General features: G+C 40.7%; 1 long non-coding RNA gene across 2 annotated transcripts; it reads left to right on the top strand.

Moving 5' to 3' along the window:
* Positions 1 to 37,320: 37,320 nt before the first annotated feature.
* On the top strand, positions 37,321 to 105,645 carry LOC137156870 (uncharacterized). 2 transcript variants are annotated; one of them, XR_010920934.1, is made up of 5 exons: positions 37,321 to 37,448; positions 38,480 to 38,517; positions 39,864 to 40,000; positions 101,879 to 101,926; positions 105,012 to 105,645. It is a non-coding gene; the product is annotated as an uncharacterized lncRNA (long non-coding RNA). The 2 variants fall into 2 exon arrangements; XR_010920935.1 differs by lacking the exons at positions 38,480 to 38,517; positions 39,864 to 40,000.
* The last annotated feature ends 38,534 nt before the right edge of the window (positions 105,646 to 144,179 follow it).

Here is a 144,179-nt window from a genome sequence, read left to right as displayed (position 1 = left end):
CTCTGAATCAGTACTGTTCTGAAGTCTGGAACAGCTGTGGCAGTAAGATAGTTGTGAGCTGTTAAAAAATACTGCAGTATTCTTTAGTAATGAAACAAAACGCTACTGCAGCTACTGTAATGCAAACTAAAGTGTTTGGATCTATTACTGAAGAACACTGGTATTTTTATTAGGGTTAAATTTTAGGTTGAATAAAGCACCACTTGTTCCATATATTTTTAATAAATAATCTTTCAATTCATTTCTAATGTCACATACATGCTGGGGTAATCAGTGTTTCATTAGTAAAGAGTGAGGCTGAATGCAGGGTAAGTTGAAAAAGTAGAACTTTATTAAACTTTGTGCACTGCTCTGTCTGAGCTGCTGCTACAGCCAGCTTAACTTCACACATTCCCTGTTCGCCTTGTGTCACCTCAATAACAGTCCCTCTAGGGAACATGGTCCTTCTGACTCTATTCCACTAATCATGATACAATCAGGACTTCTGTGTCTCTTTTCCTCTCCCTTTGTGCACGCATGCGCGCGCGCGCACACACACACACATCAATATGTTCAATCCATCCTTATGTAATTCAGTGCAAGGCTATGGCTGTACTGTAGTGTCACAAAGTAGGTCCAGAAAATTCCTCAGTTCACCTCCATCTTTTCCATTAATAGCTCTTGTTGCACCTACTGTTAATTGATCTCCATGTGGTTATAACTGTGATCCATCTACCGATATCTCCCTTTCAATTCATATTTAATGTGACACGACCAACCTGTTTCCATTATCACCTTCTCAGTCTTCAAGTTATTCTTCATCTTGGCTTGCAGTTGTAGTCCTTCTTTGTTTGTTCTCTTGTTACTGAAGAAGCAATGAGTGGATGGACAAGGTAACAGTAGGGCAATCCCAAGTTACTAACAAGTAGAAAGTTCATCAGGGGATAATCTTTTATTGAATCAGGCCTTTTCTCATTAGCAGAATATTTAGGACTCTTAAGAAGGGAACTGGCTGCAGCAATAAGACATTGTGAAGTAAAGCTAGCTTATCTCATTAGGTCATTATATCATCATGTATTGGTCCATGCGAGTTTGAAATTTGCTTTCTGTGTTAAATGCCCACCCGGTGCAGAAGGCTAGCATAAGGCCCTCTTCACAGAGGCAAATTTCACCCTATGTGCACATTCATGAGACTAAACCCAATCACCTGAATGTTGGTGCAAAGTGAACTCTACAAGGGTATGAGGACAGGTCTTGCAATTTAATTTAAAAATTCAAGTGAGCATTCGTGGATATTTTTTGCAGTGTTCTCCCATTTCTAATTGTCAGCACTCTCTATACCATCAGTTTTGAATAGCAGCTGTCTTAAACTAGCATAATAAATAATCTGCTGTCACTGAATTTGGGTTGTCACCATGGATAGTTTACTTGGCTTTTTCAGTATTTGGAAATGGTATTTCTCACCTCCTCCACACTAGTCTTTTCACCCTCCTGCCAAGTTCTTGAAAGGAAAAATAACTTCATTCTGGTTTGAGGTGTTTCAAAAGTTTTTTGAGAAGAAGCCTAGCTGGTTTTTTGCAGGAAAGTTAGCTCAGCTATGCACCTCACTTCTAAATAAGCTACATCCCAAGAAGCATTTATGCAATCTTTCTGGAACAGGAATGTTAAGAAATATCAATGCTTTAAGATGCTCTTGCACCAGTAAGCCTCAGTGCCACTATATATCACTCCCAGTGTTATATTGGTGAAAAAGAAATCAAAACTGCATATACATATCTATCTACATATCACTACTTATGCTACAAAGTTGTTGGAATTCACCAATGTACTTGAAATCTAAAACTCAGCAATAGGAAAACCTTTTCATCCAAGAACCTTTTTTCAATATTTGTATGCAGTTTTAGGTTTTGATTAAATGTGGTGTTGTACACTGGAAAATCAATATCCTTGGTGGACCAACACTTCTAATCCTTAAGTGTAAACTGCCCTTATTTTCAAAGGGCCTGACTCTGAAGTCCATATGAAGTCCTTATTTGGGCAAAACTCCCACTGGAATTCCATAAAGCATCCAGGAATGCATCCAATGAAATTAAGAGTAATACTTGCATGGCTTTATTAACAAAAGGTACTTTGTATAACCAGTCAGTATAAATGATAGTCAGCTAAAATAGCAGCAAGCATAAAGAAATCAGAGCAAATGTATTCTATAATTGTTTGCTTATTCTGTTAGCCTTTGCTGGTAACACTGATGTTAAGGGTAAAAACCATTGTAACTTCAGTGCGGTATAATAAATTCCAATGTAAAAATGGTACAGTAAGAGCTAATGGAGTTTAAGAAAGCAGTGGAAATAATGCAGTATTTAGAAACAGTCTGCCTGTATATAATTATTACAGTTCTTATCCTTTTCCTCCCTTATTATTTGTATTACATTAGTGCCCAGAATTTCCAATCAGAATGGAGGCACTACTGTACGAGCAATACAGTAAGAGACAGTCCATGCTCCAAATAACTTACCTTTTGAAGTTCCAAACCTTCCATGCCTTTTGAGATTCTCCCATTATTATGATAAGATGATCTCTATCAGAACCTAATCTTGTGAAAATGCTGAGCTACTTAGAAGGTGCGGCGTGTCCCTATCTCTCTTTGAAGCCAACCCTCAGGACTAGGCCCCATGTTTGGTAAAAGCATTTTGAGATCCTGAGATGTAAGGAGCTTTAGAAATGCTTATGTTTTTGCATATATTTGTAAATGTGGAACTTCTGCCATATAAAAATTTGACACCTAAAGCTAGTCATGAAGTTTCTCCAGGAAAATAAAAACCTGTTAACAATTTGCTGAAATTCACCAAAAGCCCTAAATGCTTCCAAATCTGCTTTCAGGAATTCATATGCAAGAATTTGAAGCCTTTTGCATTGCAAATATTAGCAAATATATTTTTACTCGCTTTTCACACGCCATTTATAGAAGAGCTTTCCAAGTAGCAGCAAATTCTAATCCTATTAAATTTCATTTCACCTTCACTTTAGGTAGTTGTGCCAAAAATGAAATTTATGGACCAAAACCAACAGTATATGTTACCAGTACTGGCCTGAAAGCAATAAACGTATAAGTAAGAAAATATATAGTTAATAATTCATGGGCCAAATCCTGTATGCCTTACTCCTGTGACTAATCCCATAGGTTTCCCAAGGATTTTGCCCTTTCACTTTAGTCCTGATTACTGTAAAGGTAGCTTTTGAATTTCTGCATTTACATGTGTGACTCAGAAAATGGAATGACAATAAATTTTCCTTGGGCATTATTTGAGTAATTACCAAATATTGTTTTGGATATCATACTGCTTTAGGGCAATTATTGAATTTTTTATGGAGTAATTTTTTTAGATCAGCAGTTTTTACTTTGTAAACGTAATAATTCATTTTGGATTTATTTATGGTGCATTCAATGCGGGTTAAATTCAGTCTTGAGCAGAGGAGGTTAACACAAGGGACACAAGTGGTGCACAGAAGTGAATTGTCACACCTATCCTGCCACACCATAGTGAGTCTGTAATATCTATTATGGTGATGTGTGTCTCAAAATTTTATTTGCTCATTCTCATTACTCATCAATTCCCTTAAAATGATAAAGTTTCTTGATCACTGTAACAAGAATTGAAATGATGTTTCTTGTTATCCTAGTTCTAAATTAATGCCTGGTGCTCACCCGTGTAGGACTAACCCAAGCAGGCAAGTGGAAACACTATGATTCTGAAGTTAGGTAGTTTCCTACAAATTCTTCTGGATGACTGATGGGTACCTTTCCTCCACCCCCACCTGTTGGCCATGGAAGTAGCAGCAAAACGCATAGATATTCTGAAATCTGTGTCTATCTTGGGAATCCACTGAAGACAAGGGGCAGCCATGTTCTGGCCTGCCTGACCATGACAGCATAGCAGATACAGGACCCATGCATCTAAGAGCTTCCTGAATCACAACTGTTCCTAGAATTCTTTTCAAGGATGGAAGAGTCTGCAGCTCAGAAGATGGAGGTTATGTAAGTATTGCATATTCCTCAGGAACTGCTCTAATTTGTGGCTGTTGCCCATGGCTGCTGGTGGAGTCTTTCCATAGTCCAAAATAGTCTGAGTGTAAAGGGCCTAGTCACACCACTTCCACCCCTGCTGGGTAATTCGCAGCAGGGGTGCATGGGGGAATTCGCAGCAGGTGTGTGATAGGGGGAACTGCCTACATTCCAGTCCCTTTATGCCACTATAGGGGCTGGCCTGTGGCCCAGAATAGGAGCCTCTATCTGCTTTAGTTTGCAATTCCTTCTCTTTCAGCGGGGTCAGGGTGTGGTAGGGCCTACTATAATTTTGTGAAAGATGTTTATATATACATTTAAACCTGTTTTAAAAGTGGATCGTTTGTAGCAATACTGTCATGCTAAGCAATTTCTCCAAAATACTCTCTCTCACCCCCGGAATTTCTATAAACAGCTTTACATTAGAAAATTGGGCATTCGATGTGGAGATCTGGAAAGAAAACTCAGGACTAGAGTAGGTGAAGGACACTAGAGAGCGCAATAACTTGGGAGGAGAGTGAGTGAACTGGCACTTATGGAAGAATGGCCCTAGAAAATTAAAGAGAGCCTTTGGGACCCTTTATATAAAACTCACTGTGGCTGGGGAAGGACATCATTGCTGCCAATTATCTTGGCGGCCCAGGCTGCCTTCCTAAATCAGAAGCTGACAACTGCATATGGAACACAGTAAAATCATTTATATTCAATAATATTCAAAATATTATTTTCTTTACTTATACTAAGTATCATGTTTATTCTTCATTTTTCATCGCTAAGGAGCTCTTCCACTAGTGCAGGGAGATAGGACACCTTAATTAACCACCACAATAATGGAAGGCAGTGAGATAGTGACGTGCATCATCTTCCATGCTCCACTGTTTCTGCAGTGAGGAAGTCACTTGTTTTCTTTCACTGTTCTCTCTCCCTCTCCTCTCCCCACCCCCAGTTTAAATATTGTAGAGGGTGCTGGTGGTAGCTGTGGTGGCTACAGGGAGGAGGGATTGGAAGGAAAGCAGAGGGAGTAAAATAAGTGTCAAGGAATTCATTGTCTGTTCTCCACCTGTTGTTATTCTGGTCCCAATCAACCTGCTAGCCAGGCTGGAGCCAGTGGCCATCTGGAAACACTGCTCTGTTTATAAACTTGGCATGAAGCAGCACTCCCGGGCCCTGACCTCCCACACAAATCTGGAAACAATTAGAGCAAGATGATAGGCAGGCAGGGGAGAGGAGAGAGAGAGAGGAAACTGCAGAGGAGGAAAGAACCGATAGACAGAAAGCAGGGGAACTCAGAGAAGATTGCAAATGTTTTTGCGATACAAATATTTATGCACCCCTAAGACCACTGCTGTCCTATTAATTATCATTGCTGCCAAAAAGGCACCTTGTGAGTTAAGGCTGAAGCTGCCTCTTCACCTCCTCTTGTAACACAGCTTTTCCAATTGTATTTCATATTTACTGCCACTAAAGTTTCCTTTTCTTATACTAGGAAATAAAGATGGGCCCAGACCAAAACATTATATCTGCACACATCCAAGCTTTAGCGGTGTTCAAAATCTGAAGCCAAATATTGCCGCTCCCGCCCATCTTTGCTACAAGTAACGTCTTTCTTTGCCACCCACACCCAGAATGGATGGCTTTCAGCTTCTAGTTTCTTCACAGTGTAGGAATCTCTCAGTACTTCTCTTGCACCTGCCCCTACCCCACACCACTCTTACTGTAACATACTATCCTCTTTAGTGTGGAGCCTGTGCCTTTCCCAATCAAACCAGACCTTTGGTTACCAGCTGATCCCTCAGCTCCTCCTTCAGTCATGGACCCAGTTCTGGCCCTGCTCTCGCTGACCATGTAGGATGCCTGACAGTCTTGGACCTGCTTCAGTAGAGCCTTGTGAAGAGGAGGAATGGGGGAGGAAGAAGATAAACAGCACATTAAAGAACAAAACCATGCATTTCCCTTTCTAGATACAGTGTACAAGCAATCCCGTTCTTTCTTACTCAGTGTAATTTTATCATAGCTAATGCAGATGCCAGGGGGTTACTTCATTTCTCACAATGTGTCCTTTCAGTTTAAGATATGCAAGAACGACTCCCAGATGAGACAAGCTTAACATGACTTCTACTGGCTTGACTAAAGGGAGGTTCCCTTTTGGCTCACCTGATAGAGCTGCTGCCCACACATCCTAAGAGTCCAGGCACTGTGTGTCAGCTGCAGTAAAGTGCCAGTCATAACTAATTGGTTAAGCTAGTATTCAGCTATGTGGTAAAAGTCAATTTTCCCTCAAAGTGAGGCTGAATATGGTAGACACACATACAGGACCTAATTCTGCCCTCAGATGGACACATGTGCAACTTCCACTGCAGAAAGGACTTAAATGGGTATATCTGTTGGAATGAAACACTGCCACCATAGCTGACACTAAATGGTAGCTTTTTTACCAGCCTCAGCAGAGATTGAATGGGCATGGACACTGGATCTGGTCAAAAAAATTTTGTCACAATTTTTTCCACCAAAAAATGGCTTTTTGACTGAATGCAAATTTTCAAAAGACAATTTCTGGTTTTGTCAAAATTTTGTCAGGTTTATGGTGAAAACCAAAACCTGAAAATGTTTTACACTGGGCTTTTTTGATGAAAGTCTGAAAAATTCAGTGAAAAATGTCAATGAAAACTTACTGTAGAAAATGATATACAGTTTTGACCAACTATAATGGAGACTGAACTGCCCTCTCATTCCTGAGAAAGTCCCTCTAGGTCAAAGTTGAGGTTTATTTGTGTGCAATTTGCACTTGTGCACAGGGTCAGCAATATGCCTACATCTCACTTATTACTCACTTAAGCCTTGAAGTTTCTTGCAAGCAGGATAAACCATGTTTCATTCATCCCAGTTTAATTAGAACTAATGGACCAAATTTAGCTATGATGATATCAGTGGGGTTGAATGGCATGTAAGCCAGGGCAGAGTTTGATCACCGTGTTTTATGACTAAACTGAGGGGGAAATAAATGGTGTATAGGCCTTATATTGGCCCTCCGCACAGGGGTGAATTTCACTCAGTGGTGGTGAGGGGGAGTTAGCATTGCCTCTATTAGTGCTGTTCTGTAGACAAGTAAAGGACTTCAGGTTCCATTGCAATTAATCTAGCACAGGGATTCCCAAACTTTTTTCCCTAAGGCCCACCGGTGCAACTGCAATAGGCACAGTGGCGCCACTCGACACTTTTTGAGGAAAATTATTAACTTTAATTATTACTCACATATAAACTATAATACTGTAAATAAAAAAATTTACGTTTCCTTTTCATTTCATGGCAGCAGACCACTGCGACTGTGCATCTGATTTCTAGCACCTTTCACAAGCACTAAATTCACAGATAGCCTTCCTCCCTTACCAGAAATGTGTGTGTCATGATAGCTGGTTACTTTTCTCAGATTTGCTGTAAGCATCGAATTATCATGTTGATGTTTGCTGTTGCTATTCCTATGATCTCTCCATGCTGACCGAGTCAGGAATGCATTCTGATTGGACACAACCCTAGAAACTTAAAGGAATACAAAATGTACAAAGTATACGAGCATAAAAATAAATATACAGAACCCACCAGATGTGAACAGCAAAGAGGCTAGAAACAATTTGACCATGGGGCTCAGAAACAAACGGTTTCTTTATGTGGCTCTGGCTGTTCAGTAGCTGTACTTCAGAGCACTGTAATGGGTTTTAATGTTCATAAAAATGTTCAGTCTGGTAAACCAATTTTTAGACTCTTACATAGGCTTGTTGAAATTGGATTCATTTGAATTATAATATAAAATACTGCGTTTACTTAACCCTTGTAAACCGATCTCCTTTGTCTTTGTGAACTTGCTGGGCAGTTAAGGACCCACATTCCTTCCACAGTTAATAAAATGTTGTATTTTTCTCTGTATTCATAAATTTAATTACACTCAGACCTGGTTCATCTACATCAAACTTTATTTTAAACTTTGGTTTTAAAAAGAACCAAACCCTTTGATTAAAAACTGTAAATAGCATATTCACGTATTAAGGCGCTCTGTTCTATTAAGATTTCTATAAGTCTGCTTACATTTTTTTCTATTCTCAGTCCTACAGATAATACAAAAAATATATTGACTGGGGTCTCATTGTACCCGTGATACGAGGTTTAAATCATGTCAGAGTTTTCAGAATTTGTAAGAGGTGCAAATCCATTTCTGTCCTCATTTTAAAGCAAAATCCCACAGATGTAAATGGTAGTTCCATGTTGAAAGTGAAGGGAGAAAATAACTGCTCCTCCATCTCTTTCCTGAATTTTCATCTATTTAGTACAGTGTTCCCAGGAGTCATATATTATGCAGGCATTTCTATTGTTACTTGCAAATGGGCGAGGATAAACTATGTACCATATTCCATATGGCCAACTAGGTGGCCCCTTTCATACACATGCATTGTGTTTCTCCAGACACTGAGGGTGCAGTTGAAGTCCATCAGATATCTCCAAATTCCTGTATATTTGGAGAAGGCTTTTTAAGCTTGCAGTGTGAATCTTTGTAAGGAATACAGTTGTTGGGGTAGAGTTTAAATCTGCTCAAGTTTTCTCAAATGAGGCCTGATTTTAGAGGTGGAATCTATATCTAGCCATAGAATATGTTACATTTGGTGGTGTATTTTTTGCTAATTAATTTAGCAATGCATGCTTTCCACTTAATTTGTTATGCATGGATTTTCAAGATTCTGTGACTATTCCTCCTCCAATCTCTCTCTCTCTAATCTCTCTTTGTAATGGAATGTGAAATTATGTGCTAGACTTTTATTTTAACCAAAAATGAGTTGTGTATGGACATAGTGTCCTGGAATTTCAGCCTCCTCAAAAGTGAGTAATGATTCCAGCAAATAAGTGTAAATTCTACAAACCCTACAGTTTAGCTCTCCATGCTGCTCTACGTGCTATCTCGTATATTGATCAGTGTTCTTCATGCAACTGATATTTCACAGCTGTTTCTAAATAAGAATTTGATTTCAATTTGTCATGCACTTAAAGGCAAAATTCATCCCTGTGCAAAGACTGCACAAACTCTATCAGCCACTAATTTGATAGCTTAAGTGGCATATAGATGTTGCACAGGTGTGAATTTTATGCAGACTGGTATGTCCATTGTCAATCTGATGTGTTTTTGTATAAATAATATGTATTTGCACTGTAGAAACTCGAACAATTGCCCCAGATGGGACAATCAGGTGGCTATTCAAAGTTATGGCTGAGTGGCTACCAAAATATTAGTATAGAAGTGGAGGGGGCAAAGTGCAGAAGTGTTGTGTGTATGTGTAATTTATTTATCCAGGATACCTCACCTCAAAGGCAGCATCTGTTTTTCATTGGGGTGCTGCTATTTACCCAGTTTTATGGCTGGGCTAATTGAAGCACCAAGAGGTCAAGTGCCTTGCCCACAGTCACATAGCAAATTGGTGACTTGGACTGCAGTCAAATGCGGGATTAAGAGTTGCTCTGACTAGCAGATAGCTCAGCCTCTCTACACTTCAGATGCAGTGTAAAGCACCACATATACTGTAACTAGTATGACAATATGCGGTCATCTGTGGTTCTACTTTAAATACACACACAGTAGATGGAGAAAGGTGGTTAAAGGAAGCAATATAAGAAAATACTATTTTGCAGAGAACAATAAAACTTTTGAACCACATTCATGTCTTGATTTTTGACTACACAGCCCGTATGTTACAGAAAACCTTGTGCACACAGTGCCTTGCAATAATTATTCTCAGCATCCTGTTTAAGAGCCAGCATTAACCACTTGCAGTACTTTCCTTCTATTTTTCAGCAAGATAATATGAGGCAAAGGCCAAGAGTTAATGTCAGAATCTATCCAAAGCATTTTTTTAAGAGGTCTGTTAGTCGATATTTTTGAAGTGGCAGAAAGGAAGCACCGGGGCAGTGTCCTTCCTGGCTCTGCATAGCTTCCTGTATGCTTCTTTGCTGGAATGTTAGTCAGAAGGCCTGTTACAATTCATGTTCAGCCTCCCACGCTATTGTCTGCCTGGCTTTGATTTTCTGAACTTGTACTATCGTCAGCCAGTCTGTTTTCTGACTACATGATGAGTATACAGGTGGCAGAGGAAGGAGCCAACTGTGCACCAGAAACACCACAGTGATTCAGATCCTGAGAATAATCACTATGATCTCAGCTCTGAATACACCTGTCTTAAAAAGTTGTAGCAGACATGAATGCATAACAGAGCCAGGTTACAGAGTCTGCAAGAGTTCTTGGATAAATCCATTGTGGTTAAAAATCTAGAGGCCACTATTTCATGACTACAGTGTTTTCACACACACATTTCATATCTTTGAAGTCTCTCCAAACTCCTTCCCCTGTTTTGCTGTTTGGCTCTTCGGACAGTACTGCTGTCAGTGGCACAGGTGCAAATTAGAGCCAAGCAGGTTACTTTGATGTACCCACTTTGGAGCCAATCTCTGTGAATGAAGCAATGCATGGCCCCATAGTTTCCTACAAATGGAAGGAGGGATGCTGGGCCTTCCCTGCAGACATCTGCTGCTGAATGAGGAAAGAGAGAAGAATCTTGTCATAGGGACAAACCTGCTTGGAGCACGCTCCACCAGCAGGTCACTGCACGGTAGCCTCAGTTTCCCACCTTCCGATTTCTCAGAAACAGCCCAGTCTTTGTTAGTGCAGACGGCCCTTGTGGGATTTATTTAATACCAGAATCCTATTCACATAAATCATAACGAAACATGTCTCAACACCATACTACAGATTTTTCCCAGCATAGGCCAAAACAATACATGCGCAATACAGCTCTGACTTCCTTCACTATGCCCCAGATCACCCGCATAGCCCTGATGTGCAACTCCACTCTTCCCAGTGGGAACCCCCACAGCTTCTCTGCTGGGAGCTCGTCCTTGCCACAAGAGCATTGCTGACTCCCTCTGGTCCTCTCATAGTTCCTCTAGGTCTAGCTCTCCAGTGCTGAATGTCACAAGGTAAGCCTCTCCACTGCTCCCCGGCCTTCAGCCCTCTCTGGCCCTTGGCTTCAGCAGGCAACTGCTGCAGCTGCTTCCTTTTCTCCTGCCTTCAGTCCTCTGGCTCTCTGGCTTAGGGACATCAACCAACAGACCATTCTTGCTGCTCCCCTTGCCTTCAGCCTTCCCCCGGAAATACCTTCTGCTTCTTTCTGGGAGCAGGACCTCCATCTCCACCAAACCTCCCAGGTCTCTGGCATCACTCACTTGCTCCCAACCCACTAGGGCTGTCTGTCACTGTATCTCTTCCTGACCTTTCATAGCCCCCAGGTGCTGCCTGCTCTCCTAACAGACCAAAGGGGAGCTGCTTCTCTGGCACAGGGGTGCGGGGCCTGTTTCACTTACAGGGGCCAGCCACCCTGTGACACTACTGCACAGCAAGGATAGGAGATAACAAAGGGCTGGTGTTAGGAGGAGTCCATCAAAGCACTAAAAAATTAGATTAAACTTTGGCTAAACTTTCATACGAAACAAACTGAACTTCTGAGGCTTCGGGGGGTCACCCATTCACTCTGTTCGCCAAATCTGATAAAAATGTAGAGGTTGCTTTTTTTTTTTTTTTTTTTTTCCATACAAAACTCAGCTTTATTAGTGATACTGTTACAACTCCTGCAGCGTTTAACCATTTGTCCGTGAACCCTGCAGGATTATATAACTACTGTCCCAAGTGCAACAGTATCTCCAGGACAAAAACTGCCTTCTGTTTGGAGCGCTGGCTTTTTTACTCTAATTGCCATAAAAACAAGTCACATCTTTAGACAGTGGCCAGTGGAGCCTGGGAAAGGCTACCAGAGATCTTTTCAACAGCTCAGTAACTTTCCCTCCTGGGGAAGTGGAGTGAAAAGATACAGGGAAACATCATGGGAGTTGGGAGAGTCAGATAGGGAGCTCTAGCTGGCACAGAAGACTTAGCTAGAGCTCTCAATTCCTCCTCTGCAGGCTCCAGTCCCTGCTACTGACATAAGGGACTCACAATACTTTGCAGTGTTGTGAGGATTTCAGGGAAAATTCTAGGCCAGGAACTGGATACTCGAAGCAAGAAAAAAAGAGGCCTTTATTAGGGCAGAAGGACTGGCTGATCCTGCCATTGTCAGAAATATGTGGGTTCTTGCTTTAGTCAGAAGCCAAGAAACTGCGAATGGGCCTCCACCCAGTTTAGAATAGGTTCCAAAACCTCACCTTTATAAAGAGACAAAATGGGTCTTCAGGGACCTGCACTCTGTCACAGCTTTATGCACCCTCTTCCTTACCCCAATCACTGGAGACCCTCATCTGCAGCACTGTCCCTTGCTGTTTACAAGTCAGCCACATGTTTGTGAGATTAAGCCTGGATTTTTTGTAACTAAGCAGTCTGTCATTCTAGTTAACTTATACTGTGTAGTGAGAGTTAGCCCTTGTGTGAAGGGGGTCAATTCAGTGTGCGGGGGAGGAGTGGGGGAGTGGATTGTGAGATCTTATATTATTAGTCTCTTTGCAGTAGAGTTCTTTAACCAGATTTTTTACTGTTCTCTGTTTTCAGTTTCTATTTCCTCATTAGTTTTATAAAACCATCAGGATGGACTCTTTTTTTACTGGTAATGGCATGCTGTACATTTAGCCGACTCCTGCTGCAGTCTAAAATACTGTATAGCATATCACACTTTCAGCTACATGCTTCCGAATTCATTAACTAGGGTTCGATGGACATTATCGATGTAATCCAAAACTGGCCTACATAAAGGCATCTCAGACTCTAAACCTTTCTCTGCTGCAGTACCATGCTTGTGTGCTCAGCAGTTGTTTTAAGAGCATTGATATTAATACATGGAATGGAATGTGTCTCAATAAATTGAGGATGCATCTTGGTTTAACTTGGACAGTCTGAGTTTTTATATCATGACCCAAAGTCCTGGAAATCTCTGTCACAAGAAATATCCTGTTTTTATACTTCATCAAGCAGAATGTATGTTTTGCAAACAAATTGTTCCAGACATATGTCTATATCAAGTAAAATTTGCTCCATTTTGAACAGGAACAAACATTCCATTGGAACATGTTGTCAGTGTGAAGAACAATGTTCAGAATGATTAGAAAAGTAAAATGAGTATAGCTACTATCAAAGCTGTTCTTTTGCTCAAAGTGAATATTAATTACAGTCATTCAGTGTTTCATGATAAACTCATTCAGTTACTGGAAAAAAACGTGCTACTCTGAGAAACGTACACCTGTTGCTGTTAAGTCAGAAGCTAGCAGAAGTGACACTGTACACATTTTTTTCAAAGGTGTACTTTTGTATCACTATTTCATAATCCTAAAAATGTCACCACAGCTCTGTCTTGAGCTTTGATTTGAAAGATGATCACCTTACAATAAACATGCTTTTGTCTATATAAGATGCATGGCAAGGGACAATCCCCTTACAAAGAGACATAGTCAAACTATTGGGTTGATTTGAGTAGAACCCACTGGATTTTGCACCCTTTTATTTCCTTGCTACTCTTCTGATTAACTTCCACTCGTGTATAAGCGGGGGATGTAGTTTGAACATTTCTCACCATTAACACGGATTCAGTTCTACTGGGAGTCCTACTGAGCCACCAGCTGCTATCACTGTTTTAAGCACTCTGTTGATTAAAACTTATGCGAGCAGCGTTACATGACACATTGCTTGTGATGGCAGCAGCCTGTCTAAATCATTGCTCACAATATTGCCTACATCAGTGGAGCTGAACTAATGTTAGCAATGGTAAAAACATTTTGAAAATGTATTGTTTCATCAGTTTATAGGGCTGTAATCTTTGCCTGCCACATTCTTACAGGTTTTAAGAAAACAGAAACAAGTGCACTCATTTTCACCCAAGACTAGGAGCATACTTTCCATAAAGCTCATTATCTATAGGACGCAGTATTATGGTCTCCCGTCTAGTAACTGTTCCTGCAATAGTATAAGTGATAATTTTCTTAAAAAAAAAAAAAAAAAAAAAAAAGTAAAAACATACAGGCTGTCATGCTCGTACATCAAAATAATAAATCATGAAGCTTTTCTGGTGGGCTACTTCTGCATAAATGTTGCCTTCCCTGTGCAGGAGAAAGAACATGTTTCCTGACCACTAAAAACCTTTTCCGCTTCATGTAAGGCGACACTTTACTTGTGTGCGCAACATCAGAAAGATTGAAATCAACCAAAAAAGTAAGGTTTTGTTTTTTAAAGGGTCTGTAGGACACAGATAATTTATGCATCATCATCAGATTACATAGGAGTTTTGTTTTTAGTGCAACCCAATTTCTTGCATACTGAAATAAAATCCTTCTTTCTAGCAGCACCCCCTTCATTCAACTTTACATATGCTGCATCAAGAAATCCTCCTACCTGAAAGTGGCTATTTTCATGGAAAACTTATTGCAAGAGATGCACATTTTCCTTACGCTTTCTGCTTCTTTGTGCTGGTTTCATACATGCTTCTTTGCGATTCATTCGTCCTTTGTACACAGACAAGAAAAGGCTTACATTTAAAGGGAAGTAGCTCAGATTGCAAAGCAAGAGTCTTAGATGGAGTGTGTGGCATGGAAGGTTGCCTTTCATGTAATCATTTCATTGATTAAACAAACAAACAAACAAGGACTATGTTCTTATACTATCAAGAATGAGGATGAATGTAATTCCACACCATGACCATATTATCCTAAACTGAATTCACCCTCCTTTTTGGTAAGGCAGGTCAGGATTAAAGGCTTAGAGGGAGATTCTCCTACTTGAGTAAACTTGAAAAGATAGAAAATGTATGCAAAAAGAAATGTCCTCGGCCAGAAACGTACTTCTGAGTTCTACTTACTATTACTGAAACTATTCATGTTTGAATAAGAGCTTGCTTCTTTACAGTCCAGCTTCTCCTTTGGCTTCATGCTGCAGTGAAGTCATAATTCTGGGTTTATGACATTACAGCCTGTTGCCAGCATGGAAATGATTGTGATATCACAAATCCACTAGGGATGGGCAAACGACTTCAGTAAAAATAGCAACTGCCATGAACCTCAGCCCAAATTTTGAACTTTGTTGTTGCTAAGATGAGTTCAGATAAGTACCTCCCTGAAATCAATCTTGTAGACTCCAAAGTCTTGGCTGTCTTTGCTGAACCAGCTGCTGACCTCAAATCTCATGAGCTCCAAGGCTTCCCTGGGTTAGAGGGAGTCGGTACCTTCTAGGGTACCTTTTGACCCAAGGAATGCATGGGATTTGAATACATCAGCCAGCTGAACCCAGCAGAAAGTGTGCCAAAATCGAGATCCCCTGATAAAATATAGCTTGGACAGGAAAACTTGGGGAACAGGAGAAAGGAGACATTGGGTGGAGGAAGAGGAATAATCTGACTGGATTTGGAAGGTGAATGAATACTGAAAAATAGAGCAGGAATGAGAAAGGAGGCTTCAAAAACATTATCTAAGCATTGGAACTGTAGGAAGGACTTCCCTGAACCTTAGGACAGAGGTGTGAGTGCATGGAAGTGAGAAAGAACAAGATATTGCCTCCCCTGGCACGCTTCATGCTAGGGTAAGGGAAAGTCGCCTTCCCGGCACTCAGGATGGCGCAGGGAATGCTCCTATGCAGCAACTGCAAAATGCCCCAAAAGGGGCAGGACAGGGTGGGCGAGCATAGTGCAGCTTACTCCCCTGAGAAGGCCCTGCCAAAACCCCATGCCAGCCCACACAGCAGGCTGGGCACTCAAGGGGGCAAAAGCCTCATGATGTAAAAGGATAGGGCAGCAGGCGCAGCCCTGTGCAGCCGGGCTCTTGAGCGCCCCCTTGGGGAGGAGCATCTTTGTACTACCCCCTACTCATCTGTGTGTGAACCCAAGCCCTTAGTGAAAGATCAGACAGGAGGAGAAAATGGGCTTTCCGGGGTCAACAGCTTGTTTTTAAATATGTTTAGCTTGGACAGTTTGCAAATCCTAGTGAGAATAATGAAGAGAAACATGTGAAAGGTAAACGTATTTAAGTCTGATAAACTGGGTCGCTTTCCAGAACATGGACGTGCCTCTTTAAGACATGTACACGCTGCAGAGCAGGCGTGTGGGAAAGGTTACACAAAATTTGCCCTCACTTCAGAGCAAAGAACAGTTCCAACATGAGAAAATGATTTCAAGGCATGAGAAGCTGAAACGTTGTTCAAGGACTTGTCAGCTCTGTTGTCTGCATTTTTTTCTTCATGTATTTAGCTTAGGTAATATTTATGGTTTTAGGGCTTCAGTTTATTGGCTGTGGTGTTCACTTTAATCAAACTATCGCATGCCCCATGTGCCTTGCTGTGGGCTCTCTTGCATGTAATTAGGGGGTAATCATATGGTGCTCTCCCAGCATTAAATATGCTGGGCTTCAGAAATTGTGCTTGTTCATAATAGTTGAATTTATTCTGCTCCTTATAAAAATAATGGTTAATTACTAATGCCATTGAGTTCTCATTTAAAAATATGGTTACAAGAAACACTGAATAAATCAGTATCAAATACATCTGCATGGCTCCTTCTGGCTAACAAAGGGCTCAGTTATGCCTGACAGGCACAGGTCTCAGTAAGAGGCAGTGCAGAGCTGCCTTGCTCTTGGGAGAGTTTCAGAGGGCATAACTTCTCCTAGATCTCCCCAGCACTCTGTGGGATTCTGCACAATGCACCTTCCCTTAAGATGTTACAAGATGTTCCCCACTTTTCATCCGTTCAATTCCAGTGGCTGGTGTGGAGTAAAGACAGGACCATAGCAGGCTTCCTCCCCACCTCCTTTGGAAACACCAAGGGTGGGTCTAACGAGTGCCCCAGTCTGGATAGACTGACTTGCACTAGCAGGGTTTGAGTTAGCATGCTAAAAATGGCAATGTGGATGTTCCAGCTAGGGTGACCAGATAGCAAGTGCGAAAAATTGGGACGGGGTGGGGAGCCTACATAAGACAAAGCCCCAAATATTGGGACTGTCCCTATAAAATCGGGACATCTAATTCCAGCTAGAGCAGAAGTTGGGCTCTCAAGCTCACCTGATCACCGAGGCTCCAGAACCTGAGGTCCATCCAAGATGCTATTTTTTAGCCAGTTAGCTCAAGCCCTGCTAGTGCTTCCTGCTAGTGCAAATCTGTCTACCCAGGTTGAGAGGCTCATTCCCAGCTGCAGTGTAGACATACCCTATGGATATGCCTACACTTCAGTAAAAAGTGCATTCTCAACTTGGGTTAATTAACTAACTTTAGCTAACTTGGGTTAAAATAGCAGTGAAGACATGCCAACTCAGCTTTTAATTCAGGTTAACAACTTGAGTTAAAGCCTATAGGGGAGCCTGCGGTTGAATTTCTCGTTCCTACCCTTACGAACCCATCATGGGATCACCCATGATCTAACCCAAAGTAATGAAATGATGATTTGGTACAGACAATTCTTGAAGAGTTCAGGAAAAGCAAGTTTGCTTAGAAAGATTTGATCAGTGCTTGCTTTTCTCTGTTTGGCTCCTGAGTTATCAATGTAGATTTAGCTTGTGAGCGGTGCCTTTCTATTATTTTATGTGTCCAGACAATGCACTCTAGATTTTTGGAGGACTGACAAATGGAATTCATTTCTGGTTTGTAAAACTAGTACCTGAGTCACCATTTTGTTACCTGTTCCTTTCTCCTGTTAAATGGGATGCTTGGCGTCAGATTCACTTTATCAGAAATTACTTGTAGAGCTGGGAAGAGCAGACTGTGCTTTTCACTGGTCCTAACTTCAGTATTGATAATTGTACATGAGATACATGGACCCTGAAATGTGGGACATCTGTTTTCGCTCAAGTTTACCTACCCGAAAGGGAAGAGTTGAAGGCTGAAGCTGCAGTTTAACTTCACCTGTAGGTGCTACCGTGGAGTCAGAAGTCATGCATTTTAAAAACAGGCCCTTTTGTATTACAGTGAGTGATATGGGTCATTTCAGATTTAAGATGCAGTTGGATGCATTGGAATGCAAGATGGATTCCTCTTTCTGCCCCCCAGACCTGCTTTTTACAGTTGCTCAAGTAATGACTTAATTAACCCTTATACTCAGAACTTATGTTCTGGTCATATCACTGGTACAGGACAAGGTATGTAGTGGGCATTTCTGTGCTAACATATGTGTGATATTTCAGTTAGTCCATGGTACAGCTGCATTGTGCTAAAAAGACGCTCTGTAAGAGGATAGCTATATTATACATCACAGTGAAGAAACATAGCACTGTGGAATATGCACCTATTGTATGCACATCATATATTGTTTAATACAACAGTATGGCAGACATATTAAGAGTGAATCAACATGTACTGGGCTGATGAATTTATCAGGCATCATACAGCATAAACATGGTTCCATACTGCTTCCGGTTATGGCTTTTACTCTGAAAAACCTTAGTTTGAAACACACAAAGTAATTCCTCCTCCTCAAGCCTCATCCTCAAAAGAATTTGTACTCCATGCACCATCTGCCTTAGGCAGTAGCGTCTAGTTGACTGGGCATTTGCTGTGGGGCGTATGGAGCTCAAATACCCCTTTATGTCTGCTTCAGACCATCTCTCCACAGGTACTCCACACAACAACTGTTGGCTCGATACGGTGTTTTTTAACTCGCTCACACATCCCATTTTTTGCCCTTTTCACTTTCACTAGATGTTCTCACTTTGTTTTATTCATTTCAAATGTTAGGAGTGTAGATTTTGAAATAATGTTCTTTTTGTGTGTGTGTTGTGTTGTACAGAGTTCAGGGGGCTGCAGCAAACTAACTGGATCACTGTAAGGATTTGGCACCTTATACTCGCCATAAATCCATTTAGTAAAGCCATTTCTCACGTGATAGTAAGGAAAAGAAGAAGTCAATAGGAGAGTGAATAAGTTAGCATAGAGGGTCAGATCCTGAGGTTGGCTTAACTGCATGTGATACTGTTCAGGGGAAGGAGGAGCAAAGACGGTGTAAAACTCACCTTTGAGCTCTTTCAAGTCTGAACCCATTTGTGTTGAGTCTATCCCTTGCTCCAAGCCTGCTCTAACTTATGCAGGCTACTAAAGTCCCCAAATGTCCAAGCTGTCAGTACCCAGGGAAGCTTAGTCCATGCCTCCTTTCTCCTGGTCAGATCCCATACTCTGGCACAAAGGAAAGGAATTACCTAGGATCCAGTAAGTTGGCTCTGCACAACTGGAGATTCATCATCACTGGGGTAATCCTCTTTAAGATGATGTTATGGGCAAAATCATCTGGCAGTGCAGTGCAAACCAGCCACACCCCAGGATCTGTCCACAGCTGCTGAAACTGGGGATGAAATGAAAAAAAAAGAAAAGAAAAATATTTTGATATCACTATAATGCTGGTTCCAGACACCACAGAATTAATTAGTTCTCTAATAAACACTCAGTAAAAGTCTAAAAGAGGAGAAATGTCCTCCACTCTGTAAAAGAGTTGTAACCTCAAGACCCCAATAAATGGAATACTATGGCACTGTCTTCTGCTATTGTGTATCACCCAAAACTATTATGGGAATTATCTTGGTAAATTTCAATTACTTCCACATTGCTTGGATAGGGACCAAGACAACTTTTCTTCCAACTCGTCTTCCGTCATACTATTTTTTTTCATATCCTAATCTCTCTGGGGTTCCAAGAATATCCAATCAGCTGAATAGGTGCAAGATCTGAAATAGACATTTGTTCTGTAATAATGTCTTGCTCACACAGTACACCTTGTTGACTCAGGTGATGGGTCATCAAGGAACCTTACATAAATCACCAGGTCTTTTTTACGAATACCCCACTTCTGCCATCCGTATGTTGAGTAGAACTACATGAGTTGTCCCATTTATTTCAAAGGGACTACTTACATAGAGCTGGATTGTACCATAATTACTCATACGGCATACACTTTACTCCACAATGAATTAAGTAGGACTAGTTGAGGAGGCAGGCACTGCTCTCTATGAGTAAGGGTGGCAAAATGTGTAGGTACTATTTAGGGTGAGTATAGCCCTAAATTAGAAATGTCGCTATGCTCTGTTTTGCCCATTCCTTTGCCCTTTCCTTCATTTACAAATCAGTTACCGATATCAGTAGCAAAAAGATTTGCAAAGGATAGTCTTGAATTTATTCCTGCTGTTTGTTGTATTGCAGTTTACACTCAGATAGTTGAAATCTCTCACTTACTACTATTGTAGTTTGCTAAATTGCTAAAGTTGCTAACTCACTCCTTTCATTGTCTTTCTGATTCTGTGTCACATACTCTAGAGGCCCTTCAAAGCCCCACTTACTCAGGAACCATTTGTTCTCCTTTCTATTTTCCCTGATTTCTTTTAAACAGAGTGAGCTCTTTGAATTGTACCCCACAGCTTTCACTTTCTTTTGTGTTTATCTTAGATGCTTTTTCTTCCTGCTTGTTTGTTTTCAGACCTTCTTGTACTTCAGTATTAGGCACATTCTCTCACAGTTCCGTTCCTCTTCTCAGCAGTATATCAATGTTCCTTCTCTTTGTATCCCCATTCCATCTGTAGAGGCTCCATACTGTATGCTTTAAATAAAGCACTCATTGGCCGATAAATCTGCTCCAAATTATTAGATACACATTTATATTCTTAATCTGTCACTGTGTACGTGGCCTATGACATGGTGCCAGTATTATTTCAGAGAAAACTACCTTTGAAATTTGATTGTTCCATCGCTGGTGTCTTCTGAGTCCTTGATCCTGATTTTCAGAACTTGTAATTAACTTTAGCTATGCCATTGCTTTCAGTAAGACTCAGGAAAACTAGATGTTGCCCACTTTATTTGGAGAGGATTGCCTGTTTGCAGTGTAATGCCCTACAAATCCCACCTGCCCTCAAAGGCTCCCTTGAGTCTTTAAAATGGATTTTAAAGTGTGTCATTCCAATCCCAGATACCTGCACAGTTCAAAGTATTTCCCATACTTTCTGGGAACATTGATTACTCTCATTACTGCCAAAGGAGACTCAGAGATTCACTAGTGTGCCATTTTACTACCCTTCCTCTCCATGTTGTTACTGTGCTTCAGTCAATAGCAAGGCACAACAGCTGCCCAATGTGGTTACTTGAAACTGAGTTAACTACAATTCGTAGGCAGCCACTGAGGCAAATTTCAGCAATCTAGCTTTCTAAGACTGACTTAGCTGTAATGGCATTCTCACATAGGGCCCAAACTGTGATATTTAGCCACTACCATGTGTGTTTGCGGAGGGAATGAAAGTGAGGGAAGGAGTGGAGTAAAATTTCATTGTCCCATGAGGAATAAGGGAGAGATTGTGCCCCAGAGGTCCCCTTATCCTCCAGGAGCCATTGAGCCTGCCTGAGAAAGAATGTCTCCAGGAGCTCCACTTGTGGTGATGACTTCTGCACTGCCTTACTTCAGGATGTGGCTGAAAGGCCTAGTTTAGTCTCAGCTATGTACTGATCAGATCTGACATTGGAGACAACTTCTTCACACTGCCCAGCCAATGTTCCCCAGACCCATCCCGGATGGATTGTCTCCAGAGACTGATAGGGTTGTTTCAGTTTCTATGCCCACCCCGTCCTTTGCCTAGTTGGTGAGAATTGATAACAAGGGTTTTTCTTTGTGTCAGCTGGTTTTTATGGTGTGGTTATTTATCCACTGGGAATCAGACTGAAAATGCCAAAGTCATTCTACATAGGCCATCACATAGCAATTACATGGTACAGGTTTCAAATTTCAGTCAGTACTAACCTGAGTTGGGTTTGAACCCAGCAGTCTACAGGGGAATTTCTCCATAAGACTATAGCGCCGTACCAATCTCCTGAGCCATCCATCACTCCAGTGACTTATATAAAGCTTATATAAAGCTACTATAAAGCTTTTTATTGGTTTTATTGGTTTCTTCTACCAGTAACAGTTCAGTAACTTCCACTATTCTCCCTCTCCCTTTGAGAGTAAGGATGGGTGAACTGGCTCAGCTAACATAACAACTGTTCCAAACCTTTGGCCCAAAACGTGTTTGAGGTTTGACATTTGTGTTTATTTAATTGACATTTCTTTAGTTTCCACCTCAGTGGTGTCTGCTTTTGACCCAGAATGAAAGCTGTAGTACTACAACAAAATACCATTCTTATGTTATTTGTGGCTAACCCAAGAGCAGGAACTATTGGAGATATCAGAGGAAAACCTGATCTCATGCAAATGGAGCCTGATTTCCAATCGAAATGGGGTTTAGAGAAATTTGAACAACCATTTGTACTTTTTTATGCTTACTTGTTTCAAACCATGGCTTGAAATCCTCTTGATGTATTATAGTGTTATGAAAATGACAAAAAATGCTCTAGGTCACTGAGTACTAGGTTCTGGATCCCATTGCACAACTAAACTTAGTGCTGGGGGAAAACAATTCCACAGCAGTAGGCATAGATCAAAAAGTTCAACAATTAGTAGAAATAGTGGGAAGAAAAACTGCAGCGGTTCACTGATTTTCTGTAGTTTCCAGAGAGCTAATAACTGACAAGAAGGGTCACAAAATGAACTAAGCACCATTCAGAAGACAAGACTTATAGTGTGAACTCAATCTTGTCTGGGAAACATTTATTGAATATGTAAAAACCCTCTCCAGAGAAGTATAAGAACGTGACTATAGGCGTATGCGGTCACTATCTTCTGGTTCATGTTAAGTTAAGCATATTGTGGAAATATGTGAATTGTCAACAGGAAAAAAGACATCCCTCTTCCCACCCAATTTGATAAATGATTTCTTAAGAACACGAATTATAAATTATTTATTCAACTTTGTAAATTTTTCTAATATTCTACAGTAATGATTGCTATAGATTATATAAATAGAAAAAAGATGCAATATTGTGAAAGTTTGCCTCATTTTACGCAAACTTTTATCACATAATAACATTTGTGAAGTATTTTTAGAGTCAGAAGATTACCTGATTCTGTGAAGAACTGTTACATTGGTAGAGAAGTCACTGGAATGACACTAATTTACACAAGCTGGGCATATGGTTCATTGCATTTATTTATTTTAAATAACAATAAACGTGTCTACACACATAGGATATATGGATATGTGTGTGCAACATATACAATACCCTATATCTATGTGTAGAATTCACATTGGCATCAATAAGAGTACTGTGCATGAGTGTAGGTAGCCTTATTATTAAACACAACTTTCAAGCTTGCACATGACATGAAAAGTGCATATTCTGAGCCAAATCCCAGCTGGTGCGACTGGATGAAGCTCCACTGAATTCTGTTGAGTTTTGCCTATTTACTTCAAGAGAGAATGTGGCCTTCTGTTATTGTTACATATTCAGTAATGTAAAGGATGGTTGTAATGTAAAGGAGAGTCATCTGGTTAAAAAACGGAGCAAAATGAATAGTTTTATTGTGAAAATTGAACTGATAGACCTTACTTACAAGAGAGAGATTGCAATGGCTTTAAATTAAAAACAAACAAAAATATTACCCTGGAACTTTTAAAAGGCCTTTTAAAACCTTTTTTTTATTAAAAATGAATCTCTATTAAGACAGCCCAAGGCTGTTCAAGATTGTGCAATACTTATGCTCGAAGTTATTTTTAAGTAAATATGGCCATTGAAAAACTAAGGCTGAAAATCTGGACTGCACCTATAGGAGTCTCAGCACAGAATTCACAGTCCAATGGAGTTATAATGGTTTTCAGCCACCTTTGTGCCCTCCTATTCCTGATCTGCTCCACAGCCACCATTGTAATGTAGACAGTGTTGGGGTGTGTGCCTAAGTTGTGGCAATTTGTCCCTGGATGCCGGTAGTGTGCTGTGCTGCCCAGAAATTCCATAGCATTGTGTGCAGCAACCCTACTCCTAATATACCCACTCTTTCCCCCAAACCCATCCTGGCATATCCCTGACACCAAGGGCTATGGGAGATCCTTGAAAGGTTGCCTTGTGGCTATGTGCCTCAGTTCTTGCACTGGGAAAAACCTCTCAGGGATTTTAGAACAATAGACTCCTAGAAATGTAGGGCTGGAAAAAAACTCAAGAAGTCATCAAATATAACCCCTCTATGCTGAGGCAGGGCCGAGTAAACTTAGACCATCCCTGACAGTTGTTTGTCCAACCTTTTCTTAAAATTCTCCATGGGTAGGGATTCCACAACCTTTCTTGGGAGCCTATTCCAGAGCTTAACTATCCTTATAGTTAGAAAGTTTTTCCTAATATCTAACCTAAAACTCTTGCTGCAGATTAAGCCCATTACTTCTTGTCCTATTTCCAGTGGACAACAATTGACCATAGTCCTCTTTACAGCCCTTAACACATTTGAAGACTGTTATTAGGTCCCTCCTCAGTCTTCTTTTCTCAAGACTAAACATGCTCAGTTTTTTTTAACGGTTCCTTATAGGTCAGGTTTTCTAAACCTTTTATCATTTTTGTTGCTCTCCTCTAGACTCTCTTCAATGTGTCCACATCTTTCGTAAAGTGCGACACCCAGAATTGGACACAGTACTCCAGCTGAGGCCTCACCAGTGCCAAGCAGAGCACCTCCTGTATCTTACATATGCAACCCTTCTGCCAGACAGAGTCAGCAGCAGAAAGGGCCGGGTTCTATATCTAGGGGTCCCTGTCAATGATACCACACCAAACTGGCTCAAGCCCCCACCCAGTCACTTGGGAAATCTCACACTATCCCCTGGGCACCCGAAAGGGCAATACTTCCCCTCTCACAAGCACAGAGTCTGAGTGTAGAAAATAAACCTTTTAATAACAGAAGGGAAGAAACACAGCACTGGTTTGGGAAACAATGCAAACAGAATTCATGAACTCAATGAGCCAAACCCATCCCAGAGTACGAGGCATGTCCTTCACCTCTCCCTTCTTGCTTTCCCCTGTACTGACCATCGTAGTTGCAATGTCCACCTCTCGGTTGGGGTTCAGCAAGTCCCCCTCTGCAAGCTCCTGCTGGACACAGGCTTAACCAGGCCTCCTCCGCTGCTGCCTCCTGCCACCTCAGGGCCTCACTGAGTCCCCGCTCTTGGCTCCCGCCAACCGCTCCTGGCGTCTGCTGGTACCAACCACTCCTGGCTCCTGCCATCTGCTGGTGCCCCTCTGTCTACAGATGCTAACCAATCCTGGCATCTGCAGGCACTGACCGCTTCTGGCTCCCGCTGTCTGCTGGTGCCAACCAATGCCACCATCTGCTGGCATTGACCGCTGTTGCTCCTGCCATCTACTGGCACTGACCAATCCCACCATCTGCAGTTGCTGCCCTCTTTGGTGGTTGTCAGTCAAGATTTTCCAGTCTTTCTAGTGATTCAGCTCTTAGTGAATTTCAGCTCATGGGAAAACCTTCTGCTGACACAGAAGCAATGTCCCTGCTTTTAACAAACAAAAGACTCTGAGAGGAATCATTAACTCTACCTTTTATCAGTGGGAGGAGATCATCAACCCATGCCTGAGGATATCCCTTTGCCAGGGCTAGTGCAATCTCAACAGGAGACTTCTCTCCCCTCCCTCTCCCCTTGCAATGCTGAAACATCCATCCACCACCCTTTTTGGGCTCTGTTTGGGTGAGAATGAATTTTTTATCAGAACAGGCTAAACACCGATCTGATACCATTTGTTCATACAATCGAAGGACAACATTTCATTACCCCTGCAGTTAACACAAAAGTGACTTGTAATACAATACCAGACACATTGACCATTTCCCATCATGTTCAACACTTGGTGTGCTTATGCAATATGCTTAATTGTACTCATGCAAATACAAAGCCCATGCAAATAATGTGCCCCCTTCCAGCTGCTGAGCAGGGAGAGTTCCACTCAGACACTCAGACCTTGCTTACACATATGACTCTCCTGTTAATACACTCCAGAATGATATTAGCCTTTATTGCAACTGCACCACATTGTTGACTCATATTCAATTTGTGATCCACTATATCCCCCATCCTCTTCTGCAGTACTACCGTCAAGCCACTTATTCCCAATTTTGTAGTTGTGCATTTGATTTTTCCTTCCTAAGTGTAGTACTTTGCACATGTCTTTACTGAGTTTCATCTTGTTGATGTCAGACCAATTCTCTGTTATCAAGGTAATCTTGTATTCTTCTCCTGCCCACCAAAATGCATGCAACACCTCGCATCTTGGGGATCACCCGCAAATTTTATAACCATACTCTCCATTCCATTAATCAAATTATTAATGAAAATACTGAATAGTTCTGGATCCATGACTCATCCTTGTGGGACTCCACTTCCCCCTAGTTTGACAACTACTCTTTGAGTATGGTCTTCAAATTAGTTGTACACTCACCTTATAGTAATTTCACCTAGATCACATTTCCCTATTTTGCTTATGAAAATGTCATGTGGGACTGTGCCTTACTAAAAGTCATGATATATCAGATCTACAGCTTCCCCCATCTGGTAGGCCAGTAACTCTGTCAAAGAAGAAAATTAGGTTGGTTTGGCATGATTTGTTCTTAACAAATCCATGATGGCTATTCCTTATAACCCTATTATCCTCTAGATGTTTACAAATTGATGGTTTAATAATTTGTTCTTGTATCATTGCAAGCATTGAATTTAGGCTAACTGGTCTATAATTCCCTTGGTCTTCTTTGTTCCCCTCTGCACCTGTCTGTCCCTTTAACCTGGCATAAAAAGGCTTGAGCCAGGGAGAACATCTCACCCTAAGATTCTCTAAAAGACAGGGATCATCATGTTTTAGTTGGTCATCTCTTTTGGTGGAAACTGGCACTCTTCATTGACTTCAGTTGTCTATTAGGTGTTTGTGCAGCTTTGTAGCACAGTGGAGTCCTGATTGGAGTGTCTGGACATTCTGCAATATAAATAATCATAATAAATAAATTAATAATAAAAGAACTATTAAAACATCCTAAATAGTTTCCCGTCAATTAATAATGTGTCTATTTCAGAATAACCCAAAGTGGGGGGGCTCAAGTCTTTGCTTTCATTCTCCTTTGCTCTTTGTCTGCACTTTTCTTTTTTGTCTGTATTTTGTGCTCCATGTAATGAACACAACTTTTAGAGAAACTCAGGCCATGGTGTTTCTCAGATTTAACAATATACCCTAGATGGTCCTGGATTTGTTTTGCCAACGTGTCTGATGCCATTTCCTTTGGTTCCTGGAAAAAAAGGAATTCTATCCCATCTGAGAATCAGAAAGAATTTGCTTTCAATTCCTGATCCAGCTTTCCAGTGGGACTAGGGTTTCTCCACCTACCTGAGAAACATCTTTCATCTTGAAGCTGACAACAATCCTCCCTCCTCATCATCTGAGTATAAAAAGAAGCTCTTATTCTTAATTTTTTTTCTTTTTTTTTCTCTTCTGTGTTTTTATTTTATCTGTTTTTATCTATGTGCATAGTTATATTTGGTTGGGGGAAAACTGATGTGAAAACTAAAAACTCTGTGACCGAGCTAGGAAAGTTTTAGTTTGATCTATTTAGTGTGCCCATCATTTCAAAATGAGGGTTAAACCCTGTACCTCCACCAAGTTTTTCAATTTACATTTTTTTCCTGCATGCTTAAGCTAATAAAATAAAAGGCTTAAATCATCCCTGTAATTATGAAAAAGCCATAAAGCAGGCCCAAAGAAGCAAGCAAGGAAGCAAACAAACAAAAATATGATGGAGCCCCTGTTGTCAGAGAGAGAGAAAAACATTCTTTGTATCATAAATATTTGTGGCCCCATTGCCACAGAGTCTGAATACCTTACACGGTCTAATGTGTTTGTCCTTACAACACCCCTGAGAGGCAGGGAAGTACTACTATTTTACAGACGGGGAGCTAAGGCACAGAAAACCCAGGTGACTTGTCTATGACACAACTGGGAATTGAATGGGTTTTCCAACTCCCTGGCCTAGGCCCAAACTGCTGTGTCATTTTCCTTCTTAAGACTCTCAGCTGGTATAAGGTGTTATAACTCCAATGGAGCAATGGAAATTTATACTACCTGAGAATCTAGTCCCATAAATTTGGCAGTAGATACAATCTCCACTAAGCACCACTTTATTAATCCATAAATCATGAGAATGCTCTTGCCATTTCTTGTAGGTTTGATTGAGGGAGTTGTAAGTATTATTTGAAAAAAACCAACAACCCAGAACTAGTTTTTTTTTTTCTTCCAGAAAAGCTATTCTAGTCCTTTTTGTACACGTGATGAAGGTACTGTTAACGGAAGAGCAACCTACGTTATGGGATGACTTTTCTCTTGTTCTCCCATAAAAATTGTTAACATTGGCTACATTTTAGCTAACAACTCTAGCAGCTCTGAACTAATTTGATAAGGTATGGGCTATTTTATCTTATTTGCAGGTTTCATTAGTTATTGTAGAGGCATAACACACAGAGCTCTGGGGTCCGTCTGGTTTTAGCCTATAGTATGAAGATATACAGACACAGTCTCCTCTCTACAGAAGCTTGGGAAATTATGAATCATATCTTAATCTGCTGGTTGTAAATTTACAATAATGGTGGGAAGAGAGAATATATCAAAGTAAAATAACATTTCATTTGTGACACTTTATGATTAGTCACCTAGGAGCTTAACTCTGTATTGTAATAATACAATAGAAACTCAGTGGATATAGGCAGAGTCATTTATTCATCAATTCACTGTTGTCACCGACTGCACCTTGCCAGCCAGAGATTTCCACATCACCATTCAAGAGAGGGACTGTGTGCTGTATTAAGAAACACAACAACATTATTTCCAAACCTGCTAAACTGGCATGTTCCCTGCATTATTATATTTGGCTAGTGTTTAGGGATGGAAGAAGCAGGAACCTATAATTTAAAACCTTGTAGAATACCAGGGTTTTTTAGTACTAAAAACCTTTTAGAGGATTTAAAAGTTTTGTTTCATTTTGGAAACTGTTAGAGAAAGAGAGAATTATTTTCCTTCGTTTGGGTAAAAGACATGCATCATGTCAAAACTTTCCATAGCGTCTGGGAAATCCTAGACTACTTCCGTTTCCCCTTCTTTTGTTTGACTTTCTACTGGGGCAAAATTTATCTCAGTGCAGAGGGTCCCCCTAAAAATCAGGTATCAATAGGACTTAAGTAGCACACACAGCCCTGTGCAGGACCAAGGATGAATTTCACCTGTCAAGCTTGATTGATAAGGCAGCATTGGATGACTGGCAATATCAGTCACAGGAGAGAGACTTAGTGATAGCCATTGGAAATGTCATCTTGATTCTACAGTGGGCTGTTAATATACACTTGAAAGAAAATTGCTCAGTATTGGTCTAACTCTCCTCCCATTGAGCCCAATTGCCATGGTCTTAAATGGGAGCAAAGTTGGCCAGTGCTGCATGCTTTTGAAAATCCTACCCTTTATTCTTTAGCTTGATTCTGCAAGTGGTCTAATTCTTTTCAGTGGGACTACTTGTGAGGTAAAGTACGACCTAGGAGAAGTAAGTAAGAATAGAGCCCTTAGTAGCATATGAAGAACAATTTCCAGGAAGTTATTGCTGGTTAAATGCTATATTTTAATAAACATTTGGCCATAAAGGCAAGAAGAATTCTAGAAATATGACGAGCATTATTAGGAACTAAGAGAATTGTAGTTGTTCATATCCAGGTAACAGACATATATGCAGGAGATGCGAAGCAGGAGATCTGAGTTTAGGACCTCATTGAGCTCAGTTCCTCATTTCCAGGCAAGCAGGCCCTTGGAGAACTGTGCAGGTTCCACACTCAGCTCTCTTCTGTTCGACAAAGGTAGCCAAAAGGTTGCAGGCTTCTTAGAACTTCACAGGAGCTCAGAGTATTCTCCTGGAGAAGACTTAAAGATTAACAGAAACAAATATATGTTGTTCTTGATGGGCAAGAAATCAGTGTGACATTACTCATTTAAACAATTCTTTTTACTGGAGAAAATAAATTGAGTGTAGTTCTTTCCATCTATTATTAATTTGCTTAACCTAATATTGGCTGGATCATGCTGTTCAGTGTTTAGGGTGATATCCCAACAGAAGGGACCTATATTCATTGCTATTCTTTTCATTAACTTGTAGGCCACATATGGCAATATATGATGAAGCTGAGTGCCTCAAATCAGACACCTAAATTCATGCAGCATGTCTACATGGGGTGCTAATGCGCACCAGTGGGGTGTAAATTCTAGCATGCAGCCGCATGTTGTGCCCGAATTGGCCTGTGTGGATCCAGTTGGGGTGCACTAAAAGTTTCGTAGTGCGTGCTGATGTAGTATTGTTTGAAACGGGAACCTGGGAGCACAAATGTTTCTGAGGATCTGGGCCCTTATTCCTTGAAATCAATCTAAGTCCCTGAATTCAGCTGGAGCTGCATGTGCTCAGCACCTTTGAATATTAGGCCACTAATTTAGCTGTCCAAATACTGATTTAGATAACTAAATTTGAACATGATAGTTAACTAATGTTGGCTAAATTAGTTTGATTGGATGTGGTGCTCCTTTATGTTGAGACTTGATAAATTAACAGTATGACAGTAATTGCATATGAACTGACTTTTTTGGCATATGTTTGGTTTATATGATTTATTTCTATTTGGAATGATTAATGAAAGGTGGACGATGTTTTTCTTTTTTTTAAATTTAATTAAGCTGTAAAAGTATATTGTTTATTATCTGAAAACCCAAACTAAGCTGCTAACTAGATACCTCAACATTTAGATATGTGTACCTTGAGCTATTTTATTCACAAATTCCTCTGTCTTTCCCTGCGATTTTGTTGATTTTTTTAAAAACTGCATAGGCTATTTTCCCCATGTCCCCTTATGTGTTGTTAAGTTTTAAGAATGAGTATTGTTGAGTTACTCCTCCACTTCTCATCCCTCCTATACTACGGACACACTTTAGATCAAATCCTTCATAGTGACTCCTAAAGTTCTACCTGTAAGTGAGTTGAAGTCTCACTCCCAAGGAAAGGAAGGAAACTGAGAGGTAAGTCCACCCTTGACTCAACCCCCTCTGTCTACGTCTTGGAATAAAATATATGTGAAAATCTCAAAAACATGGTAGGAAGAATTATTTAGGGTGGTCCAAGAGGGAAGAGCTAGGTGCAATGGAACAAAACCATTTCCTAACTGTGAGGTCTGTTTTTCAAACAATTACAATTATTAACTGACTCTGGAGAGATAGATTAAACAAAACCCAGTAGGTGTCATTTTATGCTCTGAAACCTACACCTCATAAAGAAATAAAATCCTCTAGGAAATCAAACTGGAGAACAATGATCATTTGGCAATTTCAATGAAAAACAACCCTAAAGTTAATGACTACTATACTGAGAACCAGACACAATGAGAAACCTTCTCAACCCACATCCTGTTCCAGGCACTGTGTAAGAAGAAACTTGGAATACACCAAAGCTATGTGCCTTTAAGAGGTCCCCAGTGTAGCAGTATTAATAGGCTTTTTGTTGTGCTACTTCTGGTTAATTTGTTCTGGACTTCATTAAACTCTTTTAAAACAGAAGCTGTTTTAATGTCCATTTACAGACACCCAAGCATTCACCAGACTGTTCTTTAAAGGCTAGGTAAAAAGTGGGGTAAGCAGAACACGGAATTTAGAAGAACTAAACATGACATTCTGTTGTAACCTATACTGTTTGCTTTTGTCTCCTCTTAAAAAAAAATTGCCATGGATTTCATCTTAAAGAGCTACACGCTGAAGTTATTTCATTCATGAATATAAGGGTGTTCAGATAACATGCATGTTGGTGCTTCTTGAATACTAGTACACAACAAAAAATTCTCTCTCTTTACCCCTCTCTAATGTATTTTAAACAAATGCTTTAAGGAAGGAACTTTGGGACCTCATCCTCCCATCATTGTGCACTCAAGACACTCACTGAAGTTCTAGGGCTGCAGAATTGGGCTGTAGACTTTTGATATAGTGCAGAGTATTCAGGTTTTAAATGGCTTTCATTATGGGTGCCATCACTTAGTTTCCAATTTTTTCCATTGAAGTCAATGGCAAGATACCCATTGACTTCAAGGGGAAATTAGATCAGGGCTTTAGTGACAGATCCTTCATGCATGCTACAGTATCTCTGATAATCTCCTTCCAGGTGATAGATACCAGCTCTGGTAGCTGTAAGTCTGATATTTGTTGCACTATGTACAAGCCACATTTGGCCAGTAAACAGGTAGCACTTATTGGCCTAAGGATCCTGTGCCCGGGTATACCAAACATTTGCTATCCCTTGTCGTAGGCCCACACTGCCTTTACACATCCCGCCCTAAGAAGGCAGCCTGGTAGAAGGGAAGAGCAGTAGTTCAGACCTCCAGGGGATGCCTACAGAGGCCTCCCATGATCAGCTGGAGACCGACGAGAGTTTTTCCTCTAGCCCTAGAAGGGCCAACAGCAGGTTGAGGCCAATCAGGGCCCAGCAGGCTAGATAAAAGGATGGCTGCTTCTACTAGATGCCATTTTTGGATGAAGCCAGGACAGGGAAGGCAAATTCTCACTGTCCTAACACAAGGAACCTGGCCTAGTCAGGGGCTTAACCTTGGCAACGTCAGTTGGCTCTCCCTGCAGGACTAGTGTTTATATTATGGACTTTAACACCCCACATGGCTATTTTGAGTTGCCCTATAATTTGTTTCCTGTTAGTTCCAAAAGGGAACAGGATTAAGAGCTGACGTGGCTGGAAGGCTACTTCTGAGGCAGTCGACCATTGTGGAACCAGGGCACAGAGTGCTAGAGAGGAAGAGCATCTGAAGTGCTGCGTACTGACATGAAGGAGCGCTCTGGTAAGGGGTGCACACTACAGAGCAGACCCAAACAATGAAGTTGGTTGCATTGTTTCTGCCTTTGTTCCTCCCTTCAAGTTGGAGTGTGTACCATATGTGAGATTCAGAAAGAAAAAATTGTCTTTCTCCATGAGCAGTCCTGACATGTGGCACTCATTTAGATAAAGAATTCAAGTGCAGACATGCAGAGTTCTTTTTAATTTTTGCTATGATATATACCATTTTTGTTGAGCAATTTCATGCTTGGAGCGTCTCTTTTTATTTTTCTGACTCAGCCCTTTCCAGAGTTAGACATCTTTTTCCAGCATACGTTAAGAAAGGAGACATTTGCTTCTGAATGATGCATAAGGAACACAGGACAAATGTATTCTATTAGGAAAGAAAAGAAAAATCACATTCTATTTCCCTGAACTGGCCCACCCTATCGGATATTAAGTGTGAATTATTTTTCCTCTTTCCCATTTTCTTCACCTCTACCCCTCCAACCTCTGGTTCCAGATCATTAAAAGAACAGTTCAAGCTTCACAGAAATCCAAAGCAGAGGACTGGGATCGGGAGTGCTAGGGAGGTCACTTACATTGTTCTGTTATCCATAAAAAAGTGCACGCAAAGGGAAACATTCTGCTTCAGAACACAATCGTTTCTGTAAACCCCTCTTCAGAATGAATTGATTTTTTATTTTAAATATAAGAAATCCTAAAGCAAATGCATATAAGATGAGGTGGTTGTTCAGCTCATTTAGGGCTATACCAAAAATAACACAGAGCAACCTCATCGTGGAGTAACGAAATGCAATTGAAACTGTTACTTTTGGCATTTCACTTAATCTCTTATGCATAGAGTTGATGTCAAAGTTTCTGGATTAAAAAAAATATTTTTATATTTTACCTTTTTGAGAACAAACATTGTGTTCTAGTGTTCATGTGTGTGCATTGTGTCCTTAACCCTTTCTGATTAGGAACAAGTACTGAAGGTTGGTCACTAATCACAAAAACACAAAGCTGTGTTTTGCAATATTAGAAATGGAGGGAAACAGTTTCCCCACCTTTCAAAATCCTTCCACCAGTCTCTTTTGTATTCTAGCCTAATTTCTGGTGTCTTTCTTGTAGGGGACCAAGACGTTGTATGAGTTCAAATGAAAAAAAGAAAAGCAAAGAATGTGCAGTCCATAAACTGGTGAGTGTGTAGCCAGCTGCAGGCCTTAGTCCCCAAGGAAGCCTGAGCAGGTGGTTTGAATTCTACTGACAGGTGTTATCTACTTCCTGTGTCAAGGACAGCAGGCTTTCTACCTCTTGCACAAACCCCGGGAACCAAAATATTTCTTTTTAAGGAAACATTTCAAAGCCAAGCAGATTTGTTTCTGTCACAATCTGTATGCTAATTCCCCCTGTAATGCTAGTTATGGCCTTAATTACACAATACTGGAAGTGCTAGCTTGGCTCCTCACATTCTGCCTGTGGAATAAGTAGATTTATTTTAGCTTCTGTGTTTCTGCTTGCTCAATATTCTGGGTGTTGGCATTCAAAAGACAGCCTGAGTTCAGGCATATCTGATCTGAAGTTCACAATGTGAGATTTGCATTTTGTATGATTTTTTAAAAGTTCTATTAAAACAACCCCGGCAGTTAACTTTAGGAAAATGGTTGCTTTTTACTGCTTGAAAAGATGAAAAAGAAGGATGTGGCAAACCCACAGCATTATAGAGCTGGCCTTCAAAGAGCACTGACTGAAGCACGCAGTTAATGTTCATTTGAACTGTGCTAACTGGACTGAAGAAGGTTACTTAGAGCCTGATCCTGCAAACACTTCCTGTCGAGTATCATTCTTACTGCTGTTAGTCCATTGAAGTAAAGCAGGGCTGCTCACAATATAAATACTCCGGCCAACATACTTGCTCTGCCTTTCAGGAAAACAAAGGGTGGATCTACCCTACAATTCATGAATAACCATGTAACAGATGGTACCTGGGGTTCTCCAAGGAGGGGATATTGGTACAACTCCCATCCCATGCAAGCAGTGGCATACTGTGGGCCTCCAGCACCCAGGGGACATGCTTACTTTGGTCCCCCCAGCAGCAGTACCCCACAGGGAGGCTCTGCAGGCCCACATCCCACTCTCCCGCTCTACTACCACCCCATCAGCAGTAGCACCCCATGGGGGGGGGGGGTACAGGCCTGTTTCCCACTCTCCCCCCCCCATTGTGGGGGCAACCAGGGCTGCCCAGCAGCAGGGGGGCCCTCATCACAGGTACTGGCCCCAACAGCTCCCTCCTTGTACCCAGTGCAGGGGTGGAGGAGCCAGGAGAACACCCTGGCTGCCTGCAACAGGCACAGGGCAGCTTCTCCGAGGAGGTCCCAGCTGGCACTACTCCCAAGGCTGGCACCTGGGGATATGCCCCCCCCATACACCACTGCCCCAAGGCATCATGCATTGCTTCTGGCTGCCTCCCACACCACTGTTCAAGAGCTGCTTTGGTGCAATGGGTCCCAGCAACCCGCCTGAGCTGAACAGGAGACCATCATAGAATCTCTCTGGGCATGGCAGGACTCAGCAAACCACTCCTTCTAGCATAAAGTGAATCTCTCATCTCTATTGTCCCAGCTCCCCTAGAAGCCCTCTGCTTTTAACCCCCGCTTCCTGCCAAGGAGTGTGTCATGTGCATGATGGGGAGAGGCCTTTCTGGCCCTAGGGGGAGCTGAGTGCACCCCCTCTGGTGGGAGGGGCATATGCACCCTGTCACAACCCACTTTAATTTAGCAAGCCCAAGTACAAGAAAGCAGTGCAGCTGCAGTAGCAGAAGGCTGTACAAGCCCACCCAGAAACCTTGGTAACTATTCAGGTGACTAGCCTGTGCTGAACCCCATGCTGCAGCAGCTTGGTGAGTTGGCTAAGCTCCAGAATCTACTCCAGCTTTATAGCAGCCTTGCATGACTGTCTGTGGACTGCTCTGCACCTCCAAACATACCCCTAGCTATGCTCACAGTTAGGCCCCTATACTGGAAGTGGTGGTGGTGGTGATATCAGACTATTAAATCAGCCTTATGCTGTTCTTATCCTAGGGGGCTGTTCTGGCCCCTTTGCTCTGCAGGGGTGATATGTGTGAGCTACAATCCATCCCTAAGTTCAGCAGTAACTGTTTGCAAGTTCAGGTGCTAAAATGCATTAGTCTAGCTTTCTGCTTTGAAACCAAAATATCTCAGGCCTGTTTTATCAGAAGCAAGCAGCATGGTCCCCAAACTACTGAACAGATCAGGTTACATGCTATTAATCATCTGTACATACCCAGCAAACTTTGTCTAAAATCTGAAAGTGGAGAGAATTAGTAATGCCTGTATTAAATGGTTTCAGATACAGCTTCCATCTCAGCATTGCAGCGTCAGTACCAGCTTTAAAATAAACCACAGTGTGTGGTGAGCTTATAATTAAAGTATGTGATAAGGACTTGTCTTGTTTTCCATCTCAAAGATGATTACATGAACTGGAGTTTATCAGGTAGTTTCTCATACAGATTTTATACATTGTGCTGTCATTTAAATTGCCTTTATCTCATATTTTGTTTCAAAATACCATGCCATGTCTGAGAAAAATAAGGATTAAATCTTCCCGAGATTTCCTCTGTTGAGCTACTTCCTGGTGTCACGTTTTCAGAGATGCTGACAATTAAGATTGAAGAAATATAGTGGAAAACTGAAATACAACCTAGAAATAGCACTTCACCATTTCATAGCAACAAGAAAGGATTATAACACAGACTGATTTCTTTCTATAGCATATCACCCAATCAATAAAGACAGAAATATATAAGAGCACCAGCAAACATATACAAGAATTGCCATCAAGAAATACATGTAAATAGGTCTGGAACACACAAGTGAATAAGATCTAAACAAACATTAAAAAGGCCCTGATTTTACAAACACTTAATTAAGCATGGCCGTAAGTGTTCATGGTCATGATGGCAATGGCACTTTTCACATAAATAAAATTATACACATGGTAAAGTGTTTGCAGAATTGGGTCCAAGGGACAAATTCTGCTGTCAGTTACTCTGGTGTAAATGCAGAATAACTCCAGGGCAATGGTTTTACTCTGACTTTACAGTGGTATAACACTGGCTTGACCCTGGTGTAACTAAGAGCAGAATTTGGCTCTAGAAGAGTGGTGTAGACAAATGTTCCTGCAAAGCAGTAAAACTTTTCCCCTTTCTAACACAAAGGTGTTTTAGCTTCAGTGGTATGAGGCAATTACTCATTCTGTTTGTTTTCCTGTTTGACTGTGGCCCCAATCCTGCAGCTGCCTCCCTGCAGGTGTAGCTATGTGACTGCATAGAGTCCTGTTGACCTTTGAAGCTCCACACAGGTGGAGTTGCAGAATCAGGGCCTAGGTTCTGTGAAACAAGGAAGTAAAGCAAATGTCAGGGTTTGTTTGGGCATTGATTAGGGGCATTTCAGAGAGGCGATGGTAGTTATATAAAGAACTACATGATACAGCTAATGAACTGATACCGTACATCATCCTGGTTCCAGCTGCTGCCAGTTATCTAAGCTGCCAGTGTTTGCAAAAGAGAGGTCATGTGAGAAGGCTTTCTTCTGTAGATCAGAACTTATTCTTCTAGGTTTGTCCAGAAGCAGACAGTTCAGGTAGGCACAAAAAAGAACAACCCCTACCCACAAACCATAAATCATGAAAATTTTGGACCGGCTTTCATTAGAGTTTTGGCCCAAGTTCTGGACTATTTCTTATTTTATGTGCTAGATCTTACTTTAGAAGTAGCAAAATGACAAAATCTAATGCCAGCGTAATGATACAGTCCTGTTTTGTAGATATTCATAGGAAATATCTTTTAAACATGTGAAGGTTGTGACACAAACTGAGAAGTGAGGAAAGCCATACTTAAAGCTGACACTAATGCTCATGTGGAAAATAAAATACAGAGTGACTTGAATTCAGCATGGGATGCCAACCACAACTCTGAATTTCCAGGCTTTGTGTCAGGTTCTGTCAATATAACATTATTTAAATGGAGTTTTAAGTCTGTGAATTCACTTGTGTTTTAATGGTATGATTATTTTAATCATAGCAAAATTTATCGGGAAAGATTACTTAGAAAATGTGTGTTCCTTTCCTTGAGAGACCAGAATAGGTAAATTCACATCCAAATAGCTCATATAAAGACTGCTTTAGGGAGGCAGCATGGCTCAGTGGAAAGGTACTGGCCTGGGTTTCAGGAGATCTCAGTTCACATCCTGTTTCTGCCACTACAGTAGAACTTCAGAGTTATGAACATTGTAGGAATGGTGGTTGTTTGTAACTCCAAACAAAATGTTATGGTTGTTCTTTCAAAAGTTTACAACTGAACATTGACTTAGTAGAGCTTTGAAACATAACTATGAAGAAGAAAGAGTGCTGCTTTTCCTTTATTTTTTTTAGTTGTTAACGTTTAATACAATATTGTACCGTATTTGCTTTTTTACTTTTGTATCTCTGCTACTGCCTGATTGCATACTTCTGGTTCTAAATGAGGTGTGTGGTTGACCGGTCAGTTCATAACTCTGGTGTTTGTAACTTTGAGGTACTACTGTAGTTTGATAGAGCTTAGGCAAGTCACTTCACCTCTCTGTCTCTGAGTTTTCCCTTCTGGGTAATAATGCTACTGACCTTCTTTGTAAAGCACTTGGAGATCTACTGAGGAAAAGTGCTATATAAGAGGTATGTATAATTTTAAAATATTGGCTCAATATGTAATACTTATATATTATATATGGTTAAATATATAGTTTGGTATAAATTTTATACCTCCTTCTTTATGCCCTGCTCCGACACTGTTGCATTTCTTGCACCCACATAGAGCTCCATTGACCTCAGTGGGTCTCCATTGGGGTTTGTGGTATTGGTAACTGTATTTTTAAGTGTGTTAATTTCCCAGACAGGAAGTCTGGGAAAGGGGCTCTGCAGAAGCCCGTGTTTTACAGAGGCTGTTGGGACCTGCATCACTGAATACAAAGGATCTCTGTCAAGCCCCCTGGGCCCAGAGTGGTTACTGAACTAGAGCTGGGCAAATTTTTTTCTGGGCAAATAGTTTATTTGATGAAAAATTGCAGTTTTGGCCAAATATACGTTCATTGGAGCAGAATGCCACCCGGGCTGCCAGGTGAGTGCTTTAACTACCAGGCTATAGAGTCATTCTCACACTCACCACCACATAGAGGCCGTACCATGCTATTTATCATTTAGCCATCATCCCAAAAGGCACAGTGTATGAATGGACCCCTGCAGCTGTGCAAAATCCTAGTGACACCTACAAGTAGCTAGCACATTAGTAAAAGGCAAGAGTAAGGCCTTTAAATTTACCAGCTGTTCTCACAGGCCTCCTCTTTTCCTTTTTTCTTTTCTTCCGTTGTTTCCTTTTTTTCTTCTAGTTTCTTCACCCTCTGCCTTTCAGCTAACAGACATATAAGCCCTGTTTTCAAATATAGCCACAGAGATTCCTATTTTCTTGATTGCCCTGTAGCACTGACTATGCACTTTTCACAGTTGCGATTCAGCTTCTGTCATTGTTTGGTTTATTGGTTGGTTTGACGGTTCAAATGGGAAATTGCCTTGCTACCATTTCCTCATGCTGAAGCTTTTTCCACTTGTAACAGTGTAAACGTTGCAGTCCCCACATCTTCTGCTTGTGATGCTATTGCAAGGATTAATAGGACATGGGCATACACTGATCCTAACTGCTGAGATGCATGAAATCATGTCTAGTAAGCAGTAAGAAAGGAGAAGGGTGCTAAACACCACTGATAAAACTGTGGCACTGAAGGTTTTGGAGAAAGAATAAAACAGGGGGTTAGCAAATAGTGTCCATAAAACATTTGCAGGTGTTCTGCAAAGCTGCTCTTGTCTCAATGGTGAAGCAACTACCAGTGTCCAAGTCATGACACTCTTACTAGTTGTGGCTTGCTTCAGGACACCTTTAGAGTTTCTAGGGGGTTCTCCAGCCCTCCCCCCAAAAACTGAAAAAGCAAGCCTCTCTGTCTACATGCTGAAGCATGTCTTTCTCTCAGGAATTCCTTTGGTGTGATCATATGAACAGAGGACCCCCAAACAGAGGAGGTAGAAAACATACAGGAAGGCAGAACCAAACTATTGAGAGGATTGGGATGGTGGGAATTAGAAGAGACTCAGACACAAAATGAGAAAGGTGAGTAAGCGTCTGCCCCTCTCCCATTAAACCCAGCTGATTTCAATCTTGTCTCTGTAGTACTGCTCTAAAGTTACCTGAGGATGGCTGTATTTTGAGGAAATGCTTGTACTGTATAGTGGCTCTGAAAGGCCTATTGCTGTCTGTCTTATGGGATGCACCTGGGGAACCCAGGCTTCCTAGGACTATAAAAATGAATCATGGGCCTTTACTTAGCATCAGAAATAGGGGAAGCGTTGCAGTAAGGGAAAGTCATATTCAACAATTCAGGTAGAGACAGCTCTCAGGGAAGCAAGTACCCCCAAATGTTTAAATAACAATATGTATGCAATGTTGTTGTAGCTGTGTGGGTCCCAGGATTATAGATAGAGAAAGTGGATGAAGTAATATATATATATATTTTTTATTATGAAGGCTAACTAGTCACCTAACACCCACTCCACTTGCGCTAATAGTGAACAATGAAGGCAAATCTCCACATTGATGGAACTGTCAGAAAAGCTCTTACCTGAGGGGCTGTATATAGGTTAGCCCTGAACCCCCAAAATTCTTCTCATGACACCAGGTTTTGATTTCTACCATAGTTAGTCACTTGGCTTAAGCCGGCATGGGACTGGTTGAACATTATGGCAAACCTGGTCTTATTTTCAGGCTTTTAACAAAATCTCACTTTTCACTGCTTTACCTGGGATATTGAAGGGGAGGCAAGAAGGAACTCAAAGAGAATAGCAATATGATACTTCCTCTGCATTGTGCACAGTTATAGTACTTCAAACAAGAAAACTTCAGTTCTGATGGAAGGTAGTGCAGTTCCTACTGACTTCAATGAGAGTTGCAACTCTGCATCCCAGGGTGAATTTGGCTTGTGGAGTCGTGATGTGACAAGAATATTCGGCCTTTGTTGCACTGATAAAAATTGTTCAAAACAGCTCAACCTGCTGTGGAGATGACATTGAAATGTCATTGCTTGATTAATCAGCCAGCTGCTGTCCCACTAATGCCAGCTGAACCACACAAAATAAAGCAGCCCCTTCCCCCAATGCATTGGAACATGAGCTGTCAGCACCCAACATGTACCAAATGGGTTTTGCATTCATATATCAGCATTCTTTACTCACTTAGGAAGGATTCTTCTGTGTATTCCTTGCCCGTATTGGCTTGCATCCACCATCAGTACTAAAGTATGCCACAGCGGGCTCAGTAAGACATAAAGTTATGTGCTCCATAAGTCTCCTCATTTAATGACATCAAAATAAACTTTACAAGGGGTGTACTGTATATCCTGTCTGCTGAAAGGCTTTTTTCCTGTCTGTAGGAAGGTATTTTCTATCCCATGGGACAGGCATCCCCTGCCAGACAATGCAAAACAGCCTCTCACCTTCCCTTCCATCTGGAGAAAGGAAGTAGGAGAGCTGCCAGCTACAGAAGAGGAGAATAAACATGACACATTATTTTGGCCCTAATGATTCTAAAAAACTAATGATGGATGCAATACTTTGTGGGCTTTATCCAGCAGTCTTACAAGAAAAGGTCAATTCTGTTGTGAATATGTTGCCTTTTTTATCTATTCAGTTTAATCTGATATTTCTGTTGTTAGTTAAAGTTCTCAACAAATAGTCCAAAAACTAGAGACAAGTATCCCAGATGCTTTCATAATAAGGAGTGTTAAGCAGAATCACCTAGTCCACTTGTAGTAGGCATGAAGACCCTTTTTTCAGCCGGGTGCCACTAATAATTTACATCCTTAATTTAAATCCAGTTTATGTTTTACTTCTTGATGCCTCTGAGGGAATGCCTCCATAGCTCAGTAGTATAGAACAGCATCCCTTTGATATGAATATTCCTTTAAAATGGCTGTTGAACTGGTGTATATTATTTTGGTCCCATTTCTGGAAAATGATGGAGTTTGGGAAGGAGACTAGTATTCTTAGAAAGAAATAAAGAAATTGATGGTGAGGAGGACAACTGAATGTCACCAACTCCCTGCCTCTGCATCCCCCTCTCAACTTGCACCTAGTTGACTATGTGGATGTGCTAGCCTGATAAGTTTTTATTCAGTGGAAAAAAGAGGTCTGTGGAAGTGCCTTGGAATCTGATAGCCTCCCTGGGGTATAATGAGCAAAGGCTAGATTCGCTCTGGAGATGCATATCAGACTTTAGGTCTGTGTCTCAGAGCAGAACCTCCCCAACATTCAGGAGGGTTATGTGTTTGTGATCCAGGCTTTTGGTTTGGCCTATTGTAGAGACGGGCTAGCCACAGAATTTGAGTCCAAGTCTGGACCCAAACTTCCTCTATATTTCATATAGGCCTATCTCTAATTCTGCTAAAAAATGGTTGTGCACTTTAGTATTTATGGTTAGCAGGGTTTTATGAATACTTGCCAGTACATATCTGTTTGTTTGGTAGTGTATTGCTGTGTATTAGTCTAGCATCCAGGCATGTCCCACAAAATCAAAGGCACAAGGCAGGTCTGTCTTTCATTAAGCTCACGTTGTGGACTATATGCAATAACCTTGTTTGTAAAAAATAGCTTCTTCATGGTGGTTCTTCACTGAAGTATGAATGTATATGGAACACAGTGGGTGTGCATTTTGCCCTATATACTAGAGATGATACCTGGCTCTCAAATGATTGAACTCTTTTTTGAGGGTTCCTTCAGATGTTCCCAATATCCAAGAGAGTAGTTCTGTGTCATAGTTAGTAGCAAGGCATTACAATCATCTGTTGTTGCTCAATTTCTTTGGAAGAGTAAATCAGTGTTATGAAGCACCTCTGCTATCTGCTCAGCACAATAGAGAACTTTCAAGGGCTGCACGTATCTTTTGCTTGATCTGAAACAATCTCATTTAGAGCCTGATCTATTGAAGTTAATGAGAGTCTTTCCATTGACTTCAATGTGCTTTCCATCAAGACCTTATATAGAGTTGAAAAAATGAAGAAGAAAAGGTCAAGAAGGGTCAGAAAGGAAACTTGCAGTTAGCTAACAAGCCACATAATCGCTAGAGTATTGAAAGGGCTAAGAATATACCTATGATAGCAAGGTACCTTGACCCAGGCAATGAGGTATTTTGCATGAAATTTCTGTTAACTCTTCATGGCTCCAATGCTTATGCTGGGCCTATTCTGTTGTGAGGTCTGGTTGTGAGGTCTGGTGGTGATGAGCTGAAACTTTTTATTGTCCTGCCCTTATGTCTGGTATCTATGCGGGACCACTACAAAAACACTAATGATTATAGTGTGCATTTCATGACTTGGTGTAAGCACAGAGTCGGGTCTTTTTTCTTTAGCAGAGGAATGCAGTAGTTTTTCCCCTGACTGAGTACAGCTGTAGTTTGACAACAGAGGTGCCAAGGTAGCCTTAGAATTCATTACTCTTCAGCAGAAATAATCGTTTGAAATGTTCTGATTATATTGTACAGAACTCTTTAGTGTACAAAGTATTCACCAATAAATCAGTGAGACTACCTAAAAATACACAGTTATAACATTTGCTGTTTGTTAGAAGTATGAAATGGCTTATTATGAATACTGGACTCAATTGGAGATTGGCTATCCTTGATGTCATAGTCATGCCAATAATGTCCAGTAAATCCATGGGGCTAACTGTTTCCTTATTATGTATAAATTCCATTTCATGACAGCAATAATACATTCCAGGCAGTGTATTTCAGGGTGATAATTATCCTTCTTGGGTGGTTAAAGTTACTCCACCTTAGCTGTGTGAAAAAATCTGCACCGCTGGCAAAAATGGTAAATTTCCTGGTTTCCATGTGTTTAAAAAAGGGGGAGGGGAAAGGAATCTTTTGCCATACTTCATTTGGATTCTGGCTGAATAAGGGCAGAATAAGAAACGAGTATAGTTTTTAGGATGTGGCCTATGCTGAAATGTCTAGGGAGATACAGGTAACATATCAGTTAGCTTTTATCTAGTAGGAATCGTTACACTAATGTGCCCGATCTGTGAGAGAATGTTAATTATGGGAAGAAATCTGGATAGGAAGTGGGAATTAATATAAATGAACTTCCTAGCATTTTTTTTTTCAGTTTGCTTCCATGAGAAAGAATGGAACAAAGTCTGTTCAAATTTCATCACCTACATGCCCAAACACTTCCAACATTGGAACCCAGACACTAGTTGTTGCAAAGTTCTAAGACAACGAGTAAAAAATCAGAGAAGCCATTTTCAAAGAATGTTTCCTCAGGAAAGGATCTATTTAGTATGTTATCTATGAGCTCAGTATAAAGAAGAAAAATAAAATACTTATTCCCCCTCCCCCCCAGTCCCATCCTAGTGTGTGTCTGATGCAATGGTCTAGTAATCTAATACTGTATCTTTTATATTCTAATAATTCCCCAGTTCCAGTGTCCTAATCAGGTAACTTCCAGCATCAGAATCATAGAATCATTGAAGGTTAGGGTTGGAAAGGACCTCAGGAGGTCATCTAGTCCAATCCCCTGCTCAAAGCAGGACCAACCCTAACTAAATCATCCACAGAAATTCCTATAAAAAAGAAGTTCAGTAGCAGCCATAAGAGCAGTAGTAGTCACATGTTAGAAGGGGAATAAAGCCTTTCTCCTGAACAGCTTCGTTAGAATTTCCTTTCCAATCAGTTTTGCCTGCAAACCTTGGAGAGCAGCTGCCAAAAATTTTGTAATTTATGAAATCAAACTTGGATTAAACAGCAATCAGAGAGTCACACATCAAGAAGCTGGGGTACAAGTTGACAGAGGGTTCTGTCTGTTGCTGATTATGGAGAGGAATATTCTAATAATATGTCCTCTCCACTATTTTCTAATGGCACAGAACTCCTGAATAAAGGTGATATGGCTATTTGTCATATCCAATAATGATGTCATGGCATCTTGTGTTCTGTTGTGGCTGTATAGTCTGATCCATGAGGGACAAGGTCATGAATGGCTGCCATATAGGAATGTGTAGGCTCCCACTGAAGATGTGGCATGACACTTGGCCCTTTTTAAATCTGTTTTTCACATTGGTTTATCTCAAAGTGTTTACAATCTTTATTCATAGTTGCACTCCATTCAGGTGTGTCCTTGGCTGCATCTTTGAAGTTGTCAACATTTATGCTGCATGAGTTGAACTTCTGCTTAAGGGTGTCTTTGAAGTATTTATGTATGTCCTTCTGCAATTTCTGAGTTTCAGCTCACCATAAAGGACCTTTTTGGGAGCATATCATCACTTATTCTGATAATATGACCTGTCCATCTAATGTGCTTTGATAATCATTGCCTAAATGCTGGTTGGTTTTGCTCAAGGATATTAATGTTTGAGATGATGTCTTGCTATAAATACCTCACACAGGCAGAGTTTGACTGCTTAATTTGAGGGGGCAAGAGGTAGGGAGGTTAGATATATATGTCTAACTAGTTACCTTATTCTGCTGCTAATGCTCTGCTGAAGCTACCTTGGCAACTGGAGCAGGAAGCTTAATTTCTCAGTCAGTTGCTTTCCCGAACTTCCTGCTTCCGGTCACAAGGCCAGAAGCAGGAAGTCTGGGAAGTGACCAGCCGAGAATAAGTTGTCTGACACTCCAGTTGCCAAAGTAGCTTAAGCGGAGCACTGGCAGCATCTTATTCTGCTGCCAATGCTCCGCTTAAGCTACCTTGGCAACTGGAGGAGGCAGCTTAATTTCTTGGCCAGTCGCTTTCCTGAACTTCCGGCTTCCGGTCACATGAATGGAAGCCAGAAGTGCTTATCTTTTGGCAGGGCCTGTGGCTGACTCGGGTGGGCCTGGCAAAAAAACAAGTCCTAAAAAAATCATCATAAGTTTGTGGGGAGGAAATTCCTGCCATACGCCCCTCAAACTCTGCCCATGGTTCCTCAAAGACTTTTGTCTTGGCTGTAAGCCCTCAGAGACTGCAGAATTTTCCAAAAGATCTATACCTTATGTTGATGCCCTTTTGAAAGTTGTGAGTTGCATAATTCAAAACAGCTGAGAAGAAGAAAACAAAGAGGAATGGAGTCAGAACACAGTCTTATTTCATCCCATTAGGTACGGGAAATGGTTCACAGAGGCCACTATTTGGGAGTACTTGACCAGTCATTTCTTCATATAATTGATGTTTGATGTTAAGGAATTTGATAGAGCAGCCAAATGTTTCTTAAATTTTCAAGAGGCCATTTCTATTCACAGTGTCAAATACTTTTATTAGATCTATGAAGACAGCATATAGTTACATCTTTTGTTCAATGGCTTTTTCCTAAATCTGTCTCCCAATGAAAATCATGTCTGTGGTGTTCTGATCTGATCTAAATCCATGGATGTGGTAGGTAGGAGGAGAAGAAGCAGGGTGCTGGAGCTCATGGGGCGGGGCAAAGGGAGAAACAACAGGCAGCCTATTAGTGCTATGAAGGATGTGCGTGATGGGGTGTTTGCCTGAGAAGATGACCAGTTAACCACAGGGGAATTAAGCTGACTAAGCAAGCCTTGATTTGGAATAGAGCTCATCTGAGAAGGAACATATGGGGCTATGATAAAGCCATGGAAATGGCAGCAGATGAGGGCTGCAGAGGCCTGTAGCTACCTTCTAGCTGTTGAGAGGGAAAGGAGGAAACTAGCAGGAGACTAGAAGTCATGAGTCCTGGCCCTGCTGGAGGGGTGTACCCAGAGTTGAAGTAGGTACAGCCTAGGGAAACAGTAGTGAGGTTTGGGACTGTGCAGACCTTGGCTGCTGGTTGTAGGGTCCCTGGCTGGAACCTGGAGTAGTGGGTGGTCCTGGGTTCCCCCACCAGCTATGGGGGAAGTGGCAGAGTTAGGGTAGTGGAACTGGAGACTGCCTGTGAGGGTTCCTCCTGTGGGACTTTGGTACCTTGGAATCAGAGGACTTTGGTGACCTGGCTGGAGGGCCAGGTCACCATGTTGCATAGAGAATAAGTTGTGGCAAGGCACAGGAATGAGTGCCAGAAGGGGCTGTTGAACTTGAATAGAGCTTATCCCCAGAGCAGCCAGGAGGAGGTGCCTCTAGTGGTAAGTGTACCCCACAACAATATGGAAGGGGGACACTTGTGGTTAATTAAAATGACATATACAATATCACAGATTTACACAGTGATTTACAAATATACGGTAACATTTTCCTTGGATGGAAGAGCTTGCAGGCAGATAGGCAAGGTACAGGACAATAGAAACTGTAGATACACAAAACAAGGTGCAGATCGGATAAGGGAGGGTGTAGAGATTACTGATAAGGAGCACAAGGTATGAAGGATTCTTGGAGAAAGTGGGTGTTCAGGCAGGATCTGAGAAGAGAGATAGAATGTGTCTGGAGGAAAGGAATTAGGCAACTATTCCAAATGCAGAGGCTAGCATAAGTAAAAACATGTAAATTCTGATATCCAGTTGTATCACACATGATATAGTCATGTTGTACGGGTAGCACTGGGAATAACAGGCGAGAAACCACAGGAAGTGCTAAAGAGGATGGCTGGTGTATTCGCTCAGGTTCCTCCAAGACAATAGACATGTATCACCAGTGTCCTATGCTGTGATGGAAGGCAAACATGACTGATTGTCCCCAGTATCAGCAACAGTGTAGGCAGCACCACAGCAATGAATCAGTCAGTTGGTGGTCACAAAGGACCATATCCTCAACTGGTGTAAATCAACATAGCTCCATTGCTGATTTACACCAGTAGTGGATCAGAGCCATATAGGGATCATCATGGAGTCTGGGAATTTTGTTTAGCTATTGTCAGTGATTTCAGAACCTCAATTAATCTAAAATGATGCTCAGATGATGGACAGGATCTGTTCTATGCTACATCTCAAATCATCCGTCTGTCTAGGATCTTTTTGATTGTTAAATCAATTCAGTGTGCAGACCTGTTTGCATAACTTCTTTGGTCACTCATGTCTTGTCTACACTTGAAATGTGATAGTGGCACAACCTTGCTGCTGTGGTGTTTCAGTGTTGATTCTATCTACGCCAACAAAAGGGGTTCTCCTGTCAGCGTAGGTAATCCACCTCCCCAAGAGGTGGTATTTAGGTCAACAGAAGAATTCTTCCATCAGACTTGCTCTGTCTACACCTGGGGTTAGGTTGGCTTAACTATGCCTCTCAGAGGTTTGTTTTTTCACACTCAGGAGCAATGTAGCTATGTTCCCAGGGTAGACCAGCCCCCAGAGTCATAATCTTCCTTAAAATTCAAGTTTTTCCCTCATAAAAGAACACTGAATGGGACAGGTTGGTTAAGTTATAGTTTTCCAGTTCTGTGGAATAGGAATTTTCAGAAGTTATAGTGTGCAGGTGGATCCTTCTTTTTATAACTTGATAATACCCATAAGTTGGTGATTAACACCTTTGCTTCATGTTAGACCTCAGCATGTGGATCTTATTGCCTCATCAACCACAACAGCCCAGCTGGCTTTCATCAACAAAACAGTGCTATTTGACAACCAATAAAACACAATTTTTGCTATCAGAAATCATCAGTTTTCCTTACCCTCTTTCTCTCACCCAAAACCCTGAGAAAAATCTGTGGATCTATCTCTATGATTCTAATAACTCATATCTATAAATTAGGGCCATTCTGGTGTCATGTCAGGGCAAAAAATATATTGGTGTACAATGAGGACCACCAGTGCTTCTCTGGGTGGATTTAAATCTGTTCTTTTTGTGAAGAAAGTATGACTATAGTTTTGAGGCTTATTGCAGCAGAGGTATGGGCACTGACATGTTCCTTGAAAGAGTAATTAATTAGTTTCTCCTCCTTAAGACCCACTTCCTTTGTCAGGCCCAGTCATATAATAAATGACAATGTATCATAATGATATAATAATCTAAAGTGACCTCATCCCCTGACCTTTCAGAGCATCTTCCCTGTCTGTGTCTGCCCTATAGACTATAAGATCTCCTGAGCAGAGACTGTCTTGATGCATGTGCTTGACTGTTAATATTATCATGAGTTAAAAATGTAGTGGGATGGAAGGGTCTTTGGATAGCAGTATTAGGATGCAACTATAAACATTGTCATGCTGTTCTGGGGAGTTATTTTGTAAAACATTGTGGCTCTTTAAGACGATGTCCATGCTGTAATATCTTTCCTATTCATAAACTAATTCACATCCCAACCTTCGGGACCTGATCCAACTCTCACTAAAATCAATGGAAGTCTTTCCCTGGGAATTGGACTGGGCTCTTACTCTGGGATGAACAAGTGTATTTTAAGTTTCAGTAAACATATCTCAACTGTTCTGAACAGAGGGGGTTGTTTCAAAGCTTCATCTTCTCTGCATCTCGCCCTTCCTTTTTTTTTGTTTTGTTTAGGCTTTTAAGTCAAACACTAAGTGTGATTAATGATGGCGGAGATTACTAGGAGCATAAAGTTCAAGAGCTGGGCTATTTATTTGTTTAAGAAAGTTGTTTTCCGAGTGTCTGTCTCTATATCCAGCCACATGCTTAAACAGAAATATTTCAGCGTATTAGACCATTGAATATTGTTTTGACAGCAAAGATGTCCTGTAAACAGCAAGGAAAGCAAGGGGAAATGTTAATTGTTCTTAAAACTAATTCCATTTTCATGTAAGCTGTTCTCATAGCATTGGTGTGGGAAGAAATGCCTCGTGATGCTGAGAAGACTCTTTATGTAACTTGGCATACAAATTAGGGGGCGAACAATCCCAGAAAAATTAGAATTTGGAGTTGGGTTCTAACCACCAAAGTTGGCAAACAGTAAGGCAAATCCACACTTCCATCACTGGAGCAAAGATGGAGTCTAGAAAATAGGATTTTTCCAGGCCATAGTCAGAGAGTGGTGATGTTTGTGACAAGATATCACATGGACATGTTGTCACATTTCATTATCAAGATACCAGGTTGTGGAGTTACATTAGCTAAGAATCTGGCTCAATAAGTTTGCCAAACCCACACTCTCCAAAGTTTGGGCTCAGTTCAGAAGGCTAGGGAACTGCCTGAACTGTTTGCCCAGTTCTAATAACATTCAGGGCCAAAATCATCCCCGAGATATGCATATAGAATTCCCATCCATTTGGCCAGTGGAGGTCAGAATCTGATCCACTGTCTTTAAATGGATTTAATGCTAGCCATGGAGAATATTAACTGGTTTCTGATTTAGGTTGGTTGTTTTCCAGCTAGCTTCTATAATTTGCTTCATTTGACTTAATGTTTTAGACAGTCTTCTGACTAAAGTGCATAATTGTCATTCATCAAAACAAATGAGCACCTACAGATGTGGTAAACATACACCTCAGTGGAACAAAAATCTATCATACTTAGTAGCTTACATTCAATCTGACTATTCCCTTTTAAAGCACCTCTTCACTTGATTATTATGTTGAAATTTTGCAGCAAAGTTTCTGGGAAAGGGAATAATGTTTGCCTCCATTAATTTAAAAAAAAAAAAAAAAAAAAAAAACCCACACTATTTAACATGATGAATGTATTAACTTTTATGAGGGTAATCGTTTTGACAAAATGATATTCTGTTTTCTTTCTTTGAAAATTGATTGTAATTGGAAATAAATTGATTTTTCATCATTACACTCCTTCCCCCGCCCAAGAGAATGGTATTGTTTTTCCCTACTATTTTCTAGTTCAGTCCATTTAAATCATGTTCCTCCCACACTTCCCTACTACACTAAGTATAGGCAGGGGTTTGTTAAGGAAGGTTTGTTTGTATGCTTCCAATTGCAAGCTTCTGATTAAAAAAAAAAAAGCTGAAATTCTTGTTCTTGGTGAATTGATTGCCAGATTATTTCTTTAAAATTATAGCACTTGCTTCCTGTTTTCAAAATCAGCCACTCAAACATAGATTTACAAACTGGAGTGCCTAAATTAGTCTGCATAGTTAGAGCAATAACAGCTCTATCAGACTGCAGGTGTCACAATGCACACAGACAGACAGCAAACAGCAAACAGGAGGCAGTCTTACTGAACCCAAAGAAATCTTTTTTAGCAGAGTTCATGTTTCTGAGCTCATGAGGTCAGACTATAGAAAAGAAGCTGACACTATGATATTGAAGGCTCCAGTGGTTTTCCTGCAGGAATAGATGGATGACCTGGTTGTTTTATACTGCTGACTTTGTCAATTAAAACAGCAAAGTAGAAACTGGTTTTCCTCATGTGGGTTTCTTTTTAATGTGATTTTCCTTGTCATCAAACCTACTTGTATGCATATTCCCCCTGTCTTCTATTTGCTTAAAAGTCTCTGAATTTCTGACTTTCCCCGCTGCAGTTGTCAAGGTACAGTGTGTCCATAGAATTTGTGAAAGAATATCAGAATTAATTTGAGATGGGTCCAAGCTTCACCATTCAGATCCAGCTCTGGGTTTCTAATTCAGGCCCCCAAAGTTCAAAGGAAGTCAGGATTCTGGTTTGGCCCATTAGAGAGAGAAGTTCTAATAGTGAAATTCAAATCTATGGTTGATGGCAGATTTCAGAATCACTGCCCAAGAACTCAGGAGTGTTTCCATTTAGGCCAATCACTGGAATTTAATTTATTGTGCAAATACTTTGAGGGCTTTAGGTTACACAGATTGGATATGGAGGCTGAATGGCTCAAGAGCAGTGCTTGAATTGGAAAAGGATATATTGGGGTCTGAGTCGTTACACCATATGCCCCCCAAAGGCTGGGCATATCATTGTATGCCCTTTAGTATAAGCACTGCTCAGGAGACTGTCAATAGGCAATGAGGTTGCATGTGACTGTAAAGAATGAGAACTGTCACTATTGATCCCCAAGAATAGCACAAAAATCTGAAAGAAGACATGGGATAAGAGGTGGATTCTTTATTAAAAAAAGAAGATGCCAATACAAAATTAAGGTTGAATGAAACTCAGAGTTAACGTGCAGTTCTGCTTCACAAAAGGATTTTATAGAATTCCTTATTTGTTGTGTCTCAAAGATTTTCAGATCAAATTTGCTCAGTTTACAATAACTGCCATCCCAGCAACTCTTTCTGGGCTCCTAAGGGTCTTTTTTTCTCATGTTAAGACTCTGCAGGTCAAACTCTGCCTTCAGTTACACCTGTGGAATCCTGTTGTCTTCAAATTATGTCTCCAGTTAGGCCCTTTACTTGGTACTTGTCGATTCTGTTGATGGTGAAGAAGGAGGAACAGAGTCCAGCTTCCTTCCCGAAGACTCTTTTCATTCAGCAATATTGAAAGGGATAAAAATAATTGAAAAAACCCCACACTTGTTTGTATTACCAAATTTGGGAGATACAACTCAATAGACAGCAGCAGCAGATCTGCTAAGATAAAAGGTATCATTTTTACACAGGGTAAAATTTTCAAAAGCATCTAAATTACTTAGGAGTCTAAGTTCCAGTTTCAATAGTGATTTAGGCTCTTAGGAGCTGAAGTTTCATGGAAAGTCAATAGGATTTAGATTCCTAAGATGCTTAGGGTATGTCTACACCACAATAAAAAAAGTTGTGGCACCAACACTCAGAGTCCAGGTCAGCTGGGGCATGTGGAGCTTGGGCTGCAGGGGTATAAAACTGTAGTGTAGATGTTTGGGATCAGGCTGGAGTCCAGCCTCTGAAACCTTTCCCACTCATGGGGTCTCAGAAGGCAGGCTTCAGCCTGAGCCTGAATGTCTCCACTGCAGTTTTATAGCCTCACAGCCTGAGCTCTACAAGCCGGAGTCAGCTGATGCAGCACAGCTGTGGCCATGCCACAGGTCTTTTATTGCAGCGTAGATGTACTCTGATGTGCTATTTAAAATATTATCTGTAGTCACTTTTCAGAGTAGAACTACACCTTAAGGTTTCCAGAGCAATCTCAATTCTGTTTTTGTGCATATATGTATTATAATAGGGCTTTTTTTAATTTTATGGAAGGTAACTCAACAGTGGCTTGCATGTCACACAGGTAATATGCTATACTTGTCCGCAGAATTATAATAATGTGGAATATACTTTCATCTGCCACTCCATCACTCTCACTGTTATAATCAGATAGCTCTTACAAAGAACTCATCGTACAATTTTGAGATCTTGCTAGTCCTCAGATCAATCCATGGCAATAAAATGTATGTTGCATCTTCTAGACAGAAAAGCTCATTTCATTGATCAAAAATTGGAATCCTTTATTTAAAGCATGGCAAAGATAAAAAGAAAGTGCCGAACACAAGTGGATCGCCATATCCCCATATTATGTAATTTTTCTTTGAAAAAGCCGTTTTTCCTGTGGTATGACCTGTTGTTGATTCCATGCTAGCTTGTCACAGAAGAGTGCTGATCAGAAGACTTCTCCTAATCTGACTCCTGATATGAGAAGCCAAATTAACATTGGGCAAACCGGAGAAGTCATTTTCCACAAAGTCTTGTGCATGGGCCAATATGTTGCCAGTGCCAGAATGCATAGTACTCTAGCTATCACTTTTGTTACTTCAAAGCCATTTTTTTCCAAGCATGTCCTCATTAGGGCTACATACACGTAATGGTTCCAAATAACTTTATTTCTGAGTTATCCAAGCACACAAAAAAGTACATGAAATATTTCTTAACCAGTGAAAACAAACCAAAATCAAACCTTTAAACTGAACCTTATTGAATTTTGTTAGGTTTCAGATTCAAATTCTTACATATTTGGTTTCAAAATTGTAAGTATATTTTTTAAAAGCTAGTTCGTATGGGACTAAAATCTCACCAGAAAAGTTGGATCCCAGAACATTTGACTCTAAATCTTGTGATTTTTGGCTCCATTGAATCCAGCCTCACATTATTTTTCAGTGTGCCGTAGTCAAAACCTAATCTCAAATTAGGTGTGGACAGCAATTTCTCAGCCCAGTTATGTGGTACTTTAAACAAAATAGGAGTGTCATTTGCAGATCATATGGGGAAGTGAATGAATTTTAATTCATCAAAAATCTGGTACAGAAGAATGCATTTGTTCTTTGTTTTGTTTGTTTGTTTACTTTTGAGTCCTCGCTCACCTGCAGGCCATATCTGTCTAATTGATCAACAGCTCTGGGTATATTTGTGCCCAGAATCAAATTACTTTGAGACTTGTATGGAAGAGCTAGGAAATCCCTGTCAGTCCCCATCACTATTAAGCAATCACTTTCCCTGGGAACCTGCTATTGCTGGACTGGACAAGCTGTCAGTGCTGCAAGTGGCTTTGTGAATATGTATCTAGTCTTTTCCTCTGTTTACTTAGAGAGGACCAAATTGTCAGATCCTGTAAGGCTGGGCAGTGCAGGTTGTTTCTAAGCCAGTGGCCCATCCACCTTAGATGTACATTTTCGAAAATAAGAATCTTTTAAAACACTAACGAGATGGACAGATTTACTAATGCAAAGACAAACAAAGTGGAAAAGGAAGTTTATGTATTGTAAAGAGTTGCTGCTGCGTAAAATGCAGGAAAGGAATCTTCTTTTGGCTGTTTGGACAGACTTTTGCATAGCAGATAGAGACATAGAGCAATTAGCATTTCTGAGTATAAGTAAGCTAATCTGTTTTGTTTATACAGAAAGGTCCCCCAGAAGAGAGGCAGAAGCGGAGACATAAGTAATAAGCACATATGTTTGGAAAGAGTATAATGTACTTATAAATATTATAGTGGCGTCACTACAGTTAAGGGTCTGGCAACATTTCCATTGTAAACCCTTATTGTCAGGAGTTCAGAATTCAGCTGTAAAAATTCCAAGGCTGCAACTTGGCATGTGCAGGCTCACCTCAGCAAAAGAAGTCTTCCCTTCCCTCCACCTCCCTCCCTCCCCCCAAATTGGCACAACTCTGTTTGTCCATTTGGAAGTGATATGAGGCAGCCCCCTATCAGTCCTCTCGAAAAAGCAGATCGCTTGTATTCCTGTCTCTCCAGAAAAGCTTAGACACTGAAAATGTGGTGGGCCATTAGTTTGTGCAGCACACCCAGTGTCTTCAGGTAGAGTAAACAGAGAAAACACACCAAATGAGACGAGATTATATTATTTCATTTAAAAATCCAGTTTATTTTATATGAGCACCCAGTTTCAGAATGAAAATATCACACCGCTTTTTAGGAAGTGGCCTTCCTGAGCATATGATACACAGGGACTGAAAGTGCTACTGACAATCTAACCAATTAGTGATCTTACAGCTGAACATTTCTCTAGAATGATTTCCTTTTGGTCTGCTAATGGTTTACTGGCTTCAGCTAGAACTGACCCAATAGAACTTAATCTGAAAAGGAAGAATCAAAATCTGTTCTTGAGCCACAAACTATAAGCCTGCAAAGCTATAGTGTATTAACTGGCATAGCTGGCAAGGATAACGAAGAGAAACATAACTAGAAATAACCGGAGTTCAGCTGCAAGAAATTTTAGGCTATCAAAATAACTAGTGAGAAGATTAATATTTTAAATTGAGACAGTGTCAGTACAGTATATAGTGGAACATTTAATTGGAAAAAATACAGTCCATTATCTTAAACCCAGCATTGTAGAGAAAAGAGAACCTTAAATAATGAATGCAGGAAATCTCTTTTTTTACCATACACCAGCTTCAAGTCCACATACGGAGGATCAGGTTGAACACTTTTAGCTGTTACATAAGAGATGGTGGATATATTACACACTAAGTAGCATATTGATAGCTATAATTACACAGGGATTTAGGGACCTAGTTTTGGGGCTAACATTTCATGTGAATGTCACCTGATCCAGGCTTCAAGCTTATGTATGTAGCATCAACCATTAAATTATCATTGCTATTGTTGCATGTTGGTAGAAGCAGCAAAAAATCCAATCCCCCCCAATCTCCCCTTTCAATCCTCCCCCAAAATTCCTTTCAGGTACCAGACTGACAAGAACAATGTCACCAGAGACATCTTGAATCGCTAAGGCAAAAGAAAAGATCACCAAGACAATAAATCAGTAAGCTAAGCAAAGTCTATCAGCGATGCCAAGAAAGTCTATAGATTGCAGAACATATGTTTTTACCATGATGGGCTCAAAGCGAATTTAAAGGGTGGACAAGCTAAAAATGGAATGCCTTTTCAGCCATTAATTTGCCATAAATGGTTAGTCAGATAAAAATCTAATTTGTTAGAGGCTTTCCCTTTTGCTTCCTCCGCCACTCTCTCTTTGTATAACTTCTGTGCCTGAGGGCCAAGCACCGTATTGACTTGCATCCTGCACAAGCCAATTAAAATAATGGAGTTAAACAGGGTGTAAATCAGCAGCAGCACTGAATTTGGCCCCTATGATTTTATTTGACCTTAAGAAAATGTCACTGTGAGAAACTACTATATCCAGTGAAGTAAGAATAATCATCGAGCAGTATATTCCTTTAGCAGGTAAACAGAATCAAAAGGAAGTCAAAAGCAATTTCTCTTGATTCCATATTAGGGTACAAAAAACTGCATAAATGGGATTTTTAGGGCTGCCCTTAAATCCCACAAAAGCAAAGAAATGTGGAATTGAGGCTAATTGTCCAATCTACATTGAAACTATGGTGCAAAGTGGGGTGGAGGGAGAGAAGAAACAGTGTGGTGTAGCACAAGATATAGCTTCTGTTCATCTGAATTTTTAGCCTTGAATTTCTGATTTTAAAACAGGCCCTTAGGGATCAAGTGGCCTGCCCCTATATACACACACAACTTCAATTGATATTAACGGGAGGTAGGCAGGTACACTTAGAAAGGAGTCTGATTTCATTTACTTCATTGTAACTGCATTCAGTCCAAAAGAGTTACTCCTGATTTCACCAGTGTAAATGAGAGGAGAACTAGACAGTAGGTCTTTGAGGCCAACAAAATAGGTACAATTTGTTGGCCATCTATCTACACGGGGAGAAGATTTCTGATAGTAGAGGGCTCTTTAACAGATAAAGGTATAACAAGATTCAATGGCTGGAAGTTGAAGCTAGATAAATTCAGATAGGAAATAAGATACACATTTTTAACAGGTAAGGTAAATAACCATTGGAACAAATGGCATGTGGTGGATTCTCTGTCACTTGAAATCTTTAAATCAAGATTGCATGTCTTTCTAAAATTATGCTCTAGCCTAAGCAGAAGTTATGGGGTTGAAATAGTAATTACTGGGTGAAATCATATGGCCAGTGTTAGACAAGAGGTCAGACTATATGAACTAATGGTCCCTTCTGGCCTTAAAAATCTATATATCTACAGTGAATGAAGATGTTCAGGTTTCTTGATATTTTTTCAATAGTCAAAGGAAATTTTCAGAATATGTTTGACTTCTCTTACAATTGCCTTTTGGTAATTCAGTAAATGACACTGTCATTCACATAACTGGAAAAAACATCAATGGCCCTTGGCTTATATTTTCCATGAGATAACAATGAAAATAAATATTGTGGCTGATTTTTATGAAAGAATCTCCTTGGAACGGTATGGCTTGGCTCCTTCGCATTAGTGACAATTAGAATTCCAGTGGTAACAGTTCATTCCTTTTACCTAGTTTGTTTTGGAGGGGACACTGAGCATCAGAGGCATAGCCAGATGTGATCTTCTGGCAGGGCCTCTGGCTGACAAGGGTGGGCCGGCCAAAAAACCCAAACTTCCTGCTTCTGGTCACGTGACCGGAAGCAGGAAGTTCAGGAAGCCACCTGCCAAGAGAAAGCTCCAGTTGCGCAGGTAGTTTTAGTGGAGCTTGGTGGGCCTGCTTTCAAAGTGGGTGGGCCCTGGTGAGCCCACCCTGCTGAGCGTATGCAACATTTATGATGCAAATAGCTATGAGTTGCATAGCTAAAAAAAATTACACTTGCAAAAATATATATATGAAGGCATGGAAATCCAGTTTTCCCTTCTATAACTGAACAGCAGCCAGCACACGTCTAACTTGATCTGCCTGGATATGCAGGAGCCACAGAGTGAGTGAGTGAGTGAGTGTAATATATAATCTTGGTAAAATAAAAAAGAGTGAGAGAGAAACCATGGAAAATCAGATCCAGTTCTTCTGAATTCCTGGGCAGGTAGTCTGCATCAATCTCTCCTCACTTCACATCCACAGCACAGTTCAATATGCGTGGAGGCCTCAGATGAATTTTTTGCATAGGCCTCCAATGTTTTCATATGGCAGGAAATGCACATGTTCTTAATAGTGATTACAAATAATAAATTTTGCCTTTCAAAATCTAAATTCAAATAGCATAACAGGTATAACAGAGGCAAGCCATTATGCTCAGTAGTTAACTGTGCAGATGAGGTCCAGGGAATTCATTGTATACACAGAAGATGCAATGTTTTTACTAGATCTTGAATAAACTGTTTGCCAGGATTCCAAGGCTGGGTGTGAAACAAGTCACTCAAGTAACTGATATTAACTTCAGGCTAGTGAGGAGGAGCGAATAAAAAAACAACAATCCTATAACAAAATAACCCAGATCATAATTCCATGTGTGGAAGCCAGGGGAGTCACTGAAACACAAGAGAACATTCAGAATGGGATCTCCGTTTTGTGAGTATAGTCTGAAAGTGATTGTTTTTGTAGCTACAAGACGTGCCTGAGGCTGGACTGATGATGTGTATCACTAATCAGCTAAGGAAGGGAGGCAAGGAGAATGTATTTTGCACCAGAACTTTGAAAACAGCTCTTTGAAGTAGCACAGGAATAGCTGAAACAAGCACTTTCAAAGAAGGCCAAGCTCTTTGGGACAGGGACAATGTCTTAGATCAGGGGTATCCAACTCATTTGCTATGGCGGGCCAGATTTGAATGAAATGTATTTCAAGTGGGCCATACATACCATAAATCGAAATACTAGGCACTTTTGGAGTGCTGTGTCTTGTGCACACAGTGCTCCACGTGCTGCCGCCAGAGTACACAGATCTTGTGGCAGCGCGTGACGCCGCGAGATCTCATGGCGTCGTACTCTCTGGCAGTAGCGCACGACGTTGTACCCTCTGGCAGCAGTGCGCACTGCCATGAGATCTTGCAGCTTTGTACTCTCTGGTGGCAGCGTGCGCTGCCACCAGGGGCCGGACCAAAAAGGTTGGCAGGCAGTATCCGGCCCGCGGACCGGATGTTTGACACCCCTGTCTTAGATATCTGTAGAGACCATGCACATTTCTGACATTGTGAGTACCATATTGACTTCTCTGGTATCTTACTGAAGAGCAGACTGTTGCCAAGATAAACCATTTATTATGAAAAGGGATTATGTACAGAAATGAGGTAACAAAACTTTGTACTGCACTGTGTAGCTGCAGCCTATGACTGCCCTATCCTGGACTTCTTTGTGTGTCCCAGAAAACCAAAAACTGCATCTAGAATGTACAGAAAATGTGGCAACTCTGAAAAAGTTGCCTGGAGGACTTGCTCTACTGTATAACTATTGTAGTCAATTAGAGTTTTGCCACTGACTTCAATGGGCCGGGATTTCACTCTGTATCAATAATTACTACTGATAATTAGCACATGCATATCAGAACAGTGCTAATAAGAAGAGAAGGGAATGCAGGCTGAATCTAAAAGCAGCACAATTGGCTTTCTTTCTGCTAAAACTAGAGTGAAGAGGATAGATGGAAGCAATGACATGCACAAATTTCATAACTGCCGTCCATGGAATATTAATTATAATTATTTTTATTTGCCCATTGCCATGGCAGCTGAGTGCTTCACTCTCTCTTCCCCCTCTCCCCAAAAAGTAAAAGCACCTTACAGCTACATTTTGTGAGCTCTCAAATGTTACTTTTTGGTGTGTAATTGCTTCTTCATTTGAGTAGCAATTAAGCTGCAGTATGTCTAGGCTTGCAAATCTAGCAAACTTGGAAAATTCCTTTAATTTTTAAAGTGAGTTTGTTTGCCAGGTGGTTTTTTCCTCCAAGCTTGCCAAACTCTGATAATTACAACTTATGTCAAACTGAAAACATCGTGTCCTGGAACACAGCGGGATTACCATACCACATTAGTGGTATGATAATGCCTGCCACCCTCATTCAGCACATTAGGGTCCCAAGTCAGCAAAGTACTGAAATGGGGCCTAAACATCTACCAGAAAATGAGCATACATTACTTCCTATCAAACTAGTCAACATTTTTTGATGAAAAGGTTTTTCACTGAAAAACCCAGTTTTTGGTTATCAAAAAAATTTAATGACATTTTCAATATAAAAATTTAATTAAACAATTAAAAAAACCTGGTCCATTTGATCCCTGCGAAATAGAAGCAAATTCAAACATTTGAGACTTCCCTTTCCTCACCATTTTCCAACTATTTCTACTGCCTGGCACATTTATGTTGTCTTCATGGCACATATTGCTGAACATACTATGCCACTATTAATGCACCATGTTGTCATATGCCACACTGGTATGCCTGATTACATGACAGAGATAATGTTGTAAAGCAGGCAACATAATGTAACACATATATATTACATAAAACCGTATTTTAGGGACTGTACTTCAGCAAACTGCTTCATTTCCAAGGTTACTCCACTTGTGCTCCATATTTAATAAAGAATATTAACATCAATGGCTATCACGAGGTCAAATCTGAACCAAGTCACTTCTACAGGCACTGTGGCTTGCATCCCTACCTTTGAAGCACTAGCCATTTGCTAGAGTTTGTGTTGCTATGTGAAATATTTAAGTAAGTGAAAGGATTCTGCCATCAACCAGTACATGCCTCTAACATCATGTATAGATATCTATATGTAGTGCACCAAATTAATATTCTAATGTTGACTGGTCATATGTGAAGGGTTCAGATCAGCTGTTTCCTGAAGCACTTCTTTGGGTATAAGTTGGGTCAATGGATTTCTTATCATCCTCCAGTATTGGTCTGTGTGTTCTTGCCATGCTGTTGCCTTGTGATTATAGTGGGTCAAATAAAGAAAAAACAGATTAATGAGCCTAATCGCAAATATAAATTACTCAAATTCCATTCATTACTGTTAGTGGGCCAGCTTGTTATTTCTTTGTAGATGTTTACATGTCCATCCCTGTGCATGAAAGTAATTGCAAATCATGAGTTTCACCAATTTATACTGAAAGCATTCTCAGTTTAGTTACTGCCTTAAAAATGTCAGTCATCTGATCTGGGAGCAAAACAGTTATCATTTGATCAATCGTGCACCATGAATAATGAATGGTTAAAGTGAACAGTTGGCAAACAACTCATAGTCTGAAAATACTTATCTGAACCATTTGCTGAATACCTCTCAATATATTTACAGAAATCAGGAACAGCTTGTAAGTGATTAGAGAAACAGGCATAAATTCATATTTTTTGGTTTGATGAATACTTTTTGTCCAGCTGCTGTTGTGGTGATTTTGTCTTTGTTCTGATGTTTCATGTCTCTCCAGAATTTCTTTAGTGGGAAGAACATAGGCCTTGTGGTTAAGGATTGGGACTCAGAAGCTCTGAGTTCAGTTCCCTGTTCTGCCAATGACTTTGGATAAATCAGTTAATCTCTCTGAGCCTCAGCTTCCCATTACTAAATGGGGAGAGCAGAACTTCCTTCCTGTCCCTTAAAGAGAGTATGTATAATGCTTAGCACAATGGGGCCCTGATTTTAGCTAGAGACTCATTTTGTTACTGACTGTAAAATAAGGAAATCTAAGATTATAGGAAAAAGTAAAAAAGAAAAAAGAAAAAAAAAAAGTTTCCTCTCTAATTGAAGCACTTCAGTTAGGAAGGTGCTTCGTTACTCATCACTGAAATTAGGCTTTCTTTCAGGGCCTCTTTTTATTACTTTCCTGGCACTGATGAGTGTATCCTGGCAGTTGTGAAAGACCTTCTGTACTTCGCTCACACTTGGATGGTTGCAGGTGATAATAAACCCCAGAGGGGTGATGGTGTGCACAGTTGATAGTTTAAGAAGATAGAGATGCACATTTTGAAAATAAGCTTTTTCTGAGCCACCAGCATGTATCACGTGGCATCCATCATGTCCAGTAATAGTTTATTAATATTATTGATGAACAAGGAAAATGAACCTTAACTAAATGTCCTAAATAGTCATATACCTCAACTCTATTGCAGCCCTATTTACACAACAAAGAGAAATAGGGTGGCTGTAGGGGGAGGTGTCATAGAGTTCAAGGCCAGAAGGGACCCTTAGGGCATCTAATCTGACCTGTATATCACAGGCCACTAACACCACTTAGCACCCACACACTAAACCCAGCAACCAGAATTAGATCAAAGTATAACAGCCTTTAGCAGGCTAACCTATTGTATGCCACAGGGGAGAATGGGAGGGACAGAGGTGCACCAATACTTGAGGCCTTGCAGTGGCAGGGAATTCAGAAAGTGAGGTATATCCAGTTGTTCCCAGGGAGTAACCCGCACCACAGGCTGCAGAGGAAGGTGAAAAACTAACAGGGTCACTGCCAGTCTGACCTGGGGGGAAATTCCTTTCTGAACCCACATATGGGAATCAGTTAGACCCTGGGTATGTGAGCAAAAACTAGCTAGCCAAGCACCTGCAAGAGAATTCTCAGTACCACCTCTGAGCACCAGTTGACCCTTTCCAGTGCCCCATCTCCAGCTGTGGCCACCTCTAATGTTTCAGAGATAGGACACACACACACACACACACACAAACAAAAAACCTAAAGCAATCCCAGCAACAATGCAACTAAACAAAATCCAAAGCTCCCAGTGGCTGGTAAGGGGAAGACAGCCTGGAGACTAAGGCTTTGTCTTCACTGACGGCAGCAAATTCGCCACCGTCAGATCGACTTCTCTGGATCGACTGAGCAGTCAGTGAAGACCTGCTCAGTCAACCCAGAAATCGACGTATTAAGACCACCTTCTCAAGTGGTGCAGTGCAGTGAAGACGGCGCTCAGAACAGAAGCAGAGATCGACGGGAGTTACGCAAGTTTTTTGTGTAGCTTGTGTAACTCTGGTTGACTGCCACCGAATCTCCAAGGTAAGTGAAGACAAACCCTAAGTAAGTTAGCGGAGGAAGGGAGAGAGATATGTTCCCCCCTCATCTCTTAACTTGCAAGTACTTTACAAGGAAGAACCCACAAAGGGAGGAAAATGGCGTATTGTCAAGACCACTGCTAGCTCTTCCTTTGCCTTCCTCAGGGCATCCTGACCTTGGAGACTCCTACCCAGGATCTAGGCTTGACTTTCTAGGAATGTGTCCTGAATACCCCTGCTGAAGTAAACCAGGGAGGGAAAATGTGTTTGTTGATGGAATCTCTCAGGTCAGAGAGTGGCAGGAGGAGGTGACTCATCTGCATATGTGATGTTTTGTGGTTCACTCACACCAGTAGTGGGTTCAGTCACTGTCTGCTTTACAACCCTGGGTGTCTTTTTGGCTGTGCAGCTTTTATTCAGACACCAACAGCCTGCCAGCAGTCCACAAGCCTCACTCTGGCTTTGGTCAACCTGCTTACTCCTTATAGGCCAATCTTAGTACTCTTTCAGCCCTGAATTCACCCCCCAAATTATCCTACTGCAGGGACCAGACCCTCTCACTGGACCTTCGTAGAGAAAGTGTTAGATATGCTACCTTTCCAGATACAATAACACATTCCAACCCATTAGCTTTCTAGAAGTACACTCTCTACTGAGCTTACACAGCACTCCTGATTTATAATGAAAGCAAAACAAGTTTATTAACAAAAGAACATGGATTATGTGATGGCAAGTAAAAGAGATAGAGGCAGAAAAGGTTACAAGCAAATAAAAGTGAAAACATGCTTCTAAAAGGCTAAAACTTAATTTAGCATGATACAGTCTTTGTTCAAGAAGGTTTCTGTCACCCACTGTCTCCTCTCCAGCTTTTACTGGCCTGCCAGGCCAAGACCCATCACGGAGATCAAATTACTCAATTCCTTTGTCTCCTAAAGTGAAGGATAAAAAAAGGGGTTTTGCTCTGTTCCTTATATCCCCAAAGGGATAAATCAGGAAGGCCTCCTGGGGATTCTGTCTCCTAGGATGCAGGAGTCATGTTAATTCTCTGTCTCTTGAGTTCAGGTCAGAATAACTCCCCCATCTGTTTAGCTCAAAGGCTTTGTTTACTGCTAATATGTAAACTGAGATTAAACCCACATTTCTTTGTCTAGGACAGACCTGTTTATCACTGTTACCTAGGCTAGGCTTCTGATCTAAACAAGGTCTAGTAACATCAGAAAAAGGGAATTCTTAACTTCATATATAATATTAGCACACACATTTTACGATGATATTAATAACTAATGTGTTATTAGCTTTCATCTGATACCTCACAAAGCATATTTTGTACAACCATTATTGCAGTAGTGTGTAGAGTGTCACTGTAGGGGTGCCTAGGGTCACAGCATAGCATCCAGTAACACAAGGACTTCATTGGCAGGATGCACACGGAAGCATCTGGGATGGAGGATGCTAGCAGACTAAGATGATTACAATGGTACCAGAGGAAGAAGGAAAACTGGCTACTCTGTGGGAGGAGACTGGCTGCTGGCCACCTCAGGCAATAGATCCATCGCCTATCTATGTCCCCTGCCCATCAAGGCAAAGAACCAGTGTGCTGTACTGGAAACATGAGGAGAGAAGCAGATCCCAATGACTGAGGAGGAGAAACCACATGGCCCCAAATCTGGGACGTTCACGGCTACCACTCCAAGAGGAGGGGACATCGGGTGGTAGTGGTCAGGGACTCCCTTCTGAGCGGGACAGAGGCATCCATCTGCTGAAATGACATGATGGCCCAAGAGGTGGGCTGCCTGGCACCTGATGAAGATGATCTTCCCTTTCTTGGTTGGGTGGACATCATCTCTTCCCAGAAGACCTCCTTCCTGAAACAGAGAAACCACCTGGAACAGCATGTCATGGTCAAGGAAGCCAAATCCCTCTCATTGACACCATCTGCACAGCCATGCATTCATCTCCAGAATTCACTTGTTCCTGACTAAGGCCTTACCCTTAACCAGTTGGATGAACGACAACAGCACCTGAGCTTCACCCTCACTCCCAGAGCAAGTGCTGATCTGCTCAGGGTCATACCTGGCAGTATCATTAGTGTCCATGTGGATGAGCAGCATGGGGTAGTGGTCAAAGAGGCAAATGAGCCTTGGCAACCTTTCTATGACAACTCAGACTGACTTACCAACCTAGTGAGGAGAGCTTTAAAATAGGTTCAAAGGTGACAAAAGCCCACAGGTAGATGCAAAAAAAGTAACCTTAACAGAGGGCTAAATGTTGCAGGGAAATGGTCTATATGGTCTTCAAAGTATGCCACTGTATATGATAGAGAGGGGTTGACCCCAAGTCCTGCCTAACGTGTCGTTCTCTCACATTTGTACACTGTGTGGTGTGTCAGTCAGGTGTCCTCCTCCTCCCTTGAACTGGCTGCATTTTAGTACTATTGTGTGTATAGTTTGTCAAGTATTTTGGGATGAAAGACATTATATAAGTGTACATTAGTATTATTTGTTATACAATATAGTGCATCTGGAATATGAATACAATCAGAATGGAGTCCTATTGTAGCTTCATTTTGGCGGATTGAGAAGCAATTACAAAATGACATTTAGCATGTGTTTATAAAAAGATTTATAAAAACTCATCAGCTTTCAGAGTAACAGATCTCTGATTTTTTGTTGTTGTTGTAAGGTTGCTTAGCTGGAATGTAGGTGACTTAAAGGTATCCAATATCCAATGTTTTCCAGAAAACATATGCTGCATATAAGATAATTATCCCATATTACAGTGCTAGATATGTAACTATGGCATCATCTGCAAGAACCCTAATCCTTTTAGTTAATGAAACAAGAGACCTGAATCTCAACTCTCCTGAGTCCACACTCTGCAGTTTTGTGCACACTCTTCCTCAACACCCCTGTAACACAGTATTTCCAGATGAACAGGGGCAAGTCTTTTGCCTTTTGGCTAGTAGCCCTGGAATAGCTAACAGATTTTCTCATGGCCAACTTCCTTTAATTCCTTCCACCAGAAAGTCACTGCTTCATTGTTACCCAATGACAACGTCATCATACTAGCCAGAACTACTGTGTTAATCCAGGAAGGGACAAGCCTGAGACCATTGACTGGCAATTTTTTAACTTCAGATAGCTATTCTCCAACTACCTGTCATCTGGAATAGGAAACATGTCTCCTGACAGGTCTACTTCCTTCCATTTGTATTGTATTCTACAGAAATAGATTTTAATAACTCCCATAATAATGTTACTGCACAGTGTGGCTTGCAAGTGTTAACCTAAAACAGGATAAACATACAGTAATGTCTGTTGACTTCTCACCTTTCAGTGGCCATTGGCCAATGGGCTGTGGTTGGTTATTGACAATAAGATAGGAAGCAAACCTAGACTAAATACTGGTCAGAAATGCCATGTTTTCGGCTAGAGCCTCAGCTGGTATAAATTAGCTGACGATCTGCCCAATAATGTTTAGACACATTGCAGAAAATAATAAAATGAAATTCCCCCTTTTGCTATAATACATTAAATCCCTTTTATATGGTTCTGTTTTCTGACATTATATACCTATTTGCTATGCATTCATGTATCACAACTGGGGAGGTTGAAGTCATACTTACTTTTGTTTAGTTTCTTTTGATGGATTGTGCAATTGCACTGATGACTCTGGATGGTGCAGCATTTATGTTCTCTCTGGATATATATGCACTTCTGTTACTCGGAACAGAACTTCCCCAGTATTTCTCAAGATTCGTATACATTTGGCTGTGTTACTTCTGTGCTACTTGCCAAAATGAAGGGTTTTTTTCTTTTTCATTTAGGTATATACCTTTGAAGCTTTTGTGTCAAGAATTTGACTAAGACCATTACATATACACACCTGAGATCTGAACCATCCACACTAGAATTGATCTCATCTAGTCTATTCTAGTTCTTATGCTATTTTTTGTTGTGTAGTCTCTGCCCAGGGTCAAATGGGCCATTTTAAAAATAATTATAGTATGACATACCTCTATATATGCAACTCTAAATATCCTTTTTTGAATGTAGTATGGGACACTTTTTTCAGCAGCTATTTCAGAAAAAATTATATCTGATTTGACTTTGTAGCTGTTTTCCTACTGCCTCCATTTTCAAGCCATCAGCCAGTGATCTAACTATATGCTTTTGATGGATTTGACCACTGTGTTTTTGCAAAGAGATTCACCAAAACTGTTGAACTGTTAAAAATAGCAGAAATGCTGGATTTGTTTATCTCTCATGTCTTCTACATTTGCTGAAATGTTCCCAAATTTCCCAGTTCCTCATATCAAAGGTAATTTCCTCATAGATTCAAACGCCAGAAGGGACCACTGTGCTCTTCCAGTCTGACCTTCTGTATATATAAAACTTCCCCAGAATAATTCCTAGAGTATATCTTTTACATTTACTCCTTATTTCCAGTCTGAAATGACCCAATCAGATTTAGTAGCAGAACTTGATAGGAACTGGTGATTCACATTTACCGTAGTTCTTTTGTGAGATAATTCCTATTCTTTCCCCCAGTTTGCTGTATTCCTGTCTGGGACGTGTTCGACGTCTTGTCACTTCTGCACACTATAGACGGGTTTTTAGTTTAACTTATATATAGCAAGTAAATAGTCCAGATATACTTGAATTTGTTTTGAAAACTTCAATCTAGCCAGAACAATGGATTTGACATTTATAAGTGAATTTATGAAACTAAGAGCAGCAACAAGGAACAGCTGGGATGAGATTTCGTATTGAAATTGACCACTGTAGACACCGTGATGCTGGCAGACCAGATGCCAGCTCATGCCAAGGCTTCACTGGACACTGACAAATTCATAACTGAAAACCAGTCTGGCTCGCCTGTGTGTTAGTGTTTTTAAAATAGGTCTGAGAGGTCTTGGAATATGTTTAGTGTTTCAAATGTATGGAATGCTTGTAGGATGCTACATGTATTCATCCTACTTATAATATCTGCATCCCATGTTATAAGGTAATGTTTACATGTTTGCTCTTTAACTATAAAAATATTTGCTAAGACTGTAAACCCTCACAGTCAGGAGAAGCACCACCAAGTGTGAAATACAAGAGGTTTACCACAAGAGGTGTTATCTCCTTCCCAACAAAAGAAGGCTCATAGACACCAGATATCCACAGCTGTTTGGCCTAGGTGGCCCTAGAGGACTTATCGAGCTTGCATAGTACAGCAGCTTCTATTTCTTTTTTGGAACCTAAGATTGTAACCCTTTTGTGTGTTTGTTTACCTGCTTTAATCTTGTAAATAACTCTCATTTCTTTTTCTTAGTTAATAAATCTTTAGTGAATTTATTATAGGACTGGTTACAAGTTTTGTTTTTGATATAGGATGTAGGGTACAGTTGACATGGAGTGAAAGGAGTGATGGCTCCTTTGGTACTGAGAGTAACCTGAATATTGTTGTGATTTCTGGTGTAAGGGATCATCTGTCACAAAGACAAACGTGCCTAGGTAGCAAGATAGACTGGAGTACCCAGGAGACTGTGCGTGACTCCATATTAAGGCTGTTATAGTGCTTGAGGAGTTCACACTTGATACTCGGTTGGTGAAATCTAAGTATAGAACACACAACCAGTTTGGGGTTTGTGCCTTGATTTGTAACAGTCTGTCCTGAGGTTGGTACTCATCAGTGGCATTGGAACAATTTTTATAGTGGAGGGTGCTGAAAGCTATTGAATAAAACTGCAAACCCTGTATATGAGAGAAACAATTTCAAGCCACAGGGAGCTACTGTACCCCAACCCCCTTCGTTCCAGCACCCTTGTTATTCATGCTCCTGCGCCACTCCAACTAGATGAATAGACATTTTTCTTCAACTGTAGGTGTAGGGACAAGTGGATGAGGAGGCTGTGAGAAGGATGGAGGGGACAGACAGTGGAGGGGGGCAAAGAGAGGATAGGTAATAGGGGAAAACTAGAGAAGGAAGAGTAAGGTAAAAGAAACTTTAAGTAGCAGGGCTGTGGATGAAGGAAGGAGCCAGCCTATGCCACCAGAAGAGTGTGGGTGTCAGGATGGATGAGTGAAGAGGGAGCTCTCTTATCCAGGTAGCAGAGAGTGCCAGGACAAGTGGTCTAGATGAGACTTCCAAAGGCAGCAGGTATGACAAGGATGATGGAGGGGATCAGAGAAAGACCCAATCACGGTCAGAGGAGCAATTCTGTAGAAGGTAGGAGCCTGGTGAAAGACTTCAGGTGCAGCCACAGTAGCATCGAAGCATCAGATAAGAAAAGTGTGAGGCAGGAGATAAGGATATTCCCGTCTCCCCTCAATTCCTCTTAAATATTACCTTCTTATTTTTCACTAGTTCTTAGGTGTATATTGTGAAGCGTTGCCTCATAGTGATGAGGAGGTTAAACTCAGCCTTGGGAACTTTGGTGATTCAGAGAGAGTGGCCCAACTTCATTCCTTTATATTAAACTGTAGGAGTGATGAGAAGCGCTCACAGAATCACCCCACACCTTACCAGGGAGGTCCCAGCTGAGCAGAACTGACTTTGAAAGAATGAAAACTTAGAATTAAATTTAAATCTATGTAATGCAAACAAAATGATGCTAAGTATTTAATCAGCAAAACTTCAGCTGATATTACCCTAGTATTACAAATTGCTTTGAAGTATTTACTCTCACTAAGTTCAGTTCTGTCCTCCCATAAGCACCCTGTTCAGAGCCTAATTGGAATCTCAGTTACATTTGTTTGACAATTGTGTAACTCCATTAACTTCAGCTAAGTTACTCCTAATTTAAGTGAGAGACAAACCAGGCCCAAAGTATCCAATATGAGAATAGCGCTCAAAATGCATTATTACCAAATTCTCCCCAGAGAGACTTGAAAAGGATTAAAACTTTCCATCACAGGCTGCAGGGCCAGGTGTAGAATTTGTAATTATTTTCAAGTGGTAATTGTGTAACTATACAAATGTATGAAGCTATGAAGGTTTCTGATGGTTTCACTAATATTTTTGTACTTTTTGAACAGTAGTGGCTTGGTAGAGTAGTAGCACTGGAAACAGAATATGCATGTCATATGATGCAGTGTAAACAAGGTCATTTGATATAATAATAATTCATCGGATTACTATGTGTGCCAAAAAATTAATTTGAATTCAAATATTAAACTCAAACTTCCACTTTCAGTTGGTATCGAAACACCTATGTCCCTCTGCCCCCATCCTGTTTTTGGAGTAGAAGTTTATTTCAGTGAGAGAGATTGATTTTCTAATAGCTTGTAATTGGTTGTGAGCCCAGTTACCTGATCACATCCAAATTTTAGGTACTCATAAAAATCTGAAAATGCAATTACTATAAATACTGATAGACTGGAATAATTTACATTTTTGTGGTTCTTTCAATTAACTTCAGCCTAGATCATGCATCAAGCAATTATTATTTTAGTGCAGCGACTACAAAAAATAAGTTAAGCCAAATGTACTATGTAACACTCAAAACATTATATGTAATAAAGAAATAAAAGCAGACCACCAAAAATATCAATTGAAAAGAAAGTAATGTGGATGTCAAAACATTGTGCTCTTGTGACCTCAAGTAGGTGAATGTTTCTGACAAAGGACACAAGAGAAAAGACTAGTCAAGAAAATGGAGTAAAAGTGACAAAGTCTTTTGACACACCTTTTGGCACAAGATTCCTTTCCTTGTGCACCACATGATCTTCCCTCCATTTAAATGTCTCCTAACAACACACTTATGTGAAGTCGTTCTATGAGGATCAGGCAAACAGTATGTGTGTAGATATGCATGTGTTCATATGTATGTGTAATGTATATACACACACAATAATTTTATATTAGATCATCTGATTGTATTTTCAGTGCCTGTTTTAGACCAGCAGTCGTCAACTATTCCATGCCTGTGGCTCCATAGTTTTGGGGAAGAAAGTTTTGGGGACCCTCCTTCCCTTTTTATCTTGCCATAAATAAAGGGAGGTTGGCTGTGACCCTCCCACTGAGAACCAATGATTGAGATTATATGCTCCTTGTGGCAGGGATTATGTCTTCCTATATATACAGTGCTGGACACACTGACAATTCTCAATAAATAGAAAGAATAAATAAGTAAAGTGAATAGGATTGTGGGGAGAGATATTTTAGTACAGTGGGCAGGGCCTGTATAGATGATAATTCATGATTTAATAGATTTTAAAACCAGAAGGAACTTTTATGCTCATGTAGTCTGACCTCCTTCATAACCCAGGCCATTTAATTTCACCCAGTCATTCCTACATTGAGTCCATAAGCTTTAACACCATATGAACTTTCTGTACCATTTCGCTCGGTGATTTTGTTGAGGTATGTGGGATGACCTTACTGTGAGATTATTACCTTTTGGGAATGTTATCTTTGATTTCTGCTATAATGTTTCAATATCATTTTATTTTAATTGTTTACTATTTCCTAAGAGAATAAAAAACAAGGAACTACTTAACATTAGTATAAACAAATACAAAAATGCAAAGAAATGAGGAATATATAATTAATCTGCAAATGAAAGGAAGTGTTACAACATATTAATCATCAGCACTGAACAATTCTGCCATGCATTATGTGCTCATTTTGAAGTCAGTGGTAGCTGTATCTGGCCCCAATTGAATGTTACATCAGCAACTATTATTGCATCCCGTTAAATTATAGAGAAAATCGGAATAAAAACTATAATAGTACATGTTATAAAAATAGAAAAACAAACAAAATAATAACTGAAAAGAACTTATAACATGAGTCTGAATATCCTCAACAAAATTCTCATGCACTATGCATGGCTAGAGAGTAGTGGGGAGCAGACTTCTATAAGTAGTAGTGTAGTGGGGAGCAGACTTCTATAAGCAAATGTGACAAATAGACCTCCCCACAACATTAGTATAGTGATAATATGCAAATGGCAAGTGGGTAGTATAGCTGAAGTTTCACCATGTGTGAGTAAGCAGAAGAGTTGAAGAGTGAGCAGGTAAAAGAAAGATAGCATCTGCCACCAGCAACATGTCTTGGGCCTGAGAACCAGACAAATGACCTCAGGGCACATTTGAATGTAATATTCAGGGAACTTTAAAAAAAAAAAAAAAAAAAAAACCCAAACAAAGGAAATCAACAACTCAAGAAAATGGGGAACAGTTGGTCACCTTAGAAATGTCTGTATTCTGCTTTCTGCATACTTATGTACATCTTGGGGAAAGTGCCAAGTACACAGGAAGTGGGGGATGGGTACTCATGTCCAAAATATGGTGAAGAAAGCAGGAAAAAATGGGATAAGCTGCCCCAAGTCAGCGTATAAAACCACAATTTTGTGGCAGGTTGCTCTAGGTCTCATTGACCTTGGCAGTAAGACAAGGGTCATATTTTATATGCATGAACTGTCCTTGAACAATTTCTTCAATGTCTTAGGCCCAAACAAGCTTTTCTTCCATATCAAGCATATTTATTGTCTTTTTTTTCAAAAGGATTTTTTTTTGTGGCCAGCAAAAATCCTGGCCTTTATCCATGTTTCAGTTACTTAATCTTCATTGTAAAGAATCTAAGGACACTAATGTAGTAAAAGGATTTCATTCCCTCTTATTTGTTAGAAATTCCAGTCACACTCCCAGAGCAATTGACTGAATCTGACACACTTCACAAGAATGTATTTGTTTGCTTATTGAGTAGGGAATATGGCCAGCACTGAGACTTGTTTTGCCATGGAAGTTCTAGAGTGAGGGAGGATTCCTCATCACCAGCACAAAGACGATGGAGAGGGCTTTCAAAGATGCCCCAATTCTGATTGACTTTCAATGGAAGTTGGGTGTCTAACTTGTCTTTGTGCCTTTGGAAAGCTCCTTTTGAGTAAACAGGTATTGCTTGGGTGATCTATTTTAGCATGAGGGTCTTGAATCCCCCAATACATGGAGCAACTGGAATGTAAGACTGGCTACAGAGTGCTACATTCTAAGCAGGGTTTGGCTAATGGATCTGCTTCAGGCTTATTAGCCACCCTGATTATGATCTTCTTCTCCTAACTTGTGTGGACAGAGCCACCACACAGCACTGCTCCAAGGTGGAGCAGGCATGTAGAGCATCTCTGAGCAGCATTCCATGGCTTCCTCCTGCCATACAGCAGAATCATAGCTATTCAACTGCAGTGTGGGCCTTGCACCCCTCTGAGCATGGCTGAGCATGGCCGATTAGGAAGATTAGGGAAAGTGTGGGCCCCTCAGAGAATGAGGGAGGCAACCTAGTGACAGAGGATGTGGAGAAAGCTGAGGTACTCAATGCCTTTTTTCCCTCTGTCTTCACAAACAAGATCAGCTCCCAGACTGCTTCACTGGGTGGCACAAAATGGGAAGGAGGCGAACATCCTGCAGTGCCGAAGGAACAGGTCCAAGACTATTTAGAAGGATTGGACATACACAAGTCCATGGGGCCAGATGCAATGCACCCGAGGGTGCTGAGGGAGTTGGCTGAGGTGATTTCAGAGCCATTGGCTATTATCTTTGAAAACTCGTGGCAACAGGGGGAGGTCTATGAGGACTGGAAAAAAGCAAATATAATGCCCATCTTCAAAAAAGGGAGGAAAGAGGATCCAGGGAACTACAGACCGGTCAGCCTCACTTCAATCCCTGGAAAAGTCACGGAGCAGGTCTTCAAGGAATCCATTTTAAGGCACTTGGAAGAGAGAAAGGTGATCAGGAACAGTCAACACGGATTCACCAAGGGAAAGTCATGCCTGACCAACCTGATTGCTTTCTATGATGAGGTGACTGGCTCTGTGGATGTAGGGAAGGCGGTGGATGTGATATACCTTGACTTTAGCAAAGCTTTTGATACTGTCTCTCACAGTATTCTTATCAGCAAGCTAAAGAAGTATGGGTTGGATGAATGGACTATAAAATGGATAGAGAACTGGCTAGAGCATAGGGCTCAATGAGTAGTGATCAGTGGCTCCATGTCTAGCTGGCAACCGGTCACAAGCGGAGTGCCCCAGGGGTCGGTCCTGGTGCCGGTTTCGTTCAACATCTTCATTAATGATCTGGAAGATGGGGTAGATTGCACCCTCAGCAAGTTTGCGGATGACACTAAGCTGGGGGGAGTGGTAGATACCCTGGAAGGTAGGGATAGGATACAGAGTGACCTAAACAAACTGGAGGATTGGGCCAAAAGAAATCTAATGAAGTTCAACAAAGAAAAGTGCAGAGTCCTCCACTTAGGAAGGAAAAATCCCATGCACAGCAATAGACTGGGGACTGACGAGGTAGGCAGCAGTTCTGCAGAAAAGGATCTGGAGGTAACAGTGGACAAGAAGCTGGATATGAATCAGCAGTGTGCCCTGGTTGCCAAGAAGGCTAATAGCATATTGGGCTGCATTAGGAGGAGCACTGCCAGCAGATCGAGGGAAGTGATTATTCCCCTCTTTTTGGCATTGGTAAGGCCGCATTTAGAGTATTGTGTCCAGTTTTGGGCCCCCACTACAAAAAGGATGTAGACAAGTTGGAGAGAGTCCAGCGGAGGGCAACAAAAATGATTAGGGGGCTGGAGCACAGGACTTATGAGGAGAGGCTAAGGAAACTGGGCTTGTTTAGTCTGCAAAAGAGAAGAATGAGAGGGGATTTGATAGCAGCCTTTAACTACCTGAAAGGGGGTTCCAGGGAGGATGGAGCTAGGCTGTTCTCAGTGGTGGCAGATGACAGAACAAGGAGCAGTGGTCTCAAGTTGCAGTTGGGGAGGTCTAGGTTGGACATTAGGAAAATGTTTTTCACTAGGAGGGTGGTGAAGCACTGGAATGGATTACCTAGAGAGGTGGTGGAATCTCCATCTTTAAAGGTTTTTAAGCTGAGGCTTGACAAAGCCCTCGCTGAGGTTAGTCCTGCTTTGAGCAGGGGGTTGGACTAGATGACCTCCTGAGGTCCCTTCCAACTCTAATATTCTATGATTCTATGATCCTGCTGAGCATGAGTCAGCATTTCTCCCACAGTGAAGATCAGGGTTGTGCAGGCCCAATGATGCCCGTGGGCATCACTAAATGGAAGAATGGGTTTGCGGGCATCGGTATGAACAATATAACCATCCATTTCCCATGAATCCAAGCAATTCTTTTGCTCTTCCATATGGTTGATGGTGCCTCTTAGTGACAAAATACTGAGCAAAATGTACATGGTGCAGGGCGGTTAATGGATGGGTGACAGCTTTTGGAATATGTGGAGGCATGTCCTACCTATTCTGCATGCTGTTATATACAAACTACAACATTGTTTGTGTTTTCATCCGTGCCTCAGATTTCACCAAAAATCCTTTGTAGTTAACTGCTTCTGTATGTCTTTTCTTGACACATGGCTTATGCCAAATCTCTTTTGAGGCTTATTTTTTTTCCTTACCTTGCACATTTCATTAAATGTTTCAGTATCTGAGCTTGTCATTCTGTTTACCTGGGTGTCTCGACCCATTTTCCACATCAGTAATGCACCTGCTTATTTTCTTTATCTGAGGAACAAAGATGGCCCAGTGGTAAGGGTGCTAACATGGGACTCTGGAGGCCTGGGTACAGTTCCCTTCTCTGCAAGTGCGCCAGTCACTTAGTCTCTATGTGCCTCAGTTCCCCATTTGTGAAATGGAGATAATAGTTCTTTCTTACCACATAGAGGTGATGTGAGGATAAATACTTGAAAAATGGTTAAATATTAAAATACTACAACTATGGGGGTATATAAATACCGGAGATGGGATGGTAGAAGACACCTGCCATATTGAAGGTCTGAATGTAAAGAAATACATGTGTAAGGAACAGAGTGTAAGTTATGTTGGAGCTCTTTGTCGGTGGGCTAAAAATTCTTCTGAAATCAGTAGCTGGAGGATACAACTGAGCTCAGTAGCTAATTTTAAGTCCTCAATATTTTGCTGCTTTTTTCTCTGAAATTTTTTTCTCTGAAATACCAAAAGGGATTAAAGTATAAATAGGATTAAGCACTTGTCAAATGTAATTTTGCTAAATGAAACTGTATTTACGGGGACTGGATGGCTCAGTGGATTGGAGATGGGATATTTTTCTAGGTCAATCGTTCAAATCCATCCCAGTTTGGTAATGATTACAATTCATCATTACCCTATGAAAGCTTGTCAGTGGTATAAGTGAAATAAGTGAATAGTTTCAAGCCAATTCCTGGTAGAATGTTCATATCACAACAAATCTACCAAAATTGGCAATAATTGGCTGCTCCCCCTTTAGCAGATCCAATGGAGGGAGAGACTACCGGTGGAATAGGCAGAGAGATGGAACCATTGTCTCACCCCTCAAATAGTCTCTCATGGTCATAGCTGAGCTACACAGGCAGAGCAGTGGGAGGATACTTGCACAGTTCCTGCCTATGCTATAATTATTTTGTGGATAACCACAGGAATTTATTTTCCAAACTTATTGATATGGCACTTCAGTTGAACACTGAAAACCCCATAAAACAATAAAAGAAAGAAGGCAAATATATTTTGAATTGAAAAGCAGGGAAAGCTTTTGAGACCATCAGATTTTTGAGGAAAAATGTCCCAGCAGTGAGCTCTCTTGGACTGCAGAATAATATCCAAAGAGCAATTGTGGACATGCCATTACTTGAGTCATGTAAAACTAAGACAGACTCATCCCATCTCTGTATCTAATTACAAGGATGAGTAAATAGGTAAAGGTGACATTTTCAGACTTGGGGGCCTAAAATTAGGCCCCTAATCCAAAACTAGGCACCAGATAAGTGGTGTGATTTTCAAAGGTGCAGTCACTGGGAATAGTGGGTGGGTGTTCAAAATCTCTGAAAAACAGGCCAGATAGTTAGGTGCCTACATTTGGATTTAGTTGGCAAACTTCAGGCACCATGTAAAAATGTTATTACTTGCCTTCAATATAATAAAAATAAATAATTGTCAGCAAAACAGGCAAGCATTTTTTTGTCAATCAGCTGACATATATGGTCCAAACCCATACTTGCGTAGTTTTTTTGTCTAAGAAAGGAATGTAGGACAAAACTTCTGGTTAGTGACATAGAAAGTGCTGCTTGACAGATGACTGCTGAAAAAACCAATTGGAAAACAGGGGGACGAGGACTGTCCATTTACTTTTTTTCTAATCTTGGAGTTCAGCATCTGTGTTGAAACGATATAAAGATAGTTTACCCTTTATCTCTGTTAAAAATTTCAAATAAGTAACAGAGTTTGCCAGAAAACTCCTTTGTAAATCTCCAGTATTTGTCATGCCTTCATCTGCTGAGCTGTATGTTGTTTTCCATATTGATTGACAGACAAGGATTATGATTACCAAAAAATGTTGACAAGGGAGGTATCTGCAACTGTGCTGGGGACAATAGAAGCCGTGTAACTGATTGATCTCAACACCCCAAGGGAAAAGAAAACTTGCAAGGCTTGGTTCAGCACTCAAGTATCACAGTTCCCCCCAGCATGAGACAGGATATAACCTCTGGTGGTGGAGAGTTTACCTGGAGAAGTGGGGTGGCAGATGCACTAGGCACCCACAAGTTTGCTCTGCTAGGGGTCTTGGAACTGGATAGCATGATCTCTAAATAAGGTGGTGCACGTCAGGGAGGGGCCATGGCCGAGATATGCAGGAATGTAGTGATTTATCTCTATACCCACTACCCCCCCAGCTAACTCTAAGTGAGAGTTATGGACTCCTGTCTTCAATTGGGCAATTGAATGCACAGGGCCTGATTCATCTCTCTAATACACCAGCTGTACCCTTGTGCAATGCCACTCAGTTAGAAAACCCTGTATAATTCTGTCACTTGTAAATGAAATGCGACTCAACAGATTTTGGGAGATATATTGCTCCTCGGCTAAGATGCTGTTTGCTAGGTTCTAGGTCAGAGTGAATTTTATGGCTGAGTAATATATTCCTGAAAAATGGGGTTTACCGTGCAAAGCTGAGACTGCAACCTTAGTTGACCCTGAACCGAATAGGAGCAGCCACTCTAATTCAGGTGCTGTCATTTATATGTTAAGCTCAATAAACCTCAAAGACATGGCTAGACAATACTAACAATAAACATAACGATAAATTCACAGCCCTTACTGGCATTGTTAAAATCTCCAGCTTCAGTCACCGTGAAGAGCTACTTTTCAGATTTACGTTACCAAGGGTGATTCCAACAGTTTATTTTAATTGCTTTGCTTGCATGCTGCAATAAGGCTAACTTGACATGAAATCTGATGCCTTCTGCAGGAACAGGTTATTACACTGTAACAAGTGCCTCTTTTTTTCCACTGAACCTATAATAACAGGAGAGAACCACTGGGGGGCACTCACATTAACATATACCTGGAGAGCTGCCGAACACCTCTCAGGTGTGTTCATTTATTCAACAGTACTCACGTTGCAACTGAGGGAAAAGAGAATTTGTGGAACGGCAGGCAATCTGAAACCAGACTAAACCCCTGGCTGAAGCCCACCCTTATAATTTGCTCATAGGTTTGGCAAACGATACACGTATCTTGCAAAAGTCAAGTGAAAAGAGTTAAATCTCCCTATAGAAATCTGTGTATGTCAGTATCAGGCCTTTTGGTGTCAGAGGAATCTGAACAAGAGAAGGGAACTTTTTTTTTAAAGGTCTAAATGAAGCATGATGAAGACAACCTTTTGCACATCTGTCTTTCCTAATATTCATCAATAACATTTGTGTGGCCACGTCTCTGAGCAAAAGGCTGCAAAGGAAGGCGTACTACAGCCAGATACTAGTTGCCAAGGTTGAATGATTAATGTTTTGTAAGAGGCTTATCTACCATACAGTTCCCAAGTGGGCTTAGATTTGCCAGGGTTAACTTGAGGAACTGCTTTCTGGCAAATCCTTGAACATCTGAGACCAAAATCTGAATCGTAGATAAAATCTCCACTTGCACTTGTCTCAGATGGTCTGATCAAATGAAGCAGGTACTGAAATGGATGAATAAGCACTTGAGGGGTCAATGCTTTCTTATTTGTTTCCCCCCACCCACCCATATTTAGGGGTGCTTTTGGATTGTCAAATCTTGGAGGATCATGAATGTAAAACACTGAATGTCTCTCAAAGCCTGACTCCTCTCTTCAACCTAGTATTGATGTTTCAGTTTGCTAATTGAACAGTTTAGAGAGGAGTTACCAGCTCCTTTGATCTGCAAATTAGAGAAGGAGGGGAGTCTGAAAATTAGGCTGATTACTTGTCAGATCACTAAGCAAGATTTCTTGTTCTGCTTTTAGTTATGCCTTTATAAAGTCATCATCAGGATTATTCTCCTCCCCACAACCCCTTCCCCAATAGTATTGTCTATTGTTTTAAATAGAGTCCAATGGATAGTGTTTATCACTTCCTAAAGGGTAAGGCGGGCATGAATGGACATCTAGGGTAAGGTTTTCAAAAGCACCCAGCTTTCACCTAATATTGCTGTCATTGTAGGAGCAGAGTTAGGCAATTACATAACAGGTTTGAAAATTCCACTCCTGGAATCCAATAGCAGCACATGGTTATATGGTTGGGGAAATGTGATGAGAATCAAAATATGGTGAAGACTGAATTACCTGTCATTATTGACGTGCTCTTGCTGATCAGGTTAAATGTTGGAATGGTTTGGAGATGTTCATTTTGTTGTTGCCCATGCATTGTATTTTCTGCAGGTAGAGAACTCTGGGCCAGATCCTCACCTGGTGTAAATTCACATAGCTACCTCTACTTCAACAGATTTAAGCCATCTTGCACCAATTAAGAATCTGGTTTCTAGTATTGTCAGCTGGGCACCTGACTCCAGTACTACATTCACCTGGGGTTAGCCGAATCTGAGAAGCTTTTCTGGGCAGTAGCACCTTTTTAATGGGGCACGTTAAAATATTACAGCCCAATTTTTCAAACCAAGATGCTAATTTAGGCACCTAAATAAATAGCTTTATTTTCAGAGGTGCTGAGCGCCTGCAGTTCCCAATTACTTGAGTTGGAGCAGCAAGTGCTCAGCACCTTTGAAAATCAGGCCACTAAAATATGGAGTTAGATGTCCAAATGTGTATGCACCTCTGTTGGAAATGGCTGGCCTTCGCCTCTATCAGAATTCTTCTCCTTCAAAAAAAATCATCCTGCTTGCTTAATTTTTCCACTTTAAAAAACATCAATTTATTATTATTATTATTATTATTATTATTATTATTATTATAGCACTTACTCTTCAGGAGATCACTTTGTCTGTCTTTGTGATTGCTGGAGTCAGCCAGCAACACGATAGGACTTGCTTGTTTACATAGCTCTGAGGGTTATGACAACACATCAGAATGTACAGGTGCCATGTAGGGATGCAGCTTGCAATTAAATCAGTCAACTCGACTCTTTAATAAAGATTTCCTTAGTTTTAAAACAGCCTGATCTTATTATTCTCAACAAAATGATCTACTTAATGATCTACTTTTTTGTCTCCTTTGCTTTAAATATTTTAACTAAAACTGAGAATTAACAATCGCAAAACAATTGTGCTAACTGAAAAGAAAATTAAACCCATAAAATGTGTGGTTAAATGCAATTTCCTCATAATTGCTGCTAATGTGCTGCCAAGATAATTACAAAACACCTATAATATGCTTTTTACTCCATTTGGTGTCATTTCAGCCCTGCAGTATAAAATTCAGAGATGAATGAATCAAGAAGACATGCTTCAGACAGATTAGATTTAGGCCTGTACTTCAAGTTCGGGTTTAGGGCCACACCAGAGCTAAGAAATAGTGCTGAAATCTTACAAACTATTCTGCTAAATCTTCATTCAGCACCAGCTGGTGGAAATCTAATGAGCTGAACTAATTTTGCTATTTTGATTTGTGGAAATCTTGTTAGATTGCTGTTCTTGCAAGAAGGCTGCCATGCTGGGCTGCATCTGAACCAGAACTTGAAAACAGGCTGTTTCTGGTTTTAGATTCACCCCAGAACCAATGCCACTTGACACCAACCCGGGACCTGGCCTAACATTTACACTGGTTATAACTTTAAAAAGATTATTGTAATTTGTTCTGGTTTTGCTGACATCTCCTCCATACCATATGGTGAGGATTAGCCATAGCCATATTTTCATACAAAACCCACTAGTTCTCTGGAACACTTTCGTTTGTTGAAAATTGCTACCATGCATTACTTCCCTACATATATTTAGATGGAATATACAACCCTGCAAATGCCAGTCCATTGTCAGGTTGCAGTAGAGTACTGAGGTGTGATGTACCCTTTATCCCAGAGAAAGGAGACAAGTGCATTATTTCAGAATGTCACATTTACATCTGTCTATCTCTTGCAACTATGAAGTGCATCATAGGTACATCCACACCTAACATTTATTTTGGGGGATATACTCTGGGGTCACCTATGTCTCTTCCTTTGATCCCTTCATCTTCAAATGCCCTTCATTGCATTGTCTGTTTCTGGCTGAGGACAGCCTCATATGACCTCTCCGTTTAGAGCCTCTCACGCTACATGGCAGTCAAAGAGGGTTGCTTAAGAAGATGTTCTCATTCCCTTGACTGGGGAACTTGCTGCCACATGTTGCCACTGGGTATTCCATGTTCCTACCAGCAGGTGAGTGAGGAATCAAGTAGAGGACCTGGACTCAGACCTTCCTCCCCCCAACAGTAGCACAATAGAAACTTGTTCCAAAGCCCCTTGAAATCAAGGGTTCCATTGACTTTAAAGGACTTTGGTTTAGGTGTTGGATCATGAAGGCATCTCCAGCCAAAACACTGAGGCCATATTTTTCCTTGCCCTGGTAGTAATGCCTAGACAAACCTGCGGGGACAGGCTGCGTCATCTTAAAGGATGCTGTAGCACAAGCGTTCTTTTTTGTGCTGTGGGGAACTCCCCCCTTGGGCAATGAGACTTCTCTAGCCCCCTGCTTGAAGTTGGGCTTCGGTGACACAATTCATATAATCGATTTGTGGATTGTGACTGTTTGGGAAGAAGTTCATTGACACTCTGAGATGGTCTAAACCATTTGGGATTAGGAACATGTGTCTTGTAGGCTGTAAATCAGGCATTCATTGATTCCTTGTTCTTAACCACATACTTTTCATAGGTGTTCAGTGTTTAATCTGTTAGTCCATTCCCAAATGCCATTGATTTCTTTTACATCCATATCTAGGATGGATCAAATTGTTTTGCTGATATATCCTAGAGTTTTCTTAGTATTGGCGAGTTGCTGTTAGGATAGTCATGCACCATTGTTTACAAGGAATCTCTTCATTTCAAGGGCTCGTCTTAATCAGGTTGACAAAATGTAATGTTTTTTTCTAGGTTTTGTGACCATACTTGAATTTACTCTGCCTTGCTGCAGAGCCACAGGTCAGCAGAGCAGAAAGACTTGTCTCTCATATGTTTCAGTTGGCTGACCCCTGTGGAACTCTGATATTCTTCCATAATGCATATGAGCACTTCATGGAAGATCTCCTGATTGAAAAAGACCCTCAGCGCAATCGGTGTCCAAAACCCACATACACAAGAAGTTGATACCCACATGCAGCTGACAATGTTGGTTATAAGGTGTGTGTGATGGTGCAATCGCTGACACACTCAGCCATCATCATCAGCACACACATCCAGAAGTTGCAGGGCGCGACACAAACTCCCCCTTATTGGCCTGAGCACCTCACACCCACTGCCTGGCTCTCTAGACAGCTGGGATTGCTGTATCCTTGCACTCCCCCATTGTCACCCATAGCTCTCACTTTGTCACAGGAGGCCCAGATGCTGCCTCAGTGCAGGGGGGTGGGCTAGATAACCTCTTGAATCTCCTTAGCCCTACATTTCTACGATTCTATGACTAAAATCCATAGGGGCAACCAAACTTGCATTCAACTTGAGCTAGCAGCCACAAGCCTGGGTACTGCAGACCTTTGCCAGAGAAGTGATATTGGTCATCACTTTTCCTTGTAATATAGCCTGCCAGATCTGTAAGTTATACTCAAAATCCTGATTTCAGACAGATGAGTTACTTCCAGCACACACTCCAGGAGCTGAGAGGAGCTGAGGCTGGGGAGGGAGGGACAGAGGGTGGCAGAAAAAGTTTGGTTGAAGAGAATTCTTGTCTGGTGAGGAAAGATCAAGCGTGCTAACGTATAAGTAATTAGTAAGAGAGTATGGCTGGAAGTCTGGGAAGTAGCAGGTTAAAGAGGAACAGGAATCCTCTCCAACAACCATTTCTCTCCCCCATGATACCAGAACTCTTCAGCCTCCTCACTCTAGGGCAGGCATTATGATTTTTAGTTTAAAATAGCTAGTCATCTTAACTGTTATGATCACTTCCAACTGGTATCTGACAATGAAAGTGAGAGCCAGCTCCAGACAACAGTGACCGAAGCAGCTATTTTATCAAAGGAATCTCTCTTCAAGCGAGTGCTGCAGTCATGGTTTGTTGGTGTGTATGTGTGTTTGTGTGTGTAGATAGGAAACAAAAAACCAAGGCCCTAGGGGACTTTTGTTCCAGGTAAGAATATTGATAAGAAGCCCTGGCTGTCTAACCTCTCCCTTGCCCTTTTGAAAGAAGTTTATCTGGTTATAGAATTCTAAATATTCAGTAACTTTCTGATAATAGTAATGAGTCAGGTAATTTTTGTGTCATTTGGACTTTAAAAAAAAAAAACCAAAAAAAACTCAACCTCTCTCTGTTTTCCTGACTGTTACTCATATCAGCCAGGGCTGGGACTGGAAAAATGCATGCAGGTCAGTGCCTGCTTTTGAATCTTCAAGGCACTGCTGAACTTCAACAATAATGCACAATACAAATTTGGCTACTTCGATGTTTTCTAGTGGGGGTGAGAAGCTGAACTTGTTTCTGGGTACATCCAATTTCCAGGCAAATGAATTATTTCCTTTCAAACTGGATACCTGATGCACTCCATTGCCTCTCACTTTCAATGGGAGTTCTTTAAGCATTTGAAAATGGGCAGCTAGCAGGACAGAGACTGTCCCATTGTTGCATAGTGGTATGTTTGGTTGAATAAATCAAGCATCTGTCAGTTAGTCTAATGCTGAAGTAGTTACTTAGGGTGTTCACTGTCTGTCTATTTCTGTGTCCGGCTGCTCTATAGGGTTTGTTACCTGCTGTTTCAGCACAGCTGGAAGAATTGTTTTCTGCACAAGCTTCCACTGCTTTCAGAGAATCCTTGCCTTATTTGCAGCTGACTCAATGATGATATATTTACAGGATCTGTCAATATCTCTGCTGAGCCTGTGTGAGAAATGGCTGCATTTGAATGGTCCAAGACAAAAATTACACAGCACCTTTCATACTGAAAGACCCTACATTTCTACTCAGACTCGTGTGTGTGTGAGTGCATGCGTGTGTGTGTGCATGCTAGAATCACTTAACTGAGAACTGAAATGCAGCCATTTCTAGGGAAAAATGTTTCAGCTGTTAAAGTACATAGCAACAATCGAAAACAGTTTATGACAGGAAGTATACAAATATTTTGGCTGACTTATATTAAACCTTGTTGGCTGGCAAGATGGCCTTTCTTCCTTTTGTTCACCCACAGCCTGGATAGTCTCTCCTAACCCCATTGAAGAGACTGTCTGGAGAAATGGTCTTCTTTTAGAGAATAGGACCTACCGCACATTTTTTCTCCCCAATAGGAGTTGAGGAGATGAGATTTGTATGCAGTGGGGTTGCAGAGAGGAGGGGAGAAGAAAATGGAGTGGATTTGGGACAGCATTTAAAAAACAACCAAAAGCTTGGGTGAAATCTGTTGTAAAACCCCTTCAAGTCAACGAGGTTGTTTCAATCAATGGAGCTACTTTTGGAGTAAGGGACTCCTCACCAGGAGGAAGGTGTTTGGCCTCATATGGTTAATTCAAGTCACTGGCTGCTGCAGATTAAAAAAAGAAATAGACTTCCCATGGCTCTATTCTCCAGGAATGGCAAAATCATGCCCCACTTGTCTTGTGTGACAATGCTGTGGGGGGGGGGGGAAGGGAGAGAGAGAGTAATGAGCTCCCCTCCCAAAATGGCTTGTGTAAGGACTGTCCCGAATTGCAGCCCCTGTGCTCAAGTGAGTGCAGATGACTGCTAACAACTTGCTTTCCCCTGAGACAAACTGTCTGATAAGGGGCAGGGAGGGACAAGGATTACTTGGAGCCATGGCTCTAGTGCATTTTAAACAATGGAGCTGGCCAGCCCCATCAGGCAGTGTGCTGCACTCCTTTATGGTGTTTCTTAGTTGCTCTTCCCCCTCTATCCTTGTGCAATTCGAGATGCTCCAGGTGGCACTGAGGCCAAGATTTTTAAGTACCTCTGAAAGTCATTCGGGAGCCCAAATATGGATTTGAGACCCTAACTTTAGGCACCAATTTTTGAATGTTTTGGTGGGTGGCTGTCAGAAGTAGAATTCTCCCTGACACTCCCCTTGCAGTGATGTGTCTCTGCACCACCAGCCATGCAGTGCTGTGGCTACATGCCACAATCTAGCCCTAAGGTAAGATCGGAAAGCTTAGAGCACCAGTCACAAACCTCGGAAATACTAGTTTGAGAACACATACCAGGGCTTGGAAACTAGGAAAATGAGCACTGTAAGGGGTTCTCAGCAGGAACCAAGATGCTGGCAGAAGGTTGACATGTTTTATTCAATCAATGCACAGAGTCAGACAGACATGTGAGTCACTCCAAATATTGTCTTTCTTTGGCTTGCACCAGAGCATCTTGCCGACACATTTTTTCAAATTCTGCTGTAGCATCCATGTCCTCAAAAATCTCCTGATTCAGAGACTGCAAGAAAATACTATTTTTTTTTTTTTTTTGTCCCCCACTCTGAGCCCTGCAAACCACAGTCTTTGCTGGCAGACAATGAAGACAGAACTTAAAGTATTCCAAAAAAAAAAAAAAAAAAAAAAAAGGCTGTTGAGGAGGCTTAGAACATGTTTCAACATTTTCTGCAGGTTTTGTCCTTTTCTTCAGGCAATCAGAGCGCTGCCTGAGTTTTGCACCTGCCATGGGCAAGTGTCTCTGTCTTTTACTGAAATAACTTTATGCATTTTTAGTCAAGTTTCAGCCTGCTTCATATCCTGCTTTACCCGAATGATTATATCTTCTTTACTTTGTTAACTTTTCAATAGACTATGGAAACAAAAGCTGTCACTCTAATATCTGCCATTTGATATTCTATAATGCTTTTAGTACAAAAAGAAAGAAACAGCCCCTTTGCCCCTGAATGCCACTTGGCAGGATCCTGCTTGTTTCTTTCACAATACTGATATGTAAAACACTTTCCCTATTATGACTGTTTAAGCAGTAACCTGGTCCTAGGTATGCAAGTGTAAACCTTGCATAGATGACAGGGGAGATCTTGCTACGGAAATGGAAATCCACTATTCGGTGAAGTATGGATTTATTCTAATTGAGAGGATACCGCTGAAAGGTGGTCAGCTTGACAAAAGCAACCAGGAGATCCAAGACACTCCTCCCCATGTGCACAACAGGGACCATCATGTTATAATTAGTGACTAGTGAACGTTGTGGAGTTTGAAGGGTCTCCAAGGTATATTTTAGATTTACAGGGATTATAAAAAAATGGTTCTGTAGATAAACAGAAACTTGTGGTAGGTAGTAGGAAGAGCAGAATCCTCAAAAAACAAAACAAACCCCCAAACCCTGTGTTTTTCAATCAGCTATTTGTGCTTTATTTACCTTTACTTACAACTGTTCATTTTCCAAAGCTCTATAATATGTGGTGTTGGCTTGGGAAATATATCCCTTAAAACTTTTAACAGTCCTAAGACATGCTGTTATGTTATGGTGAAATGCAGCTCTGAAAGTGTAGGAAAGGTGTCTTAAGTGTCATTCTTCCCATTTATTAAAATATCCTTCAATTTGACAAGCCCCTTAGATGAGGAAAAACTGCCTGAGCTGCACCAAGACCACATAATAGGGGCAGTGTAAAGTTAAACAGACATGAGATAGGTAAAAATAAACAAAAATATGTGTATTTTGGTGGAGGAATTTTTTTTTGGATAGATTCAAGTAGGAGGTGTAAGGGTACACAGAAAGCTACAAATTACTGAGGACAGAACTGTTTGGAAATCAAATGAAGCTAATGTTATCCTGGGATCTAATGAAGAGATTTCTAGCATCTTCTGAGCAGAAATAACAGAATGATTCTGAATGCATTTCTGATTGGTCCTGTTCCATGATTCACTCAACAGCTTGTAAAATGTTTATTTTTTATTTATTTATTTATTTTTGCTTTAAATTATTCCCCGGGCCAAAATGTTTAAATTTGGTGTCAAAAGTAAGGCAATTAAAAGCTAAGATTTTCAAACATTACTAATGATTTTGGGTGTCCCAATTTTTGTGAGTCCAGCTATAGACGCTTTCATGGAACCGGATTTTCAGAGTGCCGAGTACCTATCCTTTGAATATTAGGTCCCTTTAAGATCTCTCAAGCTGGGCAACTAAAAATCGAGGAAGCCACAATTACTAGTTTCTTTTGAACATTTGTGTTCTGGTACCATCTAAAAGTGAGCTGATTTGAAGATGTGCTGAACACCTATAATTTCCATGGAAGTTAATGCGAGCTGCCGGTTTCCAGCACCTCTGAAAATCAGGACACTTTTATGTAGGTACCTAAACATGGACTTAACTAATTTTAGGCATGTAATGAAAATAAAATTGGCCTTATTGTTTAAATTTCCTGCTTATATCTTTCAGTTGCTTCCCCCTTCTAGTCTAGTTTTCTTGCATCAGAAAAAGAAATCTTATGCACATCAGCAATAGACTTTGTTTGAAAAAACTGGACACAAACTGTACTTTAGCATAAAGTTTGGTCCATTGAAATGCTGACAATCTCATGTGAAGTCTTGAGTATTCTCGACACCCACTGAATCTCCCAATGTGAGCTCAAGGCACGCTGTAGGAGGCACTCAGCATCTCAAGGAACAGTGGTTCTCCACCCGCGGGCTGCTTGTGGCCCAATCACTGCACAGCTGCGGCCCATGTGACCTCCTCAGGGCCATACAGGTAGCATATATATTGTGTGGATGCGGCCCACATAACACATAGAGAGCCTGCATATGCAGCCCACAATGGTAAATAGGTTCAGAACCACGGAATTAGGCCCTCTCATGAGATGGCAACTATGATTCCATTGGGCACTGTGGAGTAGTATTTACACGTCTTAACTTGCTAGTTCTGCATGGTTGTGGAAGATTGAACAGCTTTGAAACTGAACTTTAATAAATTGTTATGTGCACCTGCAAAAATAACTGAGAAAATATTAAAAATCTTCTAGTTTCACGTAAGCTGGCATTCAGGGGCCTGTTTTTGTGTAGTGCTGAGTGCCCTCAATTGACTCAATTGTCATTGGCTTAACCTCCATTCAGTAAGATACCTAAGCATGTGCTTAAGTTTAAGTACTGTTGACATCAGTGGCATGTGAGTACTACTAATGAGATCAAGGAGACTACTCACATGCTTAAATCTCTTGCTCAATTGTGACCTTTAAGACAGGAGACAAGTGCTCAGCATCTCCCAAGATCAAACCCACAGAAAGGAAGCCAGAGCTATACATACATAATTGGTAGAAGCAGATATAATACAATATTGGGGAATATTTTACTTTGACTGACTTTAAGAAGCAAATGAATTTCCCAGTAGTACTATTTAAAGATCTTTCCATATGCAGTAGAGACAATAACAATCATCTGTAATCAATGGTTGGATCAGGTATAAATTGATACTTAGTTTCCAAATCATCTTAAACATATATTCTGGTTATACACAGAAAGCTTTTTTAATTTTTATTTTTTTTAAATATTTTTAAAATGATCTAACCAGAGCAATTATGTACAGAGGGAAATCCTAGCTAAACACAGTGGACCAAAATCAAACATAGTGTAAATGGGCACAATATCACTGAAGTCAGACAGGGCTGAATTTGGCTCTAGGAATGTATAAAGAGGGACAGAGACATTTCTGCCTACCGTCTGTCCTATTTAAGATAATATAGAGAACAATATACTTAGGGGAAGATGTTTTTCAAAGGCAGGAATGGGACCTGGGCACCTACCTGACCTTTGTGCATTTGAAAATTCACTCCTTAAAGTGGGTTCGTGAAATTGGAGCCATCTATAGCTTGGGGTTACTAGTTGTCAATTTTGGGTAATGATGCCTGATAGTCCGAAATTAAATTATAATTCTCATCCTAGAAAAATGGGTTATTGGATTAGTTTTTGAGCATCAATATTTTTTGGAAGGGCTTTGAGAGGACATTGAAGCTAAGAAACAACTTTTTTTTGTTTTGTTTAGAAAAACCTAAACGAGTTAATGTTAGTGCTCTTAAAGTTGCTGAGTTGAAAATCCTGGAATATGTAACCCTTTGTTTATCCACGGAACAGTAGAACACAGGCAGTAGCAGAGCAGGCTTCCTCACATTGGCCTATAAAGTTAGGCATCTCTATCCTAATGTAGGCCCTTAAATAAGTAGCCTGATTTTCAAAAGTGCTGAACCCGGAGCAGCTTTAGTGTGTGCTGCTAAGTGCTCAGTACTTTGGAAACTCAGGTGATTTATTCAGGAGAATAAATATGGACTTTAAGTGTCTGTTTCTGAAAGTCTTGGCCTGGAAGTTTTAAAAATATAGTTGTTCTCAATAAACATTTTATGTCCCACCAAAAGTGGCTGGTATGACATGTGCCTCAAAGAATGAGCTCTGTTCCTCTTTGGACAAACTAGATGAAACTTATTTAGATCCTCAAATGGGCTCATTTTCAGAAGTATTATCAGCACCCAATAGCTTCCACTGAAGCTGCAAAGTACTCAACACTTTTGAAAATTAGGCCATATATAAATTTGAATTTAGATATCTAGCTTTTGGCATCCATTTTTTTTAAAAGCTTGACTCCAGTATTTCAGGGAACTAGGAATTTATTTTTCAGGCTCCACTGTTAGAACGTGTTGTGAGCTGGTGGTAAAAATTCTCTTTTGGCCTCCCAAATAGTGGCCCTACCTACAGTACAAAACACTCCTAGTTCTATCATCTTGGCATTAATTATCCTAATCTCTTTTCTAATGTTCAAGATGTTAATTTAACCATGTTGTCTAAACTTGCATTGGAAGTGAGGTTGGATTTGTTTCCTTGCATGTGCAGACAGAAAAGCTGAAGGTAACCTATCAAAATGAGTGTAAGATAACAGCATTATGAATCTGTGCACAAAAAAAAAAAAAAGGTATATGTTTCTGAGCTACTTTCTTAAATTGGAGAAGTTTGTTTTTATTTAAAATTGGCTTTAAAATAGATGAAACTTCAGGAAAGCTGTCCCATTACAAATACTTTCTGAAATAAAACTGGGGGTAAATGTTCAGCTCAGCATGAAACTTAGACACATAACTTTCACTTGTTTTTAATTGGAATTATGAACTTAAGTTTTGTAAATTACACTTCACAGTTATAATACCTTTTATTGACTAAGAAAATTTGTTTAAATGAATTATCAGTGTATAATTCAGTTTGTTCATCAACATTTTGTGCATTAATCTTCTGACTGGTTAGATCATTTCTCAAATACAATTCCGACAGTGTAGGCTGGTCTATAAGAAATGGGTTCGTGACCTACATCCAGTTCCTAGTAGACATATCACAAGAAACGCCATCAGAAATCTTGTTGGCTTTCTCAGCAGAGAGACCAAGGACTGAATGGGCATGTAGAATGACCGACACCCTCACCTGCAAAAGATGGAGTCTCCATCTCAATACTGAGGCCCATTGCCTGTGGTATAGCAGTTCTATAAATAAAGAGATGATGTTTGTTTCCAGTACGGCAGTCCAACACCTTACAAAAGCACTAATTGAAGAGACTGTAGGCTTCCTAGGACTGGAACTTTGGAGTCATGCTAGATAGTGAGTGACATTCTTTGACCTGTGGTATATATGAGTCCAGACTAGTGGGATCATAGTGGTCCCTTCTGGCCTGAAAAATCTTTGAACTAAGAGGAGAATATGGTTCCTTCTCTACTTATCTGACTGTGAAGCACCATGCATATCTACGCTACCATGTAGATAATAATAAGTTCTGATAATTATACATAAAATATATATTCCTATGGAATTGCATGTTGAATACATACCACACAAATAATTATCTTCAGCAAGTACTATTGGACCAAACAGAAGGCTATCAGGTTGGGATTGATAAATAATTATTTTCCCCCTCTTGCTCTTCCCTCTGAGATCAAGCAGACTGGATTTGCTGTAACGGTGTGAGCTGCACTGTATTTTTTTCAAACACAAGATTTTGTAGGCTCTTGTGTTGGCCGCTTGCTGTTCCATCTGTCTTAAAAAGAAGTGAGTACAAATTAAAGAAAGAATGCAGCTCTAATGCCTACACCCAAAAGCTTTCAAAACAGAAGGCTGCTACACCTGTGGGGATAGAACAAGTGTATCAGTGTCCCAGGCTTTGCCTCTGCTTGCCTGCCTTTGTTAGCTGGAATGTGCCGATGAGACAATCAGGTGCAGTAGGCGCGTGGCAGCCTGCTTAAAGAGTGATTCTTTGTAGACAGGGAGGTGGCTGTGAGTCATGCATCCATATAATCTGATGATAATAATTTTAAATGCGGTGATTTATATATAATGGAAAGTATTGTGCTATTTGGTGTGATTTGTCTGCCACCAGACTACCCACTTTTTAAAAGGCCTTGTCTTATATACAAATCATGAATCACTCTTGTAGCAGATATATAAAGTACGCTTCGGGGTGTGTGTGCGCGTGTGCCAGAGAGAAAAATGATTATTTATTATTATTTAATATTTGTACTGTGATCATGGATCGGAGCCCCATTGTGCTAGACACAGTACAAGCATGGAACAATGACTACCTCAAAGAGCTTACACTCCAAATGAGGACCTCATTCATGAACGCTAAGCCTGGGCAAAGTTGATTGCTGCCTTGTACTACCAGGAGCATCAAGCAGAATTTACCTCTAAGTGCAGTCTGGCATCTTAGGAAGAGAAAGCAGAACATATATCCAGGTGCTGTCTGGCATAATGAATGCATCCATCAGGTCACAACTTCAAGGGCTGCCCATTGCTCCAGATATCTCCAGCAGAACATACCTCCAAGTGTACAGGGTATATCTTGACATTCCATCAATTTCACTGGAATGTAAATGGAACAGAAGAGAACATGGGTGTGAAATAGAGGGTCAGGACTAAAAGCATTAACATGAAGGTGTGTCTAATTAGCTTACCTGGGTGCAAAGAAGGAGAATAATTATATTAGAAAGAAACCAAGTTTTATAATTGCCACAAGTTGTGCTCATTATAAAAAGTATTTTATTTTAGTGGAAATAAAGATGCACTCTGTTACTTGTGGTGAGATTCACTCTGGGAGTTTCTTGTAGCTTCAACTTTTCACTTCAGGGCTCACCTGAGTGGGCATTCATAATATGAGCAGGTTTGTAGCAAAGAGCTGTAGATGGCAACGGAAAACAAAAGAAACAAGCAAAAACAGTAAAGAAAAGCTGCAACAGAGACTGATGCTACAGTGGAACAGCTCGCTGACAGGATAAATCATGATCTAGGTGAGTAAATAACTGTAGGCATTGTTGGATTTGTGAGGTTTTCCTTAATCACTGAACTGCCACGTATCTTTGCCGTGAATACATGACAAATAGGATGAGGAAATGGATTAACAGATCTCTCATTGTTATATTTCCTTACACAGAATATCCCAAAAGCAATAGCTATTTAGCACATGACTTTGGTGCCAGAACTAGCTCTTGCTTTGGCCAAGTTATCCATAATGTATGACAGTCATAGAAAAGCTGAAAGTAAAATTATTTTTGCTATAATGAAAAAATAAATGAAACACATCAGTCTAATTCATGTTCAGCTGCACTTCAGTGCTGTCAGAAGCCATCTCAGATGGAAAATCCCCATCAGCATTCTACTTCAGTTTAATCACCTAGTTTAAAGAGGTGCCTCCATAATAAGGCATTAGGGAGTCTGTTGAATTGGCTGGATATGTGTTTACATGAGCCATAAGTATCTTGATTAGAATTGTAATCAGACATGAAATGCCAGTGGCCATGTTCTATAAATGTTACTTGGATTGCAGACAGAAGCATTACTCTCCTGGAAGTATTCATGATAAAGTAAATCTACAATTTACCAAAAAAGTCTGTATGTAAAAAGGATAGCTATTGTTGCTGATGGAAAAGGTTTCCAGGCTCTGCCTGCCTTGCTCGTGCCAGTATCTTTAAGTACCACCTTCCCTAACATGCTGAATAAACATTACTGTCAAGCCTCAATATTAGGTGGATTGGTAGGCAAGCCCACACTGGCAGCTAGTACATTTATGGGAAGTGTCAACAATTCTCTGCAAACATTGTACGTGGGTATCTTGCTGGAAGTTTGCTTATGAGCACATGCTCCGTGTGATGTAATGTGTTCTTATTTTACAAGTTGCAAGTGGAGAACCAATCAACTGTGCTGCAGTGCAATGGAAAAAATTATATAGATGGGAGATCTCCAACAGCAGAGGATAAGACCATTAAGTTTGATGCCAAATAAAATATATTTACTTGTTGAGAAATCTCCCTGGATAACAGTGATTTAACTCTGACCTAAATGATGCCATTTTAGAAAGCTAACAGAAAATCACCATGTACATTCATCTCCAAATCTTCAGACCTTAATACAGCACTGTGAGCTTTGACACTGATAATACCTTATTGCGTTTGATCGTTTTTCTAAATGTATATTAGCTAGTGGACAGACGCCCTGGACTTTTATTACTTACTCCCTGAATATCGTGATGATTTATTACTTATCATTTAACATTTCTATTGTGCTTGCATCTAAAGACCCCATTGTGCAAGGTGCTGTGCAAACATATATAAAATCTTAGTCCCTGTCCAAAAATTTTATAATCTGAAAGAAAAGACATAACAGGTGAATGGGTTGGCTGAGTGCACAGGGAAGACAGGGTAACAATAATGATAGGATCTGAGCACTACTTAGTCAGTTAGCAGCAGTTAACACAACTTGCCCTTAGACGTTATCAGGTTGTAGCTTACTGCATGCTTTAGGTCTGACGTGAATTTAGGGATGAAACTTTATGGATGAGGCTTCATGGATTTTGAATGGAACCTTTTCCCACTTGTAAGGGATGGTATGGCAGAAAGTGTAAAACTGCCTGTCAGAAAAGTGGAGAATCAGGTGACTGAGGCTGGGACCATTGGCAGAGTGAGGGAATAGGAGTCAACCTTGCAATGAAATATTAGGATGGATGGATAGGGTGGGGCTGGTTGAAAAAAAAATTTTTTTTGACAACATTATTTTCTGTACAAAAATGCTGCTTTGTTGAAACCAAAACGTGTAATGAAAACATTCTGTTTGGACAAAATTTTCTTCACCAATGTTTCTTGGGTCTGGAGAGAAAGTATCCAGAATAGCCAATAATCCAGTCGTTAGGACACCAAACTGGGAGGTGGGAGACCCATATTCAAGTCTTTGCTCTGCTTGATTTGGAGCAGGGACTTGCACCTCAGTCTCTCATAGCCCAAGCCAGTGCCCTAACCACCTAGCTTTAGGGTCTGTCTCTGTCTTGCTGGCCTAATGAATATTTACTCATAAACTCATAGACTTTAAGGTCAGAAGGGACCAATATGATCATCTAGTCTGACCTCCTGCACAATGCAAGCCAGAGAATCTCACCCACCCACTCCTATAATAGGCCCTTAATCTACGATTGAGTTATTAAAGTCCTCAAATAACGGTTTAAAGACTTCAATATTTAATGATTTATACAATGTGGAGCAGCTCCAACAGCAGAGAGAGACCAACTCTATAGCTAGGTGGTTGCGGCCGAGAATACAATAATCAAGGTACAAGATGATCAGGGATTGGACCAGAGTTTTGGTATTATAATAGTGCCCTGAGGCCCCAGTGAGGATTGGAGCCCAGTTGTGCTAAGCACTGTAGAAATACAGAGGTAGACGTGTTTCCTAGCCTGAGGAGTTTTAAGAGCTACGTAATAAACCTGCCAGCTCTAACCCATGGCTCCCCGGGCTGTGCTAAGCTTACCTTTGCATCCAACTCTTCCTGTTTCACATATATTGACTCCAATAAAATGAGGGATCTCAATTGAAAACTAGCTCCTGTCTGTCCATACCATCCCTCCTTGTCAACTACAAGGGCAAGCTGGCGTTTTAAAGCCATCACTGTTTACATACAATACACATTTTAATTAATTAACACAGAAATTCAGATGTGACATCTTTTAAGTAACAGGAGACTAAATGCGGTCCTGTCATTGGAAGGTGCAACTCTCATTGAAGGCAGTAGGAGCCCCACCTGCTTACGTCAGGGCTCAGTTAAGCCTACAATATGGTAGTAAATCCTCATCTCCTGTTTCAAGCTGGTTTCTGCTCATTCCGCTCCCTTGTTCTCTTGAGGCAGAAGTTTGCCCTAGATTAAAGACAGTGTTTTTATTGAATTATAACAATACCATAGCTTTATTATGCAAGATCACTAGCAAGCGTGAAATCAAGATTAAGCTATTTTTTCACATGAAATAATTGATTTAAAATTCAGTTAAAAATGAAGAGAAACAGTCATGTTTTACATGTGTTCCAGTGGAAATGAAATAAGAATAAACTTTGCTGCAATCTTGATGGACTGTTTTGGGTGAATCTATAGAAAGGTAAGGTATGTACAAATGCTACATACAGCTTTTTTATTTTACACAACATTACATCAGAGACAAGAGACAGTTAGTTATTTAAAATTCTTTGCAGTACATGGAGAATGTAACAAAGAGACTGAATCCCTGCATAGAAATAATGAGGTTTTCTGTTGCGTCACCCTAGGTCCATATGCTAAAAGCCAGCATTATTATATTATTTTGCATATGCAATCTGGTCAAGCCAAACCACAGCGTTCTTATCAATGATGTTCAAGGCATGAAGACCTCCAGGAAGTTGAGTCATTTTGCAGTCCTCCACAATATGTTTCATTGTGTGTGGAGTCCCACTTTGACATAGTGAACTGTCTCTAAAATGCCACTGAAATTCCGCTGCAGAACAAATTCCATGTCCGGTACAAATCCAGTCAGAAGGCTCCATTGCCTTCATGGTAAATCAAACCTGGGTTGATGTTGAGTGGGGTCTGAGACAAGATAACTATTTGTTACTTTTGCTGCAGACCATGACTCTCGCTACTCCTCCTCTACTGTAAATCCCTTACCCGATAAACTTAACCACAATGGGCACTGTGAGGGCAGATGGCCATATGGTGGATTAAACAAGTCTTTAATTAAATAGTAGATGTGGCATATCACGCAGTTTTGTCACAAGCTTTGCTATGCTTTCCTCCTCTGCTATGGGCGAAGCAATATTTCAGAGAACCGATAACCATGGTAGAGGAGTAGATTTAAGTGTGCCTGAAATAATACTCATGGTGGAAGCCTGCATTAAGGTTCATGGTAGCTACTCCTGAATCATGTTAGCAGGTGGGTCCAATTAGCTCCAACCAGGATATAAGGGAAGGTGGGGTGACTGGATTGCATCTTTGTGCCAGAGGGAACTAGGTCTTATAGAGAAATGCTATAATAAACAAGCTGGAGTACAAAAAGTTTAGTTGAGGTTTAGTGCGTTAAAATTGCTAGTAAAGTCAGAAGGAGGGAGGGAGGAAGTAAGTTTGAATACTAATTAAAAGTGTGTTAGCTCTCTGAGGGAGGGGCCAAAGAGAGGGCCTCAGTTTTTTCACAGAGAAACATTGAGTCAAATGCTGAACTCCTATTCATCTTTCATTCAGTCTTTAACACAGATGAAATTCATTGATTTCACTAGGACTATTGCTTGAGTAAGGATTTTGGGATTTGACCCAAAAAGAAAATAGGAAATAAATTTCTAAAGGAAAACAATAACTTGGTAGGTAGATCAGCACTGCCACCCTGTCCAATAGAAAACCTGTCCAACACAGGCTGAAAGACAGAGCTTTGAATGAGCAGCTATTGACTGGATTCTCTGTTCTGCAAGATTAACTCTGTATAATAGACTAACTCAAACCCAAACCATAAATAAATAAATCCAACAGTTTTGCTGACTTTTACATTTGAGACACATAATTTTGGATGGTCACATATAAGCATGTATCAGCTGACTGAGGCAAATATTTGTGGATAGCTACAGAATCCAGGAGCCTGGATAGAAAGAAGATGGTCAGCTTTCATGGATGTAACTGAAGACAGAACTGACCTTTCGGCCTCAGAGTTCAGTAAAACAATTAAACCCCTACTTAAATTGGTTGAACAATGGGAGTATTCCCTTGCTGAAAGTTATGCACTTGCTTAAATACCTGAATGAATATCCTTAGTGATTTACAACCGAACACATACCATAGAATAGAACTACTCATTTTATATATAATATATATTGCTACTGAGCCAGTTGTGCTCCTACTCCTTCATGCGGGTGTTGTGAGCACACAAGTTTATTGCAAACTGTCATCATCCTGACTCATTTTAGGTCATTGTAATAGAAGTACAACACTGTCAGCAAGGCCACATGTGAATCAGTTACAGACTGGAATATGTTGACCATACATGGTATTTCTTTGTTTGACATGTGTCATCTTTCTCTCATTTCATATAGCTTTTTGTTCTCTTTTCCTTTTTGTTTAGATTCTTTTTTTTCCCCATGCAACACAAAACAGTGAACAAATGTCAAGTGTTATTGTACAATGCAATGAACCTGGCTTTATATTTTACTTATCTTTGCATTTACCCACCTGATTTCATTTTAATTGTTCTAGTTATTTTTCCTTAATACAAAAACATTTATTCCAAAAAAATCCCCCACTAGGTATATTGTGTTGCTAATGCCAGCAGTTTGATTCTGGGTTTGTCATTTTACCAATTTAGTGCCCTGAGGAAGTATGAAGCATATCCATTAACACATCATCTATAAAAACTTGTGCATGTACATCCTAGTCTTTCATTAAAATTAATGGTGCCCAGCCCCTGAACGTACACTGTGTCTCAGTACTCAAGAAGTTAACTAAGTTCATCCCATAAACATCTTGTTTCACTTCGGTAAGTCTTCAGCATCAGTTAGCATTGGAAGTTGGTAGAAGTACAGCAAATAATACGTAGAACTGTGATCTTAGATTGCACCTGACAAAAGTGTATTTCTAGCTACTGAACTGCAGATAATTCAGGTGACTACTAGCCATTGCATTTCTGTGAACAGAACAAACATTACTGTTTGTACCATTTCTATACATCACTATTTACATCGCAATCTTATTGCCTCAGCTGGTGGTAAGCAGATCAGGTTGATTCTTTTGTTTACCTATCTATCACACTGGGATAAATGTTCAGACTGTGGTGTGGAGGTATTAATTGTACTAAGGGGGATCATGTTCCTTCCTTCAATTATATATCCTATTGCAGAATGACATGGTACTATGTTCTGCATTCAAGTGATGTCACATAGAGCAATATAATGAAATGGCTCAGTGGAACTTTGAAAACCTTTGAGTTGCCTCTGCATCATTTGACATGTTAGAGATTTGTTTCAATCTGTGGATAATTTTTTTTTACATTTTTCTAGCTATGCATCATCATTCTTGTTAATTCTCTCCTATGATTAACTCAAAGAACAGCTGTGACTGCTGTTTAAAGTACCATGCCCAACTGTACTATCCCTTATTCTGGGGTGCAAGGAATGAGAGTCATATATGTGTGTGGTATGAAGTTTAGTTACACCTTCAGCAAAGGGCCTCTTTCCTTTAATAAAATGTTGGTTCTACAGGGCCCACATAGTTACAGCTTGTTTAGTGTGGATCTCATGAGAAATCAAAATACATTTTTCTTAATCCTCCTTCATCCCTGATGAAATCAGTTCCTGACTGAGATCAGAGTTTCGCTTTGGCAAATCACAGAGGCTCTCATTAGGATCTCATTGCACACATAAGATTGTTCAAGTTGCACAGTAGTCAAAGGGTCTTCAGGGTACAGAGGCTGATGTTCCTTTTTACTTCTTTCCCCCAATGCACACAGCATGTGGGAAATATTTATCAACCTTCTGAATGTGTCACTGAAACTTTATTTTTAATGTATCTTTTTGGTATCCCCAGAAAAGTTGAATATATGCATCTATGAAGCAAAGTGTGACTAATGTTGTTTTTAAATGACTGCTACTGATTATTTGGCTCACAATAATTAAATCCCTGAATAGCATTGTACTACAAAATGATCATTCTGTGGATGGCCACAGCACAACTGAATATCAGAAATATGATTAGCTGCTGCAGCTGATGAACTTTAGATACTGGCTTTTGATACAGAGGAGTGAAGGTGTTGACAGATTTAGTGGGTATTTTAGGACTGAAGCCTCTATAGCTGAAGAAGAAGGGAAGAAAATAAGCCTCAGTGCAAGCATGTAGATCTATAGGCACCCACCATGATATCCAAATGTTGACAGTTGTAAGGTACCAGATGTACAATGGAATCACTGACAAGACTGTCAATATTGAATCTGTGATGACTAAAGAACTTGTTAGTTGGTTCTTTAAAGGGCCTGATATTGCAGCCCCTACTCATGTGAATAGTCCTGTGTAAGACTAGTCATGTGAGTAAGGACTAGTTATAGGACTAAGAGTATGTAATACTGAAGTAAAATTTGGAATTCTGTCTGTGAAGTTTGCAATTCATAGATTGCATATGACTTCTGTTGAAACATCTCCCTTCAAAATAAAAATCTGTCCTTGCACCGGAATGTCACTCACATAAAATAAAACCAAAACCAACTTGTTCTTCTGTCTGTGGAATTTCCAATTTTCAGAGCTGCATTGGTTTAAAAAATAATTCTTCACCTTGTTCGAGTTATGGATGACCAAGGAACTTATATTTTAACCTGCTCAATATATGTATAATTGTAACCAGATAAGATTTATTTGCTTAAATAAAGATGGAAAGAGTTCATTTCATTTGCTTTCATTTTTGACAGAATGTTACATTTCACAGCAGTACTCTGGAGAACTGACAAACTCAACACTGAGAATAACAGAAATAAAAAAAACCTCTAGATGCCAGGAAAAAAAATTATAGCAACACCATTTCCTTCTTTTTGAGGGATATTTTAGGCATTGTAGCAAAAAAGCATGCCAACTTTAGTAATCATAGATCTGAATATTTCATAACATAAATGCATTTCAAAGCAATTTTCTTTTGACTGTGTTCTCTTAACAGTTCTTGCAAATTGTCATTTAATGAGAAGACTCTAAAGGGAAATCTAAACCACAACTTTACCATAAAGGAAACATCTATTCCAGTTGGCTTTTCTGCCTTTTTAAAGCAAAAGTAGTGGATTTTATTTGAACTTCTGAACACAAACCATTGGCAGCATTAGTCACTATACCTTTTTTTTATTCACAGGGGGCATCTTTGGGCTGGATTTGCCCTGGATAAAGTTTCTGTCCCCTTTTCCTTTGGAGACTCAATACTTCTGAGTACACTCAACGTGCTTAAACTTCACAAGCAGTAGAGCATCTCTGTTCCTTCATTTAAACTGAGGAGTCAAGCAGCAAGTCACTAATAGAATAATTCAAGTGTTACTCTGTTAGCCAAGGAGATCTATTATTTCACGTGGAAACACAGTCTTTTAGATTCCATCCACAATTTTTTTCCACAAAATGACTATGAAGCAAATTATAGTAATAAAAAACCACATGCTCTTGTCAGTGAATTGGACCTTACTGAACATGTGAAACAGATCTTGTGTATCGTTCACTGAGGGAAACATTGTTAAGTGTTAGGTGAATAGAGTTGAGCTTCTTAATTATAACTGCTTCTTTTAAGGCTGACCTACACACAAACTTATATCAAAATAAAATCGGTTTTAATTTTGTAACTGACTTAAAAAAAATCAAAATAGGGCACTTTTATTCGAAAGTAAGATTGTCCACACACACTTGCAGTAATAGAATAAAGGTGTGAATTAAAACTGATTTAGTTACTTCACTGTAGGTTTGTGGGTGGACCAGGCTTTAGATAGGCAGCAATTAGTACCTGCTCCTGGGCAGTGAAGAGTGCTCTCAGCTTCTAATGATGTTGACAGGAGTTGAGGGTGCACAGCACCTTGAAAGAATGAACCCTGAAAGATAAATACAGTGCAACTTTAAAAACATCTAGATTTGATTTTTTTAAAAGAAAATGATCCCTTACTGAGATTAAATTGATTTATTCTTCATAGCCCTGATTCAGCAAAGCAATTGCACACATGCTTAATGTTAAGTTCCACTGACTCCTTGCTGAAGATAAAGTGGCTTTAGTGTGTGCTTAAAGTTGAAGTTAAAGTATTGTCTGAATCAGGGCTCTTAACAGAGTGATACTGGGAGGATGAATTAACTTAGATGTCTTTCTCTGTCAGCCCTGATGTAACCTTATGTTTTTTTGCTAACTTTATTGAATTGTGACCATATTTTCAAAGGTGGGAGGAAATGGGTGTGCCAGCAAAAATGCACGAGCATCTGATCTAGACATACAAACCACATTTGCATAAATACATACACGTTCACCATATCATGGTCTTTACCTTTACCACAAACTTGGGTCTGCAAAATTGGGCTAGAATTGAGTAGGATGTTTTATTGTATTCCCAATTTTTAGATTGGGAAATACTAAAATTACCATAGTAAATTTAACTACCATACGCAGTCAATGTCCATTTTTTCTACAGCACACGCTGTAAATACCCGTTTGTATATTTAATTACCCAATCTGTATTTACAAATGCCAGTTGGCATGCACATCAGCTGCAAATTCAATTTTGCAGACATTCCTTTTGTACCAAATTTGAACATTTAGTTCATTAAGTCATTTGTCTATATCCAATGAGTGCAGGGTTATTCCCTATGGCATGCACTCTGATTCAAATGACTTAAAAGGGATTTCTATAACTTCCCCTGGGGCATTATTTCATTGTATAACAGAAGTCACTGCAAAGAAATCTGCTCTTGAAATCATCCTAAATTTTCTTTCTCAATTTCATTCCATCACTTATAGTTTTTGTACTCTGATGGATCACCGGAACTAATTCCAAGACAACAAGAAGTAAGTACTGAAAAATACACAATTGTGGATGATTCTCCATTGATAGGAGACACGGACTAGATGAAATAACATTACTTCATTGGAAAGATGTTATCAATTTCAGCTCTTCTTTTTCTAATGTTATTATTTTAGATAAGGAATTTCCTGCTTATCTGTACACTCGTGCTAGCCCCTCTCCCATCCTGGAATGAATGCCTAGGAATAGGATTGGATTTGCTGCTGTTTTGAGTGCATTCAGGCCTTTTCTTTCTTCTGGTTATATTTCAGGCCTCTTGTCTTCGATATGAACTGGCTTTTATGAGATTAAGGTATAGCCAGAGACATTCAGTTTTGAGTTTTTTACAGTTGATCAGCAAGTCTGAAGAACTCAAGCTCCTTTGTCTGTTGCAGCTCGAGGGATAGGTTCCAGAAGGGCAGGTCTTCATTTGGATGGATGTTCATGGATGTTCATCCATGACTGAATCTTTTAATGTGGTTAGGGATCTTGGAGGGTAGGGTTCTTTTAGGCTAGCAGTTTTCTAAGAAGGCTGGATGTCTCCTACCATTCTTAGGGCGATGACTAGAGATGGATAAGCCTAATAGTATAAAATAATAATTGTGTGAACATTCACATACAACATGAACCTTTCTCTGAGGTTAAAAAAAGATTGGTTAACTTCCCCTATAAGTATTTTTCCATTGTGTGGCTCTCTGCACTGAGGGATTCTTCTTGGGACTCGATTTGTGGAAATTCTGCAAGAATCATAGTGTTGAATAAAATCAGATAGTATCCTACATCTAATGAGACAGCCTGTTTTTATCGTATTTCCAGCTCAGAATCAATTAGTTTGGCTATAAGCATCCAATCTTTTGGGTGCTTGTTCAGACAACCTGTGACCCACTTGTGACTTTTACATCACTAGAAACTATGTCTACATCATAGTGCTAGTGTTAAACAACTGGTTGGCCCAGCCTTAAGTAAGGTTTTCAAAAAGTGAAAATTTTCATGAAAGAGGCAGAGGAATGAGAAAATCCTATGCTTTCTCTCCAAGTTCAATAACTGAATGGAGTCACTAAGACAATGTGTTCAAGTATTTATTCTCCCTGTTATTTAAAAGCTGGGAGTAGCGTTGTGAGCTCAGCTACTTGGAGACTATAAATTCCCCTGCATATATAACCAGAGAGCCATCAGTGCCTTTCATGCTACACTTTTTTTTTTTTAACAAACTAGAAAGACATCTCACAACCACATTGCCTAAAGATTACTGCAAGCAAGTGCCAATGTAGGCTATTGTGGTTGATGAGCAGAGACTGCTGAAGTCACTCACATAAAATGCAGTGACACAAATGCTTAGGTCCAGATTGAATTTTTCCAGGAGCCAATAGCAAAAGCTTTGCTTCTTTGCCTTAACTTTATTGATTTAATTTATTTATTTGTTGCCAACATGAGCGTGGTTGCATAGCTAATATTCCTGGATCAGGCTTTGCTTGGGCTGCACTGTCCTTCTGGTATCATATTTCTTTGACTGCAGTGAATTCAATGGCTATGAAGAATGTGCTTTTATTCCCTTTAGTTTTCAGTCCTGTGAAAAAGACCCCTTGCATAAAAAAAAAAAGTGCTTTTTTCGGGTGAAAGGCAATGTTATGATTCTATGTGCCAAGTGCTATATGTTTTCAGGAGTCATGTACATGCTGTAATCCAAGCATCGTGGTCTGAATATGAATCCCACTCACTCATTTCCTGGCAGATGCACAGAATTCAACTCCTGGTTTACGAAGCAGACTTCAGTTTGTAAGAGGGATACAGACAGCGATATGGGCAGCTATGAAAGTACACAGAGATTTGCCACCCTATAATACCTATAGTATCTGGACATAAGGCAAACATAAGAGCAAGGATAGTGTGACAGGAAATAATGTCCCAAATATATGTCCCAGACTCATCCAGCAGACCACCTGTGTAGGAAAACTAGAGATTCCTCCATAGCCACCAGCTGAACTTTCTGTTAGTGTGCCAAGAAGTGCAAGGGAAAAATACTGAAAGAATATCTGCCACAACTATCACATTAGGGCCCTAGGATTGCTACCCAAGCAAAAAGATGATGCCAGCCGGCAGGATTAACTTCACATCAGTGAAGCTCAGGGAAATGCTATTTAGCAGCAACCTGCCATAAGTATATCAGGAACAAAATGAAATATATAGATAGATACATATAGTGTACAAATATACTGTGCTTGCCAGGCACTGGAATAGACCTCAGCCTGGACTCTAAAACTAAAAGCGACATTTTTCAAATCTAAGATTGTGTGTGTGTGTGCAAACTGCATTATGTGCATATGCAAGGGCAAAACAGAGAGTTTGTTTTCTCTGGTGACCGGGTTTGGTCATGCAGTTTCCACATACTTTCTGAGCTTTTGCAATGACCAATCAAGCACCATTTAAATACATATATTAAATACTGCCACAGACTCAAAGAAATATAAATTATATTCATGCCACCTCAACCCAGGGCATGAGGGGTCCTTTAGGTTCTAGGGAATTTGGCTAAATTCAGTAAAAATATTTTGGTAGCTCTAATCGTTCAGTGCGTGAATAAAGCAAAATGTTTTGCTAGTCATATTATATTGATTTATCGTTATATAAAAATAACTATTATATTTGGGGTTATATTAATCTACTGGGCAGTACAATTCTATGCATATACCCACAATACGGCATATGTCAAATAACTAAATAAATTTTGCAGATTTTATTAAAGCTTAAGGCATCTACAGTATGCTATAATTCATTTCATTCAGGTTACTGAAATGATAAACACAGAGAAGTGAATTGGTCCAATTAAAATAGGGACCAGCTTGAACCTCAGCCTTTTCCTTGAACCAAAATTAATATTTGTTAGGTTCAAAAAAGTTTGGATAAAGAACCACAACCCTCAAGCCTTTAACTTGGTCTTCCTGACCCCAAGTATGCACTGTTTCCACACTGGCCTCTACCTCCCTCTGTGTGAAGTCCAATAGGCTCTCCTTGGTTTCCTTCTTATTGGAAACCTCAGGAGATTTTTCCAGCTGACCAAAAACCATCTCCTGTTTTCTTCTTTTTTTGCAGCCCTCCACAGACTCTGTTACCTTTGGAGAACCTCACAGGTCTGTCAGTGTGACATCTGGGCCTCCCATGGTCTACCACCTACTGTGTACCCTTGATTGGGGAAGTCCCTGCATGTATGTAAATGTCCAGCAGCTTTCCAGGTGAGAGAAAGCCAAACTTGTAGAATCCGACAAGAATCTTCAAATGGGTGACAGAAAGGGGTAACGGACAACCAACTTTTGGCTGACTCGAGACATATTATTGCTGACAACTGCTTAGGAGCCCAGGGAGGAATGGACTCATTGGACTCTTTCCCCGCTTTGTGCTCCTGGGGTGGGGCTGGCATAATATGGTACCACGTGTGGAATAAGACCAAATATTTCAAGTACAGGGGACTTCATTCACTGTGCAATCACTTACACTGGTGCAGAGTGGATATAAAATGCTGCCATTCTGATTTAGTGTTGGTACACAAGGGGAAGGGCATTGAAGGATCAGGTCCAAGATATATGTGCCCTGTTTATATTGCAATCCCCGCCCTATGTCCTGTGGAAGCATGAACTTTTAGATCATAGAGTCATGAGGCCATGCCTCAGCTAATGGAATAAAAACAATTATTGACCAGCATACAGTGCAAATATTAGTCATGTGACTTAGTTCCTCAACCATATTGTACAGGCCAATTCTGAAGCCCTTACTTATTTTGTACTCAGGCAAAGCTCTCAGTAAAGTCAAAGACAGTGTTATCTGAATAAGTAAGGACGGGTAAAAACCAAGTCACCTATGTACAGTACATATGTATTTACAGTATTACCATTACCCTACAGAATCCATTTAGCATGGTTGCAGTTAAGAACATTTACCAACAACTATCTCATGGTAGTATCTGAGATACTGCAGTTATCATCATTTTGGAGTATAGGGAAATACTGTGCTTACGTCTCATGTTCCTCTCTGTAGTCACTGTTAAATCCTGATTTTTTAAATGGTGACCTCTGCATAATGTATGTTCATGTACACTACTAGTTAGATCCTCTGCTGTGGCCTAGAAGCACATGCTACATCTTAGGAGGTATTGGATGAAAAGATGGCATAAAACTCAATTTTGCTGTCCTCCAAAGGTGGGCTGTTTGTTAGTTTTTAGTTAACTGCTTTAAGTTAGAAAACCCTGAGTAAGTTAGCTAACTGCCACTGGCCTGAACCGCAACAGCAAGGAACAAGGATGGCATAGAAGCTATCATGCTGACTCTAGGCCAGTGGTAGTTCCCCATTCACTATCTACCTACAAGTGGCCTTAAGTGGCCCCTATTATCCTAGCATCTGAGCATCTCACAGCTTTTAAAGTGTTTTGTCTCACCACACCTCTGTGAAGTAGGAATGATATTATTCCCTTGGGGAATTGAGACTAAGAGAGTTAACTAAGGTCACACAAGAAGCCTGTGGGAAAACAGGGAATTGAACCAGGTCTCCTGAGTCCAGGGTTAGTGCCCTAAATACCAGACTATCCTGCCTCTCTAAACAGGAATGATCCTGCTGGGTCTAGTTTAGCTGTCTTTTAGGGCTCCTTCATATCAGTGATGCAGCTCAAAGCAGCTGCAGTGCAGGAGAGAATCTGGGTCCATATCTACCTTATATTTTGCCTCCTCTCTCTCAAACACATGCACACACACTCTGCACAAAAGGAGAAAGTGTTTAACTCACTACCTGTTCTAAGTGTGGCTAAATTGAAAATGGACATTTTAAAGAAAGAAAGCTTAACAAATGCCCTTCCAGACACGATCAGTGGACATTTCATTTTTCAATAATGCATTATGAATTGTTGGTATATTCAGACTTTGCTTCAATGACCTGCTCTTTGTAACTAGAGCATGTAGAGAATAATACCTTAGCTAACTCTTAGATGCATTTTGGCAATATAATTTTTGGGCAATTTTTACTGCACCCCTAAGGAAATAAGAGCACTGTGTAGTCTAGGGAAAAAAACACATTTTTTAAATATTCATTTTTCCTTGGTTGTGTGTGTGTGTCTGTTGTGTAAGTTTTCCTTGGTGGTGGTGAACAAAGTGCTCTTCTGTAGAGCACGCTCTCCTGTCTCCTTCAGCAGACTTAGTGTCTGTACAGGGAATTCCTGTTCCTAGCCCAAACCCACAGGCCCTAGGCACTGAAGGACAAGGTCAGCCATCTCACACTCTCTCTTTCTCTTACTGCGGATAACTGATCAGTGCTCTGGAGAAATATACATTGAAAGACACCACGCAAAAAAAAAGAAGGAAAAAAAAAAAAAAAGGAACATTTACACCCCTGCCTGCAAAATTCAGTTGACACTTCGTTCTTAAAAGAAACTCATTTCTGTGTCAATTTTTTACAGTTTTCCTGATAGGTTCAAACCTACTCTGCCATTGACTTTAATGAATTAGCGATAGTGTGGGGAAATACGGCACTATTTTACCAGCCTTGATAGCCACAGTAAGAGGGAATGATATTCCAAGCTGCATTTCACACCTTCCATTCTCCTCTCTGTTTTCTGTTCCTCCAGTGGTATGACTGAGTAACAGTGGCATCCACTACTAAAGACAGGACTTGTTTGCAGAGAGCTTCCTCTGATTAGATTTTAGTCAAAGGACCTGAGGAGCACACTTCATGGCTTTTTATGTACAGGAATGTATGAACAGCTTTTAACATTTGTGCACTTTCAAGACAGGTAATTGTATCTTTTGTTGCACTCCAATTTTGTTGATGGCTGGTGTGGTACTTTGCTGTCAGGCTGAGGAAGGGGTAGTGCACAGCTGCATTGCTCCAGGAGCAGTCACAATTCAGTCACTGTATCTCCCTTGCTCCATGGGGAAAATAAGCATTGCCAGCCCTTTTCCTCTAATACCTTACTTCTCCCTCCCCACTGGCTCAACTGAGTTGGCTGACTGCTCTCTCATGCATGGTCTGGTGATGTGGGTATACTGTACAATGTAAGCATCTTCATTCCCCGGGCTAGTGCTGAGCCGGGCTTATCAATGAGTCCTTAGGAATTATTGTTCTTCAGTTTCAACTTCAGGGGTCGCATAGTTTATGCACCTGTCCCATAGAAAACAGAGACACACTAGCAACAGAAAACTAGAGACACACTGACAGGGTGCTGAGCAACAACTGCTAAGTCAGCCCCCCATCACACCGGCTCCCATTTAGGGAGGTAAATGGGAGCTGGCTGGAAAAAGCCTGCACCTGATTAGAGAATGGGAGACAGCTGCCCGCCCAATTAGCCTGGGGCTGCATAAAGGGCTGGGAGGAAAAGGCTGAGGGAGCAAGCCTGGAAGTGGAAGTAGAGTAATAGCGTGTCCTACCTGGGTGCAGACATTAAGGCAAGCTGTGTGTGGGGAAAGGGGGTAGGAGCACAACCTGTAAATAAACTGCACTAGTGGTTACTGAGCGACTTTGTGCGCGCAGAAGAAGTGGAAGTAGGGCAGGCTCGGTGGCATCCTGATACACACATGTTCTGCTTTAATGTTTGTTTTCCTAATGTTGCTAGTTAGCCTGACATCTTCGGCTTTAAAAGAATGCTGAATCTGTAGATAAGATATCACTCAAAATCCTGATTGCAATCAGATGGCTTGCTGAAGGCCTTGGCTGTGGATGTGCAAGTGTGTGTCTGTGTCTGTGTATATACAGGGGCTGGTAATTTCCTGTCTTTCTCTAATGTAGAGATGTGCACATAGTACAGTAGCTGCATGCACCAGAACATTAAACTTATCTGCTTACCCCAGCTATCTACCTGCCAGGTGTGAGGTAGGGAGAGAATAGGAGAAAGTGCAGTGAGGCAAGGACAGGAATACAGTATTTGTGATGGTCACAGCCCATGTATATGGTACTTTGTGATGCTCAGCATAGCATTGGTGCCTTGGTGAGTGCATCCTCTGTGTTACCTTAAAAGCTCCCCTTAACACAATACTGAAGATTTTACTTAATGCCCATACTTCACAATGTGGATGCTAAGCTGGGTACAAAAATTCATATTTGGACAGCTAGATCTAGATTTATGAATTTAGGTACTGACCTGAGCACTGCATGGTGCACAAGAATGTGTACCACCCAGAAGTGGGGGTACCACTCAGGAGAAGTAGCTTCATTATTGTGACTGAAAAATGCTCCTGTGAGTCATAATGCCTTCCTGCTTCCTCCTGGATGAGGAGTACTTTATGGATGGCCTAAGATGGCAGTAAATTACTACCCACCTACCCTGGCTCAGTTACTATGGTCAGTGAGTAGCAGGTGAGGACTAACACCTAACTTGGGTAAATAGCCTGGCTTACTTCTCTGTGAGTGAATGCAAAGCCTGAGTAGCCCTCGCAGTATGTAAGGGGGTCAGGGAGTCTTACTCCGCTGCATGCTGCCTGAATCAGAATTCATCTAGACTTAATAACTGGCCTGCTGTTCAGAGGCCCAGAGCTACTTCAGCTCTCACTGACATCAAGCTTTAGAGTGATCGAAACTGAGGCTAGAAGGGATCACCGGATCATCTAGTCAGACCTCCTGTATATAACAGGCACCAGCACCCACACTCAAAACCCAACAACCAAAATTAGACCAAGGTATTACAGCCCATAGGAGACTAGACTATATTATATGATATTATATGATAGAGGCAGAGAATAGGAAGGAGCATGGTGTGCCAGTGCCGGAGGACTCTGTAATGGCAGGAAAAGGATTGAGATCTACCCATGTAATCCCGCACCAACCTGTTGCACAGGAAGGAGAAAAAAACCACAAGCTCACTGGCAATCTGACCTAGGGGAAAATTCTTTCCCAACCCCACGTATGGCGATCAGTTAGATCCTGAGCATGTGAGCAAGAACCAGCCAGCCAAGCTCCTGAGACAAAGAATTTTCAGTACCACCTCAGAGCTTGGGACACCCACCTAGTGCCTTGACTTCAGCTGTGGCTGTCTCTGATGCTTCAGAATAAGGAGACAAACCAAAAACCGAGTACATTGGAGAAGGGGTGTGTGGGAATCCCTTCCTGGCCCCCTCAGGTGACCAGTGAAGCCCTGAAGCATGAGATTTAGGAATGTCAGATGTGACCCTGAAGGGACTACGAGGGCTGCCAACCCCTGCTCCCACTCCTCCCCTGCCACAAGCAACCCCATCATACAATCCCACTCATACATTTGTCAAGCTCTCTCTTGAAACTAATTCAATTGTTTGCCCTACCCCCAGCTCCTATTGGGAGGTTGTTCAGTACCTCACTTCACTGATGGTGAGAAACATTCTTCAGATTTTAGGAGACCAAATTTAAATATTTTGGCCCCCATGTCTCAGCTGCTGCACTAACGAACAAGGGGCCTTTGTTAAAGTTTAGGGAATCTCTTTTATGCCATGTTCTGTGCTCCTATGTTCAGAATACTGATGAGTGGAGAATCTCTAAAGATCCAGAGGCTCAGCTTTGATACACATCCAAAAGTCCCAATGCTATCTGAATGAATTCATTCCAAACATCTTTGGGCCAGAAATGGGGTTTGAAATCACTTGAGAAGAAGTTCTTTCACAAGATTTTCATAACTTCTTAGCTTTAATGCAAGAGGACATTTGGAAATGCCATGAGAATGATGATAAATAATAATAATTTGCACTAACATAATGCCTTCCATCTGTGGATCTCAAACAGTTCTATGAACATTGTGAGGCAGAAATATTATTATCCCAGCTTCATGGGTGGGGCAATGAAGGGACTGTTGAGAGTTTAAGGACCTGATCCAATTCCCATTAAAGTTCCTGGAAAGACTCCCAGTAACATTTTGGGGAGTTGGATCAGCCCCCTCAGAGAGCTGCTCAAAGCGACACTGTGGGTCAGTGACACATCTGGGAACAGAATCCAGAATTACTTCCTTTGTTCTTCCTTTGAAAGATTAGTCTTTCTTGAGCTCTTTAATTACTTCTACTTCTAGCTGAAACAAGGTATCAAGGAGATGAAACTGAAGACAAAAGAACACAATAAGAAAAGTTCATTTATAGTTTTTCAAACCTTAACAAAAGGTTTGGTTCGAGTTTGGGGGCAAAGATCTGAGTAAATTCTTAATGTGTCTGACCCAGGTGAGCTATTCCTACTGCAGACTCCCATGGGTGTTGAGGGTTCTTAACACTGGCTGAATTGGCCACCTAGTTCGGAGGTACACAAGTTGAAACTCCATGGGTATTCAATGCATATGATATTCCTAGACTAAATGATGCCAAATCCATTTTAAAAGCCCACATCATGGTTTGTAGTAAAGCCACATAGTAGAGAGAGAAAAAACAAGGAGAAAGATTTGAGTTTTGATTTAGTTCTAAGTCTATTAAAGATGATTTTATATTAAAATTGGATGACAGCAGTTTTAGCTCTGTAATGTTAGTGGTAAAGTTTATGAAGGTGGTTATAGAGAATTGGGGTGGGGAGGAAGCACAGAATACAAGAACATAAGAACAGCCATACTGGGTCAGACCAATGATCCATCTAGCCCAGTATTCTGTCTTCTGACAGTGGTCAATGCCAGGTGCTTCAGAGGGAATGAACAGAACAGGCAATCATCAAGTGATCCATCCCATCAGTCATTCCCAGCTTCTGGCAAACAGCAGTCCCTGCCTATCCTGACTAATGGCCATTGATGGACCTATCCTCCATGAATATATCTAGTTCCTTTTTGAATCCCATTATAGTCTTGGCCTTCACAACATCCTGTAGCAAGGAGTTCCAAAGGTTGACTGTGCATTGTCTGAAGAAATATTTCCTTTTGTTTGTTTTAAACCTGCTACCTATTAATTTCATAGTGACCCCTAGTTCTTGTGTTATGAGAAGGAGTAAATAATACTTCCTTAGTTAGTTTCTCCACACCAGTCATGATTTTATAGACCTCTATCATATCCTCGCTTCATCATCTCTTTTCCAAGCTGAAAAGTCCCAATCTTATTAATCTCTCCTCATATGGAAGCTTTTCCATACCCCTAATCATTTTAGTTGCCCTTTTCTGAACTTTTCCCAATTTCAGTATATTTTTTTTTGAGATGGGGTGTCCAGAGCTGCACACAGTATTCAAGATGTGGGCATATCATGGATTTATAAAGAGGCAATATGATATTTTCTGTCTTATTATCTATCCCTATTTTATTATCCATTATTATCACAGAGTGCAGGATAGTAGAATAGTCATGGAGACTCCTTTATAATTGGATTCAGTCAGCATTTTGTGTAAACTGTTCCTTAAAAGATTGTAATAAAATAGCCCTACCCGTAGGGTGAGTACTTACACAAACTCCACAGTAGTCCTTTTTCTGGAAAGCTTTATACAAGGAAAAGTTGTTAAGGCTGAGCCATGTTGCTCAGCAACATTATGTATTTTTTAATATTTCAAAGCTTATAGGATTTTAGACAGTAGAGCTAATTTATAAGAAGTCTCCACTGTAGTTTTCTGACGTTTATTTTACAGTATAAAAACATTTCCAAATATATGATATAATCTGCAAGATATGTATATTATTTGCATGCTGCTCTGCTAATATTTCCACTAAAGCATCATTGCACAGGTTTCTTAGTTGAACTGTGATATCTGTTAATTCACTGATTGAAATTAATTTTGAGGTTAATGTATCTCTTTCTCTACCAAGCTGTAAGGAGAGGCCTTTTACAGTTTGTTCCATTATATTATCTTATACATTTTATACAGGATAACTAATGTGCTCGCTGGAAAGTATGCAGGTGAACAGACGCATGTATTCAATATTACGGTGAGAACACAGTGCTAACCTTTTCATTTAAATAAATACCATCAAAATTAGGAGGATTTTTGCCATTCTTACATCAAGTTTACAAAGTTAATGGAATTAAAAGATTTATGTGTTTCTCAAAATGTTTATGTCCATGCCCATCTCCTTTAATCTGTAGGAAAAATGTTAATACCCAAGTGGATGACACATGGAAAAATAGTTGTTGCTTGAGGGTAACCATGAGGGGGTGCAATTAGGGGTGGAAGAAGTGTTTCTGGCTGCAGTTGGTAGGTGAAAACTTGCTCCACCCACCTCCTTCTGCTCTTGCCCCCTCTTTTACAGCTACTGGCATAGATCCCCAGGTTTCCACTTTCCTCACTACTTGTTTTCATCTGGAGCTGGGTCAACATTTCAAGAGTATTCATAAGCATTTGTTTGAATACAACCTGCACTGTGGCTCAAATGCTTCTTTTATTCGCTCTCTGCTTGCACAAGGAGAGAGTGCCATGAATACTCACTGAAATGAGTAGGTGCACGAATATTCATGCTGGGGGTTTGCATGGACATTTTGCAGGGACATTGTGGGCTTAGGGAGCAAAAACAATACCATGTGACATAAGTGACCCAATAGTATGAAAAGTAAAATAATAGGTAGCTGTGATGGGGTATACAAACCCCACACATTGGCAAAAAGGGGTTAAGGAGCTGCTCTGGGGTCAGCCAGCCCTGTCCTGCCACACCAGCAAGAGATGCACAGGCTGGAGGAGGAGTTAAAATGGAGCAGAACAGCTCACTTGGAGGCAGACCAGGGAAGGGAGCAGACCTACAACTTGCAGTTCCTGAGAGAACAGCTGAGGGAGGACAGTATCTCTTTCTGCAACAGCGGCCCCTAGGTCCCTCCCAGAGGGAAGGGAGAACCTGCTTCAGGTACACCCTGAGAAGGAGGCATTCCCTCTCCCTCTCATATAGACTCAGTTTGTTTACATTAATTCCCCTTATTTTGTTTATGGACTACACTGAAGGGGAGAGATTGGGAACTAACCTGGCTGGATGATGAAGGTGTGAGAGGAGGCAGCTGCTGGTCTAAGAGGGAGAGAGTTGCCATGCCATGCCCAGCCATGAAGAGGTGGCATGTGGTGGGCTGACTGTAGAGATTGAAAACTGTAGACAATAGAGGAGTGATAGGAAGTGGCCCAGGGAGGGCAGTGTTAAGGCGCTTCTGGGTGTCAGACCCTTCTGTTGCTCTCACAGGGCCCAGGGCTGGAGCCCAGTGGAGTGGGAGGGCCCAGACTCCCCTACCACAAACCCCTCTGCAGGTTGAAGTGCCTAAGCCCTGACCACTGGACAACGCTTCCCATGGTTGAAGACCATGACAGTAGCAAATGCTCAAAGCATTAATCGTTGTGAGTGGTTTAACAGCAATCCATGGACTGAAATCCAGGCACTGTAATAAACAATGAATAACTGACAATAGCAAACAGATATGTAACCACTGTGGCTTCTCCATGGAAAAATCCCAAGTGGAAAAAATAGGCTAAATTAGTTGAATAACCTGTCTGACACAAAATGCTCACCCAGCTCTACCCCCAACACTAAAGATGGAACCAGCACAGTGAGGGAGGATTGTGGTAGGACCCACCATGGACGCTGAGAGAAGGTAAGTGAAATTCAGATTGTGCCAATGGCACTGAGAGACAGGTGTAGAATGGGAGGCAGGCAGCCCATTGGAATGCTGGAGACCGATTGCAATGCTTGCCAGGGATGCTAGGGGATAGTTAGGGCATGAGAAAACAAAGAGCAGGACCTGAGAAGGGCAAGCAGGGAGGATCAAACAGAAAATGAGAATAGTTGTCTGTAATAATCACGTATTTTCATTTCAAAGCAGTAATTATGGTGTGTATATGCCCAAGTAAATACGGTGCACAGAATGAAAAGAAACCACTACATAAAGAAATCTGTGTCAGTATCCAATCCCTTATGAGCAACGCTATGACAAAGCAACGTGTGGACAATGGAGGAAAATCAAATGAGACAGAGAAGTTCCCATTTCAAGATGCCAATATGTGTAGAAACAACAGGGGATAAAAATGATGTAAAATGCCTCCACAGTGACATGCTGTTTTAAATGCCCACTATCTGTATCTGATCCACTGTCCTGATGCAAGTTTCTTCATTCCTGTTAGTCAGATATGTAGCTAATTCCTCTGAACTCCACATAGACAGACACGTACATGGCATACCTGAGGCTTGCTTCAGCAGGTTTCATTTACATTTGCACTGCTAGAAACCTTTATCTGTTTACGGGTATGTAACATGCTCACTTGATCTTGCCCAAGAGCTGCTTAATGACTCTGCTACCTCTTTGAACACACACATTGCAAGTTCTTGCTTTGGGTGAGCTAAGCAGCTCCTGGATGTGTTGACCATTTCAGTTGTTGGGTTCTGTGATATGGGATTTATACACCTGTCACTGTTTCTTGCATACGTTCCTCACATTTCTGCCACAGCGTAGCATGGATTTATGTAGTGCAATGGTGTTTTAGCCCAAACATTAAACTGGACACATGACAGAATACTAAAAAGAGAAAACTGGCATGTAAAAATAATGCTGGGCAGTGTTTCTTTTGCAAGCTGGATAATATACTTATTGTGGTGTGACTACTCCCTTTGTGTAAAAAAAACAAAAAAAAAACTACTCTCCCTTTTTAAAAAATAAATGGTGAATTTTGTCTCATAGAAGGTGCTTGATTGACAGCCTTATAGATGTGTGTCTTCACACTTTCTACTGCCTATGTACACCATAGGCAGCAGCAATGCAACCTTTTCCAAACATGTACTCTAGGGATCAGAGGGTAGCTCTGTCTCCATGACCATTCAGTCTTTGGCTCCACTACTGAGATTTTACTGAACTGGTGTGTATTTCCTAATTTCTATTCAATCTGCTAGCAGGACATTATTCTCTTCTCTCCCTGCCCCCTGCTCTTAGCCTCCTCAGTATACACTGTCCACCCCTCTACCACTGCAACAGTTGCTCCTCTTGCAACAACCTATCCCTCCCTATATTGATTTTGGGCTCATCTATAAGTACAGGATGCAGATGTGCTGCCAGCTTGCCTGTAACCCCTCATCTTCGTACTGCATCCTCAACATGCTGCCTAATCCATGGTGGAGATATGTCTTTTCAGAGCGGTGCCTGCCTGGTTTTATCAAAGCGGTCGAGAGCATTTCCAAATATCTTAAGAGGCTGATGGGTTTATTTACTGCACTGAGGTAACTGGATCAACTTCTACTTGTGTGCACATACAATTCTTAAAAAAAACCCCAAAAAACCCCACCCAAAATAAACAAGAGTCCCTTTGACACAAAACAACATAGTGCAATGAGGTGTGGTAGCTGAGCCACGCTGCTGGCTCTTAACAAAGAATGACAATGCTAATGCGGAGCACAGAGCAAAACACTGGCTCACCATAGAGTGGTGGAGGATGCTTACTGTGCTGTTTCATCCTACACAGGTCCAGCAACTAGTACTAACAGTAGGGTCCTACAGAGCCTGTGGCAATGAAGCCCCTGATTTGAGGTTGTTATTGGAGCTGGTCAGGGCATGATTTCCTTTCCCCTGGGAAAAATGTTGATGAAAATAATTTTTTCCATTTGCATCAAAATATTTTTTTGAAATGTTGTGGGCTTTTATCACAAATAAATGAGTTTTCAGGAATATTTTCATTTTTTTAGGACAAAAATCTGAAAACTTCCTACAAAACCAGAAATGTTTTCATGAAAATTTCCATTCTGTCAAAAAGTCATTTTCTATTGAAAAAGTGTTTTCGGTAGAACATTTTTGACCATTTCTATTTGTTATGAATTTAAAGGAGAAGCTCCTCTTTCCTTTTCTGAAAAGCATGCTTCTAGACTCTTCCTTTTGTAGCTCCTCTCTGCAGGCGTGGTTCAAATCTCCTCTCTGGTGCTTGCTAATCAGAATGGTTTCTCTCCTCTCCTTGCATGGTTTGGGTCCTGGGTTTTTAATTTTAGTGCCTGTGCCTCCACACAGTGTGACTCCTCTCTGAGACTAGGATACAAGGGGTGCTGTCCACAACCAATGAAATGACCCCTCCTAAAGAAAACTAGAACACAGAAGACTCTATTGGGGACAGGAAACAAAGGCTCTAAGGAAGAAAAGGAATAAGATTAACTAAAATACTAAAACATCAACAATATAACAAATTCCCCACCTTCCTACATTCACCACTGTCCCCCAGCTCCCTCCCTAGCACTGTTCCAGGAGGATGGTAAACTGAGGATAATTTCTGCAATTATTGCTGCAGTGCTGCGAATGTTGGCTGGCTTAAACAAAAAGAAAGGGGTTACTTTTCTGTCTCTTCACCCATGACTGGGGCAGAGTCCTCTCCTGGTTCCCTGGTCTGAAGTCCAGTGGAGGCCTTGGTGGCACCAGTTTGGTTCTCTACCTCCCTTATTGCTTCAATACAGAGAAGAATTGGAATATTATACTGGAACATCTGGATGTCCTTGAAGACTAGAGTGACAGAAATGGGATGAAATCAATAGTACAAAATGCAAGATCATGCACTTAAGGTTTAATAAGAATTTTTTATACAAGCTGGGGGCTTATCAGTTGAAGAGAGAACAGGTGTGAGGGCTGATCACAAGATGACTACGAGCCACCGATGTGATGTGGCTTTGAAAAAGGCAAATGCAATCCTAGGATGTACTAGGCAAGGCATTTCCAGTAGAAACAGAGTATTAATGCCATTGTACAAGAAATTGGTAAGACCTCATTTGGAATGCTGCGTACAGTTCTGCTCACCAGTGTTTAAGAAAGATTAATTTAAACTGGAACTGGTGCAGAGAAGAGCTAGTAGGATGATCAAAGGAATGAAGGGTCAATCTTAAAGTTATGAGAGGAGACTGGAATTGCTTGGCTTATTCAGTCTCACAAAAAGAAGGCTGAGAAGTGATATGATTGCTCTCTATAAATATATTGGGGGAGTAAATATCAGGGAAGGTGAAGAGCTATTTAGGCTAAGGATAACACTGGCATAAGAACAAATGCTTATAGGCTGGTCATGAACAAATTCAGGCTGGTAATTAGAAGAAATTTTCTAACCATCAGAGGGGTGAGGTTCTGGATAGACCTCCCAATAAGAGTTGTGGGGGCACACAACTTAGTGTTCAGATAGAGCTGGACAAATTTATGACTGCAGTTGTATGATTGAGCTCAGCAGCCCTGAGGTTCACTTCCAATTTATATCTTATGTTCCTAAAGCTCATGTTTCAGGGTTGGATTTTTTCATCTTCCTCCGCAGTGTGTGGGTGCGGGTCACTTGCCCAGATTATCTGAGTATATGTCATTTAAATGTTATCCTGCCATTTCAGAGGCCTCGAGCACTGATGCATCTTGATCCCCCCCTATTCTGTGCCTGGGGCATATAGTAGTCTAGGCTCCTATGGATGTTATTTACTTTGGTGTAATTTCCACTGATGGGTTTAGTCTGAGAGCGGTGTTGGTGGCCTGTGAACTACAGGAAGTCAGACTAGATGATCTAGTGATCCCTTTTGGCCTTAAACTCTGACTCAGACATCCTGAAACTTTACCTTTGAGAGGGAGGAGTTGCCCTATGCACTCGATGTTGCTTTCAAGACCCACTGCTCATATGGGCCCAGTCAACACAATCCCAGTGAAGGACTCTGTGTGATAAGACTTCCATTGACTTCAGTAAATTTTGGATTAGACCCTATCTTGTGTGCTATGTTCTGAGCACACTGTCTATGCTTCTCCTGGTGTGCTACCAGTTTGTAAATTACTTTAATCTCTCTGTGTAATGGGTACATATGCACACTGAGCTACTCTGCCTTTTCATCTTTTTAACCAGGGTACTTGCTGTGTCTTTCTCATTTTCTAGTCAATTGCAACTGCTGCTTAGGACTCTTCTACTGCTGCTACGTGTTGCTGTACTGTGCCATCTTCTCATGCCTATTGCTCTTAGTACAAACTGAAACTCTTTCAGCAGAAAGAGGAGTGTTTAATTTTTAAAAATCAGTGGATCCTGAACAGTGCTGGATAGTGACACCTACTAAAAGAATTCATTTCAGAGGGCTTTATCTTCCACCTAGTGCCACGTCTGGGACCCCTGTAATAAGAATCTATGTATTGGTGTCATTCTACAGACTCTGGCTGCTATTCATTCTCCCTCCTCCCAACGTTCACATTATGTTTCTGAGTCTAAATATTCCTGAATTTCTCATAATAAAATTTCTAGATGCAAATACAATGATATTTAGATCCACATTATATTTGTCAACCTTTCCAATGCCCCTAAAACACATAGCATGTTGAAGTTTAAAAAAAACTATTGAATTGCAATACTGTAACTGGAAAGAGGGAAATCAGTCCAGCTAACCAAATAAAACAAGCAATTTTTACAGTAATGAAATATAGGTGGTGGAGAATTCTGCTCAGGAAGGGGCTACTTGTGTCCTTTTACACATTAAAATGGCCTTGGCCATCCAGCCAAAGAGTACTTGTAGCCTTATTGTTAGCATGATAACAATATATCCTATGAGTCCAGGATTTTCTTGCTAGTGTGAGCTTGATTTTTGTCTCCATAAAGAAGGCTAAATATCATTCTTACTCAAAGATAGGAAACTTGTGGTTAAATAAGGTATTTCTTTCTGATTTCCTTTTTGCTGTGGTAAGTAGCTTTCTCAATGCTAATAATGTTATGTGACAGAAAATTACATCACAATTACATCACAGGATACAGTTACAGGAATATCTCTCTCGTACATATCATAGGTGCAAAACATATATTTTATCTGGTCATTGTTAACATAATACATAGGTCTTATATACCCTTTTTCATCCATAGATCTAAAAACACTTTGTGATGATGAGTGAGGATTGTGTATTGCCTCATTTTATAGATAGAGAAACACAGAGAGGTGGTAGGTTTTGGGAGTAAAAGAGGGAGTTGGTAAGGGGAGGGTGCGCCTTACTTTGAGGATGCCCTGCTTTGAAACTAGGCCCAGTCTGGTTGGGGAGCAGAGGCACCATTTTAGGGAAGTGCCTCTTGCTGTCATTAGTCTCCCAAGAGGAAGTCAGTCAGAATTCTTTCTGGGTCTCCTACTACAGAACAGTCTCAGTGCGCATACTATAGATGAAAGCCATAAGGTGAGATAGTGAGGTAGTGACAGCTGGAACTAATAGCCAGCTCTCGACGTTCAGCCTTGTTCTCAATCTTCTATACTCTAGCTATCTCCTTACCTACTTCTATCAATTAGGCCCTGAACGTGGGAAATACCATGAACCTGGCCTGACCACATGGAGTTGGAAATGTCATCCATGTGATTCCTATAGCTGGATGACCTTTGCTTTACTAAATGTACAGTGAACTGTATGCCCACAGGCATGTTAAGGCTTAATCTCTTTGCATTAATATAGTACTAAATAATAAGCATTGCAAAATCTGCTTTATTTCTAAACTGAAGGCTTTTCCCCCAAAAAACCTTTGTTGCTTTGATTATGTATTGGGTCATATTTTTGCTCTGTTTGTTTTAAAAGGGACTAGGAGGTTTACATGGATGGGTGTTTTGTTTTTTTTTTAAACAGAGCAATTCAAGTGTGAAAATCAATTCAGAAAGCACTTCTTTTTGGCAACTAGCTTGTTATTCTGATAGTCCTAGCAGAATGAGGCATTTGTAGCTGTTGTAGAAACCAGGGCTTTTGAGATAAGAAACACTGCATTGGCACAAAAGGTTGATTTAAAAAAAAGAAAACGAGAAAATTAGGTGAAAAACCAAAATCTGATCTCTTTTAACATTGTTCACCACTGTGCTGATCTTCTACATTAAACAGAGGTATCAACAAAGGCTGTGAGTTAAGTCATGAAACTGTCCCGGCAATTTTCCATTTCCTAGATATGGCAAGGAACAGGGACTTGCTTTCCTAAATGATGAAGTATGAGTCAAGGTGGCACCAACGAATGAAGGAAATGCTGGAGCACTTAACATTTTGGAAGCTGTTCAGGGTCACACACAGTGTACATTTAATAGCTCTGAAGGGTGGGTTTGGAAAGAAGTAGGGAAGGTTGCTGTAGAGGAGTATTTAATATGACTTTTCTTAAACATAATCAATCAATCAACCATAATAATGAGGCTTCCTTTGACAGATGCCATTCACAGGATTTCCTGTCTCTTTAGAGGAAAAGAAGAGTGAAAATGCATCCCATTGTGTGCTATTCCTCACTGATAGATTTGTGTTACTCGCATTTAGGGGTGATTTTGAATAAGTGGCTCAAAGTGCTGTTTTGTTCCATATCCAAAATGAGGTTTAATATGCCTGCCAGCATGCTCTATGACCAACTTACAAGTGTTATTCCCATCTAAGTTTTTCCCCAATTAACTGTTTTAATGGAGTGTCTGCAGTTCCACCCATTTCGGCAGGTCAGTGAAAATAACTTTACACTCAGCCGTCATTGGCATTTGAACAGAAAATACAGTTAGGAAAAGAAATGATGCAGTACCTCATGAAATTTCACTTTGCCGAGCTGCTGTAAGAAAGATCCATAATTACTGCCAAATAGTCTACCTAGCGAAGAGAAAGAAAACATCCTTATGAAGCCTATTGGTTTTGCAAAGGTTTGTAGATATCATAGTGATGGCTGTGGTATAAGAACATTGATTCAATACTAATGCACCTCACAAAGAAAAGCATGCCTAAAATAAATAAATTAATTGGCACTACTTTGATACTAGCCTTCTAATTTGAAGCACTGAAGTAAAAACATTCAAACATGGGTGCTTAAAGTTAGATGCATAAAAGCAGAGAGAAGGTGGGTGACAATATATTTTATTGGATCAACTTCTGGTGGGATGAGAGACAATCTCACGAGCTTTCACAGAGCTCTTTTTCAGGTAAGGGAAAAATACTCAAAGCACTTGGAGATACTCACTAAATATCTAAATGCAATTACCTAAATACAAGTGGCCAGATTTTTTCAGAGATGAGGACCTGCAACTCCCGTTGACTTAAGTCACTCAAGTTTGCAAATATTGGCTTTTTGGTCTAATTTAGGGCCCAATCTACAGCTAGTTGGATTATTTTTATTCCCCAAAGAAAATTTTGACATTTTGGCAAAAAATAGAAAACTGACAATATTCAGCTGAAAACTTTTGTGTGAAAACCAAAAATTTTGATTCAGAAATGCTGCGGTGGTGCCTCATGGGAGTTGTAATTTGGGAGCTTTATGCTCCCCTTCTCTATGAACCAGGCTTTCTGACTGGACTACATCCCCATTATGCACTATGGTATCCCCTCTTACTGCAGTCTATCATGGGGGTCCTTAGCCATGGTCTAGTCAGGATGCAGACTGAACTCTTTTAGGTTTGGGGTGTTAGGTTTTTTTTGGTCAGAAACTGCAATTTTCTGAGGAAAGTAGACAGAGTTTTGTGAAAGATTTTATTTAATCAAAAATCTAATTTTTCCATTGAAAAGCAGTTTTGATGGAAATGCTTGACCCACTATTGGCCCCACTCCTCTGTCTTTACTCATGCAAAATTCCTAGTAGAAATCAATGGGATACACACACAGCAAAAGGTCCAGCCATTGGATAAAAGACTTATCTAAAGTGTTACATTAACTTTAATTGCTGGTTGCCAATTTCAAAGATTCATAGATTCCAAGGCCAGAAGGAACCATTTGTAATCATCTAGTCTGACCTTCTATATCACATGGGCCATAAAACTTTCCCATAATGATTCCTAGTGAATATCTTTTAGAAAAACATCTAATCTTGACTTTACAATTGTCAGTGATGCAAAATTCACCACAACCAAATCTTCCAATGGTTAATTTCTCTTGCTTAAAAATTTACTCCTTATTTCCAGTCTGAATTTGTATAGCTTCAGCTACTAGGTCATATTATACCCTTCTCTGCTAGTTTGAAGAGCCCATTATTAAATATTTGTTCCCCATCTAGGTACTTAAACTGTCATCAAGTCACCCCTTGGCCTTCTCTTTGTTAAGCTAAATATATAGACTCAAATAGCTCAATCATTCTAAGACATATTTTCTAGGAACAGAAGAGTGGCCACACTGGGTCAGACCAAAGGTTCTTCTAGCCTATTATCCTATCTTCCAAGAGTGGTCAGTGCCAGATGTTTCGGGGGGAATGAACAGAACAGTGCAGTTATCTAGTGTTCCATCCCCTGTGGTCCAGTCCCAGCTTCTGGCAGTCAGAATCTTTTAATCATTCTCATGATTCTTCTCTGAACCCTCCCCTTTTTATCAGCATCCTTCCTAAATTGTGGACACCAGAACTGGACACAGTATTCTAACAGCAGTCACACTAGTGTCAAATAGAGGTAAAATAACCTCTATGCTTCTACTCAAGATTCCCCTTCTTACTCATCAAAGGATTTGATCAGCCCCACTGATAACAGCATTATAGACAGGTGCATGAAGAGCTGGTCATCCTGTTCCCTAGTATAATTTGGTGTAATAATTTGTAAAAAAGTATAATTTGGTGTATAATTTGAAGTAGATACCAACTAATTTCCAATCTTGGGCTTTATCAGTTAGGACATTGATCCATAAGCATTCAATCTTCCAAGTTATCAGTGACTCTGAAACAGATAATGCCATTTTTGACATAGAGTGCTACTCCCTCTCCCCTTTTTCCCCACTTGATCCTTCCTAAATAGGATATAACCATTGATTTTAACATCCCAGTAGTGTGAATTATCTTGCCAGGTTTCGGTAATGCCAACTACATTGAATGAGCAATTCCAATTCCTCTTGTTTATTATCCAGCATCCTAGCATTGGTATATAGAGAATTAAAGAATTTCTTCTTCTTATGTCCTTTAGTTCCTTGATTAATTTTGTTCTCTCTGATTTTGTGCTAAATTAGCAATCATATCTTCCCTCTTTTTAACCTCCCATTTTGTTATTAGTTTAACAGCCTCCTGACTACTCTAGTCAGCCTATCCCCAAAGAGATTGGTTCCCCTTCTACTGAGATGGAGGCAATCCAAATTATACACCCCTTCTCCCCACAGTAGGTGGACCAATGTTTCATAAAACCAAAACCCTCTACCCCTACACCACTTACTTAGCCAGCAGTTTACTTTCAGAATCTTCTGCCTTCCATCTTCCTTCACTCAGAGGACAGGAGAGATCTCAGAGAAAATTGCTTGGATATTTTTCTTCTTCAGCATGCTTCTGAGTTCCCTGAAATCATTTATTATCTGCGAGATAGCCCACGATGCAGTATTTTAGCACCAATATGAATTATCACCAATGGATTTTTGACCATTGACTTCAGAAGCCTATCTGGTCTTAGAGTTATGTCTCATGTCTTGGCTCCGGGAAGACAGCAGACTGTCCTGTTGTCTGCTTGTCCCTTGTACAATGTTCTTTCAGTCTTTCTGAGTATTGAAACCCCAACACAGATTGTCTGTCTTCCTTGGACAGTTGGAGAACTCTTTGTCGGCAAGCATTCTTACAGGATTGGCTGAGCTGCCATCCACAGGTGTGTCCTGTACATCTCTCCATTTCCTTGGACCAACTGGATCTTGAAAGGTATTTTGAATAGTTTCCATGTTGAGGATCTGGTATCAATTGGAAATACCTGGCTGTGCGGAATTCTTCTTGATCCACTTCTGTCTAGTGGCCACAGCCTGCCCATTCTCTTCTGTATCCAGCTGGGAAGAATGGTGATGTCATCTTTTGCTTCTAGTGGTTACGAATTGCCGAGACTCCTCACTAACTCTGTCTCTCTGACTCCATGATGGCCAGCTCCTTTCTTCCTGAAGCTGGCTGTCTAGGAACTCCTCAGCTTCTCTGATTCTTAGCAACGTCTCCCTGCCCCACCACTCCAAGAAGCTTTTCCTCCAGCACAGCTACCAACTTGCACTTCATGAACAGGAAGTCCCTTCCAGCTTCAAGCAGGAGAGAAAACATGGCATATATGTTGTGGGTGAACACCACAGTTCCCTTGCTGCCCACCATGAAATCACATGTAGAGTTGAATCTGGAAGGAAACCTCTCACACTCCCTTACAAACTCTCTCTGAAACTCTCCTGTCAGATCCTCACAGCCCTCACCAGAGCAGTGAACAAAGCTCCAAGAGTCAGAACCTTATGGCCTTTACCAAGGCACCGACAAACAGAACTGCCTTAGCTGCTTAATCAGGGGCTCACCACCCAGATATGCAGGCCTATAGACAGAGAACAAAGAAGCAGGCAAATAAACAACCCACAGACAAACAAAATGCACCATTCACTGGGTCCTGCCACCTCTGAGGACAGAATCTGCAGCTATACCATCGAAAACATTCCTGTTATCTGCTTGACGGGCTCTTGTTGTTCTTGCTGTTACAGCAGCACATGGAAACCACCATCCAATATCTGAGTCCCACTGTGCTAGCCACCATGCAGACACAGTCCCTACTTCAAAGAGTTTATTATTTAAATAGACGGGAACAAAGAGAGGATGGGAGAAAGGAAGTATTATTATCCCTCATTTACAGATGGGAAACTGAGATACAAAAATATTGTGATTTCCTTCAGACTTTCCAAAATAACTTTATCATTGGTCTGAGATCAAACATGGAAAGTTTTATTCTCAAAATAAGTTTTGAGAAAGTTATGAATATTTGGAAATAGGGGTTTATAGAGGAAGTCTGAACATATCTCTAACTAGCATTCTGAACATCCCATTAACCTTATTACAAAATCAAAAATAAGACTTGCTAAAGATCATGGATCAAAATCATTGCTATCATAAGCAGGTATTAATTTACTAAAGTCAGTAGAGGTTAAAATCACTTACACCAATAGTGAATTTGTCCGTATTGAATTTTCTCCTGAGGGAGGCAGGGAGAGAGGAATATTGAGAAATGTATCGTCCATCAACTGGTTGTGGAGCAATATTGTAGTCTAACAGGTGTGCCAGTAAAGTGCAATACTTGTGGTTATTGTTCTGACTAGGTAGTGATATACAGAAGAAAGGAAAATGAACAGGGTATTTGAAATGTTGCTCTATTTTTAAGGCTCATAATTACTTTTCACTTTTTTTACAGTTTGGTGAATTTGACACTCACTTTCTTCAAGTCAAAATTTTGCATAAAATGGTTTTGTCTTCTTGCAGACACTGCAAAAAGCCCACTGGCCACTTCCACTGATTTCAGTGGAAGCAGGATCTGGCCTCAAATTTATAAGTGCAGTTTTCAGGGCAAGATTTTTGAAGCTGCATACACATGGAAAATTTGAATTAAGGAATCAATTTCAGGATCTCTTGCTCCTTAGATGGGAAATTGTTCAGATAGGTATACCAAAGACCAATGTTTTCAAGTCTGGGTGCCTAGTGTTAAATTCCTAAATCAATATTTATGCACTTAAATAAAAGCTTTCCAAAGTTCCTAAACACTTGTATATCTCATTCTCTTCAAAGAGATTTGTGGGTGCTCAGCACTTCGGAAAATCAGGCCACTTTTATTCAGGTCTGTTCAGGACAAGGGAGCATAACCCAGATTCTAATTAAGATTTAGGTTGGGATTGCCAAACTGGTAATCTCAGACTGCAAAGGCTAGCACTGTGTACAGTATTCTTCTGCTACCCCTTATGTCTGCTTTTCAAACACCGTTGCAGCTCCAGTGTGAACTTGCATGTTTTACACCTTACCTGAGCTTTTGAATAAGCAACACAGGAGTAATAAATATCTGCATTTTCTGTGTGGGAAGAGGGTTGAGTTTGTCAGGGAAAAGCATAGGAGCAGGTAAATAACCTATGACCTCCTGTTTGGCTCAGTGTAAATTCTTGAGTCAATTGAGAGCTCCCTTATCATCATTCTGCCTAATAATAGCACTTTCCATCACTGACTTCCTATATGCTTTTCAACCTTTAACCACAAATCCTCTGTGGGGTAAGTGTTGTTATCCCCATGTCAGGAAACTGAGGCACAGAGGTAAGTGACTTATCCACAATCACATAGGAGGTCTGCAGCAGAGCTGAGAATGGTACTAATATTTGCTGACTCCCAATCCTGAGCTTTAACTACAAGACTAGCTTTATTATAGGATTAGGGTTAGAGCAGGCGTATGCTTTCTGACACCTAAATACTTCTGCCAAAGTCAACAATTTCAAGAAACATTTCTAGTGATCTAGTCATTAATAGGAAGTAGGAGTTATGAATACACAAGAGGATATCATTCATTCCAGACGTGTTTCTATGGCTTTTTTATTACTGTTTCTTGCACCCCATCTTAGTCACTTATATTTACCTCAGGTGTCTCTGGTGGCAATGAGTTGGATCACCATGGCATCAAGAGTTTGGGAGCTGTCCACCAGAACAAAGAAATAGGCAGTTGTCTCTCTTTGTAGTGGTTTATAGCTGAAGTGTGCCTGGCATAGTTATGTGTCTGATTTCCAAGGGAAAGGCAGTGTATGATACGACAGGCAGGCATGGTCACAACAGGTTACAATGAGCTGTCATCTTAAATCATGCAATTTCCTTCTTGAGTCATTCAACTAAGAATGAATCACTACATCCTCTTTAACTATAATCGCCTCTGTGCATACAAGCTCCATAAAAGGGTGGAGGGGGATGCATATTTTCAATACTGACAAGAGCTGAACTATACACAGTTCAGCAGAAGACAGGTTCCTTCAAAATTCAGGGAAGCAAGGCGAAGGCGCACAGGTACCTTTACACATATGCAATATTAGTCGTGCACAAAAGTTGCTGGACAAAGAATATAAAATTTTAATGAATAAATAATTCAGAATAAAGGCACTCACTTTGTTTGTTTCACTTTAAAATAGTTTGAGGTGAAGTGCTGAATTAGTTACATCTCACACCCTCATTCACTATATCAGATCCACATCGTATCTCATAGGGCCATGTCAATCAGAGATCTTCAAACATCAGAAGAGAGAAGGTTATTGGTTTAACATTTCCAAAATCTTTTAATCCCAAATAAAAGGCCAACAATTTGAATTTCGAGCCTTTTATGTTTTCAGTTTGTTGTGTTGGTATTTTTAAAGAATGTTCTGCTTATGTTAAAATACTTCATGGGCTTGATGGCTGAATTCCTCTCCGCAGCATATCCATAGAACAAGATAGCAGCAGTGCAATCATTGAGACCAATCCCTGACACAATAACGGGAATGTCTCAATAGGTAGTTCAGTTGTTATACAGCTTCTGGGCTTCTTTCCAGTGAAGTATTCTCACTAATTAAGGGCCCAATCCAACTCCCAGTCAAGTTAATGAAAAGATTGTCCTTGGTTGCAGTAGAAGCTGGGTTGGGCCCTAAGCTTCTGTTTATATGAAATATTTGCAGGCAGAAAGTGGGCAGTGTTTACAGTTTATATAGAGCAGAATAGAACTGGGTTTTACCTTCACATACAACATACTATAGACAGTTCACAAACACCTGTTGCTTTTTAAGGGGACCCAGAAGCCCAGCTGTAGCAAAAGTAGTGGCTTTTAACTCGTAATATAGTAAACGCAACCATTGTTATATAGTCTTTCTGAATATAGAGACAGGGCTGTAGAATCAGTTTGTGGGCAGAGTGCAACTCACTTAAATCAATACTAACTAAAAGGACAGACTCGTTAAAAGAAAACAGTTTTAATGCAATACCTATTGACAGGTATTTACAGTACACAGGAGACTTCTTTGTAGTTCAGGTCCCAGGATTACATGTGAAAACAAACAATCATCTAACTGATTGTTTGCAAGTGCAATTATCACCACTGAGCAAGGACACTGTGCATACATGTTAGGCATGTGCAAGGCGTTTGGTCCAAATGAAAAGTATAAGAGTTGAGACTGACTTTTAGTAAGGAAAATTGCCCCACAGTGTATAGCTAAAATTTTGCTGTTTGGTGCCAGCATAAATAATCACAAGCAACGGCAGAAAAAAACTCTTTATAATATCCAGGGGAAACAAGTAATTTGATCATTATGCAATGGTGCACTTACACGTTTAACACATCCAGTATAACTGAGTCCCATATATGGTATGTAGGAAGAAAGAAAGTGTGTGCGCATAACCTATTACATAAACAGAAGGCCCTTCACAGCTAGGAGTGAGAAAGCACTGTTTCACAATAGTGGGCTCAATTGTGCACAGTCTTTCCGTGGAGGTGAAGCATCCAGAGGCAGTTCATTTCAGAGTCCGAATGCCCCACAAAGTTCCTAAGACTCCTGCACTCTGTCCCCAGCACGCCAGTCTTGTTCTAGGCCACGCCCAGAGAGGGCAGGTCACTCCTTGGGGCACTCTGCACTTGTGAGCACAGGGACTGCAATGTGCCTGGTTCTTCTGTGTAACATGAGAAGTAGGTTCCTGTGTGGGATTGGTTCCAGTGCCCTCACTCCTTGCTTTTGCACCCAAAGCTGCAATCAGAGCCAAATACCATCATACAGAATTTTGTTGAGGCAATTATAAAGGTAGGAGTCATATGGGCCCAGATTTGGTTTCATATTCTGAATATATGTCAAGTTCAGGGTTGCTTGGATCAAGGGTTTTGCCTCAGCCCCCTCTCTAGTATACATTATATGGAAATATGTGCAGCCCTATAAATAGATGCACAGTATATGCACATACACAGAAACAGACCACTATTATTTTTTCTTTGTATTACAAAGAGGATTGAATTCCTTTTGCACTAGGTATCCTACAATAAGTATCGGCCCTTGTCCCCAACAGGTTTGTCAGAGAGAAAAACACACACACTGTCATCTCCCACTGAAGATGAGGACAACTATGCCCTTGCAGGAGGTGCTCAGACTTTGCAGGATTGAGCCCGTAATGAGCATGGTTCTACAAATTATTGTAGAATGACACTTTCAGAGTGGCTGTTCTGAATGCCGACATTTCTTAAGAGGCTCTCGGTATGATAGCTATTCTTATTCCTCTGTGGGATTCTCTTTTTGGTCTCTACCACATCTTAATTACTACGAACTAAATTGGACATGGAGCAGCTGCCTACCCATTTATTCCCTCTTTTACAGTCTACCCCTTATCTGAGCCATTCCTCCTTGTTGCTAATTGCCACCTACTCCAAGATGTCAAGAACATACTCCCAGGAACAGACTCACAGATAAACAAAACCCAGACAAACATCAAAGCTTAAAACAAACTGATAAGTCTCCTTGATTGATTTTAAGAGCTGGTAAAGAGAGGTGTGTTTGGATTGGAAGGTGCAAATGTTGAGCTGAGCAGCACCTGCTGGCTTGTGATCTGATCAGGCCATTTGGTCTGAAAAGGCCAAAGAGATATGACAGAATCAGCAATCCATTTGGAATTACAACAGCAGCAGGGGGTCTCAGATGAACAAAGGGTCTCTCCAGGCATGGCTGTATGCTGCTTTTTGTCTGCTCCGTATCACATTCCCTGCCCCAGTGTGATAGACAAATGCCAGGCCAGATGATGTGATATGATCAGCCTTATTTGAATGAGATCTGTACCTATATTATATGATGGCAGCAGATGCTGATTCAATTTGGATGCAGGTGCAGAGTAAACCAGAGACCAACTGTCTCCATAAAGCCACTTAGAGGTAGGCACATAAAGCCTGAGCAAGGATGCTTTCATTTCCAAGTAGTAACGTCGGATTTTTGTTCAGCATGAATATTTGTTTGGTGTGTATGAAGTTAGTGCTTGCAAAAGGTGCTGGATTGGAACATGTAGTCCTCTGTGCACGGAACAAGTATGGGGCAGCCCAGACACCTCCTTCCTGCCCCACCAAAACACCTGACCAGAAGGGAAAAGATTAAGGGAGGAAAGAGCAGTTTAGTCTACAAGCCCATGTAGGTTGGGATTTTCAAGATACCCTAAATCCATAGGTCTAAGGTCAGAAGTGATTAACAAAGTGATTTAATTTTAGAGCCCTTTAATTTGCACAAACAAGTAAAAGGAAAAAATGCAGCACTGGCAAAAAATCAAAAAGCTATTTTTTGCTGGCTTTATGAACACTGAAGCATTTTGAAGTTCCCCCTTAATTAAGTATTTTGTATTTTTGTCTTGTTTTCTCCAGCAACAATCTTTTTGATTTTTTCCTATGATAGAATTTCACTATTTTTCACTATGAAAAACCACGTTCACTGATCGAAATGATGGTGAAACTTCATCCATGATTAAGCTCAGGAATTATTTTAAAAACTCTCAAAAATCTTGATGTGAATAGTAAAAGCAAAGAGGAAAAAAAAAGACAAAATAATGTACAAGAAACACAAGAGTTTTAATATTAAAGAAGAGTAGTGCTGGGTGAATATCTTTAAAATATTCCACATATATTTATTCAAATATAAAATAGATTTCTAGCAAATGAATTCACTGGCAGGAATGTTTGTTGAAACAAAAAATTTTAAACAAAAACATAGAGAATTTTTTTCGGAGAATAAATATTGAACTTGTCAACATATTTTTCACAATGGAAACTTGAATCAGAATTACACTCATCTAATCAGAGAACAGAAACAAGGCAATCTGACTTGTGTCCAGTTCAAACTAACTAACAGAGGATGAATGTCTGCAAATAATTTCCAATAACAAATACATTTCAGGATGGAGCAATTCCTCTAGTTCCACTGCTAATACCTCCCTACTATGTAAAAATGGTGTTTCAAGATGATCTGCTGTCTAGAGGTACCCAGAATTCTCAGATATACTACACTCCAAACGTAACTACCTCAAAATCTCCTTGGAACATATACAATGGGCCTGTAAAATGACTGGGGAAATATGCCCATAAACTGAAAAGATCAGATGAGGGCCAGTACTTCATTAGAACAGGTTTGTCTTCTGGCTGACTATGGAAAAAAGAAAAAAAAGTGATTGCGTCTCTCTATACTTGAAACTTTGTCTACTGAAATGGCACCGAAAGAAGTTCTCTGAGGGCTTTTCAAAGCCAAAGGCGATGATTTACAGCATCAGCACTATTTATTTTAATCTTAAGGGGGGGAAATGGGATACAATGATACATAAAGAAACATTATTTCCCAAAGGTGGATTTTATTTCTTTAACAATTTATAAAGCTCCAAAAGTAAAATACTACTATTTTGGGAATGGTATTATATTTCAATGAGTTTAGCAGCTGCCAGGCTTGTACATATATCTTATACTATTCACTTGGTGCAAGGCCCATTGATTCAGCAATGCTACAGAGGGGTTTGTGTTGTTGTTGTTGCAGTCAATAATCAGATTTGGATCCTAAAACACAAATTGTGCACTGGAGAATATCAAGGTTAAACATGTGGCAATGGGTAAAACTAATTCTGCACCCACTAACCACACTGCCAAGCCACCACATTTGACTTACTGTGCTCACGAATTATTTCACAGACATTATTACCATAGCTGTACCTACTGCACTGACAGAATTAATTATGCTGATACACAAATAAGAAAAATAAACCAGCATATTGATTTTAATACTTTTAGAAATTTAGAAAGGAGGGGTGGGGCTTCAACATTTGCACGTTGAGATAGGACATACTCTGTGGTCCTTAAAACTAGACGCACACCTTGCTCACACACAGTGATAGTGGATAGCTGGAGTGGCAGTAAAAAAATATGCAAGGCTAGCCTCGAGCAGGGGATACAAGGCCAAGGGTGTTCCTGTTCAAATGGATGTGAAGGACAAAGACTGTCACAGACAAGTGGAGACCTCAGGGAGAAGCTTGCCAACTTCTAGATTGGCTATGAGTGGCCAGACCCTGGTGACCAAGGAATTTCATTCTTCAGTAGGTCCTTGTTGAGGTAATGAGAATGACCAAGGGAGAGTATAAGTAAGTTCTTACCCTCAACTGTATCACCAATCTTTCTGCATGGAAGGTTCTAAACTTTACATGTATCAAGAAAGTGAAGACATAGAGAATCTCCTGTTGAGGATCAAGGGAATAGCCTGAATAACAAGGCAGCCCAGATCCTCTTTCTGACCTGAATTATGGGCTTACACTGGTGATTTCTTGTTTGAATTTTGGGTTTAACAAACTAGCGAAAGGGATGGACAGTGTGGCAAGGAGACCCTGAATGCCACCTGCCACTGAGAACTGAATTAGTTGTTTGTCTTACCAGTTTACTCCTCCTTTGAGGGATGGGCAGTTCAGCCAGCATGCAGATTAACAAGGAAGAAGAAAAAGTTCATCAAGCAGGTCAGCAGGTGCACATATACATTAAAAAAAAAATAGTTAACCCTTTGTGTTGAACCTACTGTTTTCAAAAGTGTAGTGTTGGAGTTTAGGAGTCTGACTTTCATTTTTCTGACCTACAAAGTTCTGTCTCAATTCAGTTCAGGGGTTATTGTATTTCTTCTTACTATACATACCTAGTGCTAGCACATGCTGCTGTTTGTGTGTTTCGCAGGCTGCCCTATGCAGATAAAGAAGACATGATGTTCTGATGAAATGCAATAACATCATCTGAGCACAGCACATTGCTCAGCAAAAATCAAATAATGCAATATAGAGTGGAATGGATGTGTTCAACAATAAAAACAGATCTAGGAAGCTGAGAATTGTGAGTTTCCCTGAGACTGGTGTGTGGAGAGCTGAATAATTTTTTTTGCTCAATGAAAGCTGATGGTTTGGAAAATAAAATAGGGACCAATTATACTGACTTCTTTTAAGAGACTGCTGAGTAAAACGTCTGCTGATTCTACAGTTCCTAGGAATGGCTACATAGTTTGCTAATCCTTAGAAGTGAGGAGCCAGTTTTTAAAGGCAGCAGGAGGAATTGAATCTTTGGTGTTTGGTAACTCTGAAATTGGGATTTAGCCAGATTATTCTTCATCTCTTACAAAGGAGAGTCATAATTTTGCTGGAGCCAAATCACAGTTGGAGGACCTGGAACTTACATTTATCACGTATGCCTACCAATGCCAAGAGTAAACTATAGCTGCCAGATGTTTATTTTCCGGAATCCAGAGGATGCAGATGTCTTTATTCAGCAAACAAAGGTGGACAAAGAACTTTAATATGGTTTGGGAACTGGTACCTGAAGATTTAGGACTAGAGTGTGGCTTGTAGTATATGGGAGTGCAAGGGAGCGAGAATTCCCTTTTTCTTATGCAGGTTACCTGGACCTTGGGTACACAGGAATAATTAAGGCTTTGTGCCTGCTGCTTACTCCCATCCTGGATAAGGTGAGTGAGGGCTTGGGTGGAGCCTTGCCTTCTTGCCTATAGCAACCTGCATGGAATTGGATGGAGGAGCACAGACTGCAAGAATGAAGAGTTTGGAGAAGGCAGCAGGAAGTTAAACTGTTTGCACATGGCTTGAATATGAGCTACAGTTTCACCAGCTCTGTAAATAGTTCTCTTCAGTAAAGAGCCAGTTTAGTTTTAAAAACATGGAGTCCTTTGCTGTTACCCAGGATGCCGTACATAAAACATGGTGGCAGTGGTCAGTCTAGTGAACCCCACAGCAAAGAAAAGAGTGTGACTAACAGGCAAACAAAACTAGATCTAGAAACAGAATAAGTAGGCAACATGGAGAGATCCAGACCATTGGGAATGCTGATTTCCAGACAAAAAGCTCTTCATGAACATGGAAATAGTGGAAGCAAGAATTGAGTCATTATACAGAGATGATCATGGGGGATAAAGACGAAAAAATTGAATGCAAAGCCTTTTTATTCTCTCATTGGGGGAAAAAAGGACCAGAAGTGAGTGAGACATTGTTGCCAGGAATATTGCCCAGAACACTGGAAAAGCTGATTAAGATGTTAGATGAGTACTGTGATCTCAGATAAAATGAGATTGTAGAGAGATACTGTTTTTTTTTAAACGCAAAACCAAGAAGCAGAAAAAGGAATGGACACTGTACAGATCTGAGAAATCTGGCATCTATATGTAACTTTGGAGATATTAAAGATTTCCTTATTAAAGATAGGATCATTGTTGGATACATTATTCCAGTTTACATTACACATTGTTGAGAAAACAGATCTAACCATAGAGAAATGCCTCCAAATAGCAAGGGCATCAGAACTGTCCAGGGGAAGTTTCAACCCAATGACAGCTAATAATACAGAAGAAGTATAAGACTCAAGCTAAAGGAACCCAGGAGACAGGATAGAAAGAGACCTACTGAGAATAAAGGCATCACTGTGCTGTACTATACTGTATATACCGTGGACAGCTACATGTAAGGCAACAGCAACATGTAAGACAGCAAGAAAAATCCGCAGCCTATGGGCAATGGTGCAACAGTGTGGGAAATGGAACCACTTTATGTTTCCGTTCTGCAGCAACCCCAAGAAGAAAAAATGGCAGGGCACAGAGTGATCGAGGATGTCAAGACTTCCAATGAAGAGGATGTCTGCAGTCTGACTTGAGCAGATCCAAAGTCTCTCAATGTACATGCACTGCAGAAGAAGGCTGCCAGCCACTCCATTGCCATATTTGTAACTATGCCACTAGATCACGACAAGTTTGATTCCAGATGGATTGTAGGTCCAACTGCAGTGTAAGCACAGTAACACCGATAAGCAGCAGCACTAGACTGGAGAAGTGTGACCAAGTGCTGGTGATGTACAACAAAACCATTTTGAGGCCAGAGGGCAAATGCAGATAATGTTGATAAGAAACCCATGAAACGAGAAGCATTATCACTTGGAGCTTTAATAGTCGACACACAAGTGTATATCCACTGCTATGCAGCAGGGTAATGCAAGCCATGGATGTGATTGCAGTACCCCACCAGCATATCCTCAGTATGAGAGAGGGAGGAGAATAGTCACTGTGGGCCCTGTCCAGCATTCTAACGGAATAGAAAGATATATTTCGAGGAGACTGTTATCTAGAGAGCAAACTGAAGTTAGAAATAGACCCCCCCCCATGTGCAGCTGTGAGACTACTGAGATGTAGCGTTTCATTAGCTCTGGTGGAGCCATTGAAAAAGAAACTGGCAAGCTTACAAAGAAGAGGCATCATTACACCCATTGAAATTAGCAACAACGTGGATCAGTCGCCTCATATTGGTGAGAAAATCTTCAGGTAAATTGAAGATCTGCCCTGACGCAAACCAGCTGCACAGAGCATTGAAATTACCCGTTACCTATCCATTACCAACCACTCAGGACTTGCTACCCAATTTATCCAGGGCAAAATTGTTCATTGTTTGTGATGTCCAGAATGGGTCCTGGCATATTGAAATAAATGAGCCATCCAGCCACCTGACAAACTTTGCCACATCTTTTGGCAGGTCCTGCTCAGTACTAATGCCTATGGGAATCAGCCCAGCCTTAGAGGTGTTCCAGTGTAAACTGAACCAGGCATTATGGAGGCTTCCAGGTATCAAGATTTAGCTGATGACATTCTTATTGTGGGAGAAGGAGATGTTAAAGGACATGCAATCCAGGACCTTGATACCAAGTTGTGACAACTCCTACACAAGTGCTGGGGGTGGAGTATTAGGCTGGATGCAGACTAGCTGGAGCTGAGAAGAATTGAGGTCCCCTATATCAGACATCAGTTAACTTCTGAGGGACGCCGGCTGGATCCCCTGAGAAACTGAAACCCATTAAGGAAATGCCCAGTCCAAAGGATATGGAGTCCAGTGATTTATAGGGATGGCCAATGATCTTTCCAAATTCTGCACACACCTATCTGAAGCCCTTGAGTCCTTGATAAAGTTAACACACCATGCAGTGAGACCCAAGAACCATCGTTTGGAAGAGTAAAACAACAATATCCAGCTTTTTATCCACTGAGGCACCTGTCCTAAAGCACTACAGCCTTGTGGAGCAACTACAGCTACAGTGTCTGATCCTATCCCTACTTGGGTGCAATCTACCCAATCCTCCAGATCATTAATAAAGATGTTGAACAAAACCGGCCCCAGGACCGACCCCTGGGGAACTCCGCTTGTGACCGGTTGCCAGCTAGACATGGAGCCATTGATCACTACTCGTTGAGCCCTATGCTCTAGCCAGTTCACTATCCATTTTATAGTCCATTCATCCAACCCATACTTCTTTAACTTGCTGATAAGAATACTGTGAGAAACCGTATCAAAAGGTGCATCAGAAGGAGGCCTAGGATCAGCAGTGACACAGAGCCAGCTGCTCAGAGCATTTGCTAGTAGAGTCCTGAAGGGGATATGCTCAGATGGAAAAGGAGCTACTGGCTGTGCTCATTGGATTGGAATGAGTCCATCAGTTCACCTTTAGATACGTGTTGGAAGTGCAGAATGATCACAAGCCATTAGTATCATGAAGAAGCCACTCCTGAGTGCATTCCAGGGAAAACAGTGCATTTTATTGAGTCTTCAGTGGTATGAGGTGAGAATAAGGTTCTACTAGGAAAGTCATTGCCCTGATCACAGTATCTGCCATGAGTAAACCTTCCTGAGCCCATCACAGAAGGCTGTGGGAACAGGAGAATGACTATCAACATGCCACCATATTGTCACATCTCTGCTGGGAGGCTCCAGGCAATCCAACAAAGCACGACACAGGATGGATTGCTACGGGCAGTAAAACAACTCATACTCCAGGGTTGGCAAGGAGCAAGTGCCACAGAAGGTTACCCCCTACTACCATGTGAGGGAAGAGTTGTGTGTGCAAGACAGGATTTTGTTTAAAATACAGATGCATATTTGTTTAAAATATAGAAGCACATTTCACACTTGGCTATAGAGACATGCCTGAGATGAGCCAGGGAATGTATGTACTGGCCAGGCATGAATGCCCACTTGAAAGCATACATGGAACAGTGTGAGCTGTGCAAAAAAGTATATTGATTGACAACAGCAGGAGACTCTACAGCCTCGTGAAATCCCATCCTGACCCTGGGAAAAGGTTGGAACAGACCTGTTCCCTTTTAATGATAGGAACTACATGGTCACAGTAATACTACTCCAGTTTGTGGGAGGTGGACTACCTGGAGAACACTCAGGCAAGAACTGTGATCAGGAAACTGAAGGTGCATTTTGCAAGATATGGAATACCTGATATGCTATGGTCAGTCATGGGCCAAGGTGCACTGCAGCAGAACTCAAATGATTCAACAACACATGGGAATTTGGATACCAGGTGTCTTCCCCTGGTTACTCACAAAGGAACAGGAAGGCAGAGTTAGCAGTAAAGACAGCCAAGAGACTGAGGGCAAAGGCAAAACTGACAGAAGGGATCCCTAAATTGGCAGTGTTGAACCATCACAATACACCCTCCCAGGGACTAGACAGCAGCCCAGCGTAGAGACTGGCTCTGCTTCCCATGAGGATTAGTCTGCAGCAGCTTGCAGTAGAAACAACTGATAATAGACAAAAGTAGTTAATAGAATGCACAACCCACTACAACAAAGAAGCCAAGGACCTGAAGCCTCTACACACTGGTAAGTAAGTCTCGGCCCAACATTCAAATAGCCACACAAAGGAATGACAAAAAGCAACAGTCCAAACTGCTGTGATACACAGCTGATATTACTACAGACTCAGGAGAGCAGTGGAGATGAAAGCAAAGACAACTGAGCAATAGTGGCAGACAGCCAGAACACCCACACATATGGGGCCAAGACCAGGACCAGGAGGACATGGAAGAAGCCTCAGCCATCAGCTGACCTGCTGTAGGAGAGTCAGCATAAATGAGGTATATAAGCAATATATCAACAGAATTATATCAATAGATCAACAGAATTAAGGCAACAACAGTGTAGAAGGAAGTTCCCCACCAATAGTGATGACACAAAAAAGAAATGGGAGACTGGTTTGAAGACTAGCATACTTGAAAAACAATTCAGCAAATGTCATGTCCTTAGGGTGGACTATGTACTAATAAATGCTGGCCTCTGCAAATCAGAAAACACTGGCACAATAGCCGCAACAAGAACAAAAATTGCTAAAAGGAAATGTGTAGCAACCTTCATGTATCTTGGAGGGAGAAGCACAGGTTGCAGGAGAGAAAAGTTTGGAGTAGGCACTAGGAAGTTAGCATTCCAGCCATGTGTACACAGACTATCTGCAGTGGTAGCATCTTTGTAACTAATTATCTTAATAAAGAGCTAGTTTAGTTTTAGAAACATGGAGTTCTCTCATGTGAAAACAATACATGAAAACGGTACATGAAACACCACCCCTTTCCCTTTCACTGGTCATCACAGCAGAACCAGTGTGTGGGGTGTCATAATTTGCTGATGGTATAGGCCAGTAGTAAATAAGTGTGCAGGGGTGGATGACTTTGTCCTTGGAGCATAGAGAAAGCAGGGGAGGAATTTTGACTCACCGGTGTGTCCCTGAGTCACAGTGTCTCCCAGGGTTAGTCCTGGGGTGACAAAGCTTATGCATCACCCCTTGCTCAGGGCATGCCTAAAGGCACAATTTATCTGTTAGCATTAGAAATAGAGCAAAATGTATAAACTCAATAATTTATTAGGTTAATTTTTTTAGAGGCATTGCAAAGTCTAGGTACAAAAATGCACATACACATAACTATCAAGACTGTGTGTGTAAATTGGTCAGTTATCTGTTGGTATGTGCCCATGGTGGTACATACAATTGCAGCAATTGTGCACTCAGATATACGTACACAATTGTGTATATATTGTTTCTGCACAAGTTTATTGTCTACTTTAAAAAAATGACTCTAGTAATTAGCTTAAAAATCTGTGTCAGAGGCTAAAACCATTCTAGCTTCAGGATTCAGTTTAGCTTTCCTGAACGTTTGCTTGAACAAGGTGGGTGAGGCAGTATCTTTTACTGGACCAACTTCTGTTGGTGAAAGAGGCCACATGAGCCTACACAGAGCTCTTTGTCAAGTCACATTTTCTTGGGTGATTCAGTTTACCAAATTCTGATTTATCTATATTATGCTGTAACTGAAGGATCATTTTTGTTTATCTATATTCTAATAGAGAGCCTGTATATTTAAGGCATGACTGCATGACTTTATGGCAAATGCTAAGGCAAAACATTTCCAAGATATAATTTTTCTTGAAACAACAGAGGAAAACTTGACTTCTTCCTTTGAGAAATTATGGGCTTACCCTGCTAGTTCAGCTACCCCTAAGGACATCAGGAGTGAAGACCTTCTAAACCTTCTGATTTTCATCTGCTCTTGCGTTCTGAAGACGTAAACCTGTACTTAACTTTAAACATGTGACATGTGAGCATACTATTGAAGTCAATCGGATTACTCACATGCTTAAATCCTCTTCTGGATTGGGGCCTTAGTCACTTGGATTTTTTTCTCTACGGGATACAGAATGATTCCTGTAATGATTGACTGCAATGGGACTACTCCTGTAAGTAAGGGGATTGAAGAGTTAGTGCATAGCAAGCTGGGGTGTAAATCTACAGCGCAGTAGCATGCCATGCACTAAGTTGCTGTGTGGACCCTACTACCACTCACTAAAAGTTCCTAGTGCACTTTGATCTGTTGCTGTTTTCATGCTTGCAGGATCTGGCCTATATCATTTGAGTCATCAATAGCACTGAAAATTTCCTACTATTTAACATTTTATTTGCTTTTTCAGATAAGTCTGTTTGAATTGGGTTGCTCCAGGGATTCCCATCCTATTTCCCTCCAAATTCCAGACAGCCCAGTTAATAAATATTCCTAACTGTAGGCAGTCCAGGACACAAATTAGATTACTCTTCTTAAATTCATTTATTCAATCACTTGAGTTAATCTTCCATTGTTTTATTTTTCTTGTACACGACAGAAGGAAACAGGAATCTACAATTTCAGTCCCTCCAGGCTGAACATTCTCCACTACTCACCCGAGGTGCCAAAATGTTGGATTTCTATTTTCTTTCTCAACCTGCAAGGAAAATAAGGTATTGGAAACCCAATTCTAGTGAGTGAGCAAATGAATCTAAGAGTAATCTAATAAAAAAGATTTGTTTTGAGTGTGCAGAGATATGAATGTTTGTTTCCTCTCTTGGGGTCCAGACGATTACTGTGTGTTCCTTTCCTGGAGTGGCTCCACACTGTTGCCTGGTATCACTGGCTGGCTGTTTCTGTATGCCTCTATTCATAGGTCCTGCCAGCAATTACAGGTTTCTGTATTTACAAATGGGTTCTTTGACCTAGTTTTGGAGATTAAGAGTTTGATTCTCCTCTCACTTACAGTGGTTTTAAACGAGTGTCATTCCTTTACCTTCAGTGGAATCACTACGGATTTATATGGGTTACCGTAAAGGGAAGGAGAGGAGAAATACTATGAGTATGAAAGGAAAATCAGAAGTTTGCCAGTTGGGGTTTTGGGCCTATATGCAGTTCTTGGTGCTAGAATCACGCTTTGCATTCTGCACTCTTTTCTTTTGGTTATCTATCCTGAATATCCACATTGCCCTTTAATGCCATTGACAGATGCATTTATATATCCTGTAGCTGGCAGAGCTATGAATAATTTTTACTGCCTTGAAAATAGTATTAAAAAAGTGAATTTTCAACAGACATCAAATTCACAATGTTGCTATTTCTGCTGCATTTGCTGGAGGAAACGACTATTTTGCCCTGAATCAAATTTGCACTTACTCCCGGGAACATCATTCTTGTATACCTGACATGGTAATGTATCCGTTTCCATTCATTCCCTTTTCTTGAAGTAGTAATATCTTACAGGGCCATAGAAAATAGTCTGTCTGAGTGGGAAAAGTGAAAAATGGGTTAATGGAGAAAAGGGGAATGAGGAAGTACACAGAGAGGCCTCAAATCTATAAATATATAGGGAAGGTTTCTAACAGCCTGTGGAGTTTCTCCCTTTCAAAGTCCTGCACTGAAGACTTGGATATTATCTTGTGGATAAAATATTATGTATGTGGCACCTTCTTGATATAAAGAAATCTCAATATGAAAATAAAATTTTAAGATACTGTTAAGATTAGAGGAGCAGAAAAAACAATTGCAATGGAAAAATAGTGGCTGGAAAGAAAATCAGTCCCTTGACGCTCATTCGGATCATATGCAGTATGGATGTCCTTACATTTCACTCATTAAAACACTTGTGAGTTACAGAACACTGGGTGAAATCCTGGCTGTATTGAAGACAATGTGGTTAGGATTTCACCCGTTAACTCTGAGCACAAATCTTTAGTGTAGCTATATGCCTGCCAATTGTACTGATTTAACTAGCACATACAACACTGTGCTGACTCTGTAAGTAAACTTGATCATCATCCTTTTGCCTCAGAAAAAGCTCAAAACAACAAGAATACCATCCCTTTGGCCCCCTGCATATAAGAGACTTCATTGGAATTATGCCGACTTACAAAAGCTGAGGTGAAGCAAAAGACAAAGCATACTTCTCTCTTGACAATAATTTTAATCGAAAAAGCAGATTCAGAAGGTAGAGATATTGGCTCAGAAAAACTGAAGTATACAAGTCCGAATTTTCCTTCATTCTGGATGTTAGATATAAATTATTTCCTCTTATGAACTTTGACTTGTCATGGTTGGAAAATCATTTTATCAAGTAACTGCAGATTCTATTCAGCACATATTACATAGCTCCTGGGCTGCATAACAGGGTTATCTCTTTTTTTCCCCATCATTCAGTAGAATTTCAGCTAGCCTGTGTAACCATTTTTAGTTAGCCTCACAAGCAATGGGAATGCTGACTCATCAAAGCAACAACAACAACAAAGGAATTTCTTTTTTCAAATTTTCTTGTCACTTTGTAAAAATGAAAAATGTGTATTTCCTTTGGAACTTAATTTATTGTTTCTGAATTGGATGGACAGACCTCAAATTCAAGTCTTTTAACCACAGAACAGAAGGAGCATGAATAGCAGCTGTACAAGCTTCTGCACAATTTCCCTTAATCCTGGCCTCTTGGTACCACATCTCTAGGGATAAGAGGGGGTTTGAGTTCCATGCCTATTTAATTCTCACCTTTTCTGGTGGAACTGCTAAGAAGGGGGACACTTCAGGAATTTTTGACCCCTCTCTTAACTTGTATGGTACTCTGATGTTCTCTTAGGCTTATTGAAGGAGTGTGAGAGTAATGAGATGCAGAGGTTCAGAAGGGGTTGTGGCACGTTTGATACAATGCAAATTCACAGGATCAAATGGAATTGCAGTGTGGCAACTGAGAGGAATATTTGTCTCATTGTCTTTTGGTTCTCACATGAAGGTCTTAGATTTGTCAAGGTCCAGCCATAAGCTTGTGGGAGAATAGTGGGAAGAAGCCTGGAGTAAACTGTAAGAAAACTTGGGCTTTGCTTTCCCCCCTTTTTTTTCTTGCTTCCAGTAAACCTGCCCCCCTCAATTACATTCTTGCTACCACATGCTGAACCTTCCTGTCTTTCCCCAGACCTCACTTTTATCTCCCATCCCACCGTCAGCCTGTGAATAACAAACACTTATAGATTGTTGACTAACTCCTCTGCCTCAGTAGATTTAATTCTGCATAAATCACATGGGCAGAGCAGGGAACTGGACCCCAATCAGGCGAATTAAACAAATGATGAAAGAGAGGAAAGAGAGACAACCCATACCTGCTGATAGTGGGTGGCAGAGGGACAATTTAGAGGTTCGTCTGCCCCAGAACAGCTCAAGTCACACCCTGCCCCACAACAGACCCACCCCCTTATCCTAACTCTACCCTCCCAGAAAGCAGCAGTCCCACCCTGAAGCACCCAGCCTTTGCTCCTGCCTCTTCCTGATGGTTGCAGCTCACTGGCTCTGGAAGCTGCCACAAAAGGAGAGAGCCTGGCTGCACCATGTGACTGAGTGGGGCCAGCAAGCCCTGGCAGAAATCTGGGGAGGCATATGACCCCATGTGCCCTCTCCCCATGCCTTACCTCTTCCCCTGCTCAGAGATCCATCCTAGCCATATGTTTCAGAAGCGAGTGAGGGACAGGAGTGACTGGCAAAGAATTGCTTGAGACGATAATTGCCTGAGCTGGTCTGAGATTACAGAAGGCTGGCAGAGCCTGATGGGAGGAAAGTCTAAATGCTAGTCTCATCTCACTTCCGGTGGGAACACTGGGCTATTGAGACAGGATTTGCTAGGTTGCAGGTTAGTTTTCCAGTTTCCCTTCCGAATAAATGGCAGTGTCAAACGAAGCTGGGATAGCGGTATCTGACTCTGAATAACACTGAAGTTAGGGTTGGTCCCGCTTTGAGGAGGAGGTTGGACTAGGTGATGTTCTGAGGTCCCTTCCAACCCTAATCTTCTATTATTCTACAAAGTCTCTTATGGTGGTGGCACCACACTCATTTCTTTCTTTTCAATTCTGTTGTCCCTGATAGCTCAAAGTAGACTGCCTGAGTCATGGAGAAATGGAAGACATGAATGGGTCTTTTTGGCTGCCAAATAAAAACCTACATTATAGTGAACACCTGGAACAGATCAGAACACAAAACATACCATATGTTATATAAAAGTATCATCCATAGACACTGGTTTCTAGGCAAGCTCATAGCTGAGGTGTGCTAGACAAACAGCTCAAACACAAGGAAGTCAAAGCGATGGAGCATAAAACACAAGTGCACC

The sequence above is a fragment of the Emydura macquarii genome, unplaced genomic scaffold, assembly GCF_026122565.2.
Source record: "Emydura macquarii macquarii isolate MOO-44397 ecotype Brisbane River unplaced genomic scaffold, CSIRO-AGI_Emac_v2 contig_1477, whole genome shotgun sequence".
NCBI classification, from domain to species: domain Eukaryota; kingdom Metazoa; phylum Chordata; order Testudines; family Chelidae; genus Emydura; species Emydura macquarii.
The sequence above is the reverse complement of the archived record's forward strand: the minus strand, read 5'-3'. Positions and strand labels throughout refer to the sequence as shown.